Here is a 116,035-nt window from a genome sequence, read left to right as displayed (position 1 = left end):
AGATGCTATACCTGATTATGTGGTGATCTGCAGAATCACCAATAATGCTAGTATAGCGAGACACAGGACAACCAGATGTAACGATGGGTGTTTGGTGCAACAGTAAATATAGATAGAGATACCAACTCCCCCAGAGGAGCTAGTAGAAGGAGATATCTCTATAGAACACTGGAATCAGTACTCCAGCAAGCTGAAGATGCAGATGAACTAGTAATCAGTTCACCCGAGGAGCGGGTGGTACACAGTAAGACAACGTATACAGATCACTCGTGGAGCGGGTGATTCAGACTGTACTGCAGTTACTGGTCACCTGAGGAGCAGGTGATTCAGACTGTACTGCAGCTACTGGTCACCTGAGGAGCAGGTGATTCAGACTGTACTGCAGCTACTGGTCACCTGAGGAGCAGGTGATTCAGACTGTACTGCAGCTACTGGTCACCTGAGGAGCAGGTGATTAAGACTGTACTGCAGCTACTGGCCACCTGAGGAGCAGGTGATTAATCTGTACAGAGAATCCCTCACCAGGGACTAGGCTCACTGGTGAGAGCAGGAGAGTCAGACAAGCAGATTCGGCAACAAACGGACAGATACAGTACAAAGACAGAAGGCTAAATCAGAGTATTGTTCAGGCTGAGTCGGTCCCACAGTGCCGCCCCAGTCACTCAGCCAATCAGGAGCACTGCTGGAGTCAGCTGACCGGCCGATCAGCTGACTCTCCTTCTATTCACATAAAGGTACTGTCGCATGGCGCGCGCGCGCGCGTAGCCCTCAGTCTATGTGCAACTAAAGGACCAGGCAAAAGTCCACCATGTAATTGCACGGCGAAGGCCGCCGGCTGAGACACGGAGACAGCCGCCATGCCGCTCACCGCTGCGGCGGCATCTCCGCTATCTATTACATCCTTCTTAGCATTTCCCATTTTAAGTGTGGCTATTTTGAAGCCAATCCTGATGTCATTTCCTCTCTTACTCTCCTCTGCCTGATTGTTTATGCCTCCACTATCACTATAGAAAGTGCATTGTCTCAGCGTGAGAAATACTGGCAAATAAGAGAGGAAAAGAGGTGTGGGAGGGGAAAACGGGACTGAAAGAGGCTTCAGCCAATCAGGCTGCATTAGTTAAGTCTGAAGGGAAAGTATAGAAGCAAAAAAGGACAACCCAGCATGCCCTGCAACTTCCTTTTTGCGTACCAAATTTTGTGTGTACCAAATTGGAGTCAGGTAGACTGGAGATCATTTATCAACAAGAAAAGTAATAGGGATTTTAACTTTTGGATTACCTGGTTACCTTATTACTTGCTTACCAGATAAAAATAAAGAATTGATTTTATGCCCGACAGTTACACTGCTAATGGTAGGGTTCTCAAACTTTGCACAGTTGGTCACTGGGTGACTGGGATTAATATTCAGAAAAGTGGGTGGAGCCTATAAAAGCCAATCAAAATTCACTTATTGACTTTTCAAGGGGAATATATACATTGCTGCCATTCTTGCACTGTTAATGGCACAAGCCTCAAACCTGGTACAGTTGGTCATTGGGTGACTGGGGTTCAAATTCAGAAAAGGGGGTGTAGCCACAAACAGCCAATCAGATTTGTTTCATTTCAATGCAAATTATCGATGCCAAACACCGCAAAGCTCACAATTGAGATCATTCAGTTATTGAGTAATTGTGCGTTAGGGTTAGAAAAAGTGGGTGCAGCCAACACCTGCAAAATACATACCCGGGCAACGCCGGGTCATCAGCTAGTTACCTATAATTGTGTAGACAAACAGCACTAAGGCTCAATGCTTGGTCTAATATGTTTAAACTGTAGCAGACTAAAGGCTTGTTCACACGTCTGACTGAAGCCAACGACGGGTCCGTCGGCACCTCCCGCTGGGCGGGTTTTCAGCAGACAGTACAGTGTGTGTACAGTCTGTCGGCGGACTGATAAGACTGTTTCTGAACGATCCACCCTCCGACAGACTGTACACACGCTGTACTGTCTGCTGAAAACCCGCCCAGCGGGAGGTGCCGATGGGCCCGTCGTTGGCTTCAGTCAGACGTGTGTACGTGCCCACAACACAAATGAATCCACTTTTAAATTCCTTTTAAATTCCTTACCCCACTGAAACTCCACTGATACTTAAGTGGAGTAGATGATTAAAAAAAAAAAAAGAAAACTTAAAGGGAACCTGTACTGAGTAAAATTATTTAAAACTAGCTGATTGCCCGGCGTTGCCCGGGTACCGGGTATGTATTTGGCTGGTGTTGGCTCCACCCATTTTTTCTAGCCCTAACACACAATTACTCAATGACCAAGTTCGTGAGCTTTGCGGTCTTTGGTATCAATAATTTGCATTGAAATGAAAAAATCTGATTGGCTGTTTGTGGCTCCACACCCTTTTCTGAATTTGAACCCCAGTCACCCAATGACCAACTGTACCAGGTTTGAGGCCTGTGCCATTAACAGTGCAAGAATGGTAGCAATTAAATATTCCCCTTGAAAAGCAATAGGTGACGTTTGAGTCACTTTTGTAGGCTCCACCCACTTTTCTGAATATTGATCTCACTCACCCAGTGACCAACTGTGTAAAGTTGGAGAACCCTGCCATTAACAGTGTAAGGATCAGGGGCAAACCCAGGATTTTCAAGGGGGGGGGGGCGGGATTCCTGAAAGGTCACCTTCAGCCACGCACAATACAGTATAATAATATGGTAGGACATCATGCTGGGTACACATAATGCAATTTCTCGACTGACAATGGGATCGATCAGGAGCAGTTTGGATACAGATAATAATGAGGACAGTCGACATTGGTAATGAAGGGGAAAGTGAAGCATCACACAGCAGGGCACAGGGCTGTGCTCATACCTGACTCTGTGCTGTTAAGTTCCTCAGAACTGCTCCATGCTCTGTACACACGCTGCTGCTCTAACAAAAGTCAACTGTAGCAGGGAAAGAAAAGGGGCAGTGCTGTGAACCTGCATACGTTCTGGTGCCTCAACTTGTGCCTGTCCCCAGACACTGCACCAGCGTAAAGGGGGGGGGGGGATGGGATTCTGGGCAGCTGTAATCTCCCCCTGCTTTTGCCCATGAGAATGGCTGCAGTTTACATTTTCCCAGGGAAATTTGTATTTGTCTCCACCCACTGATGACCCGGTGTTGCCCGTGTATGTATTTGATTGGTGTTGGCTCCGCCCACTTTCTAACCCTAATGCACAAACACTCAATGACCAAGTTTGTGAGCTTTGGGGTCCTTGGCATCAATAATTTGTTTGTGGCTCCACCCCTCTCCAGCATTTGTCACCCAATGATCAACTGTAGCTGGTTTGAAGCATCTGCTATTAACAGTGTAAAAATGGCAGCAATTTACATATTCCCCTTGAAAATCAACAGGTGAATTTTGATTGTCTATTATAGGTTCCACCCACTTCCCTGAATATTAATCTCAGTCACCCAGTGACCATCTGGGCAAAGTTTAAGAACCCTGCCATAAACAGTGTAAGAAGGGCTGCAGTTTACATTTTCCCAGTGAAAATTTGTTTTTGGCTGGACACACAGTCACTCAATGACCGATTTTGTGAGCTTTGGGGTCCTTGCATGGTATCGATAATTTGTACTTTCCCATGAAATGAAACAAATCTGATTCACTGTTTGTGGCTCTGTCCCCTTTTCTGAATTTGAACCCCAGTGACCCAATTACCAACTGTACCAGGTTTGAGTCCTCTGCCATTAACAGTGTAAGAATGGCTGCAGTTTCAATATTCCCCTTGAAAATCAATAGGTGATTTTTGATTGGCTCTTGTAGGCTCCACCTACTTTTCTGAATATTAATCCCAGTCACCCGGTGACCAACTGTGTGAAGTTTGAGAACCCTGCCATTAACAGTGTGAGAAAAGCTGCAGTTTATATTTTCCAGTGTAAAAAGTTAATTGTTTTTGGCTCCGCCCACTATTTCTAACCTTGACATACAGTCACTTAATGACCAAGTTTATGAGCTTTGGGGTTCTTGGCATAAATAAATTGCATTTTACCATTGAAATTAAACAAATCTGATTGGCTGTTTTTGGCCCACTCCCTTCAGAATTTAAACCCCAGTCTCCCAGTGACTGACTGTACCGGATTTGAGGCCTCTGCCATTAAGAGTGTATGAATGGCAGCAATGTAAATATTCCCCTTGAAAATCAAAAGGTGAATTTTGATTGGCTGCTGTAGCCTCCACTCACTTTCCTGAATATTAGTCCCAGTCACCCAGTGGCCAACTGTGTCACGTTTGAGAACCCTGTCAATAACAGAATGGCTAAAATCAATCTAACAAATCTGATTGGCTGTTTGTGGCTCCACCCCTTTAGTTAATTTGGACCCCAGTCACCCAATGACTGACTGTATCAGGTTTGAGGCCTCTGTCATTAACAGTGTAACAATGGTAGCAATGTGAATATTCCCCTTGAAAATCAATAGGAAAATTTTGATTGGCTGTTGTAGGCTCCACCCACATTTCTGAATATTCATCCCAGTCACCCAGTGGATAATTGTTTAAAGTTTGGAGACCCTGCCATGTTAAAAATTTAGTTGTTGGCACCGCCCACTTTTTCTAACCTTGACATACAGTCACTCAGTTATCAAGTTTATCAGCTTTGGGGTCCTTGGTATCGATAATTTGTATATTCCCATTGAAAAATAAACAAATATGGCTGTTTGTGGCTCCGCCCCCTTTCTGAATTTGAACCCTAATCACCTAATGACTGACTGTATCAGGTTTGAAGCATCTGCTATTAACAGTATAAGAATGGTAACAGTTTAAATATTCCCTTTGAAAATTGAAAGGTGAATTTTTATTGGCTGTTGTAGGCTCCACCCGCCTTCCAAAATCTTAATATCATTCACCCAGTGACCAACTGTGCAAAGTTTGAGAGCCCTGCCATTAACGGTGTAAGAATGGCTTCAGTTTCTATTTTCCCAGTAAAATTTGTTTTTGGCTCCATCCACTTTTTGTAACATTGACACACAGTCACTCAATGACCAACTTTGTGAGCTTTCAAGTTTGTGAGCTTTCAGGTTCCTGGCATCAAAAATGTGTGAATGGAAGCAGTTGATCCACCAAGGAAATCTGATTGGCTGTATGTGGCCCCACCCCTTTAGTGAATTTGGACCCCAGTCACCCAATGACCGACTGTAGCAAGTTTGAAGCCTCTGCCATTAACAGTGTAAGAATGGCAGCAGTTTAAATATTCCCCTTGAAAATCAATAGGTGAATTTTGATTGGCTGTTGTAGGCTCCACCCACTTTCTTGAATCTTAATCGCATTCACCCAGTGACCAACTGTGGCAAGTTTGAGAACCCAGCCATTAACAGTCTAAGAATGGCTGCAGTTTACATTTTCCCATTTAAAATGAATGGCTGAAATTTGATTGGCTGTTTTATGCTCCGCCCACTTTTTCTGGATTTGTAACCTCAGTCACCAAGTGACCAACTGTGCCAAGTGTGGGGACTCTGGCTTGATAATTGTGAGAATGGCAGCCTTTTCCATTTTTTCCATTGACTTGAATGGGTGAAATCTGATTTTGCTGTTTGTAGCTCCGCCCAGGTGTGCAGGGGGGCCGCGAGACCCCCAGAACCTATCATCCCAGGTAGTAAGGGATCTGCATACCAAGTTTCATTCAAATCGGTCAAGCCGTTTTCGAGTGATCGCGGCACATACACACACACACACACACACACACACACACACACACACACACACACACACACACACACACACACACACGCGCGCGCGCGCACACACACACACACACACACACACACACACACACACACACACACACACACATACATCCGATTTTATATATATAGATAAACACATGAGGTAACTTCAAATGAACATTAAATAGTTACTTTGCCATCAGTTCCTCTCAGAAGCTCACCATTTTCTTCTGACAATAATCCCTTCCAGTTCTGACAACATTTTGCTAGAACTGAAATATATCAGTTGCTGTCAGTTATATATCAGTTGCTGTCAGCTATAGCTGAGTGGACAACTGATGTCTCAGGCAATGTCCATGTTTCCCTATGGCTCAAGTGGGCGATGTTACAGTTTAACAGTGTGCTGACCAGGAAGCTGTTATGGGGTAATGGCCATTTTCAAAATGGAGGACGGAAAATTCCATTGATCACAGTGGACAAACAGGACGCGGGAGAGGAGAAAGACACTGAGGAGTAGACTACATGGAAGGTAAGTATGACTTGTGTATGCCTATTTTGACTTTTAATTTTCAGTTCAGGTTTTCTTTAAGTAGAGGAGAAAAAGAGTGAATTAGTAATAAACTCGTTAAACATGACTCCAGGTGAGATCAGGTGACGCTATGAACTATACAGAGCAGAGAGAAAATGAGATCTTGGCTTTCAATTATTGATTTATTAGATTATATTTGTGACTGCATTTTCAGGCATACAATAAGCCACAGATAACAAGAATAATACAAACTTTCAAAAACTAAGAGAGAACAAAGCAGAAATGTAAGAGTGAAAAATCGCGAGACAATATGACTAGAAAAGACAACTTTACTTACGGTAACGTCTTTTCCAGTAGTCAGAAGGACAGCACCCCTGGTGAGACTTGTCTCCCTCCCAATCGTGGACAGGAACTGCAAAAGAAAAGATTTGCATAACAAATTGGCAGCCATACATAAGCCACTATCTTACCACCAGTAACTCAGTTAATATAATAGATGACACGGACCGCATAGATGCTCACTTACATAATTATTATTCCACCCAAAAGAAGGGCGGGTTGCAGGGGTGCTGTCCTTCTGACTACTGGAAAAGACGTTACCGTAAGTAAAGTTGTCTTTCCCAGAACGTCATTGGACAGCACCCCTGGTGAGACGATGTACAAGATATAGGATCTAGGGAGGGACCACTGCCTGCAGCACCTTCCTTCCAAATGATAAGTCTGCTGCAGCCGAGATGTTTAGGCGATAATGTTTCACAAAAGTGTTCTGACTTGACCAGGTAGCAGCTCTGCATATCTGTTCTATAGATGCCCCTGCCCTCTCTGCCCAGGAGGTTGATATTGCTCTTGTAGAATGAGCTCTGATTGGAGAGATTAAATGCTTTCCTTGAACCTGATATGCTGATGTGATAGCCTGTTTTATCCATCGTGCCAGCGTTGCTTTGGAAGCTTTGTTGCCTCTTTGTTTTCCAGCAAAAAGGGTGAACATTGCGTCAGTTTTCCTCCAGGAACTTGTTCTTTCCATGTAGTGTATAAGACATCTCCTTACGTCAAGGGAATGGAGTCTCCTTTCCTTTTCATTACTAGGATTCTCGCAAAAGGAGGGTAGGAAGATCTCCTGATTTCTGTGAAAAGAGGAAACTACCTTGGGTAGAAAGGCTGCATCAGGACGTAATGTTATTCTATCCTCTGAAATGGTGCAATAAGGCTCTCTAATGGATAGTGATTGCAATTCACCAATTCTCCTGGCTGAAGTAATTGCCAGCAGGAAAATGGTCTTTAAGGTAAGAAATTTTTCCGAAATTTGCGCTAATGGCTCAAACGGAGCCTCACACAAACCCTGTAAAACAATGTTTAAATCCCAAGCAGGTACTTTTGTTTTAATTGCTGGCTTAAGTCTCTTTAAAGCCTGAAAAAAACGTACAATTAGATTTTCTTCTGCCAGTCGTTTTTCTAAAAACACACTAAGAGCAGATACCTGTACTTTCAGGGTGCTGATACTAAGACCTTTCTTATATCCACACTGAAGAAATTCCAATACGGATTTGAGAGATGAATTGTTAAAGGATCTTTCCCTACACCAATCGTTAAATATTCTCCAGGCTTTCTGGTATATTTCTCGAGTCACTTTTTTTCTACTCTGTATCAAAGTTTCTGATAGTTCATCTGAAAACCCTTTGGACTTCAGGATGCCCCATTCAGGTTCCAAGCTGAAAGGTGAAGCATGTGTAAGTTCGGATGCCATACTGGACCCTGAGATAGCAAGTGTGGCAGAGGAGGAAATATTATCGGATCTGTTACTGCTAGTGCCCTCAGTGACGTGAACCATGGTTTTTTTGGCCACAGTGGAGCTATTAAGATTACTCGAGCCTTGTCCTGTATAATCTTCTTTATCACTCGTGCTAGCAACGGAACTGGAGGAAATGCATACATCATTACTTCCCCCCAATTGATCGAGAAGGCATCTACTTTCCATGGTAGATCTTCTGGAAACAGGGCACAAAATTGTTGGCATTTCGTATTCACCTTCCTTGCAAACAAGTCTATTTTTGGGCAGCCCCATTGTAACGTCACCTGCTGGAATATTTCCTGATCTAATGACCATTCGTTCGCATCCAACCTCTTCCTGCTGAGGTAGTCTGCCAGTTGGTTTGAGGTTCCTTTTAAGTGTGTCGCTGTTAAGGATGAGAGATTCCTTTCTGACCAAAATAGGATCCTCTTCGTCTTTTCCCATAAGGATTGACTCCTCGTACCCCCTTGTCTGTTTAGGAAAGCCACCACACTCTGATTGTCTGTCCTTATCCTCACATGAGACTTCTTGATTTGGGGCCCGAAATGTAGTAAAGCTTGCCACACTGCTTGCAGTTCTCTGTTGTTTGATGACTGTGAACTGATCGTCATACTCCAGGCTCCCTGGGCCGGTTGAGAATTGAAGTGGGCTCCCCAACCCCATAAACTGGCGTCGGTTGTAATTGTATTCTGATGAGGAAAAACTCCACAGACGACCTGGAGATAGATGATCCAGCTGTTTCCACCAAAGCAGAGAAGCCTTTATACTCTGTGGAATGACGATTTTCTTGTCCAGTGACGTCATAGACCTGTTCCAAGATTTTAGTATCCACATCTGTAAGAATCTTGCATGGAACTGCCCCCACTGGATTGCCGGAAAGGAAGAAGTTAGAAGACCTAGAAGTGCCATGGCCTTTCTTAGCGATATGCTTCTCAATTTCTGAAACGAGAGAACATTGTCAATAATAGCACTGATCTTCCTATCAGGTAACAACAATTTTTCATTTCTAGTAGAAATAATGAAACCCAAAAACTCTAAGGATTGGAAAGGAACTAGGGCAGACTTTTCCCAATTAATCAACCAACCCAAATCCTGGAAGAAGCTCAAAGTTGTAGTTATCTGATCAAAAACGGATTTCTCAGAAGACCCCCATAATAAAAAATCATCAAGGTAACCGACAATATTAATCTGTTTTAACCTGAGAAGGGCTAGTACCTCAGACATAACCTTGGTGAATAGCCATGGAGCTGAAGATAATCCGAAAGGTAAGGCATTAAACTGAAAATGTCTCACCTCTCCTTCCATCCACACGGCGAACCTTAGGTATTGTTGGCAGGACAAATGGATTGGCAGATGAAGATATGCATCCTTCAGGTCTAGAGATGCCAAGAAGTCGTCTTTCTGTAAGAGATGAACTACAGATCGGATATTGTCCATCCTGAACTTTCTGTATTTGACCCTCAGATTTAGTTTCTTTAGATTTAGAATAAATCGATAGGTTCCCTGAGGTTTCCTCACCAGGAAGACTGGAGAGTAGAATCCCTGTTCTTTTTGGCATGCTGGAACCCGGCGAATTACCCTTTTCTGAAGAAGTGACCTTATTTCTGATTGAAGGGCTATTCTTAAAGATGGGTCTTTTGGACAAGGGGTTAGGACAAAATTTTGAGGGGGAGGCTGCTCGAACTCTATTTTGTAACCTTCTAATATTATATTCAGTAACCACTGATTGCTGAAGAGTTGTTGCCATTTTTCGAAATAGTTGGTGACTCTCCCCCCCACTGGAATGATGGCGTCATTGCTTGTTTGTCTTTTTGGTATTAGTAGAGGTATTGGGGGGTCTTTGTTGTCTATAAGGGGCCCATCTTCTACCCCTGGAAGATTTGTTATCCGCTTCATTTTTGGCGGGGGCCCGAAATGGCCGCTTATTTTGAAAAGGGCGCTTCCTTGGGAAATTCTTCTTATTATCCGCCGTACGATCTAGTGTATCGTCCAGCTTTGAACCGAACAGCAGATTACCTTCACAGGGGATACCACAAAGCTTAGATTTTGAGGAAGTATCCCCATTCCAGGTCTTAACCCATACTCCCCTTCTAGCCGAGTTGACCAGCGCCGTGGTTCGGGCTGCCAACTTTACTGTATCATCTGCCGCATCAACCATGTAATTTGAGGCATTCGTAATTTTTGGGAAGTCATTCAGAATTTCTTCCCTAGAAACTCCATTAGCAATCTTAAATTGCAGGTCTGATAGCCAAGTTTTCAGAGAACGACTAACTGCTGTTGATGCCACAGCCGGTTTGAAAGTTAATGAAGCCGACTCCCAAGCCCTACGCAAAACATTATCCATTTTTTTGTCTATTGGATCTTTTAGGTTACCAAAGTCTTCAAACAACAGGTCTGATTTTCTTGACACCCTGGAAAAGGAAGGATCCAGCTTTGGCGGAGGACCCCAACAAGCCTGATCATCCGGGGCAAAAGGGTAGCGCTTAGATAAAGATTTGGGCCAAAAGGCCCTTTTCTCAGGATTTTCCCATTCTTTCTTAATCATAGATTTAAGAGTAGAATGGACCGGAATGAATCTAGATTGGGGGTCCGCCAAACTTTCATACATCTGATCCAGGGGTGTCAGGGGTTTTTGCTCTGATCTAATACCCATTGTTTCGTGCATGGAGGTTAGGAGATCTTTCATTAAATCTGGGGAAAAAGCAAATTTCTGTGATTTCTCAGCTTTTTCTATTTCTTCACCCTCAGATATCTCTTCTAATGCAGATATTTCCCCCTCAGAGAGTTCCGAGCCCTCTATATCACTCTCCCTACTTCTCCTAGCCTGCACAGGAATACGTGCCGCCGGAGTAGGAGAAGACCCAGTATTGATAGGTATAACAGCAGCGTCACTGCTAGGGCCAGGAACATCAGCAGGGTTGGGGGCTACAGTTTGAGAAGAAATAGCAGAATCCTTAATTTCTTTGATTGCTGAAGACATTTCCGCCCGCATCCAACCCATCAGATCTTTAAATATGACAGGGGATTCATCTTTAACCAGTTTATTTGTGCAATCCTGGCACAACTTTTTAGAGGATGAGGATGACAAGCGAGTGGAGCAAATGGCACATTTCTTCGCAGATTTGCTAGATCCACTTGATGCATGCTGACCCTTGTCAGTTTTATCATGTTTTTCAGGCTTTTCATGTTTTTCAGGCTAAAAAACATAATAATAAGCCAACCATTAGCACCCTCTCTAGTACACACATATATATATATACACACTGCATATCTATATTTCCATTGTACTTGCCAGAGAGGTATCTTGGGCTGGCCTGGCAGACTGCGCAGGAGCTGACCCAGAAGCGTCCTCCATGCTCACATAAACCACCAGAGTGAGACAGGGAAAAGGATTAAATCCAGAATCACATGAACAATAGGGCTCAGCTGACTAGCCCATTAGCATAATTTATTTGCATAGTCCCCCGTCGCGGCACCTGCCGCTTAATAGATATGCATAATTACCTCGTATTTCCGCAGCCCCTGCCGCGCTATTTGCTAATTACCTCAGCGAATCAGCTGATGCTGATTCGCAATCACCTCCGCGGCCCCTGCCGCCCGATCAGAGTCACGCCGGACGCCGTGCGTGACAACTTCCGGGTTGACCCGGAAGTATCTTGGTCTGAAAGCGCGCCTGCGCTATATCTCTGCTGCCTCATACGGAGAAGCCTCCTCCACGCTGCAGGGCTCCGACTGTCCACTGTACAGCATGCCTGGAGCCCTGAAAGACGTTGCCCCCGACCATCTGTCATGGATAGCATCCTGGAGACCTCTCCTCTGCATTCCCGTCCGGGACAGGAAACTGAACTGAGTTACTGGTGGTAAGATAGTGGCTTATGTATGGCTGCCAATTTGTTATGCAAATCTTTTCTTTTGCAGTTCCTGTCCACGATTGGGAGGGAGACAAGTCTCACCAGGGGTGCTGTCCAATGACGTTCTGGGAAATCATCGATACGGAGGAGGAAAGCCTGATGTAACAACAGGAATAGACACATCTTGCTTATACATCCAAAGCATTGTACAGGAACCCAGGGTGCAAACTACAAATCATCACACACCCCCTACATTCACAACCTATTATCCCGGTGTCCTCCAGCCTGGGACTACAGAGTGACAGCACCAGGGGCGTAGCAATAGGGGGTGCAGCGGTAGCGACCGCATCGGGGCCCTTGGGCCAGAGGGGCCCCAAGGGGCCCTCCCTCAACTACAGTATTAGCTCTCTATTGGTCCTGTGCTCATAATAATCACTTCTATAGATACTTTGAATAGTGGTAATCATTAACAAACTGTTTCCCATCCCTTCCTTGCACCTCTGACTCTGTAGTTGCCATTGTCAGGTTTTGGTGCACCGTATCAATTGCTATGTATAGAGTGCTTGGGGGGCCCCATTGTAAAACTTGCATCGGGGCCCACAGCTCCTTAGCTACGCCACTGGACAGCACTATGCTGTCATGTGATCAGGGTAATGGGAGGAGCCAGGACTACAGAGTGACAGCACTATGCTGTCATGTGATCAGGGTAATGGGAGGAGCCAGGACTACAGAGTGACGGCACTATGCTGTCATGTGATCAGGGTAATGGGAGGAGCCCAGGACTACAGAGTGACAGCACAATGCTGTCATGTAATCAGGGCAGTGCCAGGAATAAGAATTAAATTAATTAGAGGTGAGAATAATATGGAGGCTGCTATTTTATTCTCTTTTAAAGAATTCCAGTTGCCTGGCTGCAGTTCTATTCATCTTCTGGTATCATTAGTGGCTGAGTCACAACCCTGAAACAAGCATGTGGCTAATCCGGTGTAACTTGAATCAGAAACATCTGATCTGCTGCATGCTTGTTCAGGATCTGTGGTATTAGCGGTGTAATGTTTAACTGTATATAGTAATGCATGGCAATTAGTTATGCACTTTGTCATTTTATGCATCAAAATACAATGTGTTACATGTATGCCGCTTATGCGTTACACTTTATTGCATTTTAGTGAATATGACCCAGAGTCCCCGCCCACCCACCCCTATCACCATAGTGCCCCCTTTTTAATATCACCAACATCCCTATAGTGCCCTACTTATAGTTTCTCTATAATGGCCCTGCATTGTGTCACTATGAACATAGAGCCCCGCCCCCCTTTCTGCCAAAGCAGGTGGTTTCAGCACCAAGTGACAAAAGTAGGCGTCGCTATAGCAGTAATGTTATAGTGTGCGGTGCACGTAAGGGTAATTTAGGTTTGTGGTGATTTCTGGACCCCAAATTACTTCTCACCTCCGTGAACTTGAGCGGCAGCAGGGAGAGCCATCATTTGGTTTACCCTGTACCCATCTCACTGGCGGAGTAACTGTACATACACCTTTTCTTCCCCCCTCCCCTTCCCCAATTACTCATAAGGCCTGATTCACAAAGCTTTTCTGTTAAATTATCTCACCTTATTTATTAACTCACAATTTATCTCTCCTTAAATGACTTAACTCATGATTTACCTCTCCTTATCTAACTTTACTCATGGTTTAGCTCTCCTTATTTGACACTAGCTGGACGCCCGGCGTTGCCCGGGTATGTATTTGGCTGGTGTTGGCCCGCCCCTTTTCCTAACCCTAACACACAATTACTTAATTACTTAATGAACAAGTTTGTGAGCTTTGCGGTCTTTGGGACCAATAATTTGCATTGAAATAAAATAAATCTGATTGGCTGTGGCTCCACCATTTTTCTGAATTTGAACCTCAATCACCCAATGGCCAACTGTACCAGGTACAGGTGATTAACAGTGCAAGAGGCTTGTGCCATTAACAGTGTAAGAATGGCAGCAATTACATATTCCCCTTGAAAATCAATAGGTGGATTTTGATTGGCTTTTGTAGGCTCCACCCACTTCTCTGAATATTAATCCCAGTCACCCAGTGACCAACTGTGCAAAGTTTGAGAACCCTACCATTAATAGTGTAAGAATGGCTGCAGTTTACATTTTCTCAGTGAAATGTGTATTTGTCTCCGCCCACTGCAGGCATACAGCAAGGACAGAAAGAACTCTTTGAGAGTTGGGGACCGTGGCATACAAACCTTTTGCCCCAGGATAGATATGACCCTGCATCTGTGTAAACTAGAACAATTATGCCTCAACAATGAAGGGAGTTGTTTTTTTCATGCTAATTAGGTCATTTTGGTAACAATACACACCTAAACAATTTACATTTACAACTGCTTCTTATGATTGGAGTAAGCTGATCTTTTTGATTCAGTGAAAGAGAAGAAATTTCCATAGAACAAAGAGTACATGTTCTTCAGAATGCACATAATTGTGCAGTCAAAATTATCGTATTTTCCTTTAAGAAATGAGCAGAGACTGGAATCCCCAAGAGGTATAAGCAGCCAATGTATGTTTCCTGTATCATTGGAATGCCTTTGTCTGTCTTAATTGTCATAGTTCTTCTGCTTGACCATCATATTGAAGTGGGACTGCCCATTCCATGTGCCTTCTATGATGACCTCTTGACCAAATACGGTGAGGACTCTGGCCCTATACGGGACAGTCAGGTCTGCTTTGAGGACAGAGGCCACCATGTGTATGGCTTTTCCTGGTGGTATCTCAGCATGTGTGCTGGCTGAGTGGATGACCTACGGAACAAAGGAATATAGGTAAGTAAGATAATGAAAAAGGCTGTAGCTCAAAATACTTTATTGCTGTTGTGCCTGGCGGTGGTTACATGATGGCCGCAAACTTCAAGTAATTAAAATTCTGGAACCTCACACTGCTTTCTGGGGGGTGGGGTAAGCATGGCCGAAGAGCTGTCACCAAAGCCCTCCCAATCAGGACAGGAGGGGAGCTGTGGCCATCATGCCACTAAACCAGTCTCCCATGGGGATCAATAAATGGCCAGTGGAGGAGGGGAGGATCTTGTGAAATGAGGCTGGCCATGTTTTCGAAGGAAGGACAGCCCTTCATTTTAGGTCTTAACAGTCAAGGTATTTAGGGCCACTTCTCTAAAGCTAAACACTCACCGAAGCGATGCAGTAAGAACGATCCGACAATGTACTCCAATGACAAGCACTGCCTGATCCATCTTCCTGCAGGGAAAGTCACACGATGCTACACGAGACTACCCAACAGACGCAAAGGGGAGATCAAGTTATCGCATTAATTTGCACAGAGTCATCGGGGATCTTAAAGATTCGATCTGCCGTGATGGTCGTTATGGGTACGCGATGATATACGACGACTATATCCACTTGGGGGGGGGGGGGACAAGTGCTCATCGCTCAAAAAAATCACCGGTCATCGGAAAAATCATTGGGAAAATTGTGTGGTGGGAACGGGCCTTTAGTCGCATTAAGATTATTAAACTACTAGAAGAGGGAGGGGGACATCTAGTTATCCACTTGAGGACCGGCATGGAAACCCCCCTTCAGGACCAGAGCAATTTACCTTTTTTGGGTGCCGCCAGTATAGATAGCCAGGCATAGGTACAGTATTCCCAGTATAGATAGTCAGGCATGGGTGTCCCCAGCATAGATAGGTGTCCCCAGTATAGGCAGCCTTCATTACTCACCTTCCTGGGTCCAGCGATGAGCAGCTCTCCCCGCCTCCTCTCTCGTTGCCATCCAGACTCGCACTGCCGCTAAGTTCCGGGTCCCGGCTTGATGACATCATCAGGCCGGGAACTGGATCTTAGCTGCAGAGCAAGGATGGATGCCGGGCAGAGTGAACGGGGAGTGACCATCGCCAGATGATGATGTCATCAAGCCGGGACCTGGATTTTAGCTGCAGAGCAAGGATGGATGCCGGGCAGAGCGGACGGGGAGTGACGATCACCAGATGATGATGTCATCAACCCGGGACCTGGATTTTAGCTGCAGAGCAAGGATGGATGCCGGGCAGAGCGGACGGGGAGTGACGATCGCCAGAGGAATGTCAGGAGAGGTGAGTGGGTCCTCTTCTTCCTCTTCAGCCGCCACCGCTGCTTTAGAGATCACTTGGTGGCGATCGTAGAGATTATGTGATCAGGAGCCAATAGCCATGGCTCCTGGTCAGTGAGGGGAGATGTCAGCTGTCACATGACTAGAGATGGGCCGAACGGTTCGCCGGCGAACGGTTCCAGGCGAACTTTGGGGGTTCGCGTTCGCCTGCATCAGGCGAACTTTTGCGGAAGTTCGATTCGCCCCATAAAGCTGTATTGAGCAAAATTTTTCGCCTCCATTTTACTGTCAGCAGACATGTTATTGTGAAACACACTGCTTGAGACCCCACCCACCCTTCAAGCTAGGTCCTTTTATACCATTTGACTCAGTTGTCTGCCTACACTAATTAGTTATGGGACAGCTGCTACACACTCTGCTAGGGAGATTTTAATTGGCCTCCCACCTCCCCTTCTACCCTTCTACCGGAGGGAGGAGGGTCTCTTCTGCCAGGGAATTATACTATTTTAAAAACCAGTATACATCATACCATAGCCGGGAATCGAACCCAGATCTCACTGTGTGGTGGGCACGTCACCCTAAGCACTGTACCACTACAGTAGTAAGTGAAGCTTGCCTAAAATTTAACATTTATGCTCAACGCAATAGAACCATTAGGTTGCTTAAAGGAGAACTGTAGTGAGAGGTATATGGAGGCTGCCATATTGATTTCCTTTTAAGCTATACCAGTTGCCTGGCAGCCCTGCTGATCTATTTGGCTGCAGTAGTGTGAATCACACCAGAAACAAGCATGCAGCTAATCTTGTCAGATCTTACAAAAATGTCAAACACCAGATCATACCATAGCTGGGAATCGAACCCAGATCTCACTGTGTGGTGGGCACGTCACCCTAAGCACTGTACCAGTGGTGCTCAGCAGAGCTCGAATATTCGAGTAGCTCGAATATTCGAGCTCTTTTTCAGCTATCCGAGCTCGGTATTCGAGCTCCGAATAGCTGTAGCTATTCGAATGGGCTATCCGAGTACACTCGAATAGCCCATTCACTATTCGAGCTATTCGAGCAAACGGCGCTATTCGAGCTCGGTACCGAGCTCGAATAGCGTCATAGCCCAGATTGATGTCCTTAGAGCCAATCAGAGGGCTCCCAGGCCCTCTGACGGCAGCCAATCACAGAGGGGGACCCTGGCCAGCCCCTACCCTATAAATAGCGGCCGCCATGTTCCGTTTCTCCATGCTTGCCTGAGACTTGTACAGAGAGAGAGTTGCTCCTTTGTGCTTTGGCTTAGCAAGTGCTCTATTGTGATCATTTACCTAGCGTTTTTGCTCACCTACACCTGCCATATACACCTATATTGTTGTTAGTTAGATAGACATTGTATTTTAGTTAGTAGCTTGTGTGTTACATTAGAGACAGGCAGCTGCTGCAAGCTTACAGGTTTAGGCCTCAGGGGGGCCTTGCCTCTGTGGGCAGCTGTCCTCTGTTTATTTCTCTCATCTATACCAGTATTTCTGCTGTCCTTTACTAATAGTATTGTAGTTATACTGTACTAGGAGTAGGACAATCACTGACTGTCACTGTTTATAGGCTACTAGCTAGCTCCTGCGTGTGTGCACTCACTCACTGTCTGTGTGTACACACACTCTATTTCCTTCTGATTACTGATAGATTATTGTTAGTTAGTTGTACTTACTGTTACTACTTACTCTTACTGTACTAGGAGTCTAGGACACTCAGTCAGACAGTCACTGTGTTCATAGGCTACTAGCTCCTGCGTGCGGTCACTCACTGTCTGAGTGTACACACACCACCCACACTCCATTTCCTTCTGATCGCTGATTGATTATTGTAATTAGTTAGTTCTACTTACTGTTACTACTTACTCTTACTGTACTAGGAGTCTAGGACACTCAGTCACTGTGTTCATAGGCTACTAGCTCCTGCGTGCGGTCACTCACTGTCTGAGTGTACACACACCACCCACACTCCATTTCCTTCTGATCGCTGATTGATTATTGTAATTAGTTAGTTCTACTTACTGTTACTACTTACTCTTACTGTACTAGGAGTCTAGGACACTCAGTCACTGTGTTCATAGGCTACTAGCTCCTGCGTGCGGTCACTCACTGTCTGAGTGTACACACACCACCCACACTCCATTTCCTTCTGATCGCTGATTGATTATTGTAATTAGTTAGTTCTACTTACTGTTACTACTTACTCTTACTGTACTAGGAGTCTAGGACACTCAGTCACTGTGTTCATAGGCTACTAGCTCCTGCGTGCGGTCACTCACTGTCTGAGTGTACACACACCACCCACACTCCATTTCCTTCTGATCGCTGATTGATTATTGTAATTAGTTAGTTCTACTTACTGTTACTACTTACTCTTACTGTACTAGGAGTCTAGGACACTCAGTCACTGTGTGTTCATAGGCTACTAGCTCCTGCGTGCGGTCACTCACTGTCTGAGTGTACACACACCACCCACACTCCATTTCCTTCTGATCGCTGATTGATTATTGTAATTAGTTAGTTCTACTTACTGTTACTACTTACTCTTACTGTACTAGGAGTCTAGGACACTCAGTCACTGTGTTCATAGGCTACTAGCTCCTGCGTGCGGTCACTCACTGTCTGAGTGTACACACACCACCCACACTCCATTTCCTTCTGATCGCTGATTGATTATTGTAATTAGTTAGTTCTACTTACTGTTACTACTTACTCTTACTGTACTAGGAGTCTAGGACACTCAGTCACTGTGTGTTCATAGGCTACTAGCTCCTGCGTGCGGTCACTCACTGTCTGAGTGTACACACACCACCCACACTCCATTTCCTTCTGATCGCTGATTGATTATTGTAATTAGTTAGTTCTACTTACTGTTACTACTTACTCTTACTGTACTAGGAGTCTAGGACACTCAGTCACTGTGTTCATAGGCTACTAGCTCCTGCGTGCGGTCACTCACTGTCTGAGTGTACACACACCACCCACACTCCATTTCCTTCTGATCGCTGATTGATTATTGTAATTAGTTAGTTCTACTTACTGTTACTACTTACTCTTACTGTACTAGGAGTCTAGGACACTCAGTCACTGTGTGTTCATAGGCTACTAGCTCCTGCGTGCGGTCACTCACTGTCTGAGTGTACACACACCACCCACACTCCATTTCCTTCTGATCGCTGATTGATTATTGTAATTAGTTAGTTCTACTTACTGTTACTACTTACTCTTACTGTACTAGGAGTCTAGGACACTCAGTCACTGTGTTCATAGGCTACTAGCTCCTGCGTGCGGGCACTCACTGTCTGAGTGTACACACACCACCCACACTCCATTTCCTTCTGATCGCTGATTGATTATTGTAATTAGTTAGTTCTACTTACTGTTACTACTTACTCTTACTGTACTAGGAGTCTAGGACACTCAGTCACTGTGTGTTCATAGGCTACTAGCTCCTGCGTGCGGTCACTCACTGTCTGAGTGTACACACACCACCCACACTCCATTTCCTTCTGATCGCTGATTGATTATTGTAATTAGTTAGTTCTACTTACTGTTACTACTTACTCTTACTGTACTAGGAGTCTAGGACACTCAGTCACTGTGTTCATAGGCTACTAGCTCCTGCGTGCGGGCACTCACTGTCTGAGTGTACACACACCACCCACACTCCATTTCCTTCTGATCGCTGATTGATTATTGTAATTAGTTAGTTCTACTTACTGTTACTACTTACTCTTACTGTACTAGGAGTCTAGGACACTCAGTCACTGTGTTCATAGGCTACTAGCTCCTGCGTGCGGTCACTCACTGTCTGAGTGTACACACACCACCCACACTCCATTTCCTTCTGATCGCTGATTGATTATTGTAATTAGTTAGTTCTACTTACTGTTACTACTTACTCTTACTGTACTAGGAGTCTAGGACACTCAGTCACTGTGTTCATAGGCTACTAGCTCCTGCGTGCGGTCACTCACTGTCTGAGTGTACACACACCACCCACACTCCATTTCCTTCTGATCGCTGATTGATTATTGTAATTAGTTAGTTCTACTTACTGTTACTACTTACTCTTACTGTACTAGGAGTCTAGGACACTCAGTCACTGTGTGTTCATAGGCTACTAGCTCCTGCGTGCGGTCACTCACTGTCTGAGTGTACACACACCACCCACACTCCATTTCCTTCTGATCGCTGATTGATTATTGTAATTAGTTAGTTCTACTTACTGTTACTACTTACTCTTACTGTACTAGGAGTCTAGGACACTCAGTCACTGTGTTCATAGGCTACTAGCTCCTGCGTGCGGGCACTCACTGTCTGAGTGTACACACACCACCCACACTCCATTTCCTTCTGATCGCTGATTGATTATTAGTTAGTTCTACTTACTGTTACTACTTACTCTTACTGTACTAGGAGTCTAGGACACTCAGTCACTGTGTTCATAGGCTACTAGCTCCTGCGTGCGGTCACTCACTGTCTGAGTGTACACACACCACCCACACTCCATTTCCTTCTGATCGCTGATTGATTATTGTAATTAGTTAGTTCTACTTACTGTTACTACTTACTCTTACTGTACTAGGAGTCTAGGGCACTCAGTCACTGTGTTCATAGGCTACTAGCTCCTGCGTGCGGGCACTCACTGTCTGAGTGTACACACACTAAATTTACTTGTGATTACTACTGATTATTGTAACTGCTAGTTGTACTTCCTGACTGTTACTACTTACTTACTGTACTAGGGGACACTCACTCAGTCACCTCACCAACCAACCCACTCCATTAAAGTACCCCACTTTTCACCCGCCCTTTTAAAAAACTTTTGTCTATACGCCCAAAACATTGAAGATGTCTGGAAGTGGCAGCCAGCGCGGTTTGGGCAAGGGGAAGGGCAGCAAGGGAATCAGGAGGAGAGGGAGCAGCATTGTGGCAAGCCGCGGCCGCGGGCGCGCCACCATGCACAGTTCCGCAGCAGCAGCAGCAGCGTCAGTGGCTAACATTCCTCCCATAGCCACTGGCCGTGGACGCCTTGGGCGCCGCCCAGCAGGAGCATCTGCAACTCACGCTGCAGAGACACAGCAGCAGCAGCGTGTAGCACCTGCTCCCATTTTCCTCCAGCCGGGTCGGAAACGTCCCATTGAGGAAAAGGATGCAGACACTGTGGTGCAACTCATGACGGAGGATGAGCAGCCCGCCATCAGCTCTGCATCCGAGGCCTCCACCCTCACCACCACCACCACCCCTGTTCGCAGCAGCCGCCCAGCAGGGTCTGGGGAGGAGGCCAGTTCACCGTCACTCGCCGACCTGTCATTCAGCAGTCTTTTGACCCCAGGCATCATGAGTAAATTGTCTGCTGTTGTTGGCGATCTTGAGGAGGAGATGCTGATGGGCACTTTGGGGGATGAGGGATTGGACAGCAAGACTGTGGCGACAGTCAAGCAGCCCATCCATGCATCAGGAGAGGAGTTTGGGGGGTCCTCATCCCAGCAGGACATGTTTCAGGAGGGGGAGGATGATGATGACCCGGTGACAGACAGAGACTGGGTGCCACCACCTCCAGGGGATGTCGTCCTCAGCAGCTCTGAGGAGGAGGAGGAGGATGCGCTTGTGGGCCTTGCAAGGAGGCGCATCATTGCAAGCATTGGCAGCGTCCCACACCCTGCTGGTGTCTCAGGCTCAGCAGCAGCAGCATCAGCCAGTACCACCACCAGCCGCACCCAAGCCCCCCCCCCAACCACCACAGGGAGACAGGCAGCAGCGCTTCCATGCCGTAGGGGGATGTTTCTGTCACCAATCTGGTGCTTTTTCACCATGCCCACTGTGTACAGCAAGTACGCCACTTGCAACCACTGTCAGCGGAAGTTGAGCAGAGGTGCAGACCCCTTAAAGTTCAGCACCAGCTCGCTCATCAACCACCTTGCGGCTAAACATTTCCACCAGCATGAGGAGTTCCAGAGGCTGAAGGCATCTGGTGCTGGCAGTGGCACCACACCCATCACTGCACAGCCTTCAGCAGCAGCAGCAGCAACAGCAGCCACCCGCCCTCCTGCTCCTCCAGCAGCACCAGCAGGAGTGCGGAAACGCACTGCTCCTCCCCCCTCTGCAACTCCTGCCGCCGACACTGAGGCCTGTTCTGGCAGCCAGTCCTCAGTGGCCTCCTCTGCTGTGTCTGCTGATTCCCGTGTCAGCAAAAGGCCACGCCAGAGCCTTTTGAGCGAGTCCTTCCAGGGGGTGGTTAGGGCTCTGCCTCCCAGCAGCCGTCGCGTGCGGCAGCTGAACGGCTTGCTGGCACGGGCCATGTGCTCCCAACTCCTGCCGTACACGCTCGTGCAGGAGGGGAGCGACATTCGTGCGCTGCTTGCTTGCGCAGCCCCAGACTGGCAGCTCCCCAGCAGACACTTTTTCTCCCGCAAGGCCATTCCTGCACTGCACCGCTTTGTGATGGCCAATGTGGAGCGAGGGCTGGAGCACGCGGTTGGTGAAAGGGTCCACGTCACCATGGACTCCTGGAGCAGCTGCTTCGGGACAGGCCGCTACCTGTCCTTCACTGTCCACTGGGTCAGCTTGGTGGAAGGGGGTGAGGATGGGAGAGCAGCAGCGGGCACAGCAGCAGCAGCAACACAGTGGGTGGTGCCACCCCGCAGGGTCAGGGGAACTGCAGCAGGTTCCTCCGATCCTCTGCCATCCTCCGGCACACCTGGCCAAACCCCCCGCCTCAGCAGCAGCGTGAAGGCCCGCCACTGCCAAGCGCTGCTGCACTTGGTCAGCCTTGGGAAGACCAAGCTGACGGCAACCCATGTGTTGGCCAAACTCCAGGAGCAGGAGAGGATTTGGCTGACCCCCAGAGGCCTCAGAGTCGGAGAGGTGGTGGCCGACAATGGGGCCAATCTGGTTGCCGCAATACACAGGGGAAACCTGACCCACATCCCCTGTCTTGCCCACGTGCTGAACCTGGTGGTGCAGAAGTTCCTGCGCACCTACCAGGGGATGGGCGAACTGCTGGAAACGGCAAGGAATGTTGTGCGTCACTTCCGGCGCTCGGCTGCAGCCTGTGCGAGCCTGGAAGACGTGCAAAAGGAGCTGGATCTGCCACGCCATCGGCTGATCCTTGACGTTCCGACTCGCTGGAACTCCACCCTGGCGATGTTGGAGCGTCTGGTTGAACAGAGGCACGCTGTCAAACAGTACCTTGCCCTGGCCACTGTTTCCGCAGCTCTGAGAAGGGACAAGACCAGCAACTTCCCGTCCATCGTCCCCGATGATGACTGGAGGCACATGCAGCAGGTGTGCTTAGTGCTGGCTCCCTTCCTGCAGGCCACAAACATGGTGAGCAGGGACCATGCTATGGTCTGCGAGTGGGTGCCCCTGGTTTCTCTGCTGAACAGGGCCCTCGATGCTTTGCTGGAACAGGGAGCGGCAGCCTTGGACCAGCAGGAGCGGCAACCAGCTGCGCAGTCCACCTCTGAGGGGGAGGAGGAGGAGGACTTGGTGGAGGTCCCTGACCTGGCTGCTGATGAGGGGGATCAGCACAGCGCAGCTGAGTTGGTGCGGGGGTGGAGAGAGGATGAGGCGGCAGAGGAGGAGGATGAGGACAGCACTGACGTCGATGTGCCAGCAGACGTGGCCCGCCTCTTCCCAATGGCAGCGCACATGCTGACGTGCCTGCGCAGGGACCCCAGGGTGATCCAGATGAAGCAGAGGGAGGACATCTGGATCAGCATGATGTTGGACCCACGCCTCAAGGGGAAGTTGAGCCAGTTCCTGCCGCCTGCAGGAGGAGACCCAGCGCAACAAATAAGGAGCTTGCAGCAGGCCCTTGTTGAGCGCTTGGAGGAAGCCTTCCCCCAGCCTTCCACCCCCACTGTCCAGCAGCCAGCACAGAGGCAGCAGCAGGTGCCTGCATCCAGCAGCAGCAAGCGCCCCACAGACCTGCTGTCTCTCAGCCACGAGCTCTACAGGACTGTAGAGGCTCCGGCAGCAGTGACTAGAGAGGAGATGCATGCAGCAGCATCCTCCTCCGGTCACAGCCAGCGCCTGACCCGCATGGTGGCTGACTACATGGGGTCGTACAGCGGGCTTGACAGCGATGCCCCTGTTGATCCCATGGAGTATTGGGTCAAGCGCATGGAGATCTGGAGCGAGCTGGCGCAGTACGCCCTGGAAGTGCTGTCCTGCCCCCCTTCCAGCGTGCTGTCCGAGCGCTGCTTCAGTGCAGCTGGTGGCGTGGTCACCGAGAAACGCTCACGTCTGTCTCACAAGTCTGTGGACAGACTGACGTTTCTCAAGATGAACCAGGCGTGGGTGGAAGGCGAGTTCCTGGCCCCTGTTGTCGGCGAGAGGGGGACATGAACTGGCTGCCGGAACCATCGTTAATGTGCCTTACCACCCTTTACCACCTCCTGGCTCCTGCTCACTAAGCCAGCCTGGTTCACTTTGACTATTACGTCGCCTGCAGCCACACATTTTACACCTACAGTGGGCTGCTGTGTACTGCCCTTCTGCTGTCTGTCTGTGTTTCCCACTGCCAGGGTACACAGATGATTTACCTTCTGCTGCCACTCTGCCACCAGCTATTACGTCAAACAATAGCTATATTGGTTGCAAAACCAAAAACCAAAAAACCATAAAAAAAAAAAAAAGGTTTAATTTTTCTGAGGTGCCCGGGTTGAAAACTGTGTTGTCCCAGTTGTGTATTGGACACAATGTGGGCTGCACGACCGCTGTCTGGGACCTCCTGTTGTGTTTATTTACAGCCCTGGTATCACCGCTAGGTACCAGGGCTATTATGTCACGCTGCCTACCTGCTGCCACACTCACACTGCTCCTCCATACCTCCTCCTGCTGCTGCTGCTGCTGCTGTCTGTCTGTGTTTCCCACTGCCAGGGTAAACAGATGATTTACCTACTGCTGCCACTCTGCCACCAGCTATTACGTCAAACAATAGCTGCTCGCCTACTCCTCCATTCCTCCTCCTGCTGCTGCTGTCTGTCTGTGTTTCCCACTGCCAGGGTACACAGATGATTTACCTTCTGCTGCCACTCTGCCACCAGCTATTACGTCAAACAATAGCTATATTGGTTGCAAAACCAAAAACCAAAAAACCATAAAAAAAAAAAAAAGGTTTAATTTTTCTGAGGTGCCCGGGTTGAAAACTGTGTTGTCCCAGTTGTGTATTGGACACAATGTGGGCTGCACGACCGCTGTCTGGGACCTCCTGTTGTGTTTATTTACAGCCCTGGTATCACCGCTAGGTACCAGGGCTATTATGTCACGCTGCCTACCTGCTGCCACACTCACACTGCTCCTCCATACCTCCTCCTGCTGCTGCTGCTGCTGTCTGTCTGTGTTTCCCACTGCCAGGGTACACAGATGATTTACCTTCTGCTGCCACTCTGCCACCAGCTATTACGTCAAACAATAGCTGCTCGCCTACTCCTCCATTCCTCCTCCTGCTGCTGCTGTCTGTCTGTGTTTCCCACTGCCAGGGTACACAGATGATTTACCTTCTGCTGCCACTCTGCCACCAGCTATTACGTCAAACAATAGCTATATTGGTTGCAAAACCAAAAACCAAAAAACCATAAAAAAAAAAAAAAGGTTTAATTTTTCTGAGGTGCCCGGGTTGAAAACTGTGTTGTCCCAGTTGTGTATTGGACACAATGTGGGCTGCACGACCGCTGTCTGGGACCTCCTGTTGTGTTTATTTACAGCCCTGGTATCACCGCTAGGTACCAGGGCTATTATGTCACGCTGCCTACCTGCTGCCACACTCACACTGCTCCTCCATACCTCCTCCTGCTGCTGCTGCTGTCTGTCTGTGTTTCCCACTGCCAGGGTACACAGATGATTTACCTTCTGCTGCCACTCTGCCACCAGCTATTACGTCAAACAATAGCTGCTCGCCTACTCCTCCATTCCTCCTCCTGCTGCTGCTGTCTGTCTGTGTTTCCCACTGCCAGGGTACACAGATGATTTACCTTCTGCTGCCACTCTGCCACCAGCTATTACGTCAAACAATAGCTATATTGGTTGCAAAACCAAAACCAAACAAACCATTAAAAAAAAAAAAAAGGTTTAATTTTTCTGAGGTGCCCGGGTTGAAAACTGTGTTGTCCCAGTTGTGTATTGGACACAATGTGGGCTGCACGACCGCTGTCTGGGACCTCCTGTTGTGTTTATTTACAGCCCTGGTATCACCGCTAGGTACCAGGGCTATTATGTCACGGCGAGCTGCCTGCCTCATTGACTGCCTGCTGCCACACACTCATCCTCCTCCTCCTGCTGCTGAATTTACCTCCTGCTGTCTTTGTGTTTCCACTGCCAGGGAGCACATACAATGGCGCTTCCAACATGCGTGCGCCCACCAGCTATTTGTTACGCTCAAAAATAGCTGCATTTCTTTAAAAAAAATTTGAAAAGAGAAATACGTGAAGAAGAATAAGACTATATTGAAAAGGAAGGAGAAGATGAAGAAGAAGAAGAAGAGGAAGAAGAAGAAGAAGAAGAAGAAGAAGAAGAAGAAGAAGAAGAAGAAGAAGAAGAAGAAGAAGAAGAAGAAGAAGAAGAAGAAGAAGAAGAAGAAGAAGAAGATATAGAAGAAGAAGAAGAAGAAGAAGATATAGAAGAAGAAGAAGAAGAAGAAGAAGAAGAAGAAGAAGAAGAAGAAGAAGAAGAAGAAGAAGAAGAAGATATAGAAGAAGAAGAAGAAGAAGAAGATATAGAAGAAGATATAGAAGAAGACGATATAGAAGAAGATATAGAAGAAGACGATATAGAAGAAGACGATATAGAAGAAGAAGATATAGAAGAAGACGATATAGAAGAAGACGATATAGAAGAAGAAGAAGAAAGATAAAGAAGAAGAAGAACAAGTATATACAGTAACACTACTGAACAAAATTAAGGACACAACTTCTCTTTCCACATTTTTTTTTAAAGGAACATCCCCACATAATCACTTGCTGTTGTTACTTGGAAAAAAAGAGGTTTCTTGCATCATTCACCCTCAAAACAAGTGTTGGAAGCTATTTAAGGCCAATTCGAATAGTCAGCTCGAATAGTTAGCTCGAATACCGACTCGAATAGTGAGCTCGAAGTCCGAGGTCGAATCGAATAGTAAAAATTATTCGACTCGAATATTCGAATGACCTCGAATAATTTACTATTCGAATTCGACCAAACTCGAATTTTAAAAAGGGGTATTTGAGCACCACTACACTGTACCACTACAGAAGTAAGTGAAGCTTGCCTAAAATTTAACATTTATGCTCAATGCAATAGAACCATTAGGTTGCTTAAAGGAGAACTGTAGTGAGAGGTATATGGAGGCTGCCATATTGATTTCCTTTTAAGCTATACCAGTTGCCTGGCAGCCCTGCTGATCTATTTGGCTGCAGTAATAATAATCCAAACATTTGTATAGCGCTTTTCTCCTGTCAGACTCAAAGCGCTCAAGAGCTGCAGCCACAGGGACGCGCTCAAGAGGCCACCCTGCAGTGTTAGGGAGTCTTGCCTTGAACGCCTTACTGAATAGGTACTTGACCTAGCCAGGATTCAAACCCTGGTCTCCCATGTCAAAGGCAGAGCCCTTAACCAGTACACTATCCAGCCACTGTAGTGTGAATCACACCAGAAACAAGCATGCAGCTAATCTTGTCAGATCTTACAAAAATGTCAAACACCAGATCTGCTGCATGCTTGTTCAGGGTCTAGGGCTAAAAGTATTGGAGGCAGAGGATCTGCAGGATAGCCAGGTAACTGGTATTGCTTAACCACTTGCCGACCGCACGCTTATACCGTGCGTCGGCAAAGTGGCAGCTGCAGGACCAGCGACGCAGTATTGCGTCGCCAGCTGCAGGCTGATTAATCAGGAAGCAGCCGCTCGTGCGAGCGGCTGCTTCCTGTCAATTCACGGCGGGGGGCTCCGTGAATAGCCTGCGGGCCGCCGAAGGCGGCTCGCAGGCTAAATGTAAACACAAGCGGAAATAATCCAGCAGCGACGTAAGGCAGATCGGCGATCCCCGGCCAATCAGCGGCCGGGGATCGCCGCCATGTGACAGGAGACAGCCTGTCACTGGCTGCACAGGACGGATAGCGTCCTGTGCAGCCCGGATCTCCAGGGGGGGCCAGGTAGGAGAGGGAGGGGGAGGATTTCGCCGCAGAGGGGGGCTTTGAGGTGCCCCCCCCGCAACACCCGGCAGGCAGGAGCGATCAGACCCCCCCAGCACATCATCCCCCTAGTGGGGAAAAAAGGGGGGCGATCTGGTCGCTCTGCCTGCACGCTGATCTGTGCTGGGGGCTGCAGAGCCCACCCAGCACAGATCCGCTAAGACAGCGCTGGTCCTTAAGGGGGGGTAAAGGGTGGGTCCTCAAGTGGTTAAAAGGAAATCAATATGGCAGCCTCCATATACCTCTCACTACAGTTCTCCTTTAAGCAACCTAATGGTTCTATTGCATTGAGCATAAATGTTAAATTTTAGGCAAGCTTCACTTACTTCTGTAGTGGTACAGTGCTTAGGGTGATGTGCCCACCACACAGTGAGATCTGGGTTCGAATCCCAGCTATGGTATGATGTATACTCATGTATGTATCCCCAGCTATGGTATGATGTATACTCATGTATGTATCCCCAGCTATGGTATGATGTATACTCATGTATGTATTCCCAGCTATGGTATGATGTATAGTGGTTTTTAAAATAGTATAATTCCCTGGCAGAAGAGACCCTTCTCCCTCGGGTAGGAGGGTAGAAGGGGAGGAGGGAGGATAAAATCTCCCTAGCAGAGTGTGTAGCAGCTGTCCCATAACTAATTAGTGTAGGTAGGCAAATGGTATAAAGGACCTTGCTTGGAGGAGGGAGGGTGGGCGGGTCCTCCAGCAGTGATGTGTATTTCACTCAATTAGGTGTGGTTCCAGGTATTAGAGCTTTTAAAACATGTTTTCTATCATTTTTCCAGCTGATAGAATGTTTTAAAACTTTGAAAGTTCGCCTCCCCATTGAAGTCTATTGCGGTTCGCGAACTTTTTCGCGAACCGAACCTTTTGCGGAAGTTCGCGAACAGGGTTCGCGAACCTAAAATCGGAGGTTCGGCCCAACTCTACACATGACAGCTGAATCTCCCTGTTCGCATGTGTGTGATTGCGTCTGGAGCAGTAGGACTTCAAGGACGTTACAGTTACTGTATGTCCTATCAGCCACAGGCAGCCACACTGAGGATGTAACTGTAACATCCTGGGTCCCAAAGGGGTTTATAAAATATTTGTCTGGACAGGAGCTTAAAGTGGACCCAAATAAAAAATACAAGATTTCAGAAATAAAATCTATTTTCTAAATTATAATAATAAATAGCAGCCTTTTTTTCAGCTGCATGATGACAAATATAAAATATTTTACATTTATTGGAGTAATCCCCTTCCTCCCTTTTTATATTGCCGGGACAGAATCCGGCAGACTGGTGGAGTAGGTGGTGTCTGGCAATGGAGGAATTGCTAATGGCTGCCACCTGTATAACCCAAGTTATGGAAAGAGAAGGGTGAAAAGCATGCACTGAAATTCTCATAGGCTTGAAGGAGTGTTTATTTATCTTTGTATGTGTCAGAGTGCTGCAACTAAAAGTTTTTAATTAAAAAAATGTTTGGTTTGGGTCCGCTTTAAAGTAACATTATTTGCCACTTCATTTAGCGAAATAAACAAAGGGCCTTACTACAGACTTGTCAGATTCAGGTCTAAAGATGGGCCTCTAAAGCAGTTGAACCTCTATTCGAAGGCTGCACCTTGTAGCACCCCTTCTATGCTGCTTCCCCCTTTCTCGTTCCTCTGTTATGGTGCTCCCCTTGTTAAAATTTCACCTAATATTTCCATTATGTGGTTTCTTCTTATTATAATTATCCTGATTATAGTACTCCACCCATTACGGCACATGGAACTGGAAGCTGGAAAAAAGGGCGCCGGCAGCTAGTGGGCAAAAAGGGCGTCGCCATTCACTCCCATAATAAATATCGCTTAATGGGCACCAAACAGGAAAAAAGGGCGCCGGAGATTATTAACGTTTTATAACTGCGCCTGTGACAAATCAAGTTTACAAATATATTGAACATATCTATCGTATGTAACTAAAACGTTATTTAAAATGTCATGACTTACTGTTTGTAAAACATTATTATTCACATTATAAAGCGATCAGTAAGTAAATTGTAATATTTTTTTACAGTCACTATTTGTAAAACATTATTATCCACACAATAAAGCAATCACTAAGGGGGGGGGGGGTCTTAGGGTTAGGCACCACCAAGGGGGATTTAGGGTTAGGCACCACAAGGGGGGTCTTAGGGTTAGGCACCACCAGGGGGGTGGTTAGCATTAGGCACCACAAGGGGGGTCTTAGGGTTAGGCACCACCAGGGGGATGGTTAGGGTTAGGCACCACTAGGGGGTGGTTAGGGTTAGGCACCACTAGGGGGTGGTTAAGGTTAGGCACCACCAGAGGGGTGGTTAGGGTTAGGCACCACCAGGGGGGTGGTTAGGCACCACCAGGGGGGTGCTTAGCATTAGGCACCACCAGGGGTGGTTAGGGTTAGGCACCACCAGGGGGGTGGTTAGCATTAGGCACCACCAGGGGGGTGGTTAGGGTTAGGCACCACCAGGGGGGTGGTTAGGGTTAGGCACCACCAGGGGGGTGGTTAAGGTTAGGCACCACCAGGGGGGATTTAGGGTTAGGCACCACCAGGGGGTGGTTAGGATTAGGCACCACAAGGGGGGTGGTTAGGGTTAGTCACCACCAGGGGGGTGGTTAGGGTTAGGCACCACCAGGGGGGTGGTTAGGGTTAGGCACCACCAGGGGGTCTAGGGGTTAGGGATAGGTATAGGGAGGGCTCTGTGTGAGAGTAGGGTTAGGTTTAGTTGTACTAAAATGTTAGTAATATTTAGTAATGTTTTACAACAGTTATTTTTCATTGCTACAAACAACATTTTCAGATTTTATTACATGAAGAAATTATAAATGAAGGGTATACACAATATTATACAATTCTAATTATTATACATATATTATCGTTTTTTAACAAACGTTATTATAAGTTTCACTTTCAATATAGAGAGGATTATCGTTTTTACAATTTCCAAACTCATACACATTATTTAATGTTTTTTAATTTGTAAAATATTATTGTAAATGAAATACAACACATTTATAAACTGTATTGCCACTTATCGTTTACACCCAGCGCCCTTTTTTCCCGATGCTCCTTTTGTCTGTACGCCATTGAACCCCCTTGTAGTGCTCAAAGTCCTGAAAAACTTCTGACCTCTATATAGTAATACTAATTGCCTATCAAGGTAGAAGCTTCCCCGAAACATCAGGAAGAGTGCAACATTTTTGGCTGATCCACGTGGTGGAATGTCCATCCATTTTTAAAATATTTTTCGTGGTGTAGAAAATAATTTTGCTGCCAGTAGAGTTGTCGCAAACCTCCGATTTTCGGTTCGCGAACACCGTTCGCAAACTTCCGCGGAAGGTTCGGTTCGCGCAAAAGTTCGCTAACCGCAATAGACTTCAATGGGGAGGCGAACTTGGAAAACTAGAAATACTTATGCTGGCCAGAAAAGTGATAGAAAACATGTTTCAAGGGGTCTAACACCTGGACCCCCAGGTGGCGGAGTGGGATACATGCCAAAAGTCCCTGGGAAAAATCTGGATTTGACGCAAAGCAGCGTTTTAAGGGCAGAAATCACATTGAATGCTAAATTGGAGGCCTAAAGTGCTTTCAAACATCTTGCATGTGTATACATCAATCAGGGAGTGTAATTAGTGTACTGCTTCACACTGACACACCAAACTCACTGTGTAACGCACCGCAAACAGCTGTCTGTGTTGTGACGGCCGTGGTGGACTACTGCGCAGTGCGCACCATGGTGAGATTACTCTTCCTCACTCAGTGATGTCTGGTTAGGTCATGTCTGTCTGCCTTATCAACTTTCGATGGTTCTTTCTCTACCATTGTTAAAGCTTACATCTATTTTTTTACATTACATTTTTTACTTGCTGTTTAGTACCTGCAACGAGAATCTATTATGGAGGGTAAGTCTGCCATTGTGACCAAAGGTAATGGCCGGGGAATCCTTCCTGGTGTGATTCCGGTCCAGAGTTGGAGCCTAACAAATGGCTACCACCACACATCCAGGCAAGGAGGGCAGCATGCACGCCCGCCCCGAGGTAGTGACCAAAAATTACAATAGAGGACTCAGGAGGACTTTTGAGGCGTACGTACAAAAAGGGCGCCTGGACAAAAAGGGCGCGGGGTGTAAACTCTAAATAATAATTAATCATTAATAGGGTTTATAAATATAGTGTGCTATATTTCGTTTACAAATAATGTTTAACAAAATTATAAATCATTAAATAATGTCTATGAAATCGGAAATTGTGAAAACGTTAATCTTCCCTGTTTCAAAAGTTAAACTTATAATTACGTTTATAAAAAAACCAATAATATATGTTTAATTGTTATAATTGTATATTATTGTGAATAACCGTCATTTATGGTTTGTTCTTATAATAAAATCTGAAAATATTGTTTATAAAGATGATATAAATATAACTACGTTCGTAATAAGTGTTGTAATACATTAGTAATTATTACTAAAATTTTACTAAAACTATACCTAAGCCTACTCTTACACAGAACCCTACCTGTACCTATCCCTAACCCCTAGACTCCCCTGTTGGTGCCTAAACCTAAGACCCCCCTGTTGGTGCCTAAACCTAAGACCCCCCCTGTTGGTGCCTAAGTAACCCTCCCTGTACCTACCCCTAACCCCTAGACCCCCCTGTTGGTGCCTAAACCTAAGACCCCCCCTGTTGGTGCCTAAACCTAAGACCCCCCTGTTGGTGCCTAAACCTAAGACCCCCCTGTTGGTGCCTAAACCTAAGACCCCCCTGTTGGTGCCTAAACCTAAGACCCCCCTGTTGGTGCCTAAACCTAAGACCCCCCTGTTGGTGCCTAAGTAACCCTCCCTGTACCTACCCCTAACCCCTAGACCCCCCTCTTGGTGCCTAAACCTAAGACCCCCCTGTTGGTGCCTAAACCTAAGACCCCCCTGTTGGTGCCTAAACCTAAGACCCCCCTGTTGGTGCCTAAACCTAAGACCCCCCTGTTAATGCCTAAACCTAAGACCCCCCTGTTAATGCCTAAACCTAAGACCCCCCTGTTGGTGCCTAAACCTAAGACCCCCCTGTTGGTGCCTAAACCTAAGACCCCCCTTTATTATGTGGATAATTATGTTTTACTAATTGTGGATTAAAAAAATATTTTGCAATTTACGTTACGTACTGATCGCTTTATTTTGTGAATAATAATGTTTTACAAACAGTAAGGGATAAAACTTTAAATAATGTTTTAATTATTTAAATAAGATAAATATGTTTAGTATTTTCATAAACGTTATTCGGCACGGGTGCATTTTATAAACGTAAATCACCACAAGTTCAGTTATAAATCATTAAACAGCTCCGGGCGCCGTTTGTAAACTTTATTTAGCTCCTGGCGCCGTTTATAAACTTTATTTAGCTCCGGCGCCCTTTTTTCCTACCCGGCGCCCATTAAACGCTATTTATTATGGGAGTGAATGGCGGCGCCCTTTTTGTCCACTAGCGGCATGCGCCCTTTTTTCCCAGCTCCCTTTTGAGGCCCTAATGTAATGAATCAACTTTAAATCCTTTAACGAGAATTAGTTATGGAGGGCAAGTCTGATGGTGCCTTCACTGCGATTCACCAGGTTGGTCTCCAGCGAGAATCTGTTATGGAGGTCAAGTCTGCCATTGTGACCACTGACCAAGGGTAATGGCCGGGGAATCGTTGCTGGTGTGATTCCGGTCTGGAGTTGTAGCCTAACAAATGGCTACCACCACACATCCAGGCAAGGAGGGCAGCAGGCATGCCCACCCCAAGGTAGTGACCAAAAATAACAATACAGGACTCAGGAGGACTTTTGAGGCCCTAATGTAATGAATCAACTTTAAATCCTTTCATGAGAATGCAGTGAAAGTTATGCAGTGACTGCAAACAGCCGTTTGTGTAGTAACGGCCGTGCTGGACTGGTGCGCACCATGACGAGAGTGCAGGTGATGGTGGCTTTACAGCCCATATGGTCGCACGGCTGATGTAGCTGAAAGACAGAACAGTGACTGTCCAGCTGATCAAATTTGGTCTGACCACAATGAAGCAACGACCTTACTATCTTTGGTGTGCCACCCCCACCCGAGACACTCATATAGCCGGCGGTCATTGCTTCATTGTGATACGCAAGCCCCTTCACCACGGCAAGGTAATGATCACGAAGGGGGATGGGCACATGTACATGCCTTTTGTTTTTTTGTTGCAGCCCCCTCAGTGCAGCCAGAAAAATTAGGCAGTCATGTACACGCACCAGAAAAATTAGTATAGCGGCCGCTGCTAGCAGCGGCCTTAAAAATTCAGGAATCCGCCTAGAGTCCTGGACCCTGTTGGTGGTGGCGGAGAAGGCAAGCGGCCTGCAGGCAGAGATGCTGTGTGTGGGGACTGACTTAGTCTTCGGTCGGGCAGTAGCCCCCCGGGATCCATGCCTCATTCATTTTGATAAAGATGAGGTACTGAACACTGTTGTGACTTAAGCGACTTCTCTTCTCAGTGACAATGCCTCCACCTGCGCTGAAGGTCCTTTCTGACAGGACGCTTGCGGCAGGGCAAGAGAGAATTTGGGTTGCAAATTGGGACAGCACAGGTCAAGCCTGCGCACCCAGTAGTTCAAGGGTTCATCGTCGCTGCTCGCAGTGTCTACATCCACAGTTAAGGCCAGGTAGTTGGCTACCTGCCGGTCCAGGCGTTGGTGGAGGGTGGATCCGGAAGGGCTTCGGTGAGGCGTTGGACTAAAGAATGTCCGCATGTCCGACATAACCCTGAGATCACTGGAGCGTCCTGTCCTTGCCTGTGTGGACTTGGGAGGAGGAGGAATACTGCCAGTGGTACCTTGATTGCATTGTGCAGCCACATCACCCTTAAATGCATTGTAAAGCATCATCGACAGCTTGTTCTGCAAGTGCTGCATCCTTTTCGCCTTCTGTTGAGTTGGTAACAGGTCCTCCACTTTGTGCCTGTACCGAGGGTCTAGTAGCGTGGCCACCCAGTACAGGTCAGGGGATCAAGTCGCTGATGGTGCCTTCAGCGCAACTCACCAGGTTGGTCACCTCCTCAAACGGCTGCATGATCCTGCATGCATTTTGCATCAGTGTCCAGTTCGGTGGCTAGAACATCCCCATCCTCCCAGATTGTGTCCTTGTACTGTAATGATACAGGTACTGGGTGACGGCTTTCTCCAGGTCTAGCAGGCGAGAGAACATCAGCAGGGTGGAATTCCAGCGAGTCGGGCTATCGCAAATCAAGCGTCTCACCGGCAAGTTGTTTCTACGCTGAATGTCCGCAAAGCGTACCATGGCCGTATAAGACCGCCTGAAATGCCCACACAACTTCCTGGCCTGCTTCAGGACGTCCTCTAAGCCTGGGTACTTTGACACAAATCTTTGCACGACCAGATTCAGCACATGTGCCATGCAGGGTACATGTGTCAGCTTTCCCAAATTCAAAGCGCTAAGGAGATTGCTGCCGTTGTCACACACCACGTTGCCGATCTCCAGCTGGTGCGGGGTCAGCCATTGCTCCACCTCTTTGTTAAGAGCAGCCAGGAGAGCTGGTCCAGTGTGACTCTCCGCTTTGAGGCAAGACATGTCTAAGATGGCGTGACACTGTCGTACCTGGCATGCAGCATAGGCCCTGGCTAGATGGGGCTGTGTAGCTGGAGAGGAGGAGATGGCAGCACCACTTGAGTTGAACTGCCACTCAGCCGAGGAGGAGGAGAATGACAGCGAAGAGGATGTAGCAGGAGGAGAAGGAGAGGAGGTGGCAGGAGGCCTGTCTGCAAGAGGTGGAGGTGCTACAAGTTGGTCCACTGCGCAACCACGTACTCCCTGCTTGCCATCAGTCACCAGGTTGACCCAATGGGCTGTGTATGTAATGTAGTGGCCCTGCCCGTGCTTGGCAGACCAGGCATCGGTGGTCAGGTGGACCCTTGACCCAACGCTCTTTGCAAGAGATGACACCACTTGCCTCTCAACTGCACGGTACAGTTTGGGTATGGCATTTTGTGAAAAATAATTGCGGCCTGATATCTTCCACTGCGGTGTCCCAATGGCCACAAACTTACGGAAAGCCTCTGACTCCACCAGCTTGTATGGTAATAGCTGGCGAGCTAATAGTTCCGCCACGCCAGCTGTCAGACGCCGGGCAAGTGGGTGACTGGCAGACATTGGATTCTTCCGCTCAATTTTTGGAGGCAGAGAGAACAGATGGCTTTGCTCCGATCTGAGGTACACACGTTAAAAGGGTGATGGCACTATGGTAGCATCAGCAGCTGACCTTGAAGGGCATTATGGCTGGCTGTCCATAGCTGGTGATACATGGCACTGGACACTGCCCCCAGCTGTTTCTGAAGACGAGCTCCCTCTGCTTCTTTCATGGACTCGTCTCCTCTTACTCCTCTCTGGCTCCCCCTCTGAACTTTACCCCTGTTCATCTCCTCTATTGGGAACATACGTGGCATCTGTATAATCGTCATCATAATCCTCCTGCCCAGCTTCGCTTTCCTCAGACACCAACACAACTGCACCAACACCAGGTGCTTCATCATCCTCCTCCTCACACGTTACGTCCATACTATCGCCACCTAACTCAGACGTATGAGGTGTTGTAACTTGCTTAGCGTCTTCATCTTGTTGTAGCATTATTGGCTGTGAATCAGTGATATCCACACCAAATAACTCCTGCAAAGTGTCAATTGCAGCGGATGTGGTGCTTGTAGTAGCGCTGATGGCTGCAGGAGATGAGGTGTTCTGTGTTAAATACTCAACCACGTCCTCACAATTTTGGGAAGTGATAGCATGTGCCTTCTTCTGAGCACTGTGCCAGGTGGCCTTCCTCTGGGTCTGCCTCTACCTCTTCCTCTACCTGGTTTGTCCATTTTATTCATCTGGGGGGGGGGGGGAGATGCTAGGTATATGCAGTGAGGTGGGTTCACTGAACACAAAGATAGTTAGATGCAGTGAGGTGGGTTCACTCAACACAACAGCTAGCTATATGCGGTGAGGTGGGTTCACTCAACACAACAGCTAGCTATATGCAGTGAGGTGGGTTCACTCAACACAACAGCTATGTGCATGCAGTGAGGTGGGTTCACTCAACGCAATAGGTAGTTAGATGCAGTGAGGTGGGTTCACTCAACACAACAGCTAGGTGTATGCAGTGAGGTAGGTTCACTGAACACAAAGGTAGTTAGATGCAGTGAGGTGGGGTCACTCAACACAACAGCTAGGTATATGCAGTGAGGTGGGTTCACTGAACACTAAAGGTAGTTAGATGCAGTGAGGTGGGTTCACTGAACACTAAAGGTAGTTAGATGCAGTGAGGTGGGTTCACTCAACACAACAGCTAGGTATATGCAGTGAAGTGGGTTCACTGGACACAAAAGTAGTTAGATGCAATGAGGTGGGTTCACTCAACACAACAGCTAGCTATATGCATTGAGGTGGGTTCACTGAACACTAAAGGTAGTTAGATGCAGTGAGGTGGGTTCACTAAACACAATAGGTAGTTAGATGCAGTTAGGTGGGTTCACTCAACACAATAGGTAGTTAGATGTAGTGAGGTGGGTTCACTGAACACTAAAGGTAGTTAGATGCAGTGAGGTGGGTTCACTCAACACAACAGCTAGGTATATGCAGTGATATGGGTTCACTGAACACAGAGGTAGTTAGATGCAGTGAGGTGGGTTCACTCAACACAACAGCTAGCTATATGCAGTGAGGTGGGTTCACTGAACACTAAAGGTAGTTAGATGCAGTGAGGTGGGTTCACTAAAAACAATAGGTAGTTAGATGCAGTAAAGTGGGTTCACTCAACACAATAGGTAGTTAGATGTAGTGAGGTGGCTTCACTGAACACTAAAGGTAGTTAGATGCAGTGAGGTGGGTTCACTCAACACAACAGTTAGGTAGATGCAGTGAGGTGGGTTCACTCAACACAATAGGTAGTTAGATGCAGTGAGGTGGGGTCACTCAACACAACAGCTAGGTATATGCAGTGAGGTGGGTTCACTGAACACTAAAGGTAGTTAGATGCAGTGAGGTGGGTTCACTCAACACAACAGCTATGTGCATGCAGTGAGGTGGGTTCACTCAACGCAATAGGTAGTTAGATGCAGTGAGGTGGGTTCACTCAACACAACAGCTAGGTGTATGCAGTGAGGTAGGTTCACTGAACACAAAGGTAGTTAGATGCAGTGAGGTGGGGTCACTCAACACAACAGCTAGGTATATGCAGTGAGGTGGGTTCACTGAACACTAAAGGTAGTTAGATGCAGTGAGGTGGGTTCACTGAACACTAAAGGTAGTTAGATGCAGTGAGGTGGGTTCACTCAACACAACAGCTAGGTATATGCAGTGAAGTGGGTTCACTGGACACAAAAGTAGTTAGATGCAATGAGGTGGGTTCACTCAACACAACAGCTAGCTATATGCATTGAGGTGGGTTCACTGAACACTAAAGGTAGTTAGATGCAGTGAGGTGGGTTCACTAAACACAATAGGTAGTTAGATGCAGTTAGGTGGGTTCACTCAACACAATAGGTAGTTAGATGTAGTGAGGTGGGTTCACTGAACACTAAAGGTAGTTAGATGCAGTGGGGTGGGTTCACTCAACACAACAGCTAGGTATATGCAGTGATATGGGTTCACTGAACACAGAGGTAGTTAGATGCAGTGAGGTGGGTTCACTCAACACAACAGCTAGCTATATGCAGTGAGGTGGGTTCACTGAACACTAAAGGTAGTTAGATGCAGTGAGGTGGGTTCACTAAAAACAATAGGTAGTTAGATGCAGTAAAGTGGGTTCACTCAACACAATAGGTAGTTAGATGTAGTGAGGTGGCTTCACTGAACACTAAAGGTAGTTAGATGCAGTGAGGTGGGTTCACTCAACACAACAGTTAGGTAGATGCAGTGAGGTGGGTTCACTCAACACAATAGGTAGTTAGATGCAGTGAGGTGGGTTCACTCAACACAATAGGTAGTTAGATGTAGTGAGGTGGGTTCACTGAACACTAAATGTAGTTAGATGCAGTGAGGTGGGTTCACTCAACACAATAGGTAGTTAGATGCAGTGAGGTGGGTTCACTCAACACAACAGCTAGGTAGATGCAGTAATGGGTTCACTCAACACAATAGGTAGTTAGATGCAGTGAGGTGGGTTCACTGAACACTAAAGGTAGTTAGATGCAGTGAGGTGGGTTCACTCAACACAACAGCTAGGTAGATGCAGTGAGGTGGGTTCACTCAACACAAAGGTAGGTATATGCAGTGATGAGGTGGGTTAACTAAACACAACAGGTACTAGTAGGTATATACAGTACTGGGTAGTACAATGTGCAGCTCCCTGTCACACACACAGGTAGTCACTGAATGTGCTGCTGGGCTGCTGGAAGTGGCACACACACAGTATGAATTAGCAATGCATGCAACACAAGTGTCAGTGTGACACAGAAAAAAAATGATCACAAGAACAGGATTAGCTCTGAAAAGAGCTTTTGAATGAGGGGTGCTACTAAAGCAATAAGATTCAGCCAGGAGCAAGCTGACAAGCCAAGAGCCTAACTAATCTTTCCCTAGGAGAAGAAGTCTGCAGCAGCTCATCTTAGTCTTTCTTTTACAGGCACACGAGTGAGTGTAATGGCCGCCGGAGCCTGCCTTATATGAGGGGGGGTGGGGCTCCAGGGCTGAGTGTAGCCTGATTCGCTACAGTGTGCCTGCTGACTGTGATGTAGAGGGTCAAAGTTGACCCTCATAGAGCATTATGGGGCGAATTAAACTTCCGGGAAAGTTCGCTTTCACCGGCGAAGGCAAACCACCCGAAGTTCGCCTGGAACCGTTCGCCGGCGTTCCGTTCTGGACATCTCTAGCCGCCATATCAATGTCAAGGAGTAACCAGACCATCCCTAAATATTATCTTTTTCCATCATGTCAACAAATCAAACTACAAAAGCAATTACCTCCGTCTCGTTGCTTTTGTTCAGGGTCCAGGTGTGGGAGGAGCTTGTGTTCATTGTAATTTTTGTTCCAATTGTAGCAATAAATGGAATCCTGGCCGTAACAGACATTTCCATTCCACTTGAGAAGGTAAAGTTATGGCTATGGGTGAAGCTGCTGAACTGCCTGACGGTCTTACTGAACCTGTCAAACAAGAAGACATTCTCTGGTCACACACTGATAACAAATTAAAGCACAACTCCATAGTTTTTGTAAAGTAAGAAAGAAGCAGCTATTTTGCATTTTACTGCTTGTCCTCACTGGAGATATCTTCCCTCACGTCCTGTCCCTGGGACCTCCATATGGACTAGAGAGGGTCAACAAGATGATGATTTCCAGAGTGTTGTGTACATTAAATGCAAATTGTATGCATCTTGGAATAGGGTGCATCCAAATTATCTGCATCTGGGTAGCCCAGATTCAAGTTGCATAAAGTTTGCATCACATTTGCAACAAAATTGGAACAATATCACGTAACTTAGTCTCTGGCAGACAAGGACAGTAAATGGGGGTCAGCTGTCTAAACTTAGCAAGGCCTGCAACTTCTCAAAAACATTCTTATTTGCTGCTGTCTCTTTTCCTGTAAGCATAAACGTATGTGAACTGGACATAGGCAGGGGCATATCTAGGAAAAACAGCACCTGTGGCTAACACAACACTGAAATCCACCCCGGGAAAGAGAAGGGAAGGGGGGGCACCATCCAAAAAATTGAAGGTTTTTATGGTTGTACTAGCTGATTGCCCGGCGTTGCCCGGGTATGTATTTGGCTGGTGTTGGCTCCGCCTACTTTTTCTAACCCTAACACATATTTACTCACTGACCAAGTTTGTGAGCTTTGCGGTCTTTGGTATCAATAATCTGCTTTGAAATGAAACAAATCTGATTGGCTGTGTGTGGCTCCACCCACTTTCTAAATTTGAACCCCAGTCACACAATAACCAACTGTACCAGGTTTGAGGCCTGTGCCATTAACAGTTCAAGAATGGTAGCAATTAAATATTCCCCTTGAAAAGCAACAGATGAAGTTTGATTCACTTTTGTAGGCTCCACCCACTTTTCTGAATATTAATCCCAGTAACCAACTGAGCAAAGTTTAAAAACCCTGGCATTAACAGTGTAAGAATGGCTGCAGTTTACATTTTCCCAGTGAAATGTGTATTTGTCGCCACCCACTGATGATCCGGCGTTGCCCGGGTATGTATTTGACTGGTGTTGGCTCCGGCCACTTTCTAACCCTAACGCACAAACACTCAATGACCAAGTTTGTGAGCTTTGGGGTCCTTGTCATCAATAATTTGCATATTCCCATAGAAATGAAACAAATCAGATAGGCTGTTTGTGGCTCCGCCCCTCTCCAGCATTCAAACCCCAGTCACCCAATGACCAACTGTAGCAGGTTTGAGGCATCTGCTATTAACAGTGTAAAAATGGCAGCAATTTAAATATTCCACTTGAAAATCAACAGGCGAATTTTGATTGGCTATTATAGGCTCCACCCACTTCCCTGAATATTAATCTCAATCACCCAGTGACCATCTGGGCAAAGTTTGAGAACCCTGCCATTAACAGTGTAAGAATGGCTGCAGTTTATATTTTCCCAGTGAAATTTGGTTTTGGTTCCGCCCACTATTTGTAACCTAGACACACAGTCACTCAATGACCAATTTTGTGAGCTTTGGGGTCCTTGGCATCGATAATTTGTACTTTCCCATGAAATGAAACAAATCTGATTCACTGTTTGTGGCTCTGTCCCCTTTTCTGAATTTGAACCTCAGTGACCCAATTACCAACTGTACCAGGTCTGAGGCTTGTGCCATTAACAGTGCAAGAATTGCAGCAATTTTAATATTCTCCTTGAAAAGCTATATGTGATTTTTGATTGGCATTTTTAGGCTCCACCCACTTTTCTGAATATTAATCCCAGTCACCCAGTAACCAGCTATGCTAAGTTTGAGAACCCTGCCATTAACAGTGAAGAAGGGCTGCAGTTTACAATTTCCCAGAAAAATCTGTTTTTAACTCCACCCACTTTTTATAACCTTGACACAGTCACTACTCAATGACCAAGTTTGTGAGCTTTTGGGTTCCTGGCATCAAAATTGTGCTAATGGAAGCAGTTTATCCAGCAAAGAAATCTGGTTCTTTTTGGCTCCGCCCCTTTACTGAATTTGAACCCCAAACACTTAACAACCGACTGTAGCAGGTTTGAGGCCTCTGCTATTAACAGTGTGAGAATGGCTGCAGTTTCAATATTCCCCTTGAAAATCAATAGGTGAATTTTGATTGGCTCTTGTAGGCTCCACCTACTTTTCCGAATATTAATCCTAGTCACCCAGTGACCAACTGTGTGAAGTTTGAGGACCCGGCCACTAACAGTGTAAGAAAAGCTGCAGTTTACATTTCCCCATGTAAAAAGTTAGTTGTTTTTGGCTCCGCCCACTATTTCTAATCTTGACATACAGTCACTTAATGACCAAGTTTATGAGCTTTGGGGTCTTTGGCATCAATAAGTTGCATTTTACCTTTGAAATTAAACAAATCTGATTGGCTGTTTTTGGCCCGCTCCCTTCAGAATTTAAATCCCAGTCTCCCAGTGACTGACTGTAGCAAATGTTAGGCCTCTGCTATTAAGAGTGTATGAATGGCAGCAATGTAAATATTCCCCTTGAAAATTAAAAGGTGAATTTTGATTGGCTGCTGTAGGCTCCACTCACTTTTCTGAACATTAGTCCCAGCCACCCAGTGGCTAACTGTGTCACGTTTGAGAACCCTGCCAATAACAGAATGGCTGAAATCAATCTAACAAATCTGATTGGCTGTTTGTGGCTCCACCCCTTTAGTGCATTTGGACCCCAGTCACCCAATGACTGACTGTATCAGGTTTGAGGCCTCTGCCACTAACAGTGTAAGAATGGTAGCAATGTGAATATTCCCCTTGAAAATCAATAGGTACATTTTGATTGGCTGTTGTAGGCTCCACCCACATTTCTGAATGTTCATCCCAGTCACCCAGTGGCCAATTGTGTAAAGTATGAGAACCCTGCAATGTAAAAAATGAAGTTGTTGGCACTGGCCACTTTTTCTAACCTTGACATACTGTCACTCAATTATCAAGTTTATCAGCTTTGGGTTCCTTGGTATCAATACTTTGTATATTCCCATTGAAAAATAAACAAATCTGGCTGTTTGTGGCTCTGCCCCCTTCCTGAATGTGGGCCCCAGTCACCCAGTGACCAACTGTACCAGGTTTGAGGCATCTGCTTTTACCAGTATAAGAGAATGGTAGCAGATGAAATATTCCCTTTGAAAATCAAATGGGGAATTTTTATTGGCTGTTGTAGGCTCCACCCACCTTCCAAAATCTTAATCTGTCACCCAATGACCAACTGTGCAAAGTTTGAGAACCCTGCCATTAACGGTGTAAGAATGGCTGCAGTTTATATTTTCCCAGTAAAAGTTGTTTTGGCTCCGCCCACTTTTTGTAACCTCAACACACAGTCACTCAATGACCAAGTTTGTGAGCTGTCAGGTTCCTGGCATCAAAAATGTGTGAATGGAAGCAGTTTATCCACCAAGGAAATCTGATTGGCTGTATGTGGCCCCGCCCCTTTAGTGAATTTGGACCCCAGTCACCCAATGACCGGCTGTAGCAAGTTTGAAGCCTCTGCAATTAAAAGTGTAAGAATAGCAGCAGTTTAAATATTCCCCTTGAAAATCAATAGGTGAATTTTGATTGGCTGTTGTAGGCTCCACCCATTTTCTTGAATCTTAATCGCATTCACCCAGTGACCAAGTGTGGCAAGTTTGAGAACTCTGTGATTAACAGTCTAAGAATGGCTGCAGTTTACATTTTCCCATTTAAAATGAACGGCTGAAATTTGATTGGCTGTTTTATGATCCACCCACTTTTCCTGGATTTGTAACCTCGGTCACCAAGTGACCAACTGTGCCATGTGTGGGGACTCTGGCTTGATTACTGTGAGAATGGCAGCCTTTTACATTTTTTCCATTGACTTGAATGGGTGGAATCTGATTTGCTGTTTGTAGCTCCGCCCAGGTGTGCAGGGGGGCCGCGAGACCCCCAGAACATATCATCCCAGGTAGTAAGGGATCTGTGTACCAAGTTTCGTTCAAATCGGTCAAGCCGTTTTCGCGTGATCGCGGCACATACACACACACATACACACACACATACATACATACATCCGATTTTATATATATAGATGGCTGTACGGCAATAGGTTAACCTGTACATATTCACCAAATAAAAGTTAGGCAGCTTGTTCCCCCAAATAATGTAACCAGGCAGCAGAATGCTCCCCAGATAGAAACTAGAATCTGCATGGAGAGTACCAGGGATGCTATGGAGGAGCGCCCCCAGTAAGAGGCGACCGTGTCACATGCCATACCTGCACCTCGTAGATACGCCTCTGGACATAGGGCCAGTTTCCACTAGAAGGTGTACATCTTGCAGGATGAACACCAGCACTTGAAGTGATGTGAGCACACAACCAGATAGCTTAGCCATGCCATGCATGGGATTCGGGTGCATGCTGCAGCATGCCATCCAGAACTGGCACGGCATGGGATCTGGACAGCAAGTTATTGGCAATAACCACCATCAAGGCAGATCAGGTCTTTAAGATCCCCAACAACTCATAGGCAAAGTATCGCGATCACATTGAAGTCTCGTTCTGGTATTCCTCCCGCGGCTGAACTGAGAAGTGGAACACGCAAGGCTCATGTAGGTGAGCATCCCACCTACCTAGTTCTTGTTATGACCTGTTGTTGATACAAGATACTGTACACAAGGCAAGGCACGGAGAATTTACAGTGCATCCAGAAAGTATTCACAGCGCATATCCTTTTTCACATTTTGTGAAATAAATGCCCTATTCCAAAATGGATTAACCCCCCTGGCGGTATGATTATTTCCAGATTTGAGAGTCTTTTCTGAACATTTCAGACCCTAAAATCAGGAAACGATTATGCTGCCAGAAAGCCAACAGCAGCCCCAGCACTCACTCACCTCCCTGGGCTGCAGCGCTGCAATTTTACCTCCGTCCTCCAGGTGGCGCTGTAACACTTTAGTGAGATCAATGATGGCAATCTCACCAGAGTGAGTAAAAGCTCCCACTGCCCTCCATTGACTTCAATTAAAGTGGACCCAAATTAAAAATACAAGATTTCAGAAATAAAATCTATTTTTTTAACTTATAATAATAAATAGCAGCCTTTTTTCAGCTGCATGATGACAAATATAACATATTTTACATTTATTGGAGGAACCCCTCCCTTCCTTTCATATTGCCTGGACAGAATCCAGCAGACTGGTGGAGGAGATAAAAAACAAAACACAGGCTGCTACTGATGATGTCACAGGGGAGGTGATCTCAGCTTGTGTGAGATTTCACATAGACCACGCCCCTGTGAGGGAGGGTAGCTGATGACAAATGCACCCTTGATCTAAAACCTCCTACTAATCTCAGAAGTAATGGCTGCCACCTGTATAACCCTAGTTATGAAAAGAGAAGGGTGAAAAGCAGGCACTGAAATTCTCATAGGCTTGAAGGAGTGTTTATTTATATTTGTATGTGTCAGAGTGGTGCAACTAAATATTTTGAATTAAAAAAATGTTTGGTTTGGGCCCGCTTTAAGCCTCTGTCGGCTAGCCTGAGCTCAGCTTGGGATTACCGCCAGAGAGGTTAAATTCATTTATCCTCAGAATTCTACAAACAACACTCCATAATGGCAAGATGAAAACATTTACTTGTCCTCCTGTCTATATGAGGTCCCACAGTGCGATCTATTTTAGTATAAGGCTGTAATATAACAAAATATGGAAAACAGTGATGCTCCGTGAATACTTTCCGGTTGCACTGTACATTGGGCTTTTCTCCTAGCGGACTCAAAGCACCAGAGCTGTAGCCACTAGGGGGGCTCAGTAGACAGTAGCAGTGTTAGGGAATCTTTCCCAAGCTTTCTTTCCCTTTTGTCAGAGGCAAAGCCCTCAAAGAGTAACTGTCAGGCTGCAAAAGCTAATTTAAACCTCTATTTTTCTGTGTTAAACTGTTTAGAAGGAAGCCAAAAAGGCAATACTGAAGTTAAAAATCTCTCTTACTGTGATGTGTGCTGAACAGCAAGGCTGTTATTCCCAAGCTCTGTAAGGAGGCCTATCATTCCCTATCACGCCCCAAGGCTGCTTCACAGGCTCATGTTACAGCAGCTTCTAACAGCAGCAGCCTAAACTCACAGCACTGAAAAATCACAGGGCACATGTTCCGTTAGAGTATACTGCATGAGTCCGCTATTGTTCCTAGCCACATGGCTAATTAATATTCACTGAACAGTAGTGTTGTCCATTAGGATCTTTTTTGTGAGTCGAATCATCAGGAAGCAGGGAGGATATGACATCACAATTGGCTTCATAGGAGACAGACAAACATGGAACCTGCCATGAGCTGTCAGGAGCATCAATCTCTGCATATACTATATACAAATTCTGTGAAATCCAAACGTGGACAGTGAAATGCATATGTAATGTAAGTACAGCCAATATTTAGCTAATGATATATGTGTTTTTTTTCTCTGAGACCATATACCTAACAGCTCCTCTTTAAAAGGTACACTATCCAGAAAACCTTTGGCAAATGAAGCTAGTGTCTGGCTGTATAAATGCTGATTATTTATTGGAATTGTATATAATGTACCGGTTAAAGTTTTACGAATTGAAAATTAAAAATAAGAATAATGAAACCGAAAAGAGACGGAAGTTTTCCCAAATGGGACAAATGTGTATGGATCAAAGGGTGCTTAATATGATGGTCTCCACTATAAGCAGGTACTCCGTAGACACCATCTTTCATAGAGGGGTAAAAGCTGTAATACCTTTCTGGAACATGAATGTACAGCACCCATAGCATGGACTCACTGAACTTAGCCTGCCCTGAATTTATTAAAGACTAGCTGGACGCCCGGCATTGCCCAGGTATGTATTTGGCTGGTATTGGCCCTGCCCACTTTTCTTAACCCTAACACACAATTACTTACTTAATGATCAAGTTTGTGAGCTTTGCGGTCTTTGACATCAATAATTTGCATTGAAATAAAATAAATCTGATTGGCTGTGGCTCCACCGCTTTTCTGAATTTGAACCCCAATCACCCAATGGCCAAGTGTACCAGGTTCAGGTGATTAACAGTGCAAGAGGCTTGTGCCATTAACAGTGCAAGAATGGAAGCAATTAAATATTCCCCTTAAAAATCAATAGGTGGATTTTGATTGGCTTTTGTATGCTCCACCCACCTTTCTGAATATTAATCCCAGTCACCCAGTGACCAACTGTGCAAAGTTTGAGAACCCTACCATTACCAGTGTAAGAATGGCTGCAGTTTACATTTTCCAAATGAAAGTTGTATTTTTCTCCACCCACTGATTTCCTGGCATTGTTCGGGTATGTATTTGGCTGGTGTTGGCTCCGCCTACTTTTTCTAACCCTAACACATAATTACTCAATGACCACGTTTGTGCGCTTTGCGGTCTTTGGCATCAATAATTTGCATTGAGATTAAACAAATCTGATTGACTGTTTGTAGCTCCACCCCTTTGTCTAAATTTGAACCCCAGTCACCCAATGATCAACTGTACCAGGTTTAAGGCTTGTGCCATTAACAGTGCAAGAATGGCAGCAATTACATGTTCCCCTTGAAAATCAATAGGTGAATTTTGATTAGCTTTTGTAGGCTCCACCCACTTTTCTGAATATTAATCCCAGTCACCCAGTGACCAATTGTGCAAAGTTTGAGAACCCTACCATTAACAGTGTAAGAATGGCTGCAGTACATTTTCTCAGTGAATGTGTATTTGTCTCCGCCCACTGATGACCCGGTATTGCCCGAATATGTATTTGGCTGGTGTTGGCTGTGCCCACTTTTCCTAACCCTAACACACAATTACTCAATGACCAAGTTTGTGAGCTTTGCGGTTTTTGGCATCAATAACCTGCGTTAAAATGAAACAAATAAGATTGGCTGTTTGTGGCTCCACCCCCTTTTATCAATCAAAACCCAAGTCACCCAATGATCAACTGTACCAGGTTTGAGGCTTGTGCCATTAACAGTGCAAGAATGGCAGCAATTAAATATTCCCCTGAAAAATCAATAGGTAATTTTTGATTGGCTTTTGTAGGCTCCACTCACTTTTCTGAATATTAATCCCAGTCACCCAGCGACCAACTGTGCAAAGTTTGAGAACCCTACAATTAACAGTTTAAGAATGGCTGCTGTTTACATTTTCCTAGTAAAATTTGTATTTGTCTCCGCCCACTTATGACCCTGTGTTGCCCGCTTATGTATTTGGCTGGTGTTGGCTGTGCCCACTTTTCTAACCCCAACACACAATTAATCAATTACTCAATTACCAAGTTTGTGAGCTTTGCGGTGTTTGACATCAATAATTTGCATTGGAATGAAACAAATCTAATTGGCTGTTTATGGCTCCACCCCCTTTCTGAAATTGAACCCCAGTCACCCAATGATGAACTGTACCAGGTTTGAGGCTTGTGCCATTAACAGTGCAAGAATGGCAGCAATTACATATTCCCTTTGAAAATCAATAGGTGAATTTTGATTGGCTTTTATAGGCTCCACCCACATTTCTGAATATTAATCCCAGTCACCCAGTGACCAAAGTTTGAGAACCCTACCATTAAGGCCCCGTTCACATTACAAACGCGTACGGGCACGCACGCGGAACGCAACGCGTACGAACGCACGCCATCCACGTTTGTAGGCGTTGCGTGGCTGATCCCATCACTGAAAAGTGAATGGGACAGCCATGCGTTTTGGCAAAAAATGCGTGCAGCATGCGTTCCCGGACCGCACAGGTCCGGAACGCATGCAGTGTGAACATCAGACATTGCACTCAATGCAATGTCTGATGTCGTGCGTGTCGGCCACCTGCACGCGTTTCCAAAACGCGGCTGGAAACGCGTGCAGTGTGAACGGGGCCTAACAGTGTAAGAATGGCTGCAGTTTACATTTTCCAGTGAAATTTGTATTTGTCTCCGCCCCCTTTTTGGTTATGGGAATAAAAAGTATCCTATACTTTATTCCAGGTAATGTACTATGTGTGTGCCAAATTTCATTCAAATCCGTTCAGCCATTTTTGCGTGATCGAGTAACAAACATCCAAACATCCGAACTTTCCCATTTATTATACTAGCTGGACGCCCGGCGTTGCCCGGGAATGTATTTGGCTGGTGTTGGCCCCACCTCCTTTTCCTAACCCTAACACACAAATACTTAATTACTTAATGACCAAGTTTGTGAGCTTTGCGGTCTTTGGCATCAATAATTTGCATTGAAATAAAATAAAGCTGATTGGCTGTGGCTCCACCCCTTTTCTGAATTTGAACCCCAATCACCCAATGGCCATCTGTACAAGGTACAGGTGATTAACAATGCAAGATGCTTGTGCCATTAACAGCGCAAGAATGGCAGCAATGTAAATATTCCCCTTAAAAATCAATAGGTGGATTTTGATTGGCTTTTGTACGCTCCACCCACCTTTCTGAATATTAATCCCAGTCACCCCGTGACCAACTGTGCAAAGTTTGAGAACCCTGCCATTACCAGTGTAAGAATGGCTGCGGTTTACATTTTCCCAATGAAATTTGTATTTTTCTCCACCCACTGATTTCCTGCCATTGTTCGGGTATGTATTAGGCTGGTGTTGGATCCACCTACTTTTTCTAACCCTAACACACAATTACTCAATGACCAAGTTTGTGCGCTTTGCGGTCTTTGGCATCAATAATTTGCATTGAGATTAAACAAATCTGATTGGCTGTTTGTAGCTCCACCCCTTTGTCTAAATTTGAACCCCAGTCACCCAATGACCAACTGTACTAGGTTTAAGGCTTGTGCCATTAACAGTGCAAGAATGGCAGCAATTACATATTCCCCTTGAAAATCAATACGTGAATTTTGATTTTCTTTTGTAGGCTCCACCCACTTTTCTGAATATTAATCCCAGTCACCCAGTGACCAACTGTGCAAAGTTTCAGAACCCTACCATTAACAGTGTAAGAATGGTTGCAGTTTAAATTTACTCAGTGAAATGTGTATTTGTCTCCGCCCACTGATGACCCGGTATTGCCCGATTATGTATTTCGCTGGTATTGGCTGCGCCCACTTTTCCTAACCCTAACACATAATTACTCAATGACCAAGTTTGTGAGCTTTGCGGTTTTTGGCATCCATAACCTGCATTAAAATGAAACAAATAAGATTGTCTGTTTGTGGCTCCACCCCCTTTTATCATTTTAAACCCCAGTCACCCTATGATCAACTGTACCAGGTTTGAGGCTTGTGCCCAGGGGCGTTTCTAGGGTCCTTGGAGATCGGGGGCACCTGTGGGCACCAGGTGGGGAGGTATATGGCGCGCGGCGTGGCAAAAATGGGCGTGGCCATGAGGTGAATGGGCGTGGCCATGGGTGGGGCCAAATGTACATGAACTTAGCAGCGGTGTAAGCTACAGATAACGGGCCTGCCCAACGAAATATTGGATGGAGCCCCCTGTCCTTTATTTAGATAATTTACAATCAGTATAGGCATAGATCAAAGATGTATACGCACATACAATTTTGATTGGTCAATCACTGACCCCCAATTTTACCACCCCGTGCAGTAAGTGGGCCAACAGACAATGAATTTTATGAACAGAGCTAAAATTGGCTAATCAAAATTGTATGTGTGTACCAGGCTTTACAGCTAATACTGTACATACTGAAAGTAGCAGGGATCAGCATACAATATAGCTGGTTTACAATCAGTAAAGGCACAGAGTAACACCTTACACTGTACACACTGGAGGTAAATCAGCACACAGTGCAGGCACTAGAGAACAGCGTATACTGTACATACTGTAGGCAGCAGAATTCAGCACACTGCAGCTAGCGTGCCAAAAATATGACGATCACGTTGTGCGGCGTGCTTATCGCGCTGCACCGAAAAATGGGTGGGCCATGGACCAGAATGTAGGTGTGGTAATTGGTTGAGACAAATTTACATGAACCTAGCAATGGTGTGACATTAGATTATGACAGTGGTGGCGAACCTTTTGGAGGCCGAGTGCCCAAACTGCAACTCAAAAGTCACTTATCTATCGCAAAGTGCCAACAGCAATTTAAACTAAATACTGTACAAACGTTTTAACTCATACATGAACATTATGGAAAATCCAAGTTGAAAATAAACTGTGAAGATAAACAATTTCATCCATCCTACTCCTGAAAAATGTATTCAATTTTTTAGAACCTCCCAGTTTTATTTTCTGTTTTAAAAAGCTAAAAAAGTAGGTTTAATGCTATTGTCTCATATGATAAGGATTCAGCTTTTCCCATAGTCTCGCAGTTAGCAATCATGTGACCCCCAACAAGACATATTCAGCAATCACGAGGCCCCCAACAAATCAGGAGGCCCCCAACAAGACAAATTCAGCAATCATGAGGCCTCCAACAAATCATGAGGCCCCCAACAAATCATGAGGCCCCCAACAAGACAAATTCAGCAATCATGAGGCCCCCAACAAATCATGAGGCCCCCAACAAGACAAATTCAGCAATCTTGAGGCCCCCAACAAATCATAAGGCTCCCAACAAGACAAATTCAGCAGTCATGAGGCACATAAATAGACAGCATTTCACATAAATAGGCAGAATGCCCCCTTAATATGGTAGCCCCCCAAGTTAGGTAGTGAGTGACAGGGACCCCCAGGTTAGCTAGTGAGTGACAGGTGCCTCCAGTTAGGTAGTGAGTGACAGGGACCCCGATAGTGAGTGACAGGGAGCCCCTTTAGGTAGTGAGTAAGTGCCAGGGAGCCCCTTTAGGTAGTGAGTGAGTGCCAGGGAGCCCCTTTAGGCAGTGAGTGAGTGCCAGGGAGCCCCTTCAGGCAGTGAGTGAGTGACAGGGAGGCCCCTTTAGGAAGTGAGTGAGTGCCAGGGAGCCCCTTTAGGTAGTGAGTGAGTGCCAGGGAGCCCCTTTAGGAAGTGAGTGAGTGCCAGGGAGCCCCTTTAGGCAGTGAGTGAGTGACAGGGAGGCCCCTTTAGGCAGTGAGTGAGTGACAGGGAGTCCCTTTAGGTAGTGAGTGAGTGACAGGGAGCCCCTTTAGGAAGTGAGTGAGTGCCAGGGAGCCCCTTTAGGCAGTGAGTGAGTGACAGGGAGGCCCCTTTAGGTAGTGAGTGAGTGACAGGGAGGCCCCTTTAGGAAGTGAGTGAGTGACAGGGAGCCCCTTTAAGTAGTGAGTGAGTGACAGGGAGTCCCTTTAGGTAGTGAGTGAGTGACAGGGAGCCCCTTTAGGAAGTGAGTGAGTGCCAGGGAGCCCCTTTAGGCAGTGAGTGAGTGACAGGGAGCCCCTTTAGGAAGTGAGTGAGTGCCAGGGAGCCCCTTTAGGCAGTGAGTGAGTGACAGGGAGCCCCTTTAGGCAGTGAGTGAGTGACAGGGAGGCCCCTTTAGGTAGTGAGTGAGTGCCAGGGAGGCCCCTTTAGGTAGTGAGTGAGTGACAGGGAGCCCCTTTAGGAAGTGAGTGAGTGACAGAGAGGCCCCTTTAGGCAGTGAGTGAGTGACAGGGAGCTCCTTTAGGAAGTGAGTGAGTGACAGGGAGGCCGCCTCTCTAGTCGCCGCCGCTCCCCCCTCACCTGGCAGTGTATTCAGATCTCAGGATCAGCGGCGACCCGACCAGTACTAGCGGGCGCCGGACGCAAGTGATGTCACTTCCGCATATCAGTGCGGGCGCTGGGTCCTAGAGCCCGCACAATTGGTCGCCAGCTCGCCGCCTGATCCTGAGGTCTGAGTGACGCGGCGGCGGCGGCTGGAGGGAGCCGCTGACAGAGCGGGGCAGCAGCGGCCGGGAGATCCGTGGCACCCCAGGACAGATTGGGGGCACGTGCCCCCCCAAAATAGGGCTAGCGACGCCCCTGCTTGTGCCAATAACAGTGCAAGAATGGCAGCAATGAAATATTCCCCTGAAAAATCAATATGTAATTTTTGATTGGCTTTGGTAGGCTCCACCCACTTTTCTGAATATTAATCCCAGTCACCCAGTAATTAACTGTGCAAAGTTTGAGAACCCTACAATTAATAGTGTAAGAATGGCTGCAGTTTACATTTTCCCAGTAAAATTTGTATTTGTCTCTGCCCACTTATGACCCCGTGTTGCCCGCTTATGTATTTGGCTGGTGTTGGCTGTGCCCACTTTTCTAACCCTCACACACAATTAATCAATTACTCAATTGCCAAGTTTGTGAGCTTTCCGGTGTTTGGCATCAATAATTTGCATTGGAATTAAACAAATCTAATTGGCTGTTTGTGGCTCCACCCCCCTTTCTCAAATTGAACCACAGTCACCCAATGATCAACTGTACCAGGTTTGAGACTTGTGCCATTAACAGTGCAAGAATGGCAGCAATGTAAATATTTCCCTTGAAAATCAATAGGTGAATTATGATTGGCTTTTGTAGGCTCCTCCCACCTTTCTGAATATTAATCCCAGTCACCCAGTGACCAACTGTGCAAATTTTGAGAACCCTACCATTAACAGTGAAAGAATGGCTGCAGTTTAAATTTTCCCAGTGAAATTTGTATTTGTCTCCGCCCCCTTTTTGGTTATGGGAATAAAAAGTATCCTATACTTTATTCCAGGTAATGTACTATGTGTGTGCCAAATTTCATTCAAATCCCTTCTGCCAATTTTGCGTGATCGAGTAACAAACATCCAAACATCCAAATATCCAAACAACATCCAAACATCCAAACATCCGAACTTTCCCATTTATTATATCAGTAGGATTCTTACTGGAGCTCTTTTTCCCCTGCTGCTCCAGATATCGCTAGATGCTTCTGACAGCCTGTAAATAAAGACAGCAGAAACTTGTCTTTTTCCATGGAAAGCTTAATCCCATAATAATCCACACACCCCAAAAAATGTATAGCTACATAAATTGAATATCAACTGAGACGGCTTTAAAGAAAATGTCTAGCCCTTCAACTGTACGATACAGCCTAGGTTCTCAACGTGTGGTACGCGTACCCCAGGGGGTACTTCTAATGGTTCCAGGGGGTACTCGGGCTTGATATACTTAGCCAAGAACAACAAATTTAGAGTTTTAGAAAATGATAAATCTTATTTTAAACAACCCCAAATTAGTATTTTAGCTAATTAAAAGCAATAGTAAAGGTTTGGAAATGGTTTAGAACCAATTATAATGTACTACAATTAAATATATATTTGTCAAGGGGTACTTGTGATAATGTTTACTATGCTAGGGGGTACTTGGTGAGTACGGGGTTTTAAAAGGGGGACACACCGATAAAATGTTGAGAAACACTGCGATACAGTACTTACGATAAGGTGTACTGAAGTGTTGAGGCACTTTTCCGGTTGTCATAAATGATTTCTTCTATCACCATGGGAGCTTCAGAAATCTTCTTGCCCTGTTCAGGCAGGAACTCAAAAAAAAGAATTCTTTGAATTATCTTGTCCTGGGTCAAGCAGAGGAATTTATTTACGTTATAATCCTTCCCCAACTTTTCAGCGGTATCCAAGTATTTTTTTAGTTGATTTGGAACTGGAGGTGACCCTCTGTAGATGGTTCCCGTGGTTTTGTCGACACACCAAAGTTTTCCATCTGGACTGAAAGATATGAAGTGGGTGAGCGGAAGCCATCCTCCTGCTTCACAAGTTGTGATCTCACCCAGCCAATTTACTTCTGGCCCTTTTGGTGGAGGAGCCTTCACAAGCCCACCACTACTGTTCACTGCATATAGAATGCCATCTGGACTGAAGAACAAAGCCTCAAAATATTGCCATAGGGAGTTTCCAATCTTTGTTGCTTGCTTGTACAGCCAGGGTATGTTTTCATTTTCTGGTTTTGGACCCTTGTAGAGGAGTCCATCATTAGTTGCTACATACAGATCCCCGTTGGGATGGAAAAAAATAAATTTATATCTACCCCAATCATTTATGCCAACTCTTCTGGCTTGAGAGAACCAGTCCGTAGCGTTGCTGGATGGGGAGATTGGTCCAACATAGAGGTCCCCATTACGGACACAGTACAGGTCTCCATCAGGACTGCAGGTGACATTGGTGACATTGCTTAATTTACCCAAACCTAAAGCCCTTTTGCTGTAATCATCTCCAGGATCTGCTGGGGGTAAACCAATCCTTGCAGTGAAATCCTTCGCTACAGTCAGCAGCAGACCACCTGAAAAACAAGTTAAGATAAAAAATAATCTCTAATTTGGCAGACACAATGTGCAGAAAAGGAAATTACTAAATTAGGCATAGGGTCCAAGCCATTGACATTTAAGGTAGCCATACACTGGTCGATTTGCCATCAGATTCGACCAACAGATAGATCCCTCTCTGATCAAATCTGATCAGAGAGGGATCGTATGGCCACCTGTACTGCAAACAGATTGTGAATCGATTTCAGCCTGATTCCGATCACAATCTGTGGAGCTGCCGCTGCAGTCGCCCCCCAAACCCAATACCCCTAACCCCCCCCACCGGCGCGAGTCCCCTGGTCTTCCTCTCTGCTCCGCTCCGGCTACTAAACTTCCTGTCCAGGGGAAGTTTAAACAGTAGAGGGCGCTCTACTGTTTAAACTTCCTGCTGGGACAGGAAGTTCTGTGTAGCTCTGGAGCCCGAAGCGGAGAAGAAATGGTCTGGAGCCCGAAGCAGGGAAGAAGACCAGGGGATTTGCGCCGGCCGTAACAGGTAATGTATTACCGCTGTATTGTGTCGGTCCTCGGGCATTCGAACGCCTCTAACGACGCACTCCCGGCCCGCTGGCGACCGAGGAAAATCTTCCGCGCGGATGGGTCGACAGGAATCGACGGGAACAATCGATTTCGGATGGAAATCGATCGTTCTGTCAGCGGTGTGCGCGGCAATTTCACAGCCGTTTCGATCACTGTGATCGAAACGGCTGTATATCGGCGGGAAAATCGTTAGGTGTATGGGCCCCTTTAAACAGTAGCATTTCCTGATAATACTGGTAATGTGTGGCACTGGAAGCCTGTAGTAGTGATGGGAATTCTGGCTCTTTTGAAAGCTTCAGCTCTTTTGGATTTCAAGGCACGCCTCCGTTGGTTTCATTTCAGTTGCAGCTTGATTAGGAGCGCTGTCCACCTTTTCCCTGTTCTTTAGGGAAATGTGTAGAACATTTATGGCTAGCAGCCTCAGGCTCATACTAGGTTTTAACTGTTAGCTAGCTAGTAGTTAGGTTCAGCTAGTGGTTAGATCTCTTCCGTGAGGGCACGTCAATACGTGGAAGAGTCTAGTACCTAACAATCTGTGCACAAACAGTTTTGGAAGCTAACGTCCTCCTTTGCGGCATTTGTTTTGAATGCAAGTTGTGTCTGCACCCATTGTGATTTCTCCCTTCCCTACTCTAGCACCCACAGTGACCTCTCCTTCCCTAGCACTAGCAGTGATCCTGCCTACCCCAACACCCACATTGACTTCTCCCTTTTCCAGCAGCCACAGTGACCTCTACCAGCACCCACACTGACCTATCCCTCCCCCAGCACCACAGGGACCTTTCCCTCTGTGGTGATATATTGGGGTGCTGATGATGTTAAGGATAATACAGGAACATATTCTTTCATTTTTCTGTCTGTTTCATGTGTACGTCTGGTCGAAGCCAGCTGGTTTCAGGGTAATTGGTCACCTGGCCAGAGGAAACTGAATGCTAATGTGATGGTCTGCATGACAATAGGAAGCTGGTTTCAGGGTAATTGGTCACCTGGCCAGAGGAAACTGAATGCTAATGTGATGGTCTGCATGACAATAGGAAGTACTTTTGAGTTTCTGTATGCAGTTCCTCTGTGAGTGGGTCACTGCTAATTGGATTGTCTGCATAGCTTTTGAACTCTGTGACATGTAGACACCCAATTGTCCCAAAAGACAATCGGACTAATTGAATCTGCAAACTTCATAGGCTATCAGGAAACTCTGGAATTTACATATGACAGCCTGATGGAATGTTGAAAAGCCTCACTTCACAATCTTTTGATGTATGGACCAGACTATAGTTTTTCCTGGGGAAATTGGGGTTATGGGAGTGTTCTGAAATCTCTGAAAAGATCAAACACTAACACAGGAACGCTTTGAAGTTGCACACATTAAACAGGAAATTGGATTATTCCTGGACCTGGGACATTGGGGTGGCCCCGGGGCACCAATTTTGCTATAAAACAGCAGCTAGGATAGTCACAACTGGTAGCTCTTTGGAGATAGCAAATGCTAGGGCTATCCTGGTCTGACCAGAAGCTGGGTTCTCCCGCAAACGACGTTTAGACCTTCAAGTTGGTAACATTTTGATTCCCATTTTATTTTTATGCAAATATCCTTGTGTGTATCGTTGTAACTTTTATCTTTGTAACTTTTTACTTTGTTTCGTAATCTTTTGTATATATTATTTTCTGCATTGTTCCACTTTTTTTTCCTGGAATATTAAATCGTTATTTAATAAGTTTGACTTCTGCTGTACTAAACTAACACTCATAGCCTAGAAGAGACTGAAGTGTAGTAACTGTGTATAAATCCATGCCTGATTGTATGACTGAGCAACACTACCGTATAAGATTGTAATTGCATTGTGTGTATGGAGCACTTCTGCGCTCGGCAGCAGAGTGGGAAGTCTCGGAGTGGCTAACAGTATCGTTCGGAACGACTGTTAATGGTTTTGCTTCACTACAGTGTAAGATTGCAACTGTGTGTGTGTGGCATTCTCGTATTCGGCCTAAAGCGCAAAGCTGACCTGAGTACAAAAACGCGGATTGCGTGCTGAGCACTCGACAGCAGAGTGGACGTGTCTAGCAACAGCTAGTGGTGGCAGTGAGAAGTGTTTTAGGGGTCCCAGCCTTGTTTTTAGCTTGAATAAGGCTGCTCCCCGCTTGATCTGGTCAAACCCACAGTCGGGAACCATATACGCAGGCGTGCCGCGGGCCGGTTCCTGACACCCTCCCCCAGTAACTAGTGATGGGCCGAACCTCCGATTTTAGGTTCGCGAACCGGGTTCGCAAACTTCCGCGGAAGGTTCGGTTCGCGGAAAAGTTCGCGAACCACAATAGACTTCAATGGGGAGGCGAACTTTGAAAAATAGAAAAAATTATGCTGGCCCCAAAAGTGATGGAAAAGATGTTTCAAGGGGTCTAACACCTGGAGGGGGGCATGGCGGAGTGGGATACACGCCAAAAGTCCCGGGGAAAAATCTGGATGTGAAGCAAAACAGCGTTTTAAGGGCAGAAATCACATTGCATGCTAAATTGCAGGCCTAACGTGCTTTCAAACATCTTGCATGTGTATACATCAATCAGGTAGTGTAATTAGAGTACTGCTTCACACTGACACACCAAACTCACTGTGTAACGCACCGCAAGTTACCAGCTGTTTGTGTAGTGACGGCCATGCTGGACTACTGCGCAACATGGCGAGATTGCTCTTCCTCACTCAGTGATGTCAGGTAATGTGTGACTTCCTTCTCAACTTTCCATGGCATTATTAAAAAGCTTACGTTTTGTTTTTAAATTACATTTTCTACTTGCTGTGTACTTGTTCAGTACCGCTACAATGAGAATCCTATGGAGGCGGGCAAGTCTGGCATTGTGACCCCGGGTAATGGCCGGGGAATGAGGGATGGAATCCGGTGTGGAGCCTGAGCAACGGCTACCACTACACATCCAAGGAGGGCAGCAGTCAGGCATGCACGCCCGCCCCGAGGTAGTGACCAAAAATAACAATACAGGAGGACTATCGAGGGCTTGCTGTATTTGAAATGAATGTACTTTAAATCCTTTAACGAAAACCAGTTATGGCGGGCAAAGATGACACCACATTCCTTTCACGAGAATCAAATGGAGGCGGGCAAGTCTGCCATTTGTGACCCTGGGTAATGGCCGGGGAATGAGGGATGGAATCCGGTGTGGAGCCTGAGCAACGGCTACCACTACACAGGCAAGGAGGGCAGCAGGCAGGCATGCACGCCTGCCCCCAGGTAGTGACCAAAAATAACAATACAGGAGGACTATCGAGGGCTAACTGTATTTGAAATGAATGTACTTTAAATCCTTTAACGAGAACCAGTTATCGTGGGCAAAGATGACACCACATTTCTTTCACGAGAATCATATGGAGGCGGGCAAGTCTGACATTGTCACCACGGGTAATGGGCGGGGAATGAAGGTTGGATTCCGGCCCGAAGTGGGAGCCTGCTGAGACCCATGCTGTAGCTGCCCTGACCGTGCTTTGCAGACCAGGCATCTGTGATCAGATGGACCCTTGACCCAGCGGAAGACAAACTAAGTCGAAAGCATTTGCCAAGAAGTTTTACGGAGGGCAAGTTTTTTGCCTTTTTTTTCAATTGTTTGAAACTGTAGATGGTTGTATTTTTAAATTGTTTGAAAATGTAGATGGTTGTATTTTTAAATTGTTTTAAAATGTAGATGGTTGTATTTTTAAATTGTTTGAAAATGTAGATGGTTGTATTTTTCAATTGTTTAAAACTGTATCCATTCAAGTGCAAGGTGCTGGACTGGTGCGCACCATGACGAGAGTGCAGGTGATGGTGGCTTTTCAGCCCATATGGTCGCCCGGCTGATGTAGCTGAATGACAGAGCAGTGACTGTCCAGCTGATCAAATTTGTTTTGACCACAATGAAACAACGACCTTATTATCTTTGGTGTGCCACCCCCACCCGAGACACTCATATAGCCGGCGGTCATTGCTTCATTGTGATACGCAAGCCCCTTCACCGCGGCAAGGTAATGATCACGAAGGGGGATGGGCACATGTACATGCCTTTTGTTTTTTTGTTGCAGCCACCTGCAGTTCAGCCAGAAAAATTAGGCAGGTATGTGCACGCCCCAGAAAAATTAGTATAGCGGCCGCTGCTAGCAGCGGCCTTAAAAATTCTGGATTCCGCCTAGAGTCCTGGACCCTGGTGGTGGTGGCGGATAGTGTTGGGCGAACATCTAGATGTTCGGGTTCGGGCCGAACAGGCCGAACATGGCCGCGATGTTCGGGTGTTCGACCCGAACTCCGAACCTAATGGAAGTCAATGGGGACCCGAACTTTTGTGCTTTGTAAAGCCTCCTTACATGCTACATACCCCACATTTACAGGGTATGTGCACCTTGGGAGTGGGTACAAGAGGGAAAAAAATTTAGCAAAAAGAGCTTATAGTTTTTGAGAAAATTGATTGTAAAGTTTCAAAGGAAAAATTGTCTTTTAAATGCTGAAAATGTCATGTTTCTTTGCACAGGTAACATGGTTTTTACCGCCAGGCAGTCATAAATGTAATAAAGAGAAGAGGTTCCATACACAGGGACCGGTAACGCTAACCCAGCAGCAGCAGCAGCACACGTGATGGAACAGGAGGAGGCGCAGGAGGAGAAGGCCACGCTTTTTGAGACACAACAACCCAGGCCTTGCATGAGGACAAGAAGCGTGCGGATAGCATGCTTTTTACCGCCATGCAGTCATAAATGTAATAAAGATAAGAGGTTCAATAAACAGGGACCGGTAACGCTAACCCAGCAGCAGCAGCAGCACACGTGATGGAACAGGAGGAGGCGCAGGAGGAGAAGGCCACGCTTTTTGAGACACAACAACCCAGGCCTTGCATGAGGACAAGAAGCGTGCGGATATAGCAGCAATGCTTTTTGCCGCCATGCAGTCATAAATGTAATAAAGGGAAGAGGTTCAATAAACAGGGACCGGAAACGCTAACCCAGCAGCAGCACAGAGCACACGTGATGGAACAGGAGGAGGCGCAGGAGGAGAAGGCCACGCTTTGAGACACAACAACCCAGGCCTTGCATGAGGACAAGAAGCGTGCGGATAGCATGCTTTTTACCGCCATGCAGTCATAAATGTAATAAAGATAAGAGGTTCAATAAACAGGGACCGGAAACGCTAACCCAGCAGCAGCACAGAGCACACGTGATGGAACAGGAGGAGGCGCAGGAGGAGAAGGCTACGCTTTGAGACACAACAACCCAGGCCTTGCATGAGGACAAGAAGCGTGCGGATATAGCAATGCTTTTTGCCGCCATGCAGTCATAAATGTAATACAGATGAGAGGTTCAATAAACAGGGACCGGTAACGCTAACCCAGCAGCAGCAGCAGCACAGAGCACACGTGATGGAACAGGAGGAGGCGCAGGAGGAGAAGGCCACGCTTTTTGAGACGCAACCCAGGCCTTGCATGAGGACAAAAAGCGTGCGGATATAGCAATGCTTTTTGCCGCCATGCAGTCATAAATGTAATACAGATGAGAGGTTCAATAAACAGAGACTGGAAACGCTAACCCAGCAGCAGCACACATAATGGAACAGGAGGAGGCGCAGGAGGAGAAGGCCACGCTTTTTGAGACGCAACCCAGGCCTTGCATGAGGACAAAAAGCGTGCGGATATAGCAATGCTTTTTGCCGCCATGCAGTCATAAATGTAATACAGATGAGAGGTTCCATAAACAGGGACCGGAAACGCTAACCCAGCAGCAGCAGCACACGTGATGGAACAGGAGCAGGCGCAGGAGGAGAAGGCCATGCTTTTTGAGACACAACAACCCAGGCCTTGCATGAGGACAAAAAGCGTGCGGATATAGCAGCAATGCTTTTTGCCGCCATGCAGTCATAAATGTAATACAGATGAGAGGTTCAATAAACAGGGACCGGAAACGCTAAACCATCCCAGATGTTCATTGGTCATGTTACTTGGTTGGGGTCCTGGAGTGTTGCGTAGTCGTTTCCAATCCAGGATTGATTCATTTTAATTTGAGTCAGACGGTCTGCATTTTCTGTGGAGAGGCGGATACGCCGATCTGTGACGATGCCTCCGGCAGCACTGAAACAGCGTTCCGACATAACGCTGGCTGCCGGGCAAGCCAGCACCTCTATTGCGTACATTGCCAGTTCGTGCCAGGTGTCTAGCTTCGATACCCAATAGTTGAAGGGTGCAGATGGATTGTTAGACACAGCTACGCCATCTGACATGTAGTCCTTGACCATCTTCTCCAGGCGATCGGTGTTGGAGGTGGATCTGCATGCTTGCTGTTCTGTGGGCTGCTGCTGCATGGGTGTCAGAAAATTTTCCCACTCCAAGGACACTGCCGATACCATTCCCTTTTGGGCACTAGCTGCGGCTTGTGTTGTTTGCTGCCCTCCTGGTCGTCCTGGGTTTGCGGAAGTCAGTCTGTCGGCGTACAACTGGCTAGAGGAGGGGGAGGATGTCAATCTCCTCTCTAAAGTCTCCACAAGGGCCTGCTGGTATTCTTCCATTTTGACCTGTCTGACTCTTCAAGCAGTTTTGGAACATTGTGTTTGTACCGTGGATCCAGAAGGGTATATAAACCCAGTAATTGGTGTTGTCCCGAATGCGCACAATGCGTGGGTCGCGTTCAATGCAGTTTAGCATGAATTGAGCCATGTGTGCCAGAGTCCTACCAGAATCCTCATCATCCTCTTGTGAGCGTTGTGATAGTTGTTGTGATGCATCATAGTCGTCACCTTCTTCCTGGTCTGCTTCTGCTGACCATTCGCGCTGAATTGTGGAAGTCCAACGTGCACCGCTCTGGCCCTCGTCAGTGGTGGCAGGAAATTCCTGCTCCAACTCCAGCTGTTCCTCCTCCTCTTCTTCATCATGTGTCAGCTTAGCCAACCTTAAAGCGCGAATGAGATTACTCCCATTATCACACACAACCATGGCCGGTTTCAGGTCCAGCGGTGCCAGCCACAAATCCATCTGTTCCTTTATTCCCCTCCAAATTTCCTCCCCTGTGTGCTGCTTATCCCCAAGGCAGATCAGCTTTAGCAACGCTTGCTGACGCATGCCAACAGCTGTGCTGCACTGCTTCCACGATCCTACTGCTGCTGGTGCTGGGTTAGCGTTTCCGGATGAGGTACAGCTTTGAGATGCGTTGGAGGAGAAGGAGTCAGAGAGGTAGGTGCTGCTGTTATCCAGTGGGAGGGACGGCGGTGCAGGTGTTTGCGGCGTTGGCACTGGGCAACACCCGCGCCGTAGCAGGTGAGGATTCGCTGCCAAGCTCCACAAGGTTCACCCAGTGCGCGGTAAGGGAGATGTATCGACCCTGGCCGAACGCACTCGTCCAGGTGTCAGTGGTGAGGTGAACCTTGCAGGCAACGGCATTCTTCAAGCTTCGGGTTATTTTGCTGACCACGTGCTCATGCAACTCAGGCACTGCAGAGCGCGCAAAGTGGTAGCGGCTGGGAACCACGTAACGTGGGATGGCCACTGACATCATGCCCTTGAAGCTGTTTGTCTCCACCACTCGATATGGCAGCATTTCGCAGGCCAGAAGCTTGGCTATGCTGGCTCTTACTGCCACGGCCCGGGGGTCATTTGCTGGCAATTTCCTCTTGCGCTCAAACATCTCCGAGACAGACAACTGAACCGTAGGGCTGCACAACGAAGGGCTGTTGGTTGTTGTGTTTGATGAACACTGGGAGACCTCAAGAGCACTACTCCGGAAAGTGACAGTGTCAGCGTCATCTGATTTTTTGGAATGTTTTGAACCACGCAATGGCTGGGCTACTGCTGCTGCTGAGGCGGGTCTGGTGGTGAGTCTGGTGAACCCAAGGGAGGCAGTGTTGCTGGTGGTACCCTGTCCTGCCGCGTTTGCCCACAGAGTGGGATGTTTGGATAGCATGTGGCGGCTCATGCTGGTGGTGGAGAGGTTGTTAATACTTTTCCCCCTGCTCAGGCGGGTCTTGCACACCTTGCAAATCGCCATGGTAACATCCTCAGTGCAGTCTTCAAAGAAAGCCCAGACTTTGGAGCACCTGCCTTGCTGGCGATTTCTGTTTGCCCCTCTTTTGCCTCTCACTTGAACTTCCACGCTTGTGGTGCCTGAAATTGCGCGCCGCCTACCTTGTGGCACAAGGCGAACTCGTGCAGCAGTGGGTTCTTCAACAGACTCATCTGTGCTGCTGCTACGACGGCGATGTTCTCGTTCACAAACAAAATCTGGGTCTATGTCCACATTGTCCATACCCTCCTCTTCCATCTCCTCAAACTCGTCATATGTCATTGTGGGGGGCCGCCGCCGTGGAGTACAGCTCCCCAGCACAACCGTCAGGGGAAACACCTCTTCCCTTGCCCCTCCCTCTTTCACCGGATTTCTTCCTCATTTCACTTATTCTTACAGTACACGCTGACTGGCAGCAGTACAGTGGCAGTACAGAAATGCTATACAGTGGTGGGTGAGCGGTGTACCACTATTGCCAGCAGCGACACAGAGCACAATGCTATACAGTGGCGGGTGAGCGGTGTACTACTGTTCCCAGCAGACAAAGAGTGGCAGTAAACACAATGCTATATAGTGTGGCTGAGCCGTGTACACAGAGTGGCAGTAAACACAATGCTATATAGTCTGCTATATAGTCACCCCGAACGGGGTGATGTTCTGCAGCACCCGAACAGTGGCGAACACTGTTCGCCCAACACTACTGGGAACGCAGATTTTAGTACCTAAACACACGATACAACATGTTTTCCGGGGTCGGACTCTGAGGCACATACAGATGGTCCCGATCATCATCCTCATCATACAACTCTTCTCCTGAGTCTGACCCACCCACCACCTCTGCCACCCCAACATCCCCAGACACAGTCACAGACCCCTCATCGTCCTCAACATTAACTTGGGATGCTGGCCTGAGCCCGACCTCCTCCTCCACATCAGGCCCCATCATCTCCTCAATGGCAGCCCTCATTAATCGCTCTGGCGCCGGACCGATGGACACAACGTTCTCCTCCGGGGAGGGCTGCTGCTGACCACTGGCTGCTGGGGTGGATGTTATAGCTTGCGTGGGGCGTTGGCTGTTGCTGTTGTTGGGAGTGCTGCTCACAGCGGAGGTCTCTGAGGAACTCATGGTGAGCTCATATAGTGGTTGACGGTGAGTGGAGTATTACTGATCCCAGCAATATACACACTGACTGGCAGAGTACGCAATGCTATATAGTCTGGCTGAGCCGTGTACACAGAGTGGCAGTGAACAATGCTATATAGTCTGGCTGAGCGGTGTACACAGAGTGGCAGTACACACAATGCTATATAGTCTGGCTGAGCCATGTACACAGAGTGGCAGTAAACAATGCTATATAGTCTGGCTGAGCGGTGTACACAGAGTGGCAGTACACACAATGCTATATAGTCTGGCTGAGCCGTGTACACAGAGTGGCAGTACACACAATGCTATATAGTGTGGCTGAGCGGTGTACACACAGTGGCAGTACACACAATGCTATATAGTCTGGCTGAGCGGTGTACACAGAGTGGTAGTACACACAATGCTATAGAGTCTGGCTGAGCGGTGTACACAGAGTGGCAGTACACACAATGCTATGTAGTCTGGCTGAGCGGTGTACACAGAGTGGCAGTACACACAATGCTATATAGTCTGGCTGAGCGGTGTACACAGAGTGGCAGTACACACAATGCTATATAGTCTGGCTGAGCGGTGTACACAGAGTGGCAGTACACACAATGCTATAGAGTCTGGCTGAGCGGTGTACACAGAGTGGCAGTACACACAATGCTATGTAGTCTGGCTGAGCGGTGTACACAGAGTGGCAGTACACACAATGCTATATAGTCTGGCTGAGCGGTGTACACAGAGTGGCAGTAAACAATGCTATATAGTCTGGCTGAGCGGTGTACACAGAGTGGCAGTAAACAATGCTATATAGTCTGGCTGAGCGGTGTACACAGAGTGGCAGTACACACAATGCTATATAGTCTGGCTGAGCCGTGTACACAGAGTGGCAGTACACACAATGCTATATAGTGTGGCTGAGCGGTGTACACACAGTGGCAGTAAACAATGCTATATAGTCTGGCTGAGCGGTGTACACACAGTGGCAGTACACACAATGCTATATAGTCTGGCTGAGCCGTGTACACAGAGTGGCAGTACACACAATGCTATATAGTGTGGCTGAGCGGTGTACACACAGTGGCAGTAAACAATGCTATATAGTCTGGCTGAGCCGTGTACACACAGTGGCAGTAAACAATGCTATATAGTGTGGCTGAGCGGTGTACACACAGTGGCAGTACACACAATGCTATATAGTCTGGCTGAGCCGTGTACACACAGTGGCAGTAAACAATGGTATATAGTCTGGCTGAGCGGTGTACACAGAGTGTCAGTAAACAATGCTATATAGTGTGGCTGAGCGGTGTACACACAGTGGCAGTAAACAATGCTATATAGTCTGGCTGAGCCGTGTACACACAGTGGCAGTAAACAATGCTATATAGTGTGGCTGAGCGGTGTACACAGAGTGGCAGTACACACAATGCTATATAGTGTGGCTGAGCGGTGTACACACAGTGGCAGTACACACAATGCTATATAGTCTGGCTGAGCGGTGTACACAGAGTGGTAGTACACACAATGCTATAGAGTCTGGCTGAGCGGTGTACACAGAGTGGCAGTACACACAATGCTATGTAGTCTGGCTGAGCGGTGTACACAGAGTGGCAGTACACACAATGCTATATAGTCTGGCTGAGCGGTGTACACAGAGTGGCAGTACACACAATGCTATATAGTCTGGCTGAGCGGTGTACACAGAGTGGCAGTACACACAATGCTATAGAGTCTGGCTGAGCGGTGTACACAGAGTGGCAGTACACACAATGCTATGTAGTCTGGCTGAGCGGTGTACACAGAGTGGCAGTACACACAATGCTATATAGTCTGGCTGAGCGGTGTACACAGAGTGGCAGTAAACAATGCTATATAGTCTGGCTGAGCGGTGTACACAGAGTGGCAGTAAACAATGCTATATAGTCTGGCTGAGCGGTGTACACAGAGTGGCAGTACACACAATGCTATATAGTCTGGCTGAGCCGTGTACACAGAGTGGCAGTACACACAATGCTATATAGTGTGGCTGAGCGGTGTACACACAGTGGCAGTAAACAATGCTATATAGTCTGGCTGAGCGGTGTACACACAGTGGCAGTACACACAATGCTATATAGTCTGGCTGAGCCGTGTACACAGAGTGGCAGTACACACAATGCTATATAGTGTGGCTGAGCGGTGTACACACAGTGGCAGTAAACAATGCTATATAGTCTGGCTGAGCCGTGTACACACAGTGGCAGTAAACAATGCTATATAGTGTGGCTGAGCGGTGTACACACAGTGGCAGTACACACAATGCTATATAGTCTGGCTGAGCCGTGTACACACAGTGGCAGTAAACAATGGTATATAGTCTGGCTGAGCGGTGTACACAGAGTGTCAGTAAACAATGCTATATAGTGTGGCTGAGCGGTGTACACACAGTGGCAGTAAACAATGCTATATAGTCTGGCTGAGCCGTGTACACACAGTGGCAGTACACACAATGCTATATAGTCTGGCTGAGCGGTGTACACAGAGTGGCAGTACACACAATGCTATAGAGTCTGGCTGAGCGGTGTACACAGAGTGGCAGTACACACAATGCTATAGAGTCTGGCTGAGCGGTGTACACAGAGTGGCAGTACACACAATGCTATGTAGTCTGGCTGAGCGGTGTACACAGAGTGGCAGTACACACAATGCTATATAGTCTGGCTGAGCGGTGTACACAGAGTGGCAGTAAACAATGCTATATAGTCTGGCTGAGCGGTGTACACAGAGTGGCAGTAAACAATGCTATATAGTCTGGCTGAGCGGTGTACACAGAGTGGCAGTACACACAATGCTATATAGTCTGGCTGAGCCGTGTACACAGAGTGGCAGTACACACAATGCTATATAGTGTGGCTGAGCGGTGTACACACAGTGGCAGTAAACAATGCTATATAGTCTGGCTGAGCGGTGTACACACAGTGGCAGTACACACAATGCTATATAGTCTGGCTGAGCCGTGTACACAGAGTGGCAGTACACACAATGCTATATAGTGTGGCTGAGCGGTGTACACACAGTGGCAGTAAACAATGCTATATAGTCTGGCTGAGCCGTGTACACACAGTGGCAGTAAACAATGCTATATAGTGTGGCTGAGCGGTGTACACACAGTGGCAGTACACACAATGCTATATAGTCTGGCTGAGCCGTGTACACACAGTGGCAGTAAACAATGGTATATAGTCTGGCTGAGCGGTGTACACAGAGTGTCAGTAAACAATGCTATATAGTGTGGCTGAGCGGTGTACACACAGTGGCAGTAAACAATGCTATATAGTCTGGCTGAGCCGTGTACACACAGTGGCAGTAAACAATGCTATATAGTGTGGCTGAGCGGTGTACACAGAGTGGCAGTACACACAATGCTATATAGTCTGGCTGAGCCGTGTACACACAGTGGCAGTAAACAATGCTATATATAGCGTGGCTGAGCGAGGTACACAGTGGCAGTACACACAATGCTATATAGTGTGGCTGAGTGAGCGGTGTACTACTGTTCCCAGCAGCGACACACAATGACTGGAGGGACCCTGGCTAGCGTGGCTGGAGCGCGAACTACCCTGCCTGCCTACCCAAAGCTAAACCCACAGACAAATGGCGGAGATATGACGTGGTTCGGGTATTTATTTACCCGAACCACGTGACCGTTCGGCCAATCAGAGCGCGTTCGGGCCGAACCACGTGACCCGTTCGGCCAATCAGAGCGCGTTCGGGGTCCGAACCACGTGACCCGTTCGGCCAATCACAGCACTAGCCGAACGTTCGGGGAACGTTCGGCCATGCGCTCTTAGTTCGGCCATGTGACCGAACGGTTTGGCCGAGCACCATCAGGTGTTCGGCCGAACTCGAACATCACCCGAACAGGGTGATGTTCTGCAGAACCCGAACAGTGGCGAACACTGTTCGCCCAACACTAGTGGCGGAGAAGGCAGTCAAGCGGCCTGCAGGCAGAGATGCTGTGTGTGGGGACTGACTTAGTCTTCGGTCGTGCAATAGACCTCAGGGATCCATGTCTCATTCATTTTCATAAAGGTCAGGTACTGAACACTGTCATGACTTAGGCGACTTCTCTTCTCAGTGACAATGCCTCCAGCTGCACTGAAGGTCCTTTCTGATAGGACACTTGCGGCAGGGCAAGAGAGAAGTTGTATGGCAAATTGGGACAGCTCTAGCCACAGGTCAAGCATGCGCAACCAGTAGAGCAAGGGTTCATCGTCGCTGCTCGCAGTCGCAGTGTGTACATCCACACTTAAGGCCAGGTAGTCGGCTACCTGCCGGTCCAGGCGTTGGTGGAGGGTGGATCCCGAAGGGCTACTGCGAGGCGTTGGACTAAAGAATTTCCGCATGTCGGACATCACCCCGAGATCGCTGGAGCGTCCTGTCCTTGCCTGCGTGGACTGGGGAGGAGGAGGAGGAATACTGCCAGTGGTACCTTTATTGCGTTGTACTGTCACATCACCCTTAAATGCATTGTAAAGCATCATTGACAGCTTGTTCTGCAAGTGCTGCATCCTTTCCGCCTTGTGTTGAGTTGCTAACAGGTCTGCCACTTTGTGCCTGTACCGAGGGTCTAGTAGCGTGGCCACCCAGTACAGGTCATTCGCCTTGAGTTTTTTGATACGGGGGTCCCTCAACAGGCTGGACAACATGAAAGAGGCCATCTGCACAAAGTCGGATCCAGACATACTCTCCATCTCCTCTTGCTCTTCCACAGTGACGTCACGCAACTCCTCTTCCTCCCCCCAGCCACGAACAATACCACGGGAATGTAGAGCAGCAGAAGCCCCCTGTGACGACTGCTGCGGTTGTTCTTCTGCCACTGCCGCCTCTTCCTCCTCCACAGAAACACCTTCCTCATAATCATCCGAGTCTGACTCCTCTCCTTCCCCACACGACTCCTCTTCTTCCTCCTCCTCCCCGCTCTGTGGTGCCACAGGTGTTGAGGAAACCTGTGGTTCGGCTGAAAATTGGTCCCACGACTCCTCCTGCCGTAGCTGTTCCTGTTCCCGCTCCTCCACAGCTTCATCCACCACTCTACGCACGGCACGCTCCAGGAAGTAAGCGTAGGGGATCAAGTCGCTGATGGTGCCTTCAGCACGACTCACCAGGTTGGTCACCTCCTCAAACGGCCGTATGGTCCTGCATGCATTTCGCATCATTGTCCAGCTGTTGGGCCACAACATCCCCATCTTCCCAGATTGTGTCCTTCTACTGTAGTTGTACATGTACTGGGTGACGGCTTTCTCCTGGTCTAGCAGAGAGAGAACATGAGCAGGGTGGAATTCCAGCGAGTCGGGCTATCGCATATCAAGCGTCTCACCGGCAAGTTGTTTCTATGCTGAATGTCCGCAAAGCGTGCCATGGCCTTATAAGAGCTCCTGAAATGCCCACACAACTTCCTGGCCTGCTTCAGGACGTCCTCTAAGCCTGGGTACTTTGACACAAATCTTTGCACGACCAGATTCAGCACATGTGCCATGCAGGGTACATGTGTCAGCTTTCCCAAATTCAAAGCGGAAAGGAGATTGCTGCCATTGTCACACACCACGTTGCCGATCTCCAGCTGGTGCGGGGTCAGCCATTGCTCCACCTGTTTGTTAAGAGCAGCCAAGAGAGCTGCTCCAGTGTGACTCTCCGCTTTGAGGCAAGACATGTCTAAAATTGCGTGACACCGTCGTACCTGGCATGCAGCGTAGGCTCTGGGGAGATGGGGCTGTGTAGCTGGAGAGGAAGAGGAGATGGCAGCACCGCTAGAGTTCAACTGACACTCAGCTGAGGAGGAGGAGGTTGACAGCGAAGAGGATGTAGCTGGAGGAGAAGGAGAGGAGATGGCAGGAGGCCTGCCTGCAAGCCGTGGAGGTGTGACAAGTCGGTCCGCTGAAAAGCCACGTACTCCCTGCTTGCTGCCATCGGTCATCAGGTTGACCCAATGGGCTGTGTATGTAATGTAGCGGCCCTGCCCGTGCTTGGCAGACCAGGCAACTGTGGTCAGGTGGACCCTTGACCCAACGCTCTTCGCAATAGATGACACCACTTGCCTCTGAACTGCACGGTACAGTTTGGGTATGGCCTTTCGTGAAAAATAAGTACGGCCTGGTATCTTCCACTGCGGTTTCCCAATGGCCACAAATTTACGGAAAGCCTCTGACTCCACCAGGTTGTATGGTAATAGCTGGCGAGCTAATAGTTCCGCCACGCCAGCTGTCAGACGCCGGGCAAGAGGGTGACTGGCCGAAGTTGGCTTCTTCCGCTCAAAGACTTCCTTCACGGACACCTGGCTACTGCTGTGGGCAGAGGAGCAGGAACCGCTCAAGGGCAGAGGCGGTGTGAAGGAGGGTGGCTGTGAAGGTTCAAGGGAGAAAGCGGATGAAGACGATGCACCTGAAGGAGGAAGAGGAGAAGGAGGGTGGCTTGTCTTTTGAGGGGTGCTGCTTTTCCTCAGGTGTTCTTCCCATAGCTGTTTGTGCCTTCTCTCCAGGTGCCTTCGTAAGGCACTTGTCCCTACGTGAGAGTTGGCCTTTCCACGGCTCAATTTTTGCTGGCAGAGACAACAGATGGCTTTGCTCCGATCTGAGACACACACGTGAAAAAATTTCCAAACCGCTGAGCCCCCCTGGGGTGATGGCGCTACGGTGGCATCAGCAGCTGACGTTGAAGGGCATGTTGGCTGGCTGGCCATAGCTGGCGATACATGGCGCCGGACACTGCCCCCAGCTGTTTCCGAGGACGAGCTCCCTCTGCTTCTCTCATGGAGTCGTCTCCTCCTACTCCTCTCTGGCTCCCCCTCTGAACTGTCCCCCTGGTCATCTCCTCTATTGGGAACATACGTGGCATCCGTATAATCGTCATCATAATCCTCCTGCCCAGCTTCGCTTTCCTCAGACAACTCCACAACTGCACCAACTTCAGGTGGTTCATCATGCCCCTCCTCACACATTACGTCCATACTATCACCACCTAACTCAGACGTATGAGGTGGTGTACCTGCGCCTTCTTCTTGTTGTTGCAGTAGTGGCTGTGAATCAGTGATTTCACCACCACCACCACCAAATAACTCCTGCGAAGTGTCAAATGCAGCGGATGTGGTGCTTGTACTAGCGCTGGTAGCACTGGCTGCGGGAGATGAGGTCTTCTGTGTTAAATACTCAAGCACGTCCTCACAATTTTGGGAAGTGATGGCACGTGCCTTCTTCTGAGCACTGTACTTTAGTCCAGGTCCGCACGAAATCACAGCAACACCACCTCGCACAGACCTGCCAGCAGGGCCGGGCCGAGGCATAGGCTGGAGAGGCTCCAGCCTTAGGGCGCAGTGTAGGAGGGGGCGCACAATTCATTCAGTTGTCATTCCTAATTGTGTATGAAGCAGAAAGAAATAAGAAAAGGGGATACATAGCAGTGACTGCAAGCCAGATAACTAGAGATTAAGGTGTTGGGGAGGTTGTGGGCCCTGTGGCCCTCTTAGTCTAATAGCAATCAGTGTGTGACAGCTGGGGAGGGAGGGATGGAGGGGCGCACTTTGGTGTCTCAGCCTTGGGTGCTGGAGGACCTTGTCCCGGCTCTGCCTGCCAGTGCCAGGTGGCCTTCCTCTGGGTCTTCCTCTACCTCTTCCTCTACCTGGTTTGTCCATTTTGTCTATCTCGGGGGGAAGCTAGGTATATGCAGTGAGGTGAGTTCACTCAACAGAAAAGGTAGATATGCAGTGAGGTGAGTTCACTCAACCCAAAGGTAGTTATATATGCAGTGAGGTGAGTTCACTGAACACAAAAGGTAGCTATGTGCAGTGAGTTGAGTTCACTCAACCTAAAGGTAGTTATATATGCAGTGAGGTGAGTTCACTGAACACAACAGGTAGTTATATTTGCAGTGAGCTGAGTTCACTCAACACAAACGTAGTTATATGCAGTGAGGTGAGTTCACTCAACAGAAAAGGTAGATATGCAGTGAGGTGAGTTCACTGAATGCAAAAGGTAGCTATATGCAGTGAGGTGAGTTCACTGAACACAACAGGTAGTTAGATGCAGTCAGCTGAGTTCACTCAACAGAAAGGTAGTTATATGCAGTGAGGTGAGTTCACTCTACAGAAAAGGTAGGTATGCAGTGAGGTGAGTTCACTCAACTTAAAAGGTAGTTATATGCAGTGACGCAAGTTCACTCAACACAAAAGGTAGTTATGTGCAGCGAGGTGGGTTCACTCAACACAAACGTAGGTGTATGCAGTGATGAGATGGGTTAACTAAACACAACAGGTACTAGTAGTAGGTAAATGCAGTACTGGGTAGGTAGTACAATGTGCAGCTCCCTGTCACACACACAGGTAGTCACTGAATGTGCTGCTGATGCTGGTGGGCTGCTGGCAGTGGTACACACACATTATGAATTAGCAATCACACACACAGGTAGTAGTCACTGAATGTGCTGCTGCTGCTGCTGGCAGTGCCAGTGGGACACACAGTATGAATTAGCAATGCTGTCTAAAAAACACAAGTGTCAGTTTCAAACACAGAAAAAAAAAATTGATCACACGAGCAGGATGAGCTCTGAAAAAAGCTTTTCTGGGGCGCTATTATAGCAATAAGATTCAGCTAAGCAAGCTAAGAAGGCAAGAGCCTGACTAATCTGTCCCTAGGAAAACAAGTCTGCAGCAGCTGTCCCTACTCTGTCTCTAGCAGGCACACGAGTGAGGCTAATGGCCGCCGGAGCCTGCCTTATATAAGGGGGGGGTGGGGCTCCAGGGCTTAGTATAGCCGGATTGGCTACAATGCGCCTGCTGACTGTGATGCAGAGGGTCAAAGTTGACCCTCATAGAGCATTATGGGGCGAATCGAACTTCTGGGAAACCATTTGGCCCATCTCTACCAGTAACACCCCACTTGTCCCCAGCAGCATCCACAGGGACCTCCCATCCCAAGAACAGCACCTACAGGGACCTCTCCCATTGCCAGCACCCACAGTGACCTCCAGAGATGCTCTTAAAGGGGAACTGAAGAGAGAGAGGTATATGGAGGCTGTCATGTTTATTTCCTTTTAGACAATACCAATTGCCTGGCAGCCCTGCTGATCCTCTGCCTCTAATACTATTAGCCATAGCCCCTGAACAAGCATGCAGCAGATCGGGTGTTTCAGTGGTTCAGACTTATAAGTCTGATCTGACAAGACTAGCTGCATGCTTGTTTCTGGTTTTAATCAGATACTACTGCAGAGAAATAGACCAGCAGGGCTGCCAGGCAACTGGTATTGATTAAAAGGAAATAAACATGACAGCCTCCATATACCTCTCTCTTCAGTTCCCCTTTAACTTCGAATTCGGATGAAGTTTGAATAGGGTTATTTGAATTTCATCCTACTAATTACAGCAGCTGGGCGGGTGGCAATCTTACCCATCAGCCGTCTTCTTGCTCCGTCCCTCGGCGCCTCCCACGCTGCTTTCCAATCTGGCGTCACGTGATTACATACACTTCCTCCTTCCGGGTTGAAGGAGGAAGTATATAGTCAGGTGACGCCAGATTGGAAAGCAGCGTGGGAGGCGCCGAGAGACGGAGCAAGAAGACGGCTGATGGGTAAGATTACCCCCCCCCCCCCCCTCGGCCACCCGCCCAGCTGCTGTAATTAGTAGGATGAAATTTGAATAACCCTATTAAAATTTCATCCGAATTCAAAGTTGAGAGCATCCCTGGTGACCTCTCCCAACAACCAACATCCACAGTGACTTCTCTCTCCCCCAGCACCCACGGTGATCTTTCTCTTCTCCAGCTGTTACAGTGACCTCCCTTTCCTGCAGCACACACACTGACCTCTACCTACCCCCGCACCCACAGTAATATGCCCTTCCTCCAGCACCCACACTGACCTCTCCCTCCCCCAGTAATCACAGTAATCTGCCCTTCCTCCAGCACCAACACTGACCTCTACCTACCCCCGCTCCTACATGACACCTTGAGCCGACACCCAGAACCCACATAGCACCCCTCATCTACATTTAACACCCGCATGACAACCCATACCCCACTAGCCAGCACCTGTAGCTCTACAGAGACTGGACAGACAGCACTGCGGTGTATGCTGGGACCTGTAGCTCTACAGAGACTGGACAGACAGTACTGTGGTGTATGCTGGGACCTGTAGCTCTACAGAGACTAGACAGACAGCACTGCAGTGTATGCTGGGACCTGCAACCCTACAGAGACTGGAGAGACTGCACTGTGGTGTATGCTGGGACCTGTAGCTGTACAGAGACTGGAGATACAGCACTGCAGTGTATGCTGGGACCTGTAGCTCTACAGAGACTGGACAGGCAGCACTGCAGTGTATGCTGGGACCTGTAGCTCTACAGAGACTGGAGGGACAGCACTGTGGTGTATGCTGGGACCTGCAACTCTACAGAGACTGGAGAGACTGCACTGTGGTGTATGCTGGGACCTGTAGCTCTACAGAGACTGGAGGGACAGCACTGCGGTGTATGCTGGGACCTGCAGCTCTACAGAGACTGGAGAGACAGCACTGGGGTGTATGCTGGGACCTGTAGCTCTACAGAGACTGGAGAGACAGCACTGGGGTGTATTCTGGGACCTGTAGCTCTACAGAGACTGGAGAGACAGCACTGCGGTGTATGCTGGGACCTGCAGCTCTACAGAGACTGGAGAGACAGCACTGGGGTGTATGCTAGGACCTGTAGCTCTACAGAGACTGGAGAGACAGTACTGCGGTGTATGCTGGGACCTGTAGCTGTACAGAGACTGGAGGGACAGCACTGTGGTGGATCCTGGGACCTGTAGCTCTACAGAGACTGGAGAGACAGCACTGCGGTGTATGCTGGGACCTGCAACTCTACAGAGATTGCTGAGACTGCATTGCAGTGTATGCTGGGACCTGTAGCTCTACAGAGACTGGAGAGACAGCACTGTGGTGTATGCTGGGACCTGTAGCTCTATAGAGACTGGACAGACAGCACTGCAGTGTATGCTGGGATCTGCAACTCTACAGAGACTGAAGAGACAGCACTGTGGTGTATGCTGGGACCTGTAGCTCTACAGAGACTGGAGAGACAGCAGCACTGCAGTGTATGCTGGGACCTGTAGCACTACAGAGACTGGAGAGACAGCACTGCGGTGTATGCTGGGACCTGAAGCTCTACAGAGACTGGAGAGACAGCACTGCGGTGTATGCTGGGACCTGAAGCTCTACAGAGACTGGAGAGACAGCACTGCTGTGTATGCTGGGACCTGTAGCTCTACAGAGACTGGACAGACAACACTACCAGGGTCGGACTGGGCCACAGTAGTACAGTTTTTTCCCTCGGTGGGCCCCCCTCCAGGTCTCTGGTGGGCCCCCCCTCCTTGTCTCACAGAGCTCCAATTGCTGCCTGCAGCACAAAAATTCTCTTCTCAGTGCTGTAATCACTCATGCTGAGAGCAGTGGCGTAGCTAAGGAGCTGTAGGCCTCGATGCAAATTTTACAATGGGGCCCCCCAAGCACTCTATACATAACAATTGATACGACGCACCAAAACCTGCCAATGGCAACTACAGTGTCAGAGGTGCAAGAAGGGGATGGGAAATAGCTTGTTAATGATTACCACTGTTCAAAGTAGTTGAGGGAGGGGCCTTCGGAGCCCCTTTGGCCCAAGGGCCCCGATGCGGTCTCAACCTCTGCGGTCGCAACCTCTGCAAAGTAGGACATTACTTTATATTGAAGGAGGGGACTCTATGCAAAGTTTTGCTGGGCAGCAGTGTCTCTGTATTACAATGCTGCTAAGATCATGTACATTTGGCCCTGTCCATAATACATCATGACCAAGCCCACCTCCCGATGCATGGTCACGCCCTTTTTTCACCGCAATCATGGGATGTGTGGACCCCAGGTTGAAATTTCTTTGGTGGGCCCCCAGTGTCCCAGTCTGACCCTGAACACTACGGTGTATGCTGGGACCTGCAGCGCTACAGAGACTGGAGAAATAGCACTGTGGTGTATGCTGGGACCTGCAGCTCTACAGAGACTGAACGGACAGCACTGGGGTGTATGCTGGGACCTCCCAACTTTTTGAGATGAGAAAAAGGGACACTTAAGCCACGCCCCTGCCACACCCTTGGTCACGCCCTCGACACACCTCTAGTCACGCATACCATAAAGATTTCATAAGAAACATATGTTGTTTTATAATTCAAACCACACTGATCCTTTCTATCCTGGTTCATTTTCCTTCATAGTAACATGTGTATTATATACACACCTAGAACTCAACCTACTCGTACTGTATTAACAGACATCCAGTTACAACATATATATCACTTGACAATTATACTTTATAATATCCTACTACAAAGCTTTGTAATTATTCGGTTTATCTCCTAAGTACGCCACAGTCTGCCTGTACCCAGTAAAAAACATCTTGCTTCCCTAGTGCAAAGTAGCTCTATATACTAATTTGTCACTCTTACCCCTATGTATGTATATGTAATGTCTCTGATTTACCCCAATGTAGCTCTATGTTATCTCGGCTTACTCTCATCTATATACCCACATCTCTGCCCACCAAGCACTGCAGGTTCCCCGGCTCTCCTATTGCTTACACAGCCCCCTCTGCTGCACACACCGGCAGCTCAGGCAGCAGCAGCACTCCGCTAATGGTCGCGCGCTCTCCGTTCCTCCGTTTCCATAGCAACGGACGCCATTCCCTGATACCACTTCCGGCACCTGTCAACTCGTTTCCCTGGAAGTACTTCTCTGCACGTGACGCCAGCCTAAGTACTGTGCGTTTCATTGCGAACTTCTGCTTGGCATTGGCAGGATACACTGGGACTTATAGTTCAGTGGCACACGAAGCTTCAGCTGTGTGGGGGAAAGTGCTACATGTCCTGACCAGGGCCGGGCCGAGGCATAGGCTGGAGAGGCTCCAGCCTCAGGGCGCAGTGTAGGAGGGGGCGCACAATTCATTCAGCTGTCATTCCTAATTGTGTATGAAGCAGAAAGAAATAAGAAAAGGGGATACATGGCAGTGACTGCAAGCCAGATAACTAGATATTAAGGTGTTGGGGAGGTTGTGGGCCCTGTGGCGCCTCTTAGTCTAATAGCAATCAGTGTGTGACAGCTGGGGTGGGAGGGATGGAGGGGCGCACTTTGGTGTCTCAGCCTTGGGTGCTGGAGGACCTTGTCCCTGCTCTGGTCCTGACTGCGCCCCTCCCTATATTACACATCCTGTCTACACTATATGCGGGGCTCTTTCATCAACATGAACTATGTTCCTCCCTTTCAATCCCTCCTTCTGTCTATGCTGACAACCCCCCTCCCCCGTCTGTACCCCTCATCCTTCTCCTGTGACTTTACCCCACCAGAAGAGGGAAAAAAAGATCGAGGCACAAGCCGCTGAAGTGTACTAATGCGGCGGGGAGCAGAGCCGACATCACTCCTTCCTCCCTCCCTCCCTCTCCATCATGGCCCCCCTCGTGAGTCCCCATAAAATGCAGAGATCGTGGGCAGCGGGCGTTTAGTTTACATACCGTTCCGGCGGCCGGCTTCCTACTTCCTGTTTAAACAGGAAGTAGGAAGCCGGTCACCGAACGGTAATGTAAACTAAACGCCCGCTGCCCACGATCTCTGCATTTTATGGGGACTCACGAGGGGGGCCATGATGGAGAGGGAGGAAGGAGTGATGTCGGCTCTGCTCCTTGCCGCATTAGTACACTTCAGTGGCTGGTGCCTCGATCTTCTTTTTCTCTCCTCTGCCTGCCGGGACACAAGGGGGGGTATCCCGGGACAGCGGGACCCCTCCCCCAACCCGTGACCGTCCCGACGAATTCGGGACGGTTGGGGCCCCTGGGTCTACAGAGACTGGAGAGACAGCACTGTGGTGTATGCTGGGACCTGTAGTTCTACAGAGACTGGACAGACAGCACTGCAGTGTATGCTGGGACCTGTAGCTCTACAGAGACTGGACAGACAGCACTGCAGTGTATGCTGGGACCTGCATCTCTACAGAGACTGGATAGACAGCACTGTGGTGTATGCTGGCACCTGTAGCTCTACAGAGACTGGAAAGACAGCAATGTGGTGTATGCTGGGACCTGCAGCTCTACAGAGACTGGAGAGACAGTACTGCGGTGTATGCTGGGACCTGCAACTCTACAGAGACTGGAGAGACAGCACTGTGGTGTATGCTGGGACCTGCAGCACTATAGAGACTGGAGAGACAGCACTGTGGAGTATGCTGGGACCTGTAGCATTTTGTGGGGAAATCTACTGACAATCTGGTTGCATTTTGTGGAGGAATCTGCCGACAATCTGGTTGCATTTTGCGGGGAAATCTGCCAACAATCTGGTTGCATTTTGTGGGGAAATCTGCCGACAATCTGGTTGCATAACATTTTTTTGCTATGGGGCCCAGTCATTTCTAGCTATGCCCCTGTGTCTACCCCCAATTTAACTGCAGAATATTTGGCAGAGTCAGGGGGTTTCAGGCTCAGGAGCCCTGGGGGGAAATTTATCTGCAACATAAGGTCCCTACTGACACTTTTTGGTTGAGGGGGTGTCGTTTGGGGCCCCCTGGGTTAATTTTGCCCAGGGGCCTCTTTGTTACTAGAATTGGCTCTGCAGCTCTGGATCAGGTCAATATTAACCTGATCCACTGCACTGCACAAGGGAGAGACTTCCCCCCCCCCCTCCCCCGGTCACCATAGTTACACAGTTTGAAACTATTTAGTAAGTGGTAATTCTTATTAAAAAATTTGGCCCATGACTTGAGGCCTGCGTGGGTCTAGTTTTTCCGGCCCACACCCGACCCGCACCCTCAACCCGCTTTCTGGTGAATCAGGTACCCGCACCTGACCCGCACCCTCAACCCGCTTTTAGGTGATCCTGACCTGACCAGCACCCACAGACCTGCTACCCGCACCCGACCCGCAACCCGATTAAAATAAAAACAGGTACCCAATCCCGACCCGCATTTCGGGTAACCCGCTGGTACCCGATCCGATGAAGGCCTCTAACTTAGACTATGTTTTATATTTTGGCCTCTTACATAACTGAGCTTGACATGGTGGCAAACCTGGAATCAGGAAATTTGGGCACCTGGGACTAATGGACTATTTTGGCACCCCATAGGCCCTAATGCAAAATATTGGCAAAATATTGTAATATTTACCAAATGTTTCACTGTGCTTATTACCACTGTAAATATATTTATATTTTCATTGTTATAGACAATATTTTGCTATTTTATTACCGTTATTTTAACATATTTATTGATCAATCTTAGATACAGATGAAGAAACAATAAAAATATAGTTATAGAAATTAAAATTATAATAAAATTTCGGCTGCACTCTGTGCCCTGTTTTCCTGGCGCCCTTATTCAATTTATGCGACACCCCTGCCTTAGAAGCTACGCATAGGATGCTACTGAGTTGTAAGAAGTAATACTTACTTGGTGCCAAGGACATTGTTGGATCTTGGTGTCCAGAAACGTCTTCTGATGAGTGAAGATCTCTGTTTGGCTCGAGTTATATTCTGGTTGTCTGGTCAGTCAGCTTGCGTGTGTGAGGCCGAGGAATATCTCTGGTGGTTGTTTGGCTGGGATAGGTTCTCTGCAGGATATATATTGGTGAAGCAGACCCTTGATACGTGTGAAAGACTCCCCCTTGCCCCACCCCAGAACCATCTTTATAGCCCTGAAAGACCTTTGGGTTCCTATAAAGGAAAAACATTGTGTAACATCCTGTGTAGTATTAAAATTTCACTATCTGTAGCGTCCTTGAGGAACATGTGGTTAGTTATTCAGTACATAAAATTCCAACCTCACATATCACCGTCTCATAATCTGCAGTCATTGTCGCCATAATTTATGATTTAAGTGCAGTGAAGGACCTGTGCTCGCTTTCATATAATGTAAATCCTCTGTCAAGGTACAGAACGGCCGTGTGGTTACACCAATTCCTTAGAAGCTGGACATAGTCATTGAGGTGCTAATATTTTTAAATGACATTATCCTCGTAGTTACAAAGTTTCCTAGTTAGTTTGGTTGAAAAAAGTCCAACCAGAAAATAAATAAATAAATGAGTAAACATTATGTACCTTACTCCCCTGCACCCGCACATATCCAAGTTGATCCAAGAGTAGGCAAAAAATAAATCAAACAAGGCCTGGGCCAACCTTCAACCACTTGAATTAAATTTACTACAGTATATCTGTGCCCCTGGAGACTTCATCTTAGCTCCAGGGGTACTGTAGATATAAGTACTAGGGATGCTCGGAAAATTCCGCGGAATTATAAATTCCGTGATTCCGGCCGGAATTAGGTTAATTCCGATTCCGGTAGTCAAATCGGAATTCCTATACCTCTCAAACGGAATTTTTATAATTCCGACGGAATTTTCCGAATAACATAAAAATCTCTCTCTCTCAATCTCTCTCTCTCTCTCTCTCGCAGTAGGGAATTGCAGATTTTCAAAACAGCTTATATACCATGATTAAGGATTTGTACTTTTTGAAAAGCATGCTTATATACCATAGCTGGGATTTGAACCCAGAACCTAGTGTGTAGTAGGTTTCTGTCTTACCCTCTAGACCATGACCCACACTACATGCTAAAGCTGCCGGTAGCATAAACCATACTTTCATTATGATCAATTCGATAGAAAAAGTAGCATGATTAAGGATTTGTACTTTTTGAAAAGCATGCTTATTTATATACCATAGCTGGGATTTGAACCCAGAACTTAGTGTGTAGTAGGTATCTGTCTTACCCTCTAGACCATGACCCACACTACATGCTAAAGCTGCCGGTAGCATAAACCATACTTCCATTATGATCAATTCGATAGAAAAAGTAGCATGATTAAGGATTTGTACTTTTTGAAAAGCATGCTTATATACCATAGCTGGGATTTGAACCCAGAACCTAGTGTGTAGTAGATATCTGTCTTACCCTCTAGACCATGACCCACACTACATGCTAAAGCTGCCGGTAGCATAAACCATACTTCCATTATGATCAATTCGATAGAAAATGTAGCATGATTAAGGATTTGTACTTTTTGAAAAGCATGCTTATTTATATACCATAGCTGGGATTTGAACCCAGAACCTAGTGTGTAGTAGGTTTCTGTCTTACCCTCTAGACCATGACCCACACTACATGCTAAAGCTGCCGGTAGCATAAACCATACTTCCATTATGATCAATTCGATAGAAAAAGTAGCATGATTAAGGATTTGTACTTTTTGAAAAGCATGCTTATTTATATACCATAGGTGGGATTTGAACCCAGAACCTAGTGTGTAGTAGGTATCTGTCTTACCCTCTAGACCATGACCCACACTACATGCTAAAGCTGCCGGTAGCATAAACCATACTTCCATTATGATCAATTCGATAGAAAAAGTAGCATGATTAAGGATTTGTACTTTTTGAAAAGCATGCTTATATACCATAGCTGGGATTTGAACCCAGAACCTAGTGTGTAGTAGATATCTGTCTTACCCTCTAGACCATGACCCACACTACATGCTAAAGCTGCCGGTAGCATAAACCATACTTCCATTATGATCAATTCGATAGAAAATGTAGCATGATTAAGGATTTGTACTTTTTGAAAAGCATGCTTATTTATATACCATAGCTGGGATTTGAACCCAGAACCTAGTGTGTAGTAGGTTTCTGTCTTACCCTCTAGACCATGACCCACACTACATGCTAAAGCTGCCGGTAGCATAAACCATACTTCCATTATGATCAATTCGATAGAAAAAGTAGCATGATTAAGGATTTGTACTTTTTGAAAAGCATGCTTATTTATATACCATAGGTGGGATTTGAACCCAGAACCTAGTGTGTAGTAGGTATCTGTCTTACCCTCTAGACCATGACCCACACTACATGCTAAAGCTGCCGGTAGCATAAACCATACTTCCATTATGATCAATTCGATAGAAAAAGTAGCATGATTAAGGATTTGTACTTTTTGAAAAGCATGCTTATATACCATAGCTGGGATTTGAACCCAGAACCTAGTGTGTAGTAGATATCTGTCTTACCCTCTAGACCATGACCCACACTACATGCTAAAGCTGCCGGTAGCATAAACCATACTTCCATTATGATCAATTCGATAGAAAAAGTAGCATGATTAAGGATTTGTACTTTTTGAAAAGCATGCTTATTTATATACCATAGCTGGGATTTGAACCCAGAACCTAGTGTGTAGTAGGTTTCTGTCTTACCCTCTAGACCATGACCCACACTACATGCTAAAGCTGCCGGTAGCATAAACCATACTTCCATTATGATCAATTCGATAGAAAAAGTAGCATGATTAAGGATTTGTACTTTTTGAAAAGCATGCTTATTTATATACCATAGCTGGGATTTGAACCCAGAACCTAGTGTGTAGTAGGTATCTGTCTTACCCTCTAGACCATGACCCACACTACATGCTAAAGCTGCCGGTAGCATAAACCATACTTCCATTATGATCAATTCGATAGAAAAAGTAGCATGATTAAGGATTTGTACTTTTTGAAAAGCATGCTTATATACCATAGCTGGGATTTGAACCCAGAACCTAGTGTGTAGTAGATATCTGTCTTACCCTCTAGACCATGACCCACACTACATGCTAAAGCTGCCGGTAGCATAAACCATACTTCCATTATGATCAATTCGATAGAAAAAGTAGCATGATTAAGGATTTGTACTTTTTGAAAAGCATGCTTATTTATATACCATAGCTGGGATTTGAACCCAGAACCTAGTGTGTAGTAGGTATCTGTCTTACCCTCTAGACCATGACCCACACTACATGCTAAAGCTGCCGGTAGCATAAACCATACTTCCATTATGATCAATTAGATAGAAAAAGTAGCATGATTAAGGATTTGTACTTTTTGAAAAGCATGCTTATATACCATAGCTGGGATTTGAACCCAGAACCTAGTGTGTAGTAGGTTTCTGTCTTACCCTCTAGACCATGACCCACACTACATGCTAAAGCTGCCGGTAGCATAAACCATACTTCCATTATGATCAATTCGATAGAAAAAGTAGCATGATTAAGGATTTGTACTTTTTGAAAAGCATGCTTATTTATATACCATAGCTGGGATTTGAACCCAGAACCTAGTGTGTAGTAGGTATCTGTCTTACCCTCTAGACCATGACCCACACTACATGCTAAAGCTGCCGGTAGCATAAACCATACTTCCATTATGATCAATTAGATAGAAAAAGTAGCATGATTAAGGATTTGTACTTTTTGAAAAGCATGCTTATTTATATACCATAGCTGGGATTTGAACCCAGAACCTAGTGTGTAGTAGGTATCTGTCTTACCCTCTAGACCATGACCCACACTACATGCTAAAGCTGCCGGTAGCATAAACCATACTTCCATTATGATCAATTCAATAGAAAAAGCAGCATGATTAAGGATTTGTACTTTTTGAAAAGCATGCTTATATACCATAGCTGGGATTTGAACCCAGGACCTAGTGTGTAGCAGGTATCTGTCTTACCCTCTAGACCAGGGGTCCCCAAACATTTTGGGTTGAGGGCCGGGTCAACATACTTCAGACCGCTGGTGGGCCGGAGTAAACATAAAATGATGAAGTCTTTGCGGACCAGACAGTGAAGCATACCCAGGTGACAATCTGCAAGCCAATTGGACAGCAGTGTCACCTGATGTGAAATTTGATTGGAAACCAGCAAAATTTCTGCTTTCTGGCTTCCATGTGGATGGGGGGTGCTGCACTGCTATTCCATATGTGGACCACCAATATTTAAAGATGTAGCTGACTGCATTTATAAGCAATACATTTTCTGTGTGGGGGGCCGGTAAGAAAGCCTTAGGGGGCCACATTCGGCCCGCGGGCCTTAGTTTGAGGACCACTGCTCTAGACCATCAACCACACTCAGGGCCAGGCTTTAGCATGTAGTGTGGTCAGAGGTGGGACAAGGTCCTTCAGCACCCAAGGCTGAGACAGCAAAGTGCGCCCCCCCATCCCTCCCACCCCAGCTGTCACACACTGATTGCTATTACACTAAGAGGTGCCCCAGGGCCCCCCCCCCACCCCCAACACCTTAATCTCTACTTATCTGGCTTGCTGTCGCTGCCATGTATCACCTTTTCTTATTTCTTTCTGCTTCAAACACAATTGGGAATGACAGCTGAATGAATTGTGCACCCCCTCCTACACTGCGCCCTGAGGCTGCAGCCTCTCCAGCCTCAGCCTTACTAGTGGGTAAGACAGATACCTACTTCCATGCAGTGTGGTTCATGGTCTAGAGGGTAAGATAGATACCTACTACACACTAGGTCCTGGGTTCAAATCCCAGCCATGGTATATAGGCATGCTTTTCAAAAAGTACAAATCCTTAATCATGCTACTTTTTCTATCGAATTGATCATAATGGAAGTATGGTTTATGCTACCGGCAGCTTTAGCATGTAGTGTGGGTCATGGTCTAGAGGGTAAGACAGATACCTACTACACACTAGGTTCTGGGTTCAAATCCCAGCTATGGTATATAAGCTGTTTTGAAAATCTGCAATTCCCTACTGCATGAGATGGAGGGAGGGAGGAGGAGATTTTTCGACGGAATTCCGTGTAAATCGGAATTCCGAGGAATTGACCCGGTATACCGTCGGAATGGAACGGTAACGGAATTTCTATATGTCGGCATGCGGAATTGTGCCGGAAACGGAAATCGGCTATTCCGACCATGCCTGATAAGTACCTTGCCCCAATCGCAACAGTGTACGCTCCCGCACAGCCCCACCCCCTTTCACGTCACCGTCTGTTAGTATACAGATCGGGGGAATGGGAGCACAGTACCCATTCACCGATCGAAGTGCCTGTGATCAATGATCACCGACATCAGTGACATGCTGGTGGTCATTGACAAAAGTGAAAGTAAAGCATACACATATTACTTCCTCTATTTACAGTACACAGAAGGAATAAAGTGGGGGGACATCTAGCTGCCCGATAGTAAAACTACACCCACATACATTACGTTAAATAAAAATACATAAAATATCCAATTAATTAACCCCTTACCTCCCCCACTCTCCCATAGTTACCGAAAATATTTATTAAAAAAAAAAATGGGACAGTTAAAGAAAATACATGAATAGTTACCTTAGGGCACAGGTGTGGAACTCCAGGCCTGGAGGGCCAGATCCATGCCAGTGTTTAGGAAGCACTGAGAACGAGAGGAATGTGTTCTACCTGATTCAGACCCGTCAATTAATTTGAGCTTTGTCAAAAATGTGTGAGGACCTCGGCCCTCGAAGGACCGGTTTGACATCCCTGCCTTAGGGACTCTTTTTTAACATGTATGTTATGAGGGTACATTACTGTTATTTTTTGCAAATACGGGCTTGTAATGAGTGACGGATGCAAAACTGAAAAAAAAAATACCTTTATTTCTAAATAAAATATTGTTGCCATACATTGTGACAGGGACATTTAAACAGTGTAATAGTGTAATAACTGGGACAAATGGGAAAATAAAATATGTGGGTTTAAATTACAGTAGCATGTATTATTTTAAAGTTATAATGGCTGAACACTGAGAAATAATTTTTTTCAATTTTTTTCTTACTATTCCTATTATAATGCATTTAGAATAAAATAATTCTTAGTAAAATGTACCGCCCAAAGAAAGCCTAATTGGTGGTAAAAAAAAAAAGGGGGATAGAGAATTTTGATGAGATAAAAAGTGATAAAGTTATTGATGAATGAAAGGAGCCCTGAAATGTGAAAATTGCTCTGATCCATAAAGGAAAAAGCCCCTTAGTAATTAACTTTTAAAGGGAAAGAATTCCTTCCCGACAACAGGTGGCCGTCAGACAAAATCCCTGGATCAAGTCTGCTGAGAATTATCTACCGGTAGTATTTACAGCTGTGGATGCCCTGCAACACAAGGAAAGCATCCAAACCTCTTTTAAATGCAGATATAGAATTTGTCATAACTACTTCCTGTGGTAAAATATTCCACATTTTAACAACTTTTACTGTAAAAACCCCTTCCTTCGTGGACTTTCTATGTTCTCTTCACGTTTACATTGATTACTAGGGATGAGCATGCAAGTTTTGTTTTTTTTTTTTTTTAATTTGTGAATGTTTAAGTAGTGAATTTGGTTGTTTTCACTTACCAGACATTTTGTGGTGCTGTTGCAAGTAAAAGAAAGCTCTGCCTCCTCCTTCCCTGCAAGCCACAGCCCACTTACCACTTCCAGGCTGTGGGATTGGATTCTATACTGGCAGAAGGGCTAGCACTGGAGTCTGTTTGCGTCTCCAGTGTATTTTCCTGTATCCCTGCTCGGCATAGCACAGGAGATTTCTGCTAGGCAAGTGCATTGTTTTATTTTCATGTGCCACCAATGACCCCAGGGATATTAGAGGGGAATTAACTGGGGGAAGCAGAAAACAAGGGGAACTCCGCCTCATATTTTATGGGGGGAAACACTGCATAATGTGTTACATGGGGGGAAATGCTGCCGCATATGTTTTTAAGCAAACTTTTTTGAGGGAAATGATGCCAATTGCACTTCGGGTGCAATTATGTGTATTTTGCGGGAAACACTGCCACAGTGGCTATTTTGGGGAAAACACTGTCGCATTATGTGGATTTTGAAGGAAATGCTGCCATATTATGTGGATTTTGGGGGCAAGTGCTTAGTGCTGGTAGAATCTTCTGTTTTTAACTATCACCCACACTGAGTGCCGGAACTCACTCAGATCACTGAATTTAATCCTGCTATAGTCATAGTCTAATGTCCTACCATATAATTATCATGTAATAGCTGGTCGCCCAGCGGGTATGTATTTGGCTGGTGTTGGCTGCGCCCACTTTTTCTAACCCTAACACACAATTACTCAATGACCAAGTTTGTGAGCTTTGCGGTCTTTGGCATCTATAATTTGCATTGAAATGAAACAAATCTAGCTGTGGCTCCACCCCTTTTCTAAAATTTGAACCCCAGTCACCCAGCGACCAACTGTACCAGGTTTAAGGCTTGTGCCATTTACAGTGCAAGAATGGCAACAATTAAATATTCCCCTTGAAAATCAATCGTGAATTTTGATTGGCTTTTATAGGCTCCACCCACTTTTCTGAATATTAACCCCAGTCACCTAGTGACCGACTGTGAAATGTTTCAGAACACAACCATTAACAGTGTAAGAATGGCAGCAGTTTACATTTTCCAAGTTACATTTCTAATTTTCTCTTCCTACTGATGACCTGGCATTGCCCGGGTATGTATTTGGCTGGTGTTGGCTGCACCCACTTTTCTTACCCTAACACACAATTACTCAATGACCAAGTTTTGCGGTCTTTGGCATCAATAATTTGCATTGAAATGAAATAAATCTGACTGGCTTTTTGTGGCTCCACCCACTTTTTCTGAAATTGAACCCTAGTCACCCAATGACCAACTGTACCAGGTTTGAGGCTTGTGCCATTAACAGTGCAAGAATGGCAGCAATGTAAATATTCCCCTTGTAAATCAATAGGTGATTTTGATTGGCTTCTGTAGGCTCCACCCACTTTTCTGAATATTAATCCCAGTCATCCAGTTGCCAACTGTGCAAAGTTTGAGAACCCTACCATTAACAGTGTAAGAATGGCTGCAGTTTACATTTTCCCAGTAAAATATGCATTTTTCTCCACCCACTGATGACCAGGCATTGCCCGGGTATGTATTTGGCTGGTGTTGGCTGTGCCCACTTTTTCTAACCCTCACACATTTTAATCAATTACTCAATTACCAAGTTTGTGAGCTTTGCTGTGTTTGGCATCAATAATTTGCATTGGAATGAAACAAATATGATTGGCTGTTTGTGGCTCCACCCCCTTTTCTGAATTTGAACCCTAGTCACCCAGTGACCAACTGTACCAGGTTTGAGGCGTGTGCCATTAACAGTGTAAGAATAGCAGCAATTACATATTACCCTTGGAAATCAATAGGTGAATTTTGATTGGCTTTTGTAGGCTCCACTCACTTTTCTGAATATTAATCCCAGTCACCCAGTGACCAACTGTGCAAAGTTTGAGAACCCTACCATTAACAGTGTAAGAATGGCTGCAGTTTACATTTTCCCAGTGAAATTTTTATTTTTCTCCGCCCACTGATGACCCGGCATTGACCGGTTATGTATTTGGCTGGTGTTGGCTGCGCCCACTTTTCCTAACCCTCACACACAATTATTCAATGACCAAGTTTGTGAGCTTTGCGGTCTGTGTCATCAATAATTTGCATTGAAATTAAGCAAATCTAATTGGCTGTTTGTGGCTCCACCCCCTTTTCTGAACTTAAACCCCAGTCACCAAATGATCAACTGTCCCAGGTTTGAGTCTTGTGCCATTAACAGTGCAAGAATGGCATCAATGTAAATATTCCCCTTGAAAATCAATAGGTGAATTTTGATTGGCTTTTATAGGCTCCACCCACTTTTCTGAATATTAATCCCAGTCACCCAGTGACCAACTGTGCAAAGTTTGAGAACCCTACCATTAACAGTGTAAGAATGGCTGCAGTTTACATTTTCCAGTGAAATTTGTATTTGTCTCCGCCCCCTTTTTGGTTATGGGAATAAAAAGTATCCTATACTTTATTCCAGGTAATGTACTATGTGTGTGCCAAATTTCATTCAAATCCGTTCAGCCATTTTTGCGTGAACGAGTAACAAATATCCAAACATCCGAACTTTCCCATCCTACTAATATAATAAACTAGCTGATTGCCCGGCGTTGCCCGGGTATGTATTTGGCTGGTGTTGGCTCCGCCTAATTTTTCTAACCCTAACACACAATTACTCACTGACCAAGTTTGTGAGCTTTGCAGTCTTTGGTATCAATAATCTGCATTGAAATGAAACAAATCTGATTGGGTGTGAGTGGCTCCACCCCCTTTTCTGAATTTGAACCCCAGTCACCCAATAACCAACTGTACCAGGTTTGAGGCCTGTGCCATTAACAGTTCAAGAATGGTACCAATTAAATATTCCCCTTGAAAAGCAACAGGTGAAGTTTGATTCACTTTTGTAGGCTCCACCCACTTTTCTGAATATTAATCCCAGTCACCCAGTGACCAACTGTGCAAAGTTTAAAGACCCTGCCATTAACAGAATGGCTGCAGTTTACATTTTCCCAGTGAAATTTGTATTTGTCTCCACCCACTGATGACCCGGCGTTGCCCGGGTATGTATTTGGCTGGTGTTGGCTCCGCCCACTTTCTAACCCTAACACACAAACACTCAATGACCAAGTTTGTGAGCTTTGGGGTCCTTGGCATCAATAATTTGTATATTCCCATAGAAATTAAACAAATCAGATAGGCTGTTTGTGGCTTCACCCCTCTATAGCATTTGAACCCCAGTCACCCAATCACCAACTGTAGCAGGTTTGAGGCATATGCTATTAACAATGTAAAAATGGCAGCAATTTAAATATTCCACTTGAAAATCAACAGGTGAATTTTGATTGGCTATTATAGGCTCCACCCACTTCCCTAAATATTAATCTCAGTCACTCAGTGACCATCTGGGCAAAGATTGGGAACCCTGAAATAAACAGTGTAAGAAGGGCTGCAGTTTACTCTTTCCCAGTGAAATTTGTTTTTGGCTCCGCCCACTTTTTGTAACCTGGACACAAAGTCACTACTCAATGCCCAAGTTTGTGAGTTTTTGGGTCCTTGGCATCAATAATTTATATTTTCCCACGAAATGAAACAAATCTGATTCACTGTTTGTGGCTCTGTCCCCTTTTCTGAATTTGAACCTCAGTGACCCAATGACCAACTGTACCAGGTTTGAGGCTTGTGCCATTAACAGGGCAAGAATGGCAGCAATTGTAATATTCTCCTTGAAAAGTGACGTGATTTTTGATTGGCATTTTTAGGCTCCACCCACTTTTCTGAATATTAATCCCCTGTAACCAGCTATGCTAAGATTGAGAACCCTGCCATTAACAGTGAAGAAGGGCTGCAGTTTACAATTTCCCAGAAAAATCTGTTTTTAACTCCACCCACTTTTTGTAACCTTGACACACCGTGACTACTCAATGACCAAGTTTGTGAGCTTTTGGGTTCCCGGCATCAAAATTGTGCTAATGGAAGCAGTTTATCCAGCAAAGAAATCTGGCTGTTTTTGGCTCCGCCTCTTTACTGAATTTGAACCCCAAACACTTAACGACCGACTGTAGCAGGTTTGAGGCCTCTGCTATTAACAGTGTGAGAATGGCTGCAGTTTCAATATTCCCCTTGAAAATCAATAAGTGAATTTTGATTGGCTCTTGTAGGCTCCACCTACTTTTCCGAATATTAATCCTAGTCTCCCAGTGACCAACTGTGTGAAGTTTGAGAACCCTGCCATTAACAGTGTAAGAAAAGCTGCAGTTTACATTTCCCTATGTAAAAAGTTAGTTGTTTTTGGCTCCGCCCACTATTTCTAATCTTGTCATACAGTCACTTAATGACTAAGTTTATGAGCTTTGGGGTCCTTGGCATCAATAAGTTGCATTTTACCTTTGAAATTAAACAAATCTGATTGGCTGTTTTTGGCCCGCTCCCTTCAGAATTTAAACTCCAGTCTCCCAGTGACTGACTGTAGCAGATGTTAAGAGTGCATGAATGGCAGCAATGTAAATATTCCCCTTGAAAATCAAAAGGTGAATTTTGATTGACTGCTGAAGACCACATTGAGCATTATGGTACAAGAGTTCAGCAGCAGCGAATGCCAGTGGTTCAGAATGTGCAAATTTGGATGCAAACTCGTGTTTGCAAATGTGGTGGCAAACGCCAACTCCATAGCTCCAAACGGTTCCTCTTTTGGAAGGGACAGTCCCTCTTTGGGATCCCAGTCCCTTTTGGGACTGATGTACAGATCTGTGTAAATATATGTATTTTTCTACTGAAAAAATGTGTTTGACTCTAAAGTTTATTCCCATCCTTTTCAATCAATATATTCAATATTTTTAAATGTTAATATAAAGGAAAATGAACCAGGATAGAAAGGACCAGTGTGGTTTGATTTATAAAACAACTGTACCAGGTTTGAGGCTTGTGCCATTAACAGTGCAAGAATGGCAGCAATGAAATATTGCCCTGAAAAATCAATAGGTAATTTTTGATTGCCTTTTTAGGCTCCACCCACTTTTCTGAATATTAGTCCCAGTCACCCAGTGGCCAACTGTGTCACGTTTGAGAACCCTGCCAATAACAGAATGGCTGAAATCAATCTAACAAATCTGATTGTCTGTTTGTGGCTCCACCCCTTTAGTGAATTTGGACCCCAGTCACCCAATGACTGACTGTGTCAGGTTTGAGGCCTCTGCCACTAACAGTGTAAGAATGGTAGCAATGTGAATATTCCCCTTTGAAAATCAATAGGTACATTTTGCTTGGCTGTTGTAGGCTCCACCCACATTTCTGAATATTCATCCCAGTCACCCAGTGGCCAATTGTGTAAAGTTTGGGAACCCTACAATGTAAAAAAATGAAGTTGTTGGCACCGCCCACTTTTTCTAACCTTGACATACAGTCACTCAATTATCAAGTTTATCAGCTTTGGGGTCCTTGGTATCAATACTTTGTATATTCCCATTGAAAAATAAACTAATTTGGCTGTTTGTGGCTCCGCCCCCTTCCTGAATTTTGACCCTAGTCACCCAGTGACCAACTGTACCAGGTTTGAGGCATCTGCTTTTACCAGTATAAGAGAATGGTGGCAGATGAGATATTCCCTTTGAAAATCAAAAGGTGAATTTTTATTGGCTGTTGTAGGCTCCACCCACCTTCCAAAATCTTAATCTGTCACCCAATGACCAACTGTGCAAAGTTTGAGAACCCTGCCATTAACGGTGTAAGAATGGCTGCAGTTTATATTTTCCCAGTAAAAGTTGTTTTAGCTCCGCCCACTTTTTGTAACCTTGACACACAGTCACTCAATGACCAAGTTTGTGAGCTTTCAGGTTCCTGGAATCAAAAATGTGTGAATGGAAGCAGTTTATCCACCAAGGAAATCTGATTGGCTGTATGTGGCCACGCCCCTTTAGTGAATTTTGACCCCAGTCACCCAATGACCCACTGTAGCAAGTTTGAAGCCTCTGCCATTAACAGAGTAAGAATAGCAGCAGTTTAAATATTCCCCTTGAAAATCAATAGGTGAATTTTGATTGGCTGTTCTAGGCTCCACCCATTTTCTTGAATCTTAATTGCATTCGCCCAGTGACCAAGTGTGGCAAGTTTGAGAACCCTGCGATTAAGTCTAAGAATGGCTGCAGTTTACATTTTCCCATTTAAAATGAACGGCTGAAATTTGATTGGCTGTTTTATGCTCCGCCCACTTTTCCTGGATCTGTAACCTCGGTCACCAAGTGACCAACTGTGCCAAGTGTGGGGACTCTGGCTTGATTACTGTGAGAATGGCAGGCTTTTAAATTTTTTCCATTGACTTGAATGGGTGGAATCTGATTTGCTGTTTGTAGCTCCGCCCAGGTGTGCAGGGGGGCCGCGAGACCCCCAGAACATATCGTCCCAGGTAGTAAGGGATCTGTGTACCAAGTTTCGTTCAAATCGGTTAAGCCGTTTTTGCGTGATCGCGGCACATACACACATACATACATACACACACACACATACAGTACATCCGATTTTATATATATAGATGGGAAAGTTCGGATGTTTGGATGTTTGTTACTCGATCACGCAAAAATGGCTGAACGGATTTGAATGAAATTTGGCACACACATAGTACATTACCTGGAATAAAGTATAGGATACTTTTTATTCCCATAACCAAAAAGGGGGCGGAGACAAATACAAATTTCACTGGAAAATGTAAACTGCAGCCATTCTTACACTGTTAACGGTAGGGTTCTCAAACTTTGCACAGTTGATCGCTGGGTGACTGGGATTAATATTCAGAAAAGTGGGTGGAGTCTATAAAAGCCAATCATAATTAACCTATTGATTTTCAAGGGGAATATTTACATTGCTGCCATTCTTGCACTGTTAATGGCACAAGCCTCAAACCTGGTACAGTTGATCATTGGGTGACTAGGGTTCAATTTCAGAAAGGGGGTGGAGCCACAAATTACAAATTACATTTGTTTCATTCCAATGCAAATTATTGATGCCAAACACCGCAAAGCTCACAAACTTGGCAATTGAGTAATTGATTAATTGTGCATTAGAGTTAGAAAAGTGGGCACAGCCAACACCAGCCAAATACATAAGCGGGCAACGCCGGGTCATAAGTGGGCGGAGACAAATACAAATTTTACTGGAAAAATGTAAACAGCAGCCATTCTTACACTGTTAATGGTGGTAACAGTAAATTCGGGCGCCTGAGGCAAGTGGACAAATCGGGCGCCGCCATTCACTCCCATAATAAATATCGTTTAATGGGCGCCCGACAGGAAAAAAGGGCGCCGGAGAAAAATAACGTTTTATAAGCAGCGCCCGGAGACTTTTACTGTTTTATAACTGCTTCTCATGATTACACATTATTTTATGATTTATAATTTTTTAAACATTATTTTTAAACGAAAAACAGTACAATCTTTTTTAAAACATTATTTTTAAACGAAAAACAGCACAATATTTTTTTCACACGTTATTAATGCTTATCACAGGGGGGTCTTAGGTTTAGGCACCCCCAGGGGGGTCTTAGGTTTAGGCACCACCAGGGGGGGTCTTAGGTTTAGGCACCAACAGGGGGGGTCTTAGGTTTAGGCACCAACAGGGGGGTCTTAGGTTTAGGCACCAACAGGGGGGTCTTAGGTTTAGGCACCATCAGGGGAGTCTTAGGTTTAGGCACCATCAGGGGAGTCTTAGGTTTAGGCACCACCAGGGGGGTCTTAGGTTTAGGCACCAACACGGGGGTCTAGGGGTTAGGGGTAGGTACAGGGAGGGTTACTTACTATTTTTTTTTAAACGTTATTATACGTTTCACTTTTTAAACGGAAGATTAACGTTTTCACAATTGCCAATTTCATGCACATTATTTAATGATTTATAACTTTATAAAACATTATTTTTAAACGAAATATAGTACATTATATTTTTAAACGTTATCCATGTTTATCGTTTAAAACCCGGCGCCCTTTTTTCCCAGCGCCCCTTTTTAACGTACGCGTTAATGGTAGGGTTCTCAAACTTTGCACAGTTGATTACTGGGTGACTGGGGTTAATATTCAGAAAAGTGGGTGGAGCCTAAAAAGGCAATCAAAAATTACCTATTGATTTTTCAGGGCAATATTTCATTGCTGCCATTCTTGCACTGTTAATGGCACAAGCCTCAAACCTGGTACAGTTGTTTTATAAATCAAACCACACTGGTCCTTTCTATCCTGGTTCATTTTCCTTTATATTAACATTTAAAAATATTGAATATATTGATTTAAAAGGATGGGAATAAACTTTAGAGTCAAACACATTTTTTCAGTAGAAAAATACATATATTTACACAGATCTGTACATCAGTCCCAAAAGGAACTGGGATCCCAAAGAGGGACTGTCCCTTCCAAAAGAGGAACCGTTTGGAGCTATGGAGTTGGCGTTTGCCACCACATTTGCAAACACGAGTTTGCATCCAAATTTGCACATTCTGAACCACTGGCATTTGCCAGTGCTGAACTCTTGTACCATAATGCTCAATGTGGTCTTCAAATTACGGTCAGCTGGCCAATAGTGATCCCTCTTGCATCACAATTTATGCATTGGTTCGCATGCTGTGTGGGTACACACTATGGCCTCGATTCATCAACACTTAGCAAATTTGTTAACAACAGTTTGGTAAAATACCGAATTTGTTAACTTCATTTCAGGATTCATCAAAGTTATCTACAGCTGTTAGCGAACATTCGTTAACGATTCGGTAACGATTCGCTAAAACGGAAGAAAGTGCAATTCATGAAAAAGAAAGTGGGCGTGGTTTAGCGTTACATTTAGGATTAGTTATCTCCTTCACTGCTCTGTGGTTATTCCTGTCAGATCATTGCTGACAGAGAAGATGGAGCCATTTGAAGTGGTTATGTATCAGCTGAGAGTGATTCAAAGGCGCAGAAGGGCAAGAATAAGGTCTGCAACCATATAAATTTGTAAGAGAATAGATTTATTTGCTATAACACGACATCTGCATTTCTCTTGAATCATCTTGTAAGAGAACACAGGCAGTGCCAGGGTTAACTAATTTTGCTAGCTGCACTATAATTTTTAAGAAAAGGCTCCTATCAAATTGTGGGATTGTCCCAACCACTTCCAGAATCCTGGTCCAGGTGTTAAGCCCTATTCAGAATGTTGCTACGTAGTGCTCAAAGGACTGCCTTTTACCCACAATTCCATGGGAATCTTATGGCCTTGTGTTAAAGTACCGCTGTAAAATGGAAATATCGACACGTTACCGAATGGTTACCGAATTGTTATCGACTTCACACCGAATGCCAAAAAACCTTGATGAATACAACTAGAAATCGCTAAACTTCGAATTCGGTAATTTAACAAACTGGAAAAAGTTATCTCAAAGACAATGATGAATCGAGGCCTATGTCCAGAAAAGGCCTGACTTACCCCATTGTCACCACTAGATGGTGCTGTGGGAGTTTGGTCAGAACTATACATTCTTTTTTTTTTCACACACTTTAGATCAGGGGTCTCAAACTCGCGGCCCGCGGGCCATTTGCGGCCCTCGATACAATATTTTGTGGCCCCCGCCGGCAAAAGCTTCCTTACAGTTCGCTTCAGTGCTCCCAAGTAATCCGCCGCATCCCCGCCGCTAAACGAGGGCTGCAGAGCCCCCAAATCGCCCGGGGGGCAATCCGCCGGCATTTCCTGGAAGGGGCAGAGCTTTCAGCTTCAGCTCTGCCCCTCCTGACGTCAATCGCGGGGCATCGCCGCCTCTCCCCGCCCCTCTCACTCTTTCTTCACAGAGAGGGGCGGGGAGAGGCGGCGATGCGCCATGATTGATGTCAGGAGGGGCAGAGCTGAAGCTGAAAGCTCTTCCTCTCCCAGGAAATGCTGTCAGATTGCCCCCCGGGCGATTTGGGGGCTCTGCAGCCCTCGTTTCGCGGCGGGGATGCGGCGGATTACTTGGGAGCACTGAAGCAAACTATAAGGTAAAATAGGCAAAATAGTTCGCTTCAGTGTGAATTTTATTTTGAAATAAAAATCAATGCAAAGGACGGGGGGGGAGTGAGTAGGGGGCGGGAGCTGCTGATTGACTTATGTTGTGAAATGCCTTATGCGGCCCAGCCTCATTCTGACTTTGCCTCCTGCGGCCCCCAGGTAAATTGAGTTTTAGACCCCTTCTTTAGATACTGTATATTGCTATGTTTATGGATTTTTTTATAGGCAACACAGATCAAGATTGGGTCAATCTTCTACACACCTCTATCCAATGATATATTACTGTATTATTATTATTATTATTTAAATAGTGCCAACATCTTCCGTGCTGCTGTTGTACTTAGTGCAAAACAAATAGTGGGGAGCATAGTTACAAAAGAAGTTTAAAACTCTATACAATCAGGACCTCCAGAAATACAAAAACAGACAATGCTGATTAATGATGAGCACAAGTTTCACATAATCGTAATTTTGCATTGTAAATCGCAATCGTAATGGGAAATTTTGAGTGAAATCGTAATTAATTTAGTTTGTAAACATAATCAGGAACTGTAATTTTGCTTAATTTTGGCATAACTTCATGCCCATTGTAGCGCTTAATAGCAAAGCCGCCAGATATGCTATCATCACCAAAAATGCTGTGAATGTAAAGCAAAAATGTTTTTTAAACTCTCATTTTTTTGAGTTTAAAACCCAGGGCCCGTTTAGGGCTGTTTCGGGGGTCAAGAGGGGGTCGCAGCAGGAGGGGAGAGCATTGGCCACTTACATCAGCGGGGAGGGGGGCCAGTCCTCCCCCCTCACTGCTCCAGCATTAATAGGTGGCAGGGGCGTCGGGGCAGGAATACAGGCATACCTCCATGTTTCCACCGCGGAGGTCCGATCTCTAAGTGCCACACGCTACTTCCTGATAAACAGGAAGTAGCGTCAGACGTTTAGGCATCATCGGACCTCCGCGGTGGAAGCATGGAGGTCTGTCTGTGTTCCTGCCCGCCACTGCTTCTACTGCCGATTAATGCTGGCGCACTGAGGGGAGAGCCCGAGGTGAGGGGGGAGGACTGGCCCCCCTCTCAGCTGATGTAGGTGGCCAATGCTCTCCCCTCATGCTGCAACCGCTCCTACCCCCCTGAGCGTGCCCCGGAGGGGCATCCAAAGTTTTGCAGGGGGGGCCCAGTGATTTCTAGTTACGCCCCTGGTATTGTGTGTTACTGTGCTTTCTTTTAGTATATGTTGGTCTTCTTTTTTTTCTTCTAGTTTTCTCTGTGTTTCTCTTGTTCTCTGCCTTCTTTCTTCTAAGATCTTGACTGAAGAGCTGCTGGCCAATCTCTGACACAGCACTACCGGACACCACCAAGATACTGAGAACGGAGGCAAAGTCATGTTCAAATCCCAGGCCGGTGCCTCACTTTGGACCATTGAATGGACTGGAATGATGCCCATTGGTTAGAACAAATGGACTCATGTGTGGCCCCAGTTGGAGGAATACCATTGGTCATTTGTACCCAGCTGTAAAGGTGGTCATACATCTAGCATTGTATGGGCAGATTCGACCAAGAGACAAATCTCTCTCTTATCGAACCTGATGAGATAGATCTGTCAGCTGCCTACCTGGAAAGTTTTTTTTGGGATTCAGTTAATTCTCACAGCAAAGATGGACTATCCAATTCATCTGAACACTCTTTATAACATTCTGGAGTATATGCAAATTGCTATTAGAAAAACTTAAGCACCAACTTTTCTAATTTCCAATATTTTTGACATTCTCAAAACTTTTCGCCAGGACTGTAGTCATACAGGCACATGGTCAGGACCCGGGGACTGAGATTACTATATCAGGATTGGTCATACATTGTATAGTCATACAGGCACATGGCCTGGACCCGGGGACTGAGATTACTATATCAGGATTGGCCATACAGTATATAGTCATACAGGCACATGGTCAGGACCCGGGGACTGAGATTACTATATCAGGATTGGCCATACATTGTATAGTCATACAGGCACATGGCCCACCAGACTGCTGTCCAGAAGGCCATCATTGACACCCTCAAGCAAGAGGGTAAGAGTAAGACACAGAAAGAAATTTCTGAATTAATAGGCGGCTCCCAGAGTGCTGTATCAAGGCACCTCAGTGGGAAGTCTGTGGGAAGGAAAAAGTGTGGCAGAAAACGCTGCACAACGAGAAGAGGTGACTGGACCCTGAGGAAGATTGTGGAGAAGGACCAATTCCAGACCTTGGGGGACTTGTGGAAGCAGTGGACTGAGTCTGAAGTAGAAACATCCAGAGCCACCATGTACAGGCGTGTGCAGGAAATGGGCTACAGGTGCCGCATTCCCCAGGTCAAGCCACTTTTGAACCAGAAACAGCGGCAGAAGCGCCTGACCTGGGCTACAGAGAAGCAGCACTGGACTGTTGCTCAGTGGTCCAAAGTACTTTTTTCGGATGAAAGCAACTTTTGCATGTCATTCGGAAATCAAGGTGCCAGGGTCTGGAGGAAGACTGGGGAGAGGGAAATGCCAAAATGCCTGAAGTCCAGTGTCAAGTACCCACAGTCAGTGATGGTCTGGGGTGCCATGTCAGCTGCTGGTGTTGGTCCACTGTGTTTTATCAAGGGCAGGGTCAATGCAGCTAACTCTCAGGAGATTTTGGAGCACTTCATGCTTCCATCTGCTGAAAAGCTTTATGGAGATGAAGATTTCATTTTTCAGCACAACCTGGCACCTGCTCACAGTGCCAAAACCACTGGTAAATGGTTTACTGACCATAGTATTACTATGCTCAATTGGCCTGCCAACTCTCCTGACCTGAACCCTGTCACAAGAGCCCTAGTGGTCTGACCGCACTTAGCCTTCTAAACGGTGCCAGCGCACAGATCGTGCGAACTCTGGTCGCAGTCAATGCGCCGGAACCGTTAAGAGATAGCCGCAGACAAACCACGAGGGCGCCTGTGAGATACGGGTGATTACAACTTCACACACTGGTTCAGGGTAGATCTGCCACCACCGCGGTTACCATGGGACCGGGGAACCCACTGACTGACTAATCCTGCGAATAAAACGGTTAAACACACGATATTCTGTCTAGCCAACAACAGCAAACAGTAGCGTATCTTCAGAGACCCGGGATCAGTTCTGTGTGTGCTGATAAGCAGGGTAGCGGACAGTGAATGACTTGGAGAAAGTCGTTTATTCCCGCAATATAAATAATTAATATATACAGACAATTATTAAAATCACAATTATTAAGACAGTAATAGCCAGTATGAAATAAAAAGGGAGAAAATACTTATGGTTTGTGGAAATATGTCCTTTTGTGGGAAAATCATAAAGTTCAAGCAAAACGGTTTCCAGTTCTTAAAGCTCTTGGTTTCAATCAAAGTTCAGCAGAATTCTTTGTTCCAGGTTACAGAAGATGGCCACTCAAAATGGCCGCTAGCACATGTGTCCTTTGTTTCAGAGCTTCATTCAAAGTTCAGCAAAATGGCCACCAGCCCTATGTCCTCTGGCTGGCAGCAGGATGTTCTCAGATGGGTGGAATGGGAGGACTCGCAGCCCGCCTGCTGGCCAGGTGCTTTTGATGAAGCTGGTTTGGGGGTGTGGCAATGCCGGCCCCTCTGAGTCACCAACCAATGCCAGTCCATTCCCTCTGAGAGATTTTAGGGCTAAACTTATGAAATGCTGTAACTCCTGAACCATACACGTTATATTTAGGGGGGTAACAGCTTCATACTTGGTGGAAAATACAGATTAATATGATATCCGACATGGCTAGTGCAGCAGATCAGGGTCCTGGGTAGATTCATACCTGGGTTGTAGGGGCCCCGGGCCCCTCTCGACTGGTATCAAGAGATCCAGCATGACCCTACGGATCCAATGATACCGCTCTCATAACCACCCTATTTATTGTATTCTGTAAAAGGGCAAAAGATTATATAGCACATTCATTTCTTCCTGCTAAGGCTGGAGCCAGGCTGACTGGAGTCCAGCTGTGTCTGCTTCCTGGGATCTCCCTCTATGAAAGGCCCTGTTGGCTCCTTCAATTAACATCTGAATGTGAGATCAGCTTAGACAAACTTTGAGTTTACACCTCTGGCTTAATCAGCAGTCACAGGGCCAGTCTTCCTGCCAGCTGCTAACAGGGGAAAAAAAACTGCCTATTTAAAAAAACCAGAAATGTCAGTCTCTAAATCGCTGGCCTGACTACACTCACGGGCAATCGGCGCAATAAACCGATTGCGTTCTCGTTTCTCACGGCTGTTCCGTGACACCTCCCATTCCTGACGCTGTGGAGGGGGTTGTCAGCAAGACATCCTCCGTAGCAGCCATTGGCGCTGTTGGGTCTAGTTCCCCCTGACACCGGGACAGCCCATCAGCGTTCCGGTGTCGGCTGCCCGCTGCGTGTCGGCCATCCTGGCTGACGGGTCTCGGGTTGCCGGTGCGGCGGGAAAACCTATTGGAGCCTGTGGCTCGGTTCCCCTGGACGGGTCGCGGTCTGCTACCCTCAGGGTTGACCCGACATGGACCGTTCTGGACAGGGCGTTTGCTCCACTGCAGTCGAACGTGGTGTCTGCCGGGACTGCTGACAACGGGCAGTGGGTTGGTTAGGTCAACAGCCAGCCCACGCAGGGTTCCCCTGCTAAGTGGCTGTGGACCTAAGGGAACCCCGCGGGAATCCCTGGACCTTCCCAGCTCCTGACAGACGGCACATGCCCTGCAGTAGTTCGCTACATCCCTGTTCATCCGGGGCCAATAAAACTGGTTCCGAATACCGGCAAGTGTCTTGCGGACACCCGAGTGCCCTGCCAGAGGATTACCATGTGCGGATTTCAGCACATGTCCCCTGAACGCACTCGGGACCACAAGCCATTTGGTATTCGCGTGGGATCTACCTATAGGGGGCTGTACAGACTCACTGTACAGTCTCCCACCTTCCCAGTACACCTTGAAAGCGGCCCCGTCTGAGCACCTCCAGGCTTGGGTCACTTTGTAGTGCGGCTGAGAATACGGCGCTGTCAGTTTCAGCCAACTGGCTCATGTCACACGAGGCCAGCGGCTGAAAGGTCTCATCCCTGCGGTCAGAGGAGGAGGAGGAGGCCGGAACCCCCTCCACCTGTTCTGAGCTCGGGTTCTGAGCAGTGCAGCTGCGCGGTACTGCTAGCACAGGTACACTGTCAGAATGGCACAGACGGACATTACTCAAATCATCATTGCATGCAGTAATGACATTGACAGGTATAGACATTTTTTCATTACAGACAGGTTGTACAGTAAACTCAGGTACAGTTACAGCATCATCACAACAGACAGTCTGTACCTCAAACTCAGGTGCCTTTGAAGCAGGCACTATTGAACCTGGTACCCTTGAACTGGGCACATTCAACCCACCTCCCCCTGGTGCTCCCCCAAGTGTATAAAGTACCTGGTGGTGGGTGGAGAGTCCGTCTCCGTCCGTGAGCGACAAGGCGGTCGTGGCAGGTTCATAGTAGGACACAAGCTTGCCCAAATCAGTCCCCAGCAACACAGGGACTGGGAGATCCTTCATAACCCCAACAACCCTTTCTTGGATCCCTACTCCCCAATCCAGCTTCACTCTCGCGTGGGCTATGTGAAAAAGGGTGCCCTCTACTCCAGTAAGGGCAAGGGATCGGCTGGAGCTGATGCTCTCCTTTGGCACAAGGTGTGAGTGAACTAACGTGATGTCAGCTCCGGTGTCTCGGAATCCGGTGACAACTTTGTCGTTCACTCTAACAAGTTGCTGCTGGTCGGTTCGGTCGCGGATTTCCTTTCCGCGGGCAAACAGGACAAAATCTGATGATCCAGGCTGTGGTTCGCTGGCGGGTTGCCTCTGCTGTGGGTGAGGTACAGGTGATGCAGATGATCCAGGTGCTGGTGGTGTCTGTCTCCGCTCCGGGCAGTCGAATTTCATGTGTCCGGGCTGGCGGCAGTAGTGACAGGTGACCTCTCCAGGCGCTGCAGGCCTGGGTGCAGAAGCTGTGCTGGGTGGCCTCTGTGGCTGACGGCTCACAGGGGCAGGAGAGTCTGCCGAGGTGTTGGGCTGACCTCCTCTCCAGCTGGATGGGACAGTTCTGCGGGTATCAGCCACCCGGGTAGTTGCAAAAGTCTCAGCAAGGTCTGCAGCGACAGTTGCTGAAGCCGGCTTGCGTTCTAGCACAAACTGGCGTACATCAGCAGGGCAAATGTTCAGAAATTGTTCCAGGACTATCAAGTCCTCCAGGACATCATAAGACCCTTTGGTGAGGCCTAGAGTCCACTGGCGGAGTGTGGTGAGCAAGCTGCTGACCACATCTCAGTACGAATCAGAAGACTTTTTCTGCCAGGCCCTGAACTTTTTCTGATAGGCTTCTGGCGTCAGCTGGTACTTAGTAATGATAGCGTCTTTTATAGCAGCATAATCATTATCCTTCTCCGCAGGCAATTCTGCGAAGGCATCAAGTGCTTTGTAGCGCAGCAACGGTGTCAGATGCCTGGCCCACTGGTCTTGGGACAGACGATACTGACGGCATGCTTTTTCGAAAGATCGCAAGAACAAGTCAATGTCTGTGTCTTTCTCAATATTAGCAAATTTAAATTTTGCACTTACGGGTGCTGCAGCTCCTTCAGCAGGGAGGCTGGGCGGTGAACTCCGGCTGGCCTGTTGAACCTTTGCCATGTTGAGCTCATGCTGTCGTCTCTCCCGCGCCTCTGCGGCATCCCTCTCCGCGTGGCGTTCAGCAGCAGCAGCAGCAGCTTTGCGTTCCGCAGATTGGCGCTCCTCACGCATGTACTGCAGGTACTTGTCCAGGTCCGTCTCCATCAGCTGTCGTAATGCCTGCTGCATTATTGGATCAGTACAAACGGACAGTCCAGTACTGGCCGGTTCCAGGCGAGTACCTTCAGAAACTCTGGGATTGGGGTCCACACTGACATTCTCCTGCGTAACTGTTGATGCAGGGCCCTCAGGATGCACAACCTCTGTACGGTCAGGAGTCTTAGTCTCTGGTTCCCCTCGATTGTCAGATGGGCTGGTATCCACTTCAGCGGACACTCCCGGCACCCGCAGTTGCTGGGTATCCCATTGAAACAATTCCGTTACCAGGTCCCCTTGTTTCTTGCGGCCGACATCAATGCCTCTCTCTTGGCAAAGATTTTGCAGGTCCGCCAGGCACATTTTCTTGTAGTTCCCGGACATTTCCACGCCAAATAAAATAAACTTTTGGGGAGGGGTACTGGCTACACAGTCTCTCTGTATATATAAAAAATATATTGCCTTCCAGCTACACCAACGAATTAGTTCGTTTCTTGATAGCGCTAGCGCTATCTTAGATACTTTCAGCACAACACAGGTCCCAACCGCTGCCTAACACTGTCACAAGAGCCCTAGTGGTCTGACCGCCTTCTAAACGGTGCCAGCGCACAGATCGTGCGAACTCTGGTCGCAGTCAATGCGCCGGAACCGTTAAGAGATAGCCGCAGACAAACCACAAGGGCGCCTGTGAGATACGGGTGATTACAACTTCACACACTGGTTCAGGGTAGATCTGCCACCACCACGGTTACCATGGGACCGGGGAACCCACTGACTGACTAATCCTGCGAATAAAATGGTTAAACACACGATATTCTGTCTAGCCAACAACAACAAACAGTAGCGTATCTTCAGAGACCCGGGATCAGTTCTGTGTGTGCTGATAAGCAGGGTAGCGGACAGTGAATGACTTGGAGAAAGTCGTTTATTCACGCAATATAAATAATTAATATATACAGACAATTATTAAAATCACAATTATTAAGACAGTAATAGCCAGTATGAAATAAAAAGGGAGAAAATACTTATGGTTTGTGGAAATATGTCCTTTTGTGGGAAAATCATAAAGTTACATAGTTACATAGTTACATAGTTCTTTTGGTTGAAAAAAGACATACGTCCATCGAGTTCAACCAGTATAAAGTACAACACCAGCCTGCTCCCTCACATATCCCTGTTGATCCAGAGGAAGGCGAAAAAACCCTTACAAGGCATGGCCCAATTAGCCCCTAAAGGGAAAAATTCCTTCCCGACTCCAGATGGCAATCAGATAAAATCCCTGGATCAACATCATTAGGCATTACCTAGTAATTGTAGCCATGGATGTCTTTCAACGCAAGGAAAGCATCTAAGCCCCCTTTAAATGCAGGTATAGAGTTTGCCATAATGACTTCCTGTGGCAATGCATTCCACATCTTAATCACTCTAACTGTAAAGAACCCTTTCCTAAATAAATGGCTAAAACGTTTTTCCTCCATGCGCAGATCATGTCCTCTAGTCCTTTGAGAAGGCCTAGGGACAAAAAGCTCATCCGCCAAGCTATTATATTGCCCTCTGATGTATTTATACATGTTAATTAGATCCCCTCTAAGGCGTCTTTTCTCTAGACTAAATAAACCCAGTTTATCTAACCTTTCTTGATAAGTGAGACCTTCCATCCCACGTATCAATTTTGTTGCTCGTCTCTGCACCTGCTCTAAAACTGCAATATCTTTTTTGTAATGTGGTGCCCAGAACTGAATTCCATATTCCAGATGTGGCCTTACTAGAGAGTTAAACAGGGGCAATATTATGCTAGCATCTCAAGTTTTTATTTCCCTTTTAATGCATCCCAAAATTTTGTTAGCTTTAGCTGCAGCTGCTTGGCATTGAGTACGATTATTTAACTTGTTGTCAATGAGTACTCCTAAGTCCTTCTCCAAGTTTGATGTCCCCAACTGTATCCCATTTATTTTGTATGGTGCTAGACCATTAGTACGTCCAAAATGCATGACCTTACATTTGTCAACATTGAATTTCATCTGCCATGTATGTGCCCATATAGCCATCCTATCCAGATCCTGTTGCAATATGACACTATCTTCCTGAGAGTTGATGATTCTGCACAATTTTGTATCATCTGCAAAAATAGCAACATTGCTCACTACTGCATCTACTAGGTCATTAATAAATGAATTGAAGAGCACTGGACCCAGAACAGACCCCTGTGGGACCCCACTGCTAACAGTCTCCCATTTTGAGTACGATCCATTGACCACAACTCTTTGTTTTCTGTCCATTAGCCAGTTCCCTATCCATGAACACAGACTCTTCCCCAGTCCTTGCATCCTCAACTTTTGCACCAGACTTTGTGGGGAACAGTGTCGAAGGCCTTTGCAAAGTCCAAGTATATCACATCTACAGCATTCCCAATATCCATATTAGCATTCACTACCTCATAAAAGCTGAGCATGTTAGTCAAACAGGACCTGTCTTTAGTAAACCCATGTTGATGCTGAGAAATAAGATTATTTTCTACTATGAAGTCATGTATAGTATCTCTTAGTAACCCCTCAAATATTTTGCATACAACTGATGTTAAGCTTACAGGTCTATAATTTCCTGGATCAGATTTTTTGCCCTTCTTAAATAATGGGAAAACGTGGGCTGTACGCCAATCCACTGGGACTCTGCCAGTTGCAAGAGAGTCACAAAAGATAAGATAAAGGGGTTTATCTATAACTGAACTTAATTCCCTTAGGACCCGAGGATGCATGCCATCCGGGCCAGGTGCCTTGTCTATTTTTAATTTATTTAGTCTTGCCTTCACTTCTTCCTGCGTTAAGTATTTAATATTACAGTTAGAAGATTGAGACTCTTCCGCCTCTGTAGTTTGCAACAGTGTTGTTTCTTTTGTGAAGACAGAAGCAAAGAAAGCATTTAATAACTCTGCCTTACCTTGGTCATCCACCATTGAGTTCCCACCCTCATCCTTTAGGAGTCCTATACAGTCAACCTTTCTTTTTTTAGAGTTAATATACTTGTAAAACTTTTTTGGGTTAGATTTGATATCCTTAGCGATTTGTTTTTCAGCTTCAATCTTTGCCTGCCTAATTTCTTTTTTACAATTTTTATTGCACTCCTTATAATTGCTTAGTGCAGCCTCGGTCCCCTCCTGTTTTAAGACCTTATAGGCATTCTTTTTCCTCTTCATTTTATCTTTAACCTTTCTATTCATCCATAGAGGCCTTTTTTTATTCCTAGACATTTTGTTTCCATATGGGATATACATACTACAGTATTGATTGAGTATAAGTTTAAAAGCTTGCCATTTCCCTTCAGTGTCTTCCCCTTGTAGTACATTATCCCAGTTCACCAAACTTAGTGCCTGCCTAATTTGATTGAACTTTGCTTTTCTAAAATTCATAGTTTTAGTGGTCCCGCTGCCCCGTGGCCTATCAGTCACCAGATCAAACGTTATCATGTTGTGATCACTATTTCCCAAATGTTCTTGAACCTGCACATTTGATACATTATCTGGTCTATTAGAAATGATCAGATCCAGTAACGCATTCCCCCTAGTTGGTTCAGTTACCATTTGAGTCAAGTAATTGTCCTGTAGTGCTGCCAGAAATCTGCTGCTTTTACCAGAATGGGTAGCCTCAATACTCCAGTCAATGTCTGGAAAGTTGAAGTCGCCCATAATTATGACCTCATTTTTACCTGCAGCTTTTTCAATCTGCTGTAGTAATCGCAGTTCTGCAGCTTCATTAATAAGAGGTGGCCTGTAGCATACCCCAATAAGCAATTGGCAACTTTTATTCCACCATGAATATTTACCCAAACGGACTCCACATCTTCGCAATCTTCCTCCATCTCATCGTTGAGGACAGCTGTAAGAGAATTCTTAACAAAGAGACAAACCCCTCCACCTTTTTTCCCTGTTCTATCCCTCCTAAACACATTGTATCCTTTTAAATTAGCTATCCAGTCATGGCTTTCATCCATCCATGTCTCGGTTATTCCCACAATGTCATAGCCTTTGTCATTCAGAATGAACTCTAGTTCGTCTATTTTATTTGCAAGGCTCCGAGCATTGGTTACCATGCACTTTATATTTTTTACCACCACATTTACCAATTTTGTTTACATGAAATGGGCTACTTGAATTTTTACCAACCTCCTTAATCTTTACACTGTCCCCACCCCCCTCTCCACCCTCCATAATGATAGGTTCCCACTGTCTTTTTACCTCATCTTGTCTACGTATTGAGACTTTATCCTCCCGCCTCCCCCCAGATCCTAGTTTAAAATCTCCTCCAACCGTTTAGCCATCTTCTCCCCCAATGCAGCTGCACCCTCCCCATTAAGGTGCAGCCCATCCCTGCTGTAGAACCTGTAGCCGACTGGAAAGTCTGCCCAGTTCTCCAGGAACCCAAACCCTTCCTTCCTACACCAATTTCTCAGCCACTTATTTAACTCCCTAAGCTCCCTCTGTCTCTCAGATGTAGCACGTGGCACTGGCAGTATTTCAGAAAACACCACCTTGGAGGTCCTTGCTTTAAGTTTATCTCCAAGTACCTGAAAATCATTTTTGAGGACCTTCCATCTCCCACTAACTTTGTCATTGGTGCCAATGTGTACCATGACAGCCGGGTCTTCCCCAGCCCCACCCAGTAATCTGTCAATTCTTTCCGCTACATGCCGAACCCGAGCACCCGGGAGGCAACAGACTGTACGGCATTCGCGGTTTCTTCGACAGATTACCCTATCTGTGCGCCTAATAATTGAATCCCCTACCACCAGTACCTGTCTAGCCTTAGCTGCACTCCTATTCCCTTTCTCGTTACAGCAGTCTGCCCCTTGGTTGCTAAGGAGCACATCCTGCTGCAGCATTGCTACTCCTGAATCATCCTCCCCAATATTACGCAAACAAGCATACTAATTAGTGAGGGACAACTCGGGACTAGCCTCCCTGCCACTTTTTCCCCTACCCCTTCTAACTGTGACCCAACTAGCGGCTGCCTCTGCTTCTTGGTCCGGCTGTACTCCACCCTCCTCATCTTCAACGGTTCCATCCAGTGTCTGGATCGTGAGATCCAAGCTCTTCTCCATGTTGTGTATGCTTCTCAGTGTTGCGAGATGCTTATTTAGCTCTGCGACTTCCGCCTCTAACTGAGCAACACGCACACACCCAGGGCAACAGTAAACACCCTCAATCCGCTGATCAAGGCATGCGTACATGTTGCAGGATGTACACTGTACAGCATAGTCCAACATGATGACTTTTGTGTGGGGAAAAATTATTTAAAGTAAACTGTGGCGGTAAAAGATGAAACGGGAGATTGAATGTAGCTGGGGAGGAGGAAAGGGAGAGTAAGTGAAGTTGGGGAGTGAGGGGAGTGAGGGGAGGAGGAGGGGGGGGGAGGGGGGAGGAGGGGAGGAGGAGGGGCGGGAGGGGTGGAGGTGGAGTGAGTAAAGTTGGGGTGGAGTCCTCAAAATTTAAAGACTACACCACAACGTGCCTAGCACATTCTAACCAATGCAAAAAACCGCAATATTGGTTGAAGGTTGGTGTTTTTTTTTTTTTGTTTTTTGTTTTTTTAGTCCTTACCTACTTCCTCTCACCATTCTCTTTGTGCCTGTGTTGTAACGCCTGTTTTTAACGCCTATGCCACTTGTGTCGCAGCCACTTAGTGAGCAAGCCACAGACTGAGCAAGCTCAGTACTGAGTCCTGAAGCTGACCAAATACCTCCTGTTGCAGCTAGTCCCTCCCCCTAGCTAATTGCCTGCTGCAAAACAAACTAGAGGGAAAAGAGAAAAAAAAATTGTACTTTTAAAAACTGACACTTGCTGCTTAATATCAGATGAACCACAACAGACAATCCACCAGATATTGCAGCAGCAAAAAACAATATACAAACAGCAATGTAATATAATTAGTGCTCACAATTCCCAGCAGTGAAGTGAAGCAGCCCTCCACCAAGATTAGAGGTTTGGCCTACACTTCCTGTTTAATTTAACACCTGTGTTGCAGCTAGTCCCTCCCCCTAGCTAATTGCCTGCTGCAAAACAAACTAGAGGGAAAAGAGAAAAAAAAAATTGTACTTTTAAAAACTTCAAGCAAAACGGTTTCCAGTTCTTAAAGCTCTTGGTTTCAATCAAAGTTCAGCAGAATTCTTTGTTCCAGGTTACAGAAGATGGCCACTCAAAATGGCCGCTAGCACATGTGTCCTTTGTTTCAGAGCTTCATTCAAAGTTCAGCAAAATGGCCACCAGCCCTATGTCCTCTGGCTGGCCGCAGGATGTTCTCAGATGGATGGAATGGGAGGACTCGCAGCCCACCTGCTGGCCAGGTGCTTTTGATGAAGCTGGTTTGGGGGTGTGGCAATGCCGGCCCCTCTGAGTCACCAACCAATGCCAGTCCATTCCCTCTGAGAGATTTTAGGGCTAAACTTATGAAATGCTGTAACTCCTGAACCATACACGTTATATTTAGGGGGGTAACAGCTTCATACTTGGTGGAAAATACAGATTAATATGATATCCGACATGGCTAGTGCAGCAGATCAGGGTCCTGGGTAGATTCATACCTGGGTTGTAGGGGCCCCGGGCCCCTCTCGACTGGTATCAAGAGATCCAGCATGACCCTGGCATGATCCAGCATGATCCAGCATGACCCTACGGATCCAATGATACCGCTCTCATAACCACCCTATTTATTGTATTCTGGAAATGGGCAAAAGATTATATAGTACATTCATTTCTTCCTGCTAAGGCTGGAGCCAGGCTGACTGGAGTCCAGCTGTGTCTGCTTCCTGGGATCTCCCTCTATGAAAGGCCCTGTTGGCTCCTTCAATTAACATCTGAATGTGAGATCAGCTTAGACAAACTTTGAGTTTACACCTCTGGCTTAATCAGCAGTCACAGGGCCAGTCTTCCTGCCAGCTGCTAACAGGGGAAAAAAAACTGCCTATTTAAAAAATACAGAAATGTCAGTCTCTAAATCGCTGGCCTGACTACACTCACGGGCAATCGGCGCAATAAACCGATTGCGTTCTCGTTTCTCACGGCTGTTCCGTGACAAACCCCATAGAGAATCTGTGGGATATTGTGAAGAGAAAGTTGAGAGACGCAAGACCCAACACTCTGGTTGAGCTTAAGGCCGCTATGGAAGCATCCTGGGCCTCCATAACACCTGAGCAGTGCCACAAGCTGATTGCCTCCATGCCACGCCGCCAGAGCAGGGACAAGGTCCTCCAGCACCCAAGGCTGAGACACCAAAGTGCGTCCCTCCATCCCTTCCACCCCAGCTGTCACACACTGATTGCTATTAGACTAAGAGGGCCACAGGGCCCAAAACTTCCCCAACACCTTAGTATCTAGTTATCTGGCTTGCAGTCACTGCTATGTATCCCCTTTTCTGAGGGCCCATTTCCACTTGTGCGGTGCGAATCGCCGCGGTAAAAATTCGCATGCGAATTTCGCATGCGGGTGTATGCGAATTTGCATGCGAATTTAACCATGGCAGTGCTGGTGTGATTTTCCATTGTTTCTATGAAAATTCGCATACTCAAACCGCATGCGAATTTACTATTAAATACATTGTATGCGATTCGCATAGCGGTATGCGGTATGTGAATTCTGATGGCTCTGCCATGCAAATTTTTTCTGCACAGAAAAACACAAAGGAATCCTGACAAGTGGAAACAGTCCCATTCACTTGTATTGCTATGCGAATTTGCATGTGAAAAACGCATGCAAATTCACGATAGTGGAAATGGGCCCTCATACACAATTAGGAATGACGGCCAGTAGCGGACATACGGCCGCACGAGGGCCCCTGAAGTTCCGTTTTCTTCAGGGGCCCATTAAGTATTTTTTTATATATATATATATATATATATATATATATATATATATATATATATATATATATATATATATATATATATATATATATATATATATATATATATATATATATTTTTTATTTTTTTCCCGGGGGGGGGGGGCGACTCCTATCCTCCCTCCCTCACCTCGGGGGGCCCCCCTCCCGGTATGCGTGGCGGGAGAGCGGCAAATCCGGGTCTCCAGGCAGACGCTAGAGGGCTCAGCCGGCAGCCGCTTGGTCTCCAATATGACGACAGAGTTGGAGACATATTGCGGCTGAGCCTCTAGCGTCTGCCTGGAGCCTGAAGACTTCCTGTATTTGCCGCTCGCTCTCCCGCCGCGCATATCGGGAGGTGGGCCCTCCGAGGTGAGGAAGGGAGGGAGGGAGGGAGGATAGGAGTCGGGCCCCCCACCCATACTCAAAGGGCTACCTGCCTACCCACCCGGCATCCTACCTACCTACCCACCAGGCTTCCTACCTACCTACCCACCCGGCATCCTACCTACCTACCCACCCGGCATCCTACCTACCTACCCACCCGGCTACCTAACCACCCACCTGGCTTCCTACCTACCCACCCACCCGGCTACCTAACCACCTACCCACCCGGCTACCTACCCACCCACCAGGCTTCCTACCTAACCACCCACCCGGCTACCTACCCACCCACCCGGCTACCTACCCACCCGCCCGGCTACCTACCCACCAACCCGGCTACCTACCCATCCGGCTACCTACCCACCCACCCGGCTACCTACCTACCTACCCACCCGGCTACCTAACCACCTACCCACCCGGCTACCTACCCACCCACCAGGCTTCCTACCTACCCACCCGGCTACCTACCCACCCACCAGGCTTCCTACCTACCTACCCACCCGGCTGCCTAACCACCCACCAGGCTTCCTACCTACCTACCCACCCGGCAACCTACCTAACCACCCACCTGGCGACCTACCTACCCACCCGGCTACCTACCTAACCACCCACCCGGCTACCTACCCACCCACCCGGCTACCTACCCACCTGGCTACCTACCCACCCACCCGACTACCTACCCACCCGGCTACCTACCTACCTACCCACCCGGCTACCTAACCACCTACCCACCCGGCTACCTAACCACCCACCAGGCTTCCTACCTACCCACCCGGCTACCTAACCACCCACCCGGCTATCTAACCACCCTGCCGGCTACCTAACCACCCGGCTACCTACCCGGCTACCTAACCACCCACCCGGCTACCTACCCACCCGGCTACCTACCAACCCACCAGGCTACCTACCTACCCACCCACCCAGCTACCTACCCACCCACCAGGCTACCTACCCAGCCACCCACCAGGCTACCCACCCACCCGGCTACCCAGCCACCCACCAGGCTACCTACCCACCCGGCTAAGGGCTACCTACCCACCCACCCAGCTACCTACCCACCCACCAGGCTACCTACCCACCCGCCTACCCAGCCACCCACCAGGCTACCCACCCGCCTACCCAGCCACCCACCCGGCTACCCAGCCACCCACCAGGCTACCTACCCACCCGGCTAAGGGCTACCTACCTACCCACCAGGCTACCTACCCACCAGGCTACCTACCCACTCACCCACCAGGCTACCTACCCACCCAACCACCCATGGGAGCTGCGCGCCGGATGGAGGCTGGGACAGGAGGTCTGCTGCTGCAGGTGAGTAAATGGTTTTTTTTATTTATTTATTTTAGCAGGTGTATGTTCTGGGCAGGTCTGCCACATGATTGCGTGTATGTTCTGGGCAGGTCTGCCACATGATTGCATGTATGTTCTGGGCAAATTTGCTACATGATTGCATGTGTTTTCTGGGCAAATCTGCCGACATGATTGCACGTATTTTCTGGGCATATCTGCCGACATGATTGCACGTATTTTCTGGGCATATCTGCCGACATGATTGCACGTATTTTCTGGGCATATCTGCCTACATGATTGCACGTATTTTCTGGGCATATCTGCCGACATGATTGCACGTATTTTCTGGGCATATCTGCCTACATGATTGCACGTATTTTCTGGGCATATCTGCCGACATGATTGCACGTATTTTCTGGGCATATCTGCCTACATGATTGCATGTATTTTCTGGGCATATCTGCCGACATCATTGCACGTATTTTCTGGGCATATCTGCCGACATGATTGCACGTATTTTCTGGGCATATCTGCCTACATGATTGCACGTATTTTCTGGGCATATCTGCCGACATGATTGCACGTATTTTCTGGGCATATCTGCCTACATGATTGCACGTATTTTCTGGGCATATCTGCCGACATCATTGCACGTATTTTCTGGGCATATCTGCCGACCTCATTGCACGTATTTTCTGGGCATATCTGCCGACCTCATTGCACGTATTTTCTGGGCATATCTGCCGACATCATTGCACGTATTTTCTGGGCATATCTGCCGACATGATTGAATGTATTTTCTGGGCAAATCTGCCGACATGATTGAATGTATTTTCTGGGCAAATCTGCTCACATTATGTGTATTTTCTTGAGAAAACCTGCACAATTATGTGAATTTTCTGGGGAAAGGGTCACCAAAACTTGGGCCCACTGTCTTTGCGTTGCACTTTTCAAGGGAACCTGAGGTGAGAATAATATTGAGGCTGCCATATTTCTCTCCTTTTAAGCAATACCAGTTGCCTGGCTGCCGTGCTGGTCCTCTGCCTCTTATTATTTCAACCATAGACCCTGAACAAGCATGCAGCAGGTCAGGGGTTTCTGACAATAGTGTCAGGACTGAGAAGATTAAGCTGCATGCTTGTTGCTGGTGTAATTCAGTTTATTACTGCAGCCAAATAGATCAGCAGGGCCGCCAGGCAACTAGTATTGTTTAAAAGGAAATAAATATGGCAGCCTCCATATCACTCTCACCCCGGGATCACTTTAAATTACAGTTAGATCCGCCCTTATCTGGTCATTGCCACGCCCATTTTTTTGCCGTTCTATCCAGGTTATAGCCACGCCCATTTTTTTCAGGGGAGCCCACAATTTAGATTTTGCACAGGGGCCCACTGCTGGCTGTGTCCGCCACTGATGACAGCTGAATGAATTGTGCGCCCCCTCCTACACTGCGCCCTGAGGCTGGAGCCTCTCTCGCCTCTGCCTCGGCCCGACCCTGCACGCCGCATTGAAGCAGTCATTTCTGCAAAAGGATTCCCGACCAAGTATTGAGTGCATAACTGAACATAATTAGTTGAAGGTTGTCTTTTTTTGTTTTAAAAACACTTTTCTTTTATTGGTCGGATGAAATATGCTAATTTTTTGAGATAGGAATTTGGGGTTTTCATGAGCTGTATGCCAAAATCATCAATAAGAAAAACAATAAAAGGCTTGAACTACTTCAGTTGTGTGTAATGATGGGAATTCCGGCTCTTCTCAGAGAATCGGCTCTTCTGAATCGGCTCCCATTAAAGAGCCGGCTCTTACGGCTCTGAATCGGCTCTTCATTAAATTTCACTATACACCAGTCAGAATCGGAGTAAAAGCCCCGCCCCCGTCTCCATGACTGATTATCTGACTGGGGCAATCCCTCCTGCTACTGCTCTGCTCCCCCCATACATCCGCCCCATACACTCCTACAAGCTGAAAGAGGAGGACTACATCTCCCAGCATGCCTCAGCGCCCTTTATCACAGAGCAAAGCAGAGCTGTGTGGGGCGGCTGAGGCATCGGCTCTTTTAAAACTGAGAACCGGCTCTTGTCGTTCGCAGCAAAGAGTCGGCTCTTAGAGCCGGCTCGTTCGTGAACGACCCATCACTAGTTGTGTGTAATGAATCTAAAATATATGAAAGTCTAATGTTTATCAGTACATTACAGAAAATAATGAACTTTATCACAATATGTTAATTCTTTTGAGAAGGACCTGTATATACATCCGGTGTTTTATAGCGCTATAGAGCTGACAATAAACTGACAAGTCTGTTTTATGGCCCATTTCCTCCTTACGTGGTTGAACTCCTGCAGGGTGAGTCCATTGTGCTGGAGGTTTGGAATGTATGTGGGCAGAACGCACTGTACACTGTACAGAGATGAGCGTTCACCTGAC

At 46.7% G+C, this 116,035-nt stretch overlaps 1 protein-coding gene across 1 annotated transcript; it reads right to left on the bottom strand.

Annotated features, from left to right (window-relative positions):
- Positions 1-14,402: 14,402 nt before the first annotated feature.
- Positions 14,403-80,964, bottom strand: LOC137554131 (uncharacterized). The gene is made up of 4 exons (XM_068271513.1): positions 80,937-80,964; positions 54,547-55,405; positions 40,106-40,286; positions 14,403-14,657 (listed from the first exon to the last, which is right to left on the bottom strand). Exons 1-4 carry the CDS (start codon positions 80,962-80,964, stop codon positions 14,454-14,456), a joined length of 1,272 nt encoding a protein of 423 aa, XP_068127614.1. The 3' UTR covers positions 14,403-14,453.
- Positions 80,965-116,035: the final 35,071 nt, after the last annotated feature.

Source organism: Hyperolius riggenbachi, chromosome 1 (assembly GCF_040937935.1).
Source record: "Hyperolius riggenbachi isolate aHypRig1 chromosome 1, aHypRig1.pri, whole genome shotgun sequence".
Taxonomy (NCBI): Eukaryota; Metazoa; Chordata; class Amphibia; order Anura; family Hyperoliidae; genus Hyperolius; species Hyperolius riggenbachi.
The sequence above is the reverse complement of the archived record's forward strand: the minus strand, read 5'-3'. Positions and strand labels throughout refer to the sequence as shown.

Coding starts and splice junctions, on each gene's coding strand:
- LOC137554131 (XM_068271513.1), bottom strand. CDS start 80,964: ATGACTGCAGATTATGAGACGGTGATAT. Junction 40,287..54,546: donor ACACTTCAGTACACCTTATC/GTAAGTACTGTA, acceptor CTTGTTTGACAG/GTTCAGTAAGACCGTCAGGC. Junction 14,658..40,105: donor ACAAAAGCAACGAGACGGAG/GTAATTGCTTTT, acceptor TTTGTTCCGTAG/GTCATCCACTCAGCCAGCAC.